The 144,179-nt window shown below is 41.1% G+C and overlaps 1 protein-coding gene across 1 annotated transcript; it reads right to left on the reverse strand.

Annotated features, from left to right (window-relative positions):
• Positions 1–24,386: 24,386 nt before the first annotated feature.
• On the reverse strand, positions 24,387–75,637 carry LOC145407099 (uncharacterized). The gene is made up of 3 exons (XM_080278122.1): positions 75,500–75,637; positions 75,001–75,284; positions 24,387–24,477 (listed from the first exon to the last, which is right to left on the reverse strand). The coding sequence occupies exons 1-3, from the start codon at positions 75,635–75,637 to the stop codon at positions 24,387–24,389; spliced, it is 513 nt and encodes a 170-aa protein (XP_080134248.1).
• Between the last annotated feature and the right edge of the window lie 68,542 nt (positions 75,638–144,179).

Here is a 144,179-nt window from a genome sequence, read left to right on the forward strand (position 1 = left end):
AAATTACCAAGGGTACAATACTCAGCAACCTGACTGGAAGAAGTACAATAAGTACCCTAACCATCAGGAGTGCAAAGATGACCACAAAAATAATAAGCCACGCTATCAACAGTCAAGACAGGCACCTTGAACATCAGCCCCAGTGTTTCAGAGGCAGGAGGCAAATGCTGCCTTCTCTTCTCAACCATTGTATGGTGGTGCCATCCCTAACAGCACAGGGTCCTCCCCCACAATTAACTAGTCCCCCACAGACGGTGTGCCCCCTTCACATGGTGTCAACACTCCAACCCCTCAGATAGTGAGTATAATCCTCAGAGTGCCACATTCGCTGCCTCGTTTGTCCTGCAGCCTTATCAAGGGCTAGCCACTACCTCCTCAGATTCTTCCACAGGTTACAGTGCCTTCCTTGTTCAGCCAGGGTTTGTGGTAGGTGCTTCCGTAAGTGTCCTGAGAAACAGTGGTTACTAAGGTAGCTCCAACAGGCAGATTCTAGTTTCCAAGGAGTACACAGGTTGCCAGATCCAAGTTCGAATAATTGGTGGATCAGTGAGATTGTATTCTGAGGCTCCTATCCAGGTAGCATCTCCCTTTTACACAGGTTTGACACTAGCAGTTGTCATGCTAGAACCTGTACATTTGTGGTGTCAAAAATTTGCACTGTAGATGTTGCTACTCAGACTTCGGCTGCTGCCATAACGCGAGCTATGGCTAAGGTTTCAAACCATGTCACCCTGCTGACCATTGCAGCACTGCAAGATCTAATATAGCCAATATGTTGTCCTACAGCAACAGTCTGACCTGACACTTGCTGCAGTGCATCAGAAACTGGAGGGTAATGTGATTATGCGTTCATGGGGTGGTCAAGCCAGGTTCCTTCAAAAACAAGGACAGCTGTACCGTAAGTCACAGACACCCTAAGGTGAGGTTCAACTGCAGTTTGTCGTTCCCTCAAAGTATCGCCAAGCAGTGTTCAAAATGGGTCATTGTTCAGTCTTGGGAGGTCACCTGGACCCCCCAAAAAAACTTTAACCACCTCCACGCCATCATTTTCTGGACTTTAATGGAACAGGAGGTAAACAGCGTGTGCTTTCCTGTGGTGTGTGTCAGTGTACCGCTGATTCGGGACGTGTCTGTCTAGCGTCGTTGAAACCCATGCCTGTAATCTCTGAGCCATTTGAGAGAGTAGCAGGTGACATTGTTGGGCCAATCACTCCTAGAGGTTGTGATGGATCAAAGTATATCCTCACCATTGTTGTTTTCAGGCACATAGTGGCATGAACACGTGGCCCTTAAAAACGGTATAGGCCGTCACAGTTGCTGAAGCATTGGTTGAGTGTTTTGCCATGTAGGTATCTCCAAAGAAGTCTTAAGCAACAGGGGTTCACAATTCGCTCCTGCAATGGTTAAAAAAGTATTCAGGTTGTTGTCTGTCTGAGGCATGAGATCTACACCCTATCATCACATGTGTAACCGTTTGTATAAGAGGTTTAATGGGATCTCAAGAAGAGGCTACAGTGCATGGCTGCTGAACAGCCCAGAGAATGGCTGCAGTTCGTTGCTCCTCTTGTTTGCTTCCCAAGAAGTCCCACAGCATCCTTTGAAGTTCTTATCTTTTGAACTGGTGTATGAATGCTCAGTTTGTTGGCCACTTCAAGTCCTTCGTGAGTTATGGGATGACAAAGAACCCAATCCTGAAGTCAAGACCACCTACACTTATGTCCTTGATTTAGCTGATTGCCTTCAGTCGACGTGCAAGTTACCCAAGGAAGAATTGATCAAGGTGCATGAAGTTCAGAAAGCATATTATAATAAGAAAGCAAAGCTTCAGAAGTTCAGCCCAGGTGAGAAAAGCTTTGTGTTACTGCCCATTGACTAGAACAAGTTGTTGGTGCAGTGAAAGGGTCCATATGATGTAGCAGAGCGTGTTTCAGATCTTATATACATAATTCAGATGGGAAATCTTCGTAAAAACTCAGAGGAGACTGGTGTACAAGTGGTTGATTACAGTGACCAGCTTCCTGAAAAAACTGGGGCAGTGTGGTGATCCCAGCTGATGACCAGGATGATGAACCCTTAATTGTTCAGTCCCATCTGAAAGAGGCTGTCAGGGATGCCCTAGTGAACACTAGCCTGGCAGTGGGATAACAGAATACCATAAGGCCCTGTTTTGTCGTGATGCTGATGTCTTCTCTGACCGACCAAAACATGCAGAAGTCGAATGTCACACGACTGAGTTGACCAGCACTGCACCTCTAAAGGTTAAGCCATATTCGATTCCCATGCGACTACTGGATGTAGTAGATAAGGAAACTGCTGACATGGAGACTACAGGTATTATTGAAAAGTCTTCATCCCCTTACTGTAGTCCTATAATAGTAGTCAGTAAGGAGGATGACAGATAAGGATTAGGTGTGACTATAGGAGGTTATAATGCAATGACCAAAGTGCATACTGAACCCATGAGTGACCATATCGCTATTTTCTCTAAACTGGCAGGGTCATGATATTTCATTAAGTTTGACTTGGCAAAGGGATTCTTCCAGATTCCCCTTCATCCTGAGTGTCATCAGTTCACTCCTAGAGGGTTGTGTCAGCATGAAGTTCTCCCATTTGGACTTACCAACTCCTAGGCAGTATTCAATCAAGCCATGAGGCAAGTGCTCCAATGGACATCTCTGCTTCTATGACAGTAGAAGTAGAAATGTTCGTTCATGTTCTTGTTCATTCTGCCTCATTAGAGGAGCACCACAGACACTTGGATGTTTCCTTCAGTAGACTCCAGAGTTTCAACATGACTGTGAAACCTAACAAGTGCAAAGTTGCACACAGTGAGATGGAGTTCCTAGGGCACATTGTTGGCAATAATCACTGCAGGTATCAGGCCAATAAGATCAGGAATGTTAGGCATGCCCCGAGACCCATGACCAAGAAGCATGTTAGGGCATTCCTTGGGATGCCAGGGTATTACAGAAGTTTTATCCCCAGCTTCGCTTTCATTGCCCAGCCATTGTACAAGACACTTTAGAAACATGTTCCAAATACCATTGAGTGGGGAAAAGTGCAAGTAAAATCTTTAGCCACCCTCAAGAATATGCTGTGTAAAGAACAAATCTTGCAGTGCCTGATTCCACTTAGCTTTTCATACTGCGCTTCACAAGATGGAGTAGGTGCCGTGCTAATGCAAGAATCTCGAGGCGGAATGTTCCCAGTGGCACATCACGGTCATAAGCTAAGACCCACCAAGAGGAGTTACAATACTGTTGAGAAGGAACTCTTGGCATTAAGAAATACTAGTATTATTTATGTGGAGCTCCATTCATTTTGGAAACCGATCATATGCCACTCCCCAGTCTCAGCACAACTATGACGGTCAATTTAAGACTGACACAATGGGCACTGTACTTGCGGCAGTTTAACCTTGTTGTGAGGTACATAAAAGAAAGTGATAATGTAGGCGCAGACTTGACGTCTCGCCTGCTGGCTGACTATTGAACTGTTGTACAGTTAATTTCCTTAAGGCAGGCGTCCCGGACCTGAGTATATTTGTACATACCGGCAAGGGAATTTGAGGAACTTGCAGCATAAGTATCCTCCAGCTTAACCTATATTAGTTGTAAGTGTAGTGAAATAAGGACGTTCGAGTGTGTAGGAACAAATACTGCCAGATGGACAGTACATAAACTAGGAGTATATACATGGATAGCCCCAAGTTAACGGTCACTACTCTCACTTTTGACCTGTGATGGGCTGTTGGTCATTGAGGGCCTTGTTAGTTAATTGGCACCCATCCGGATCTTTTTAATGTAAAAGGAGTTGATACTCTAGGAGGTGGATAAGTTGAACTGAAGTATGGTCTCACAGTGCAGTGAAAGAGTTGGAGCCTGACTGACTGTTGTTTCCCTTGGAAGTGCCAAGCAAAGCTCTGGACCTCCACCCCTCATATCCACACTGTGCCAATATATTACTCAGGGAACAGCTTGTTCTCCAGTTAATAGAGATATAGGATTTAACCAGATAATGATCAGATACCCAAAGCAGTTTGTTAACTCATGGACCAGCATTCGTTTCCTGGTCAATGTCTTGATAGCCATTAAGGAAATACAAAGCTCTGGTTGGCAGCCGGATTTTTCGGCCAGAGCTCGCTGTTAACATATGTGTTGTCATCTAGGGAGAGGTCAATTGTCACTGATATGTTTTGCCACACTGACACTACTGATGCTCCACCTTGACTGATTTCACAGGTACAGTGATGGATATAGCAGTTCTGCTGTGAGGGTCAGCTGATCGTCTCTGCTGCGCATTGCTGCCACTTCTGCTCTCCCCTCATCATCTCCAAATTGTTATTAGTTTGTATTACACCATTTTACACACAGGTACAGTGACACTGCATGTGTCCCACTTACACCTTGTATTACACACACTACACAATATAACAACTAGTTGTGTTTAAAGTAAATGTAGCGGATTTTCACTCATCACCCTCAGCACAGGATTTTTCACTATCGTCACGGAGTTTTTTCCCTCAAGCTTGCTTTCATTAACGTAAATATGAGTTTTTTATGCTCATTGATGACAGATATTCCCCTGTGGCAGGATTGTACACACAACACCGTGTGAATCGTTTGTGACTGAGTTAGAATGTATAAACAGATTACCTCCGGTCAAATTTTGCAGAGTAAATTTTCATTTTGATGGGGCATAATGTCACCAGTTCGTGACATTGTATTATTATGGGAACTCCCGATACTGTATTACAGTAATCCCTCTATTAGCTGGATGGCCACTATCTGGACAGTCCATTACTCGGATGCTGTGATCTGGTTGTTTGAAAAAATTATTCATACATTTTTCCATTTTATCATGACAAAATGCTTGCACCCAGATAGAAATTATGGTCATTGCAGGGTATGGCCCTGCATTGGTGATTGTCTATGGTTGATGGGTCTACTTGACCATGGTAATGCTTGGCTGTGGTTTATACATCTGCTTGACCAGAGAGAGTACACCTATCCTTCATTATTCGACAGGGATGCGTTCCATAAAAATGGTTGAATAACGAATTGGTCGAATGACGAACTGATTTTTCCTGTAAGATTGTTAAGAAATAGGGGAGTTAGGTTCCTGACCACCTCTGTCACTCATAAAGGATTCATTAAAATGGGAAAATACTGGTAAATATGAATGAAAGTGACACAGGGATTTGAGCTGTTTCCTTATAAACCTACGTTCTCAAGGAAAATTATTTTAGTACTACATACATCTTAGATGACTGACATATGATTTTCGATCAAAAAAATATTTGAGAACAAACAATTTATACCTAATTAGCGATATTAAAGAAAGCCACCTGAACGCTTTCGATAGTGTTTATTGCCAAACTCGCCGACTGGACATAATGCCACCACACCAAACAAACTCAAATGTACTCAATTTAAAACCATAAATAACAGGGGATGCCTAACTGGAAGCAATGAAACCTAACTGAGAGGTTACGCCCCCAGGACACCCCAGTGATTATAACCTACCTAACTTTGTGCAAACTAAGATATGCAGTCCGTAAAACTAGCGTCAAAACAGTACTGTGCATTAAGCGCGTTCATTAATCATTGGCGCAATCGTCACCAGGGTTGCCATTTGTTATTCTTCATTACCAGTGTGGGCCACTTTGGAAATGAAAAATTCATTTGGTAATGAATCAGCATCATCCATTACCAAACGGATTTTTCACATGTTTGAAGATACAGAGGATGAAGTCTGTGGATTGTCTGCTCTCTCTGATTAATCTGCTAACCTACATAGTGCGAAAATAATCATGCTGCCAATATAAGGAGAGTGATTATTTCCATGTTTATATATAATTAGTGAAGAATATATGCATGCTTTAAGAATTAGTTAATGAAAAGTTAATTCTGATAATGATAATTGAGGAGTTTGATAATGTGACCGAGTTCAGATCTGGCAAATATGATCGTCACCCGACCATAATATGGCGAAACACTCACTCAGGTTGGTGAGCAAATGACTGCGCTTGACATGGGTAATAGTAGGGGTCTTGGGTGGAGCCGTGGTGGTGCTGCAGTATTCCACGGGGCCAAAAAGAAATGCAAGTGGATGAAGAGGCAACCGATCAGCAGGCAAAGCGCAGGAGACAGGCAGCTCAGCCAGTCTGTCTGGCGGTGCGCGATTTTTATTGTCGAAATGGCGGGAATAATCATGTTAAACAACAAAAAAGGGTATAGATTTATAAATGTCGGAATAGCGAATTGTCGAATTACAGTTGGTCGAAAAACGAGGGTTTGGTGCAGTTGTAAACAACAGGAGCAAGTGTTGTACGATGTACTGTACTGGCCTTTTACCGTGGCTTTCAAAGTTAGGTTATGTACAAAGAGGGGCCAGGGGAGAAGTCCATTATCTGGATGGAGCCATTATCAAGACATGCCTTTGGGTCTGTTACATCGGATAATCGAGGGATTACTGTATTATGTGAGTCTACAAACATTAGTGAAAATTCCAGAAAACTTTGCTAACCGATCAGCGTCAGCACTTCATTTGGTATGGATTTTCAAAACATTTGTCATTGTTTCAGGAGTGAATGTCTTTACGCACAGACATTAGTGTATCACTGAGCAAAATTAGTATGTATATACCGTTCAGCCCGCCCCGTAACTGCCTAGAGAGGAAGCTCCACTCAATTCTCATGCTCCTAGCATGTTGCTGGTGAGAACAGAAGCAGTTGGTGCCCAACAGCCACTGGAGATAAAACATATTTGATAGAGCAGTGCAAAATAACAGCAATCACGGAAGACTATCCTTCATTTATCAGCGTGTCTCAGTGGCTAGACTACCTAGTCATCTTGGAGCTCTGTAACTCAGTATCTCTCTAGCCGGCAGCCCTGAGAGGTGGCTATAGCAGAGAGCATCGCAACCTCAGCAGATATTAGCAGGTCACCCCAGTCTCGTTGCAGCACCATCACTCCATATTTCACCATTAACCAGTATTTTCTTTCTGTTTTCTTGGTTTAAGCGTGTTAGGTAGCCTGATTGCATAAGTGAGTGAATTTGCTTGCTAAAGTTTCTTTGTAACATAAGCATTCATTTTTAGTTAATTAAATCACAACTTTTTTTACCTTGATTATATAAAATCATGTTTCATTTTTCCATATTCTTACCTAATTTTCCTTGCTCCCAATTTACACAAACTATTCTTAATCACGACTGGAAGTTAAGTCAGCTTTTTTTTTTTTTTTCATATTAATCCTTAATAAAACTGTTCGTGCAAGCTAGGAGAGGTGAAAGCAAGAGCCTGGTTCAGTATTACTATGTTGGGGTAAGATTCATTCTTTCTCTTAGAGGCTGACAGTACATATTAATTCATCATGCATGAGTAACTATTTCTCGCTGTGTACTGTTTGAAGAGAAAGTTTATATATTTTTTGCTTTCGGAGAATCGGCGACATAAGCCAGAATAAAGTAAACCTTTAAGATTTTTTTTTTTTCTAAGTCAAAACTTACTTAAACTTCCCCTTTGACAAGTGGCCACTTCCCTTTCCCTCATGACAGCTTTTACCTGAAGGAACTGAGCCACTCCCACAAGTTAAACACATATTTAATGATTGCTTTTCACTTTCTTTGGTTTTCAGTTCATCACTTCTTACGTCATTTATCTATTTCCTTCCTCTCGCTTTTATCTCGCTACATATATCATAACGTTTCTCCATCTTTACTCCAGCACTCTTGGAGCTCTCCCTTTTGGTTGTTCCTCCCATACTTTCACACATCATTTCTATGTCCCCTCCTCCCAAGAAGTTATTCTAACTTTTAAATGTTGCTCCCTCACACACGCCAAAACTCAGTGTTTCTTCTGTTTTCTCCTCGCCAGTCATTATAATTAAGCCCAAATACTGTTACCAATGGAAGAGTAGTAAACGATGTAACTAATAACACTGGAACAATACTACTGAAATTATAAGCACACACACACACACACACACACACACACACACACACACACACACACACACACACACACACACACACACACACACACACACACACACACGCAGTGCAAAATAAGAAATCTGTTTTTCTTATGACAACAAAGGATATGTCAGTAGGCTGAGAGAGTCGGACTGACGCTAATTGGTGAGAGTGAAGGAAGTGAAAGAAAGGAAAGAAGGGGGTTGGGTAGGGCGAATGTGGAGAAAAGGAAGAGTAGAAGTGGGCTGGGTAAGGTGGATGTGGAAACAGAAGTAATAAAAGGAAAAGGATTGGGTAGAGTGGTCGTGGAAAGATGAGTAAAATGAAGACGGTTGGGTGGAGTGCATTTAGAAAGAGGAAGGATAAAAGGAAACAGAATGACTTATGTGGATGAGGAACGAAATGGAGTCAAGGGATTAGAGTTTGCGACTCAGTCGATATGTCACTGTGGCACAAGTCAAATATTCAGAGACGCCCTGAGTTGGTTTAAGCCCAGCTTTATCCCTACTGATATTGTGATGTGGACACTGACAAAGTAGCTGCTGACCACAACAGACGACTATCACCTTACTGCCATCTTTCACTTATGCCATCTTCCTTCTGCTGTCTTCTTATGTCCCTGTCACTTTCCCATTTAAGAACAGGAAGGACGGAGAGGAGAGAATAGGTGAAGGAACTGTGGGTAGAGAGGTGGAATGGATGCTCAGCGGAAATGATGGAAAGTTACAGGGAGCGAAGGAATAGAGGTGGAACGCAAGGGCAGAGGGAGAGAGATGAAAAGTGCATGACAAAATGAACAGAAAAGAGCGGAGGGCATGGCTGATGAAGGAAGAAGTGAAACTGGGATGGAGAAGTAACAAGGTGGAGGGACAGAATGAATGAATGAATTATTAATCTAGCGCCCGATGACAAAACCCATGTGGCAAAAGTTTGAAAAAGATATCATTAGTGAGTTAAGAGGTACTTTTAAAGCATTAACTGTATACGACAAAAGAACTGAAGGATAGAAGGGAATGGGAAAGAGAGATTGAGAGTGCATTGGGAATACCAGAGGGGGAGGGAAAGGAGGAGAAGGCAAAGAATGGAGGTGAAGAAGGAATGGAGTGTATAACTGAGGAAGTGAAAAACAGAATGGGGGGTAGGGGGGAGAACTGGAAACCAGAGTAGAGAGAACGAACTTAGAAGATTAAATAAAATAACGTAACGGAAGGAGGAAGGAAGGAAGGAGGAGGTGGAGGTAGGATCAGACCGATGACGGTAGGGAGAGAAGGATTGAAGAGATAGGATGAATAGGGATGACGATGAAGGTTGTGATGAAGGAGGAAGCGTTGAGAGAAAGATGGAGGGAAAGGAATGGGGAAGGAGGTGACAAAGAGGAAATGAAGCAGTGAAGAGAGAAATAATAATAAAAAACAATGATAAGTACGAATATTAGAGAGAGAGAGAGAGAGAGAGGGGGGGGGAATAGATATAGATAGGTGGATAGATAGATAGATAGATGTCCTCCCGCTAGGAAATTCTCTCCGTATTCCATTATAATAATTTGAAGATAAGGAAAAAATATATGTCATAGTAACAGAAAGTGTGGATGTAATTGGAGAAGGAAGATAGTAGAAAAAGAAAATAGAAGAGAATATTGGGCAAGGATGGATGAAAAGGAAACAGGTTATGACAAAGCACTTCCAACACGGTGGTAAATCCGGTAGTTAGAGAAGAATCGCATAGACGGACAGATAGGGACAAGAAGGAGGAGCAGGTGGAAGAATGGTGAGAGGAAGAGGATGAGAAGTTAAACTATGTCAGTGACTGAGCCAAAACAGGAATAACGAAATGAAAACACTGAAGACGAAACTGAGTAAAGCGAGATAAATGTTTAAGAAAAAAAAAATCTCTTCCACAAGTTTCTCCATCTGTGTGTGTGTGTGTGTGTGTGTGTGTGTGTGTGTGTGTGTGTGTGTGTGTGTGTGTGTGTGTGTGTGCTTATTCTCTTTTCTTCGCTATGCACTTGTCTGCTTCAATCCTCAAGGCTTCCTCATTGTTTTTTTTATATCATGAGAAGTAAACTGAACATCATCAAGTATATCTTTCATTTCACATAATCTTCAGTAACTTTCATAATCATTGTCATCAGTAATTTTCGCTCTTATTCACATAGTTACTATCACAAGACTTCTCTCCATCATTTTCATTATCATCATCTACAGTTACCAACGCCATTTTTCCCATTACCGCTGTCATTAATCATCATCATTTTTTTCATTATCAAAACTTCCGTTTATTGCCGTCATCATTTTCTCCATAATCGTAGATCAACATCGTCATTATCATAATCGTTTTCATCAGCAGGATCTACAGAGAGGTCTGAATTATATTTAGTAGTTCTCGATCACACAAAACTCTGATTACAAGCGGAACCCGCCTTTCTTCAAACTGACCATTACAACACCTAGCATGAGTACCCTTTTTAGGTTCGAGTGCAATTTTTAGGTTCATACATGCTGCTCTTATGAACCCATTATGCTTTATTATATTTCATAGTTAAATGTGTTGATTGAGATCTGAACCGAGATAACCAATGGAGCAGAGGATGTAATATTTTTTCTTGCCTACTGACTGTGTAGTTTAGTCTAGGATAGCTTCTAAAACTGGAGGGCCCTAGGAAAAAAAAAAAATCATCAACCCCCTCCCTCCACTACTAGGGGTTGTTCTGAAGTGATGAAAATGATCAAATAACAGCAAAAATAACATAATTACATCAGAGAAAGTGTTCAGTGTGGAATGGTGCATGTGTACATGAAATAAGCTAAGCGGGAGGACGTTTGGGGGATCGGAGGATGGGCAGCGGTGACTGATTACCACCTTGCTGCTCCTTCTCCTGTTGTACACACTTTCCATTCTAATTACTTGCTTAGCCAACTTTTTACATCGCCGTACAGCATTTCCGTTTAGTCTCTTTTTTTTTTTTTTTTTTTTCCCATACAGTATTTCCCCTACAGCCTCCCCATTCACGCTTCTTCCTCTTGCTTTTCATCATGTTATGAGTTTCCTTTCTAAATTAGTCGTTAGTTCTCACCGTCTCCTCCCCCCTTCCTTAACCTTTTCCTTCATTTTCCTTACTCCTATTTCCTTCCCTCTTCTCCCATTTTCTTGTCTGTCCTACCCATTTGTCTACCTCTTCTCACCTTCCTCCATCTCATTTTTTCCTCTTCCCTCTTGACAGTCTTCTCATTCTTCCCTTCTTCATTCGTCCCTTCCGCAATGATCTCAGACTCTTCCCTTTTCCTTCATATCTTTTTTCCACATCCCCCTCATCTCCCCTCATTTCATTTCATATTCCTCACTCACTTCTCCTCCTCCCCTCTTCCCTCTGCCTACCGTACATTCCTACCAATCCTCCTTTCCCTCCTCTGAACATCGTTTCTCCTTTCTGTACCTCCTTTCCACGCTTCCCTCTCTCTTTCACTACTACCTTCTCCGTTCCCACATTCCTTTTCCTTCCCCTTTCCTTTTGCCATCACATCGGACGCACTGTAAAGGTTCTATCCCCTTGATCCATCCCACCCATCCCCTCTCTGGCTTCTTACCTCTGTTGCCACATTCAATTTTCCCTCCTATATCCCTTTCCATTTATCATCTTAGTCGTTCTGTTATTGTCTGTCTCTCTGAATTCCTGTCTTAATTTTCTTAAATTTCAATCCATCTCTTTTTTTAATTGTCCCCTCATTTACATTCTTCGCAAGAAAAAAAATTAAATGATTTAAATATTCATTTAAACCAAACTTTTAATCGCCAGTAGCACGAACCGGTATGTTATGGAAAAATCTCAGTTGGTGTCATGTCATCAGTCCTAAATATGACAGTACTAGCAATTATTCAGTATGAACGCAAGATATTAGTGCCACAGTCATGACACGTGAAGGCATGTATGTCATGAAGGAGAAGCGCTAGGCCTCAATGTTCAGACTGTCAAGTCTAGGGCCTGAGTCTGATCGCGAAGCCTAAATCGTCCTCTAATAATGGTCCAGTGAGATGGGCGGACTGATGTTTTTGTTGGTGTCTGTGTCTCTGTGTTTCGGTCCGACTGGCAGGACATGCCTGTCTATCTACCTATTGCCATATGCCCTAATCCCGTAAGGGGCAGTCACAAACAAATTGCCTCCATGTCGCCATGTCCCCTGTCATTTCGATGTCCTCCCCCCAACTTCCACCCCCTTCTCTAATGTGTCTCTCCAGTCCATTCCTACCCTCCATCTCATCCGCAGTCTCTCCCTCCTCCTCCTCACCCCACCCCCTTGACCTCAGTCACAAACACTCCCCTCATAATTCTCCTACTTCCAGTCCTCTCCAAACCCAGTCCTCTCCAAATGGTCAACCCCCAACAAAGACGGTGGCCATGCATTTCTGCCGTTTGAGAGGTGTTCACCCAGACTCAGACCTCCAGTTATATGGCCACAGGGTGCGACGTGTGGACGAGACAAGGTTTCTTGGACTTGTTTTTGACAGGAGACTGATGTGGGTGCCACATATTCGTTCCTTACGACTACCATGCCTCTATGCCCTGTCTTTTCTCTATTTGTCTTGGGGCGCTGACAGAACAATCCTACTCCGCCTTTACCGTGCCTTAGTAAGGAGCAGACTGGACTATGGATGTGTGGAATACTCCTCTGCTACTGAGACAAGGGTGTGGCCACTAAATTTGGTCCATCGTGCTGGGATTCCAGTCCTCTCCGATTAAAAGTCTATTGGTTGATGCAAATGAACCGCCACTGGATCTTTGCCGGCAGTCCTTAATGGTGCAGTGTTGGCACCGCCTTTGCTGTCTTCCAGCCTCACTGAGTTGTAAGGCTGTCTCTGAGGTCCTCTTTCATGACACCCATCCTCACTATCGACACCCGTTTGGATACAGAGTGAGGGCTGCCATGAGGGAGTTGGATGTTCAGTCCTCCCCTGTCTGCCCTATGTGTGTCGCCCGGGTGGCTCCCTGGCTTCTCCCAGAGGTACTACCATGTGATTACTTCCTTGAAAGGAAGGCCTTCCTTTCCTCACAGGCAGCTTTGTCCTACTTTTAGAACATGCCTCTGCTCACAGCGACTCAATTCCCGTATATACTGATGGCTCTATATCCCATGTGGGGACAGGCTTTGGTGTCATTTTTCGTGATTTTAGCCATGGTGGGAGTCTCCCTCCTTTTGCATCTGTTTTTACCGCTGAACTTACTGCCATATTAGTCTCAGTTGAATTGATTTTTAGTTTTCCTCTAGCTTCTTTTACCATTTTTAGTGACTCAGCCAGTGCCCTACAAGCTATGTCTCGTGGCGTTCCATCACATCCCCTAGTCCTGTCTGTCTTGGAGTGGCTGTACTTATTAGGTAGGCAAGGATACTCTGTACAACTGTGTTGGGTTCCTGCACATGTGGGGGTCGTGGGCAATGAGCGTGCTGAATCTTTGGCGAGAGCTGCTGCCTCTCGCCCTTCTTCTCCTCATGACCGTTTCCCATCAGAGGATTTATGTGCAGCCACTACAGAGGCTCCCCGTTACTGCTCGCAGAGGTGGGATGCAGTAGGGGCGAACAAACTCCGCAGCATTCGTTGGAACCTGGGCGACTGGGGGGTATGTGGAACTATCCCAACAGTGGGGAACAGGTTTGGCCTGTCTCCAGACTGGCCATGCTAGGCTGACTCATGGTTTTTTAATGGAGAGGGCGCCCCCTCCCTATTGTGATGACTGTCTGGTTCCTTTGACTGTGCGTCATCTTCTTGTGGAATGCCCCAGTCATAAAGACTTTCGTCGGTGGTACCTTTCCAGGTGCCAAGCCGGGAACGGAACAGACCTTCCCTCCTCGGTGCTTGGGGAAGAGGCTTGTGCTATGGGGGGAGGTCTTCTCCTTTGTGTTTAGTTTTGGCCTTCTCCACAAGCTGTAGGGCTTTACCATATTTTAGTTTGTGTCTTAATGATACTGTTCTAGTTTTAACCTCTATATTTCCACAATGTTTTTAATTTTGGTTGTTTCTTTTATACTGTTGGTTTGTTTTATGCATCATTTTTGTTTTTACTTTTTATCATTTATTATACATTTTTATTTTCTTTTAATGTTTGTGTTCGGCGGCATATGACCTCTGCTGTTGCGCCGCCATGTCACATTTTCATTTATTTATTCATTCATTCATTCCAAATGGTCAGACCACCTCATTATATTTTTCCTAATGCTTTCTCTCACATCCACATCCACATCACAAAGAACATTAGCTTCCTTATTTGTCAGTCTGTCTCTCCATATGCCTCCACATGCTCCTCTCAAATAACTCATTTACACTGCTATCACTAGTGACTTGTGTTCTCCTATCAAGGTCCAAGCGACGCTTCCATATGTTAGAGTGCGTATCAGAATACCAGCTTGCAGCAACATTTTTTTTTATTTCGATGCTCACGTCCCGTTTTCTCATCAACGCTTTCAATGGACCAGCAGCCTTTCTTCCCTGTTGTACCTTTTCAAGCACTTCATGCCCTAAAGTTCCATCCTTACTCATCACACTAACCAAGTATTTAAATGCACTAACATTTCCCATTTCCTCACCATCCAGCCTCACCGTGCATTCTATGGCTTCATCTCTCTGGAAGACCTCTACTTTACTCTTTTCTACATTCACCTTTAGATTCCATTTCTTGCGACTCCCTAACTCATTCACCAAGCCTTGCAGTTCGGTTTCGTTTTCACTCAACAATACAGTACTATCTGCAAACAACAGAACAGGAAATTTCCAAAAGCTGCCCTCTTTCATTAGCCCATTGGCTGCGGCGGCCGTGACAACAACCTACGTGCTCAGTGCAGAGAATTTGGCGGAAACTGGTGTGTTTTCAACTGTCATTTAAACCAACTTATCCTTAATCTTAAAAGCTAAACTTTATGTCAGACAAACCCCTTTCTACTACCATTTGCTAAACTACATGTCCGTAGGTACTCCCAGCCTGGAGAACACTTTGAGAAAAGACAAGATGTGTTTTGACCGTCTGACGAGGGAAATAGCCCAGCACGGCGGAAATCACCTCCTCTAAAACTACGAGATTTTTTTCGTACTATATAGGGTTACTGCTACGTTCTCCCATCACAATAATTACAATAATAATAATAAAAAAAAAAAACTTTTAGCCAATCTCGTACGATTTTATTGCGATATTTCATAGTGTTTACACCAGAGTTTGGCAAAACAGTAGCGATGCGAGGAAAATCATTACAGACTTTATCAAACTCCGTGAAAGACTTATATTATCAATTATTTTCATGAAGGTTCTTGGTATATTGTTGTATATGAATCATTTCATAGCATAGGTGCACAGATTGCAACCGAGAAAATGTTCGCGACCTAATGTGTTTACAGTAGTACATGACTTCACTTGTTATAGCAGACAAAATCATTGAAGCACTTGTATTTTATCACAGTAATTCAAAATATAAAAAAAAACTTTCAGCCACTCGTATCTTTTTAGTGAGACTGGGATGCGCATTACTTCGTTATAGTTATAAGAGAGAGAGAGAGAGAGAGAGAGAGAGAGAGAGAGAGAGAGAGGGGGGGGGGGCAGGCAGTCAAACCAGTTTGGATCTGCCTGCATCGATGGTACGTGTATACATGTGCAGGTATGTACAGTTGGCCAAGAAGAAAGTGCAACCAAATATGCTGGTGTGTGGCGATATCTGGTAGCTGCTCCGTAGTAAACACTCGTATTTTTTCAATGGATCACTCAGAATCTACAACCTTTGTAAGGATGCACGTGATTGGCTGAAGCGTTCAGTATCGGAACAAATGTTTTGTCCTTTATTTATTACTACGTGGCAAGTAGTAATGTGTACAGATGATGACTATATACTAAATAAGCAAGCTGTAATTGCGGTTATAGTAAGAATAAGACGTAGCAATGAGTACCGATTAACTTATGGTATTGTGTTAGCATTGAGAAAGGTGTTTCACCCCTGTGGCGGGGGGGACACAACCTGGCCGCACTATGGGGTGGTACTACTACTCTACGGCCAGGTTGTATTAGGAAGAATACTGCCACCGTATTCCCTGCGTGTCGTAAAAGGCGACTAAAAGGGGCGGGGTGAGGGGACTAGGGACCCCCTCCTCTGTTTTTTAGTTCCTAAAAAGAGACAGGCCAGAGAAAGGGATGGGGGATGGAGTTATCCCCGTACCCTGAAGATTGGGTCAATGAATGTGCGTGGATGCAGTACAATTGAGGCTAAAAGGGAGGAGATTGGGAGAATGTTTGTGAGAAGAAAGTTGGATGTGTTAGCTTTGAGTGAAACGAAGATGAAAGGCAAGGGGGAACCTATGTTTGGAAGTGTGAATGGAAGATTGTCAGGTGTTGATAGAGGAAGGGCAAGAGAAGGTGTGGCCTTGTTAGTGAGTCCGGAAGTACAGCAGTGTGTGATTGAATGGAAGGAGGTGTCATCGAGACTCATGTGGGTGAAAGCGAAATTTGAACGTGAGTTGTGGGTGTTTGTGAGTGCATATGGGCCTGGTAGTGAAAGGGATGAACAAGAGAGGGAGTCTTCCTGGAATGATGTTGATGAGTGTCTGCAGAGTTTTGGAGCGAATGTGAATGTGGTAATGATGGGAGATCTGAATGCTAGAGTGGGAAATGTAGCAGTTGAAGGCGTAGTTGGTATGCATGGTGTGCCTGGAAGAAATGAAAATGGGGAACGAATGATAGCGATGTGTGTTGAGCGAGAGATGGTGATTGGGAATACGCTGTTTGAGAAGAAAGATATTTATAAGTATACATGGGTGAGACAGGAGGGTGGAAGGGTTGTTGATAGAGCCTTGATGGACTATGTGGTTGTGTCTAGGAATGTAATAGGAAGATTGTTGGATGTGAGAGTTCTGAGAGGGGAGGGTGGAGGTATGTCTGACCACTACCTGGTGGAGGAAAAGTTAAGAGTAGGTAAGAGATGGGTGAGAGCTAGGAGGGTTAGGTGTGGCAGGGAGGTTTTGAAAGTGAGTTGGATAAAAGAGAGAAAAAGATAGAGTATCAGGAGAAATTGAAAGATGAGTGGAACACAGTGAAAGATCGGGAAAATGGCGCGTGGAGGAGGAATGGCAGTTGTTTAAGAGTGCTGTGGTGGGGCATGCAGAAGAGGTGTGTGGTGTGAGACGTGTGGGTGGTGGTGTAAGAAAAGGAAGTGAATGGTGGTGCGAGGAAGTAAGTATGGCTGTGGCTGAGAAGAGACGGGCATATGAAGTGTGGCTGCAGAGGAAGGATGAGATGTCATATGAAAGGTATAAGGAAAAGAGGAATAGAGCGAGAAGGGCTGTGCGTGATGCTAAAGTGGCAGCAGATGAGAGGTGGGGTAGGCGGCTGACAGAGAATTTTCAACAGAATAAGAAAATGTTTTGGAAGGAGGTGAAAAGGGTGCGAAAGGGAGAGTCTGGGAAGGAAGAACGAGTAAAAGCAGAGGATGGAAGGATGTTAATTGAGAAGGATGCAGTAAGGAAGAGATGGGCAGAGTATTTTGAAAGATTGTTAAATGTAGAGGAGGAAAGGGTGGCTGAGATTGTGGCGGATGAAAGGGTGCAAGGAATAAATTTGTTGGGAGAGTTGAATGATTCTTTGATCACAAAGGAAGAAGTGGAGAAGGCAGTAAAGGATATGAAAACAGGGAAAGCTGCAGGTATGGATGGGTGTGCTGTGGAATGCCTGAAGGGTGGTGGAGTGACTATTGTTGACTGGTTAGTAAGATTGTTGAATGTGTGCTTTGAGAAAGGTATGGTGCCAATTGACTGGGGGGGTGCTTGTGTGGTCCCGTTGTATAAAGGCAAGGGTGATAAGTATGAATGTACTAGCTTTAGGGGTATAAGTCTGTTGAGTGTTGTAGGTAAAGTGTATGGTAGAGTGTTAATTGTGAGAGTTAGAGAGGGTACAGAGGGAGTGATTAGTGATGAGCAGTGTGGCTTTAGGAGAGGGAGGGGATGCGTTGATCAGGTGCTTGCTGTGAGACAAGTGTGTGAAAAGTATTTAGCGAAAGGCAAGGATGTGTTTGGGGCAATTATGGATTTAGAGAAAGCGTATGATAGAATTGATTGGGAGGCTTTGTGGACTGTTTTAAGATTGTATGGACTTGATGGTAGGTTACTAAAAGGGGTGAAAAGTTTTTATGTAAATAGTAGAGCGTGTGTAAGAGTGGGAAATGCTGTGAGTGATTGGTTTCCCGTGAGAGTGGGGCTGCGACAGGGATGTGTGATGTCGCCTTGGTTGTTTAATATTTACATGGATGGTGTTGTAAGGGAGGTGAATGCAAGAGTTTTAGGTGGTCTGAGTCTGGTAAATGTTGATGGAGGAGAGTGGAATCTGAAGCAGCTGCTATTTGCAGATGATACTGCACTGGTGACTGATTCAGAGGAGAGATTGAGACAGTTGGTAGAGGAGTTTGGAAGGGTGTGTGAAAGGAGGAAATTGAAAGTAAATGAGAATAAGAGTAAAGTGATGAAGTGTACGAGGTTGATAGATGGTAGGGGGATGAATATAGTTTTGAATGGTGAGTTGCTTGAGGAGGTAGATTGTTTTAAATATCTAGGGTCACATGTTGCTGTGGATGGAAGAATAGATGCAGAAGTGAAGTTTAGAATAAGTGAAGTAGGAAAGGTGCTGGGAGGAATGAAAAAAGTGTTTAAATGTCGTTCGCTTAGAATGGATGTAAAGAGAAGGCTGTATGAGGGTGTTGTGGTACCAACTGCATTATATGGGGCTGAAACATGGAATGTGGGTGTAGCAGAGAGGAAAAGTTTGAATGTAATGGAGATGAGATGTCTGAGGAGTATGTGTGGAGTGACGCGTATGGATCGAGTGCGAAATGATGAAGTGCGAAGGAGAACTGGAGTTGTTCGGGAGATGGCTGGTAGAGTTGAGCAGAGGGTGTTGGAATGGTTTGGGCATATGGAGAGAATGGATAATGAACGATTGGTGAAAAAGATAACTAGATCTGATGTGAGAGGTGTAAGGCTGAGAAGGAGACCACGAATAGGATGGATGGACAGTGTGAAGAGAGCGCTGGATGCGAGAGGGTTGTCTGTTGAGCAAGGAAGAGTGGCTGTGCGTGACAGAAATAAATGGAGAGAAATTGTGAATGAATAAGTGATGACGCAGCCCTGAGGGGATATTCTCCCGCATTTGGTCTGATCAGCTAGTCAGGTCAGGTGCGGGTAAGGGGATGGGTCTGTTATGATGTGGCAGGGGTAAACCAGTTCTGCTGTCGGGCCCTGCTGCGGATGTCACTGATTGCATTGCGCAGTTGACCCTTGTGCGGTGTGATGCGGTGAGGATCAGTCCGTTCTCCCCTTTAGGGCTAAGATGCGAATGAATGTGTTTGAATGGATGAGTAAATGGAGAGTGAGTCGTCCTGTCTCGGCTACCTCCCTTTTCTTGGGGGAAGCAGCCTAGGTATATAGATAGATAGATAGTGGCAATATCTGGCAGCTGCTCCGTAGTAAACACTCGTATTTTTTCAATGGATCACTCAGAATCTACAACCTTTGTAAGGATGCACGTGATTGGCTGAAGCGCTCAGTATCGGAACAAATGTTTTGTCCTTTATTTATTACTACGTGGCAAGTAGTAATGTGTACAGATGATGACTATATACTAAATAAGCAAGCTGTAATTGCGGTTATAGTAAGAATAAGACGTTGCAATGAGTACCGATTAACTTATGGTATTGTGTTAGCATTGAGAAAGGTGTTTCAGGGGTTAGTTTCGAATGATTTTGACCTTTGAAGCAGCAGAACCTGTCCGAGGCACATTGTCTAATTGGTGCCGGTATCTATCGAGATGCAAAGTTTCCTTACGAAATGGGCTAATATGAGACGTTATGTAATTACACACGCTCTGAATATTAGTGTAATATATAAGTGATATAAGATTGGCCATTCCAGTTCAACATAACTAGCAATGCATATTCTATAAATCGTTCATGCAAGTCTTATAATATTCCCCCAGTTCGATGTCATTTATAATTAATTCATTTTGGCTACAGCAAGTTAATTTGAATAAAAGAGAATAATTGCCTGTTCAGCTAAAGGACCTACCTTAACTATTCCCCCTGGTATCATGATTCATAACCGAATACTTGATGCAGTTTAACTACTTCATCGCAAAGTGTTACTGACAGCAGCGAGTGTCCACACTATGAATCTGGTAGCACGCTACTTGTAGTGCTCCACCTGTGAGTAGGAGTCTCAACCCTGGGTAAATTATCCCCAGTGCAGTCATTGCAGTCATTCTGCATTTAAACACAATTTTCATTATATATACGCTAGGTCCATTGTCTACACAAACGGATGTATTGTTTGTGTATATTATGGCCAACGATCCAAAAGTATTTGGAATATATAAAACAGCTTAGGTAGGTTGCAATGCTCCAGTATGTCAACCAGGGATCAAACTGGCTACCCTAAACCCGCAGCCATGCACCCTTCCTCCATTTCCCCATGTCAGTGCACCTCGCCGCATCACCACCAGTTCGACAACAGATATAACCCGACCATCTTGCATATTGTGATGTTCGTGTAGAAACTATAAACTCCTATTAAATGTTTGGATTTCGATATGATTCAGTGTTGTTTGCTTTAATTTCATAGGATGCCTACTATGAGGAGATTGCTCCAGTCGAATTGGAGGGGCCTAAAAGCCATGCTTGGCATACCTCTTCACACCACACGTTGTTCCCATGAATCCTTCCTCCCTTCTCATCTCGCTATGGTGTGGAAAGTAGGGATACCTTTAACAATTATATATCCTCATGCCTGTCATTGCATCTATATGTATTGCTGCTGGGCATCAGTGATAATTTTATTTTATTTTTGTCAACCATCACTTATTTCTATGTAGTTCACGATACAGTAACTATTTTATGAAAAGGAGGGTAGGAATATCTAGGTTAGAAAACCGTGAAATGACGAAATAGAGAAGATGGAAATTTTCGGCATTTAACCTTACATGATACCGACACATGTATGCTGCGTACTGTTAATTATACGAGACTGGCTAAACTAATATCATCAGATAGGAGTTTGTGCTTAGTAATACTGTGACCGAGAATATCTGCGAGCTCTATCAGACACTAACACGTTCACCAGTAACGATTGGACTATATTCAAATATGTGAGATGATAAACTACGGAAACTAAAAGTGCTTTAATATCAGTTCATAATCACAGTAGTTGGCATAATAGCACACAGGAAGAGTCTAGCGGTATCAGAATGGTTTCGTATATTGGTGTGAACAGTGAAAGGCAAGTATTTTACCGTGCATCAAAACCATCGAATATAATCCAATCTGTATTGTGAGTCAGTAATATTGATTAATGAAAGTAATTAATTAAATTATCATAAATATGTTGGTCTTGAATAGATAGGGAGGTTGAATTAATAGATGAGATAATAAGAGCGTGCTGCCATGAAGTGTCATTCATTGCCTCACATCATAAAATTATGTGATCAGGGATCCATAGATCTCACCCATACAGTCATTGCGCGTCATGGCAGCAAATAGAGAACAACGTCAAGGTGACAATCATGCCCTGCGAGGGAGGATAGCGGGAATGAGAAAGAGTGGCCTATCAACCTGCAATATAGCAGAGGAACTTGTCATGCACCGCACCACTGTGTATCGCCGGCCCAAGAGGTGGGAGGCGGAAGACAACCTGAGAGATCACCCTAAACCTGGACGGGTGAGAAAAACAACGGCTGAAGAGGATCAGCGTAGTTGCAGCTGGATGTGTCTGCGGAGACTATACAGCAGACGATTAAGGAAATGGGCTATCGCCACCGAACACTAGTGATCAAACCCAAGTTCACGGAGCATCATCGGGAATTTCGGCTCCAGTTTGCCCAGTGTTATGTGAAGCAAGGCTTGGACCACTGGGGGAGAGTAGTTTTCTCTGATGAGAAAACATTCAGCTCCACATCTCATGGGAAACTTCATTGCTGGAGGAGAGACAATACGAGGTAATTATATATATATATATATATATATATATATATATATATATATATATATATATATATATATATATATATATATATATATATATCATCTCATCTCATCAGCCGTTTGAGTGTCCACTGCAGGACCGGCCTATCCCTACCGAAGTCGGGACGATACAGCCAATGTATCTCTACCAAGTGGCTTAGGGTGTCTAGTAGAGATTGTATGTAGGGTGAGAAGTGCTTGTAAGTATAATTGTTATGTTGGAGTGGCTTTGGATGTGTGTGTAGTCTGTGAACAAGTGTAATCGGCCCGCGCAAGCCGACTGGGTGCAAGCATACTTTAGTATGCGACACTGGTTCAACCACAGCACCCCTCGTGTCCACCAATGCAGTACGTGGCCAGAAGAACTCTCCCAAAGTTTATAACTCTGGCGGGGAGTGAACCCTCGTTCTTCAGTGTATGAAAATGCACACTTTACCACTGTACCACAAAGGCTCATATATATATATATATATATATATATATATATATATATATATATATATATATATATATATATATATATATTACAAGTGTGAACATACGAAATAAAAACCAAAGCATGTCTTTATACATTATATAACATATCTTCTAGGTATGATGAGAACATCTGTCAGGTAGCTCGCAGAGGTCATGTGACTTGCAACGTGTGGGGATGGATTTTCCTGTAAGGTGTTGGACAGGTCACACAGACAGAGGATTGGTACACTCCAGGTAAGTATTTGGAGATACTTGAGGAAGTGATGATGCCCCCTGTCCGCTCCTACGTCCTCCCATATCCAGAGATCATTATCATTATACAGGATAACAGCCCTGTTCACACAGCTAGGGTAGTGAAACGGTGGGTTGACGAACAGCGCCACGTTGATCAACTCGGGCTTAGAGACAGCCCTGACCTGAACCCTATAGAAAACGTGCGGGCTAACATTGTGAATACATGGAAGCCAGCACAGGAAAGAACGCCAGAGCAGCTCATGCAACACATCAGATCGGAGTGGCTAGTCTTGAGAGGGAAACAGACTCTCATTCCGTCACAGAACGCCTCCACAGTGTAATCGTGAAGACTGGTGGTTGGACATAGTACTGAACTGTCCAGTAATATTGCTTCTTGCAACACTTCCTTGTCATGCCTTTTAAGAAGCACATTAAATAACTCTCATGCATGTTGATATTTCTGTTTCCCTACTAATGTTAGTAAATAAAAATTAAATGTATTTATTTACAGTGGGATAATATGTAGAGGGTGGAAATATAAAACTTGTGCATTAAAGGTATGAACAGAAGGTTATAAATAAAAATAAATGTAAAGCAGTGGTTTGATTTTTGAGCGCATGGCTACGCTGTGAATTACGAGAACGTGTTGGAGCCCCGATACACACTTCCCTGTGATTAATAATATCTTAGAGTATCACTGATCAAAGGAAAATACAGTATTAACCTTCACTATTCCTAAAGAACATGTTGGTATATTACTCATTACCAACCTTTATATATTTTGGTGAACGTGTTGGTGTCCGATATAGCTCTCAGAATATATTCTCGGTCACAGTATTACTAAGCACAAACTCCTATCTGATGATATCAGTTTAGCTAGCCTCGTATAATTAGCAGTACGCAGCATACATGTGTCGGTATAATGTAAGATTAAATGCCGAAAATTCCCATCGTCTATATTTCGTCATTTCACAGTTTTCTTACCTAGATATTCCTACCCTCCTTTTCATTAAACAGTTACTGCATCCTGAACTGCATAGAAATACGCGATGGTTGAAAAAGAAATATATATCACTGATGCCCGGTAGCAATTAATAACAGGCATGAGAATATATAATTGTTAAAGGTATCCCTACTTTCCACACCATAGCGAGATGAGAAGGGAGGAAGGACTCATGGGAACAACGTGTGGTGTGAAGAGGTATGCCAAGCATGGCTTTTAGGCCCCTCCATTTCGACTGGAGCAATCTCCTCATAGTAGACATCCTATGAAATTAAAGCAAACAACACTGAATCATATCGAAATCCAAACATTTAATAGGAGTTTATAGTTTCTACACGATCATCACAATATGCAAGATGGTCGGGTTATATCTGTTGTCGAACTGGTGGTGATGCGGCGAGGTGCACTGACATGGGGAAATGGAGGAAGGGTGCATGGCTGCGGGTTTAGGGTAGCCAGTTTGATCCCTGGTTGACATACTGGAGCACTGCAACCTACCTAAGCTGTTTTTTATATTCCAAATACTTTTGGATCGTTGGCCATAATATATACAAACAATACATCCGTTTGTGTAGACAATGGACCTAGCGTATATATAATGAAAATTGTGTTTAAATGCAGAATGACTGCAATGACTGCACTGGGGATAATTTACCCAGGGTTGAGACTCCTACTCACAGGTGGAGCACTACAAGTAGCGTGCTACCAGATTCATAGTGTGGACACTCGCTGCTGTCAGTAACACTTTGCGATGAAGTAGTTAAACTGCATCAAGTATTCGGTTATGAATCATGATACCAGGGGGAATAGTTAAGGTAGGTCCTTTAGCTGAACAGGCAATTATTCTCTTTTATTCAAATTAACTTGCTGTAGCCAAAATGAATTAATTATAAATGACATCGAACTGGGGGAATATTATAAGACTTGCATGAACGATTTATAGAATATGCATTGCTAGTTATGTTGAACTGGAATGGCCAATCTTATATCACTTATATATTACACTAATATTCAGAGCGTGTGTAATTACATAACGTCTCATATTAGCCCATTTCGTAAGGAAACTTTGCATCTCGATAGATACCGGCACCAATTAGACAATGTGCCTCGGACAGGTTCCGCTGCTTCAAAGGTCAAAATCATTCGAAACTAACCCCTGAAACACCTTTCTCAATGCTAACACAATACCATAAGTTAATCGGTACTCATTGCTACGTCTTATTCTTACTATAACCGCAATTACAGCTTGCTTATTTAGTATATAGTCATCATCTGTACACATTACTGCTTGCCACGTAGTAATAAATAAAGGACAAAACATTTGTTCCGATACTGAGCGCTTCAGCCAATCACGTGCATCCTTACAAAGGTTGTAGATTCTGAGTGATCCATTGAAAAAATACGAGTGTTTACTACGGAGCAGCTGCCAGATATCGCCACACACCAGCATATTTGGTTGCACTTTCTTCTTGGCCAACTGTACATACTGTATCTGTGCGAATTTATAAGTGAGAGAATCGCTGGAAAAATCACTAAATCGCCTGTATTTTATCAAAATAATTTACAATAAAACAAAAAAATCATTTTGAGTCACTGTTGTATGATTTTAGTGCGATTTGGGTGCATATTATTTCGTGTTATTCACGAGAGAGAGAGAGAGAGAGAGAGAGATAGTCAAAACAGTTTAGACTCGCCTGCATCGATGTGTACACAAGATAAATAAAAAAAACTATCGGCGCACAGGGGATCCAATGCCTACCGTAAACATTCAACCAACCGCTGATATTCGCTTTGCGATATTCGCAAAGGGTCATTGTGTATGAACAAAAGTCCTTTCGAAACATACACTACTTACTACTGTATATAATATCACACTGGCTGGTCGTATAAGGCATGCACCTGGCAGCAGGGCTACCAGCGTGTGATGAGCTGGCCAATACTTGTCAGTGTCCTTCGTTTCGTGTTATCATAATGATTCGTGCATATAGCGCACCGATACCTTTTTTTTTTTTTTTACCTTGTGTACACATCTGCGTGAATATACGTATGTGTGCATATTTATGAGTGAGGGAAATTTTGTGTATGTGTACTGTACATATGAGCATGTTTCATGTGTGTGTGTGTAATTCACCGGGTCGGTCAGGATCACTTGATGGTCGTGATCGTGTGTGTGTGTGTGTGTGTGTGTGTGTGTGTGTGTGTGAGAGAGAGAGAGAGAGAGAGAGAGAGAGAGAGAGAGAGAGAGAGAGAGAGAGAAATGAAAATGAAAGTGGAGGTGAAAGTGAAGGTGAAAGTGAAGGTGAAAGTAAAAGAAGGGAAGGCAAAAGTGAAGGTGTGAACATAATTGTAGAGGTAAATGTGAAAGTGAGAATGTAATGATGCAAGTGAAGGTGAAAATGAAGATGAAATTGAAAATGAAAATGAAAGTAATAGTAAAAGCAAGTGTAAAGGTGAAGGTGAATGTGAAAGTGAGGTAACATGGAAGTGAATACGAATGCGGATGTGAATGCAAAGTGAACATGAAAACGAGAGTAAAAATGAAACGGAAGATGAAAATGAAGGTGATGACGAAGATGAAAATTAGTGAAGCAGAAATGAAAGTGGAAGCCCCCAGTGCAGGGAGAGAGAGAGAGAGAGAGAGAGAGAGAGAGAGAGAGAGAGAGAGAGAGAGAGAGATAGAGAGAGAAAATAAATACAGAAATGACATAAGCAGCATCCCTTCGATTAAGAAGATAAGGTATGACATCTGTCCGTCCTCTCTCTCTCTCTCTCTTTCTCTTTCATTCCCTCCCTTCTTCCCCCTCCCTCTCTGGGAAGGAGAGAGAGAGAGAGAATAAATACAGGAACGAGACTGGAAAGCCTAGGTGTCATCAGCAGGCACGAATCCCTTCCGATTGAGTAGCAGGGGTTGGGGGGACTTACGGCGATTGCAAGTAACATGTTCACTCCTTGACTGCCAGGAGGTAACTGAATACAAATGCTGGCCCCTGCTACATATCTAGTACCCACCTGTCTCACTCAGAGACCATATTCATGCCCTATATCAGAGAGACACTAAATTTTGTTGAAATTTCACGCAGCTCTTCCGAAGTGAAGGACGCAATCTACCAGCTGGCATTTCCTGAATGCTATACACAACTAAGGATCTAATGTAACTCCAACATCCACTGCCCGACCTCGTATCCCTTTATAGTTCCATCTTAATACAAATTGACTAATCATGGAGACGTAGCACATCCCTGTTGCAAGACCAACATTCAGACAGAAAATATCACTCAGTTCACCAACCACACACACTATAGCCCTAGCGCCCTCAGACATTGGCTACTCTTAATGGCATTCATTAGCTTCCCATTTACTACATATATTCTTAATATTTTCCAAATTCCTTGCCTATCCACTCTGTCATATGCTTGCTCCAAATCCATGAAGGCTGCATACAACAGATTGAGAGAAGTGGTAAGCAAATACCAAGATGGGAGAATTGTGTGTGCCGTAACTGGATGGGAAGAACGCACCGGCAAAGAGAGTGGAAATATCAGTCACACACTGATTTTTTTTGTTTTTAATGGTGACGACGATGATGATGACGATGATGATGATGAGCCACATGAGAGAAACATGATGATAATGATGCTACTAAAATAATGAAAGTCAGTGATACCTGATGCACGCGCCTCCAGTGGTTACATGCTAGATAACTTTCGAATGGAATGCATAATGAAGGCAATTGTTAAGTGCAGCTTGTCCCATTTTCACAGTATCGATAAAATATGTGTTGTGTATGTACTAATGCCATGTGTTATAAAACCATCATCAGCATATTTGTTGCTACACCAACACCAGTAGAACGATAGTCTTGTCTGTGATTTTTTTTTTTTTTTTTCTTTTTAAGATTCCGGTATTATTACCTCGCCCGGTGAGGTATTTGTTTTTGGTCGAGTTTTTGTTTTTTCTTTGTTAGTATTATTACGGAGAAACAGCTAAATGAAATTACATGAAACTTTCAAGATACGTGGGCACTGGTCCCAAAAGAAAGTGCTTAAATTTTGGAGGTAATGGAGTGATACTTAAAGGTCAAAATCAAGGTCACGGATTTCCGGAGGGCTATAATTTGAAATCGGTTGAAGATATATTTACCATTATCATCATACAGGAATTCGCATATGGGCTTTCATTTGGCCCCGAGACTTTTGACCCTGAATGACGTTGAAAGGTCAAACTCAAGGTCACGGATATTCAAATGGAATAATTTGAAACTGGTTGACGATACAGATATTTATTGCTATCATGATATAGGAAGTCTCATATACAGTATGTTTTCATTTGACACCATAACTAACCTCGAGTGAACTTGAGAGGTCAAAAGCAAGAGCGCAGATTCTCAGAGTGTTATATCATGAAAACAGTTGAAAATAAAATAACTGCTTTCGGGCAAGGTATGTTGTGCATGGCACCACTTGCTTCACAGGTTACAATGCATGTTATCTATTTATTTCAGATTGGCCTCAAAACATGCGAAAAGGCTAATCTCACCCAAAGTTCATCATTTGCAACAAGTCTTTTAGCATTAGGGTTGGATACATACAAAATTTCCACTGCCAAATTTACCAATAAAAATAATTACTGAAGTCATACTACAATGAAAGAAAAGCATTTAGAAGCCGAATTCTAGTCGCCCACCAGAATATACTCTTGGGCAACTACAAGATTTTGGTCATACCTTGATACCCTGAAATTTTCATGTTGATAGCTCAAGTCGTTCATGAGATATAATGGTGCTAAAAGTGGGTGATAAAAACTAGTTGACCTTTGGCAGCCATTTTGGTGACCTTGACCACAAGTGCCCATTTTCAAATTCGTCTAAGATTTTGGCCATATCTTGATACCCTGAAGGTTTCATGTTGACAGCTCAAGTCGATCATGAGATATAATGGTGCTAAAGGCAGGCAGTAAAAAACTAGTTGACCTTGGCAACCATTTTGGTGACATTGACCTTGACCCCGAGGGCCCATTTTCGAACTTGCCCAAGATTTTGGCCATATCTTGATACCATGAAGGTTTCATGTTGATAGCTCAAGCCGTTCATGAGATATGATGGGAACACACACCCACCCACCCACACACACACACACACACACACACACACACACACACACAGGCAGGCAAAAACATTATTGCTCCGCCTTCTAATGGTGGGCAATAAAAAGAAAAGCATTCGGGAGCCGAATGCTAATCGTCTGCCAGAATATGCTCTTGGCCATGTCAAAGATTTAGGCCATACCTTCATACCCTAAAGGTTTCAAAGTTGATAGCTCAAGCCGTTCATGAGATGTAATGGTGCTAAGTGCGGATGATAAAAACTACAGTAGTTTACCTTTGGCAGCCATTTTGGTGACCCTGAGCTTGACCCTGAGTGTCCATTTTCGAACCTGGCCAAGATTTTGGCCATATCTTGATACCCTAAAGGGGGGCGCAGTAGCACAGTGGTAGCGCGCTGGACTTGTGATCGGGGGATTGCAAGTTCGAGCCTCGCCCGGGCTGCCGTGCCGGGGGGGGGGGTAGCTCCCTCCTGTAACCCTAGCGGGGCTATATAGTCCAATACAGGGCTTAGCTGGGAGGAACTCCATTTCTCCCATTTTTTTTTTGATACCCTGAAGGTTTCATGTTGATAGCTGAAGCCGTTCATGAGATATAATGGTTCTAAAAGCGCGTGATAAAAACTAGTTGACATTTGGCAGCCATTTTGGTGACCTTGACCTTGACCCTGAGTGCCCACTTTCGAACTTGGCCAAGATTTTGGCCATATCTTGATACCCTGAAGGTTTTATGTTGATAGCTCAAGCCGTTCATGAGATATAATGGGAACACACACACACACACACACACACACACACACACGAAACTTTCAGCAGGGTACTATTCTTGTCCTTATACGGCAATGGATTCACATACTATAGGTATTTTTTCCCAACACAAAATGATATTCATACAGATAAGCTTCGCTTATATACTCAGTTCAGCACCAGATTGTTTCATTCTTGACATCTTTTGTTCAGCCCAACACCGAAGTAATTAACATCCCTAGATACAGACTGTTAAATGTTACCACAATTAACCCTCTTGTTGCTACAACCATCATTGGTATTTCATTCACGCCATGAAGGTTGTCTTTGTTTGCAGTTAAAGACTCCAGTGATGAAGAACTTGACATTAGGAAATATATATATTTGCCTTACTACCGGCATCAGACTATTTAGTCCGATGTATAATATTCGAAATGGATATCATTCAGATATTTTTCTTCAGTTATCCCAAACTCAAGACTAACATCAGCCGGAAAAAAAAAAAAAAAAAGTCTCCACTTCGGGAGGAGGGGAATCGGGTTAGGTTCATGAATGTGGACGAGAGGATGTTGATGGCGAAACAGACGGACCAAAATTTTTATAAAAGCACTGCCGACTGTGAAATACTATGTCGGTGTCCTAGGGTAAAGTAAGAATTTAAGATATGAAATTTTGAGTGGCAGGGTCATTTGTGTAGACGCTACAGTGGCACAAAACATGTTCGAAATTCCCAACAGACCTAGTATGTTGATGCTGAAAAAAAAAAAAAAAAGTGTGTGTATGAGAGAGAGAGAGAGAGAGAGAGAGAGAGAGAGAGAGAGAGAGAGAGAGAGAGAGAGAGTAATGAAGGAAAACTGATTAACAGAAAGATGTGAAGAAGAAGAAGAAAAGGGAATAATACAAAGGGGGGCAAGACAGAATACAATGGAAGAAAGAATAGTGATACAGAAAGGGTGACACGACGTAATTAGAGAATATAAGATGGATTATGGGAAATAACTCGGAGATGAAAAAGAAGAAAGGACAGCGAGAATATATAGAAGGGTAACAGATGGAATGAGTCGGGAATGTAGGCAGGAAAGACATAAATAATGGACAATTATAAACGATAAAATATATATATATATATATATATATATATATATATATATATATATATATATATATATATATATATATATATATATATATATATATATATATAAAATTATTGGACGAGTAAGAAAACGAGATGGACGAGGGAAAAGGAGGAGGGCAGAAATGGAAAATGGGGAAAAGAAGATAGAAGAAAGAACATAGGGAATGTTGGAGAAAAAAAAAAAGAATGAGTGGGAGGATGGACAGAAAGAGAGGAAGATGAAAGAGTGATATAAGGAAAGAAAAAAGGAAAGACGAAAAATTCTTTTTTAAAGAAAATCGAAATCAATAACAAAAGGAAGTACTAGTGTTCGGAAAGCAAGAAGGAAAAACTAAGAGGAAGAATGAAGGAAAGTAGAACGAAATTAATGGGTGCTTGAAGGAATGGAAAAAAAAAAAAAAAAGGAAGCAGAGAGAAAATAAAGCAAGCAAGGGAGAGAGTCAAGAGTCAAGAAAAGCGGAAGGAAGAAAATGCGAACAAAAAGACGAGTAGCCCTATATCCAAGAAGATAAGAATCGGTGCCTAGGAAACTGAAAAAAAAAAAAAAAAGTACCAGCATGAAACACAATTCATCAGCATAAACAGAGATGGAGGGGGAGCAGTAATTAACAGGGGAAAAAGAACAAGAATGTGGGAGATAAGAATGGCAGAAAGAAAAGTATACGAGAAGAAACAGCTGTCATGAGTTCTATCTATCTATCTATCCTAAGTCTACTAATACCAAGTCGGTTCACTTCCTTCTAAAATGGCTCCAAGCTCGCGCAGGGGGCGGAGCATCGGAGTGACGTCGACTGGCTCTGGCTGGCACGAAACACCAGCTCAGTTCAGTTGACTCCTGACCATGATGGAGGGTGGGTGGATGCTCCACTACTCAGACCATGACACATTTTTTTTTTCATTTCGGTGAAGTGAGGGAAGGGACTGAAATGTATGAGGGAAGGCGTGGGGTGTGATGGAAGGCGTAGGAATGTGAGCGAAGCACTTCTTCCCCTGCTTCGTTTTCCCTTGTTATAAATGTTTAAATTGAGTCAGCAGTTTTATAAATTTTTTGTTTCTTAAGCCAACTGACGTCACACACAAGCCACGCCTCCCTGCGCCCTGATGGAAAGTGAACCGACTTGGTATTAGTAGACTTAGTATCTATCTATATACCTAGGCAGCTTCCTCCATGGAAAGGGAGGTAGTGACACGCTCCCAATTTACTCATCAACTCAAAACACAGTCATACGCATCTTAGCCCTAAAGGGGAGACGGGACAGATCCTCACCGCACCATACCGCACGAGGGTCAACTGCGCAGTGCAATCAATGACATCCGCAGCAGGGCCCAACAGCAGAGTTGGTTTACCCCTGCCACATCATAATGGACCCACCCCTTTACCTGCACCTGACCTGATCAGCTGATCAGACAAAATGTGGGAAAATATCCCCTCAGGGCTGCATCATCATTTATTCATTCACAGTTTCTCTCCAATTATTTCTATCACACAGAGCCACTCTTCCTTGCTCAGCAGACATCCCTCTCGCATCCAACACTCTCTTCACACTTTCCATCCATCCTATTCGTGGTCTTCCTCTCAGCCTTACACCCTCACATCAGATCTAGTTATCTTTTTCACCAATCACTCATTATTCATTCTCTCCATATGCCCAAACCATCTCAACACCCTCTGCTCAACTCGATCAGCCAACTTCCGGACAACTCCAGTTCTCCTTCGCACTTCATCATTTCTCACTTGATTCATACGTGTCGCTCCACACATACTCCTCAGACACCTCATCTCCATTACATTCAAACTTTTCCTCTCTGCTACACCCATATTCCATGCATCAGACCCATATAATGCAGTCGATACCACAACGCCCTCATACATCCTACTCTTTACATCCATTCTAAACGAAAGACCTCTAAACACTTTTTTCATTCCTCCCAGCACCTTTCGTACTTCATTCATTCTAAACTTTGCTTCTGCATCTACTCTTCCATCCACAGCAACATGTGACCTTAAATACTTAAAACACTCTACCTCCTCAAGCAACTCACCATTCAAAACTATATTCATCCTCCTACTATGTACCAACCTCACACACTTCATTAGTTTACTCTTATTCTCATTTTCTTTCAATTTCCTCCTTTCACACACCCTTCCAAACTCCTCTACCAACTATCTCAATCTCTCCTCTGAATCAGCCACCAGTGCAGTATCATCCGCAAACAGCAGCTACTTCAGATTCCACTCTCTACCATCATCATTCACCAGACTCAGAGCTCCACCTAACACTCTTGCATTCACCTCCCTTACAACACCATCCATATAAATATTACACAACAAAGGCGACATCACATATCCCTGCAGCAGCCCCACTCTCACGGGAAACCAATTACTCACAGTATTTCCCACTCTTACACACGCTCTACTATTTACATAAAAACTTTTCACTCCTTATAGTAACCTACCATCAAACCCATACAATTTTAAAACAGTCCACAAAGCCTCCCTATCAGTGCTATCAAACGCTTTCTCTACATTCATGAATGCCAAAAACACATCCTTACATTTCGCTAAATTCTTTCACACACCTGTGTCACAACAAACACCTGATCCATGCATCCCCTCCCTCTCGTAAAGCCACACTGCTCATCACTAATCACTCCCTCTGTACCCTCTCTCTTAATTAACACTCCACCATACACCTTACCTACAACACTCAACAGACTTATACCCCTAAAGCTAGTACATTCATACTCAGTACCCTTACCTTTATACAACGGGACCACACAAGCACTTGCCCAGTCAATTGGCACTATACCTTTCACAAAGCACACATTCAATAATCTTACTGACCAGTCAACAATAGTCACTCCACCACCTTTCAGACATTCCACAGCACACCCATCCATACCTGCAGCTTTCCCAATTGTCATCTCCTTTACTGCCTCCTGCACTTCCTCCACCGTGATCAAAGAATCATTAAGCTTTCCTAACACATTTATTCCTTGCACCCATCTATCTGCCACAATCTCAGCCTCCCTTTCCTCCTCTACATTTAACAATCTTTCAAAATACTCTGCCCATCTCTTCCTTATTGCATCCATCTCAATTAACGTCCTTCCATCCTCTGCTTTTACTCACTCTTCCTTCCTAGACTCTGCAGCCACACATCATATGCACTTCTTTCCTCAGCCACAGCCATACTTACTTTCTCGCACCACCATTCACTTCCCTTTCTTACACCACCACCCACTCTCACACCACACACCTCTTCCACATGCCCTGCCACAGCACTCTTAAACAACTGCCATTCCTCCTCCACACTGCCATTCTCCTGATCTTTCGCTGCGTTCCACTCATCTTTCAGTTTCTCCTAGTACTCTATCATTTTCTCTCTTTTATCCAACTCACCCACTTTCAAAACCTCCTTGCCACACCTAACTCTCCTAGCTTTCACCCATCTCTTACCTACTTTCAGCTTTCCCTCCATCAGGTAGTGGTCAGACATACCTCCACCCTCCCCTCTCAAAACTCTTACATCCAACAATCTTCCTATTTCATTCCTGTACACAACCACAGTCCATCAATGCTCTATCAACAACCCTTCCACCCTTCTGTCTCACCCATGTATAATTAAAAATATCTTTCTTTTCAAACAAAGTATTTCCAATCACCATCTCTCGCTCAGCACACATCCCTATCGTTCGTTCCCCATTTTCATTTCTTCCAGGCACACCATGCATACCAACTACACCTTCAACTGCTATACTTCCCACTCTAGCATTCACATCTCCCACCATTACCGCATTCACATTCTCTCCAAAACTCTGCATACACTCATCAACATCATTCCGGAATGACTCCCTCTCTCCTTCATCCCTTTCACTACCAGGCCCATATGCACTGACAAATACCCACATCTCACGTTCAAATTTCGCTTTCACCCACATCAGTCTTGATGACACCTCCTTCCATTCAATCACACACTGCTGTACTTCCGGGCTCACTAACAAGGCATGAGTTCAGGATATATATATATATATATATATATACTGTATATATATATATGTGAAAAATTCGCACACGAGTTCCATAAACTCAGTGAAAACTAAACATGATTAGAAATGGGGACTGGAAGAGGAGAAACGACAAAAATACACAAATAATACCTTCATAAATGGAATAGGTATACCGCTGAAAGTTCTGAGGAACTCGCTCTCTCTCTCTCTCTCTCTCTCTCTGCCCGACTTGAAAAAGAGTAAGTCTGGCCCGAAGCTGTTGCATTCTCACAACAATTAGAGTTTTAGTATGAGGGTAAAATTCTTCTATCAGAATAATTCACGGCATTGTGAAACGAAGGAACTGTGTGTCGGCTTTTCTTCTCCGGCGCCTTCCTGGTAAGACGGATAGCAGCGAACATGTGCAAAAAATAAATAAATAAACAACGAGGGACATCAAGCAAGACTGGCCAAACAGATGTTCGTATTGCACGGTGAAGAATGGCGAATTAAAGGAAAGTATGACAAATAAAATGTTGCTTTCCTACCTTAAGCAGGTGGCAACAAAAGAAAAGAGATGCGTGAGACGAAAGTAGGTACAACGACCATAACTTCTTCCTGATACATTTCGTCAGTCTGATTCAAAATGTGTGATAGCCTAGAGTCCAGGAGAACCAGACAGGTTGTAGTGGCCATCTGAACGTGGTGGAGGTGATGGTGGTAACTGTGCTAATTGTAGCGGATGGTATGGTATGATGGTCGTAGGAGTAGTACATATGATGGACTGTGGTGTGCTAGTTGTACTTTTTAGGGATGATGGTGGTGGCAATAGTATCTGGTATGGATGGTAGTGGTAGTAGTCCTTGATATCGGTGGTGGTAGAACATATGATGGATGACGGTGGTGATAGTAGTACTTATGATGATCGGTGGTGGTGGTAATAGTAAGTGTTATGGATAGGGATGGTGGCAGTAGTAATTGGGGTGGACGGTGATGGAAATGGTAGGGTTACTTATGGCGCACAGTGATGTGGTCGTGGCAGTGTTGCTCATGGCGCATAGCGGTGTGTGGTAAATGTTATTGTGATGGGTGGCAGGGTGCGATCGCGGTAACTGTGGTAAGTGATAGGGTATGATGGAGGTAACTGTGGTGGGCTGTATGGTGTAGTGGTGGCAACTGTGATTGTTGGTGGAGGATGGTGATGCACATTGTGGTGGTGGGTGGGGTGTGGAGTACTAGTTATGGTGGTTGGTGCGGGATAATGGTGGTAGTTGTGGTGGTTGGTGGGGGATAATGGTAGCTGTGGTGATTGGTGGGGTGTGGTTTTAGTTATGGTGGTTGATGGGATGTAGCGGTAATAGTTTGGATGGTTTGTAGGCGTGAGGTTGTGGTAGTTTTGGTGCTCTCTCTCTCTCTCTCTCTCTCTCTCTCTCTCTCTCTCTCTCTCTCTCTCTCTCTCATTTGTTTGTTTTTAAGGACTTGTAAGGAGCACGTGTCAAAGAGCTTCAGCTATTGACTTGGTCTGCATTTTTCTTTCGGAGTTCCTCCATCCTTTGCCTAAACTGGATGAAGACAAGGAGAAAAGAAAAAAGAACGGACAGCGAGAAGGAGAAAAGGCGGGTGACGGAAAGAGGGACGTAGGGAATAAACACAGGTTAACTGTGCAAAGTAGTGGGACCAGAGTATGGATCTGAAAAAATACAACATAAAGGATAAGTAAAGGATGGAGAAATGAAGGATGAGCAAATAAAGAATGCATGCAGAGGGGATTCGAAGGCAACGCAGGGAGGCAAAAATGTAAAATAAGTGATACTGAAAAGAAACGGAAGGAAGAAGAATGTAAACAAGGAAAAGGATAGGAGGGAGAGTAGAAGACAGACAGAAACAAGCAACTATTTCTTTCATTACCGTAAGAACCACAATTATTAGGACTAAAAGCTTTGTCATGAATACATACGCCATCCAGCATATAGTGCTGGTATCATGCTGCAGCTGGCCTCCTATTCCTTCACTGAATATATTGAGCACATGTTACTGAATCTCTCTAGCTTATAATTACAACAACATTAACTTGATGTCACTGAGTCACTGCTGCACACAGATTGATGTTGAAGAAATGGATAACTTTAATGATGATGGAGGTGATGGTGATAATGATGATGACTATGACGATGATGACGTTAATAACAATGATAACATTAATACTGCTAATGGTGATGATGATGACGATGACGATGATGATATTAATAAAAATGATAACAATACTGCTGATGGTGATGATGATGATGATGATGATGATGATGTGCACATATTACAGGTGTCCTCAGTCTTACTGTTCTACAACTTCTTTATGGAGGATGAGGTTGAAGTAACTGATAACAGTAATGACGATGATGATTCTCCATCAAAGTTATCTATACTCACTTGCCTGCCCATTACCACCTTACCACAAGCACAGTACATTTCTACACCTACCTTTACATAATACATACATTATGATATTTCTGTACCGACTTGACGCAACCAGTAATACATAAATTATTCGTTTTGTACTTTTGACCGTACGTTTCCCGAAGTTTAGTAGTCCCCCTGCACCATACGCATCTTCAAATATCACCAATTCGTCACTGATATCCACCACCATGCCAGGGTTGTTTCATTTACAACGAATGTGTTGACATTTTTTTTTTTTTTAATATGTCGATGGGGAGCGTGTTTTAAGGAAACGATTCAACAGAATGTTCCATGTCTCAGCCTAGGATCAGACTCGCCTCCTTTCAGAGTTAAGAATTAAAGGCAGTGAGATGCAGATAAGACAGCAGGCGGAAATCAAGGAGGCAGAAGAGATAAATTAGAATAATAAAGTATGGAATGAGAACATGGAAAAGAAAATTCGTGAAACTATTAGAAAAAAATGGAGGGAGGAGATGAGTGGGAAGAATCAAGGTGTCAGGCCCATCGAAGTGCGTCTAATGGTGTGTGACGGTAGTGGGGGGTGGGCTGTAGTGGGAGGAGGGAAGAGGTATGTGGAGACGGCAGGGGAGGCAGGTGAGGGGAGGATAAGAAGGAACATGGGGAGAAGTAAAGAAGAGGTAGGAGAGGGAGGAAAAGGATTAGGGGTGACGAGAGGGAGTAATTTTTGGAGGGGGAGGAGAGGGAGGCATGTGATGAAAGATGTAGAAGCGGAATGGAGAGGAAGGAAAAAGAGGAGAGATGAGGGAGGGGTAGAACAAGGGTGGAAATGTGGGAATGGATGGAGAACAGAGAAGAGAAGGACGAATATGGAGGGGGAGAGGAGAAAGAAGACTGCTGAGAGGGGTGAGGGAGTGAGGAAGAGAGAGAGGAAGGTAGTGACGATTTGGAGGAGTGGAGGGAAAGAGGAAGGGACGATGAGACGGGAGAGGGAAACTGGAGTGAGAGGACAAGTGAAGAGGGAAGAAGAGGAAGGAGATAATTAAGCATCATGAAGTGTGGTAGATAAAGGAATACATGGGTAAAATGACGAAATGGGTGAATGAGAAAGAAAAACTGTAGCCGAACAACCTGGAATGCCATACAGACGCGGTGGTCAGCTTAATGATAATGGAGTGGAGAGGCAGGAACTGAGCGGTAGGGAAGAAGGTAGGTAGGAAGAGTGGAAAGATAAAGAAGAGAGATAGAAGAGAAGAGAGTGATAGAGGCAAGGAAAACGGAGAAAAGGTAAGACTTGGGAAAAGAAAAACAAGCGAAGGGAATTAGAAAGACCGATAAAGGGGAAAGGACTACACAGGATTACACAGGAAAGCAAACAGCAACAGACCTTATGGTCCTTTCGAGGCTGCTTGTTAGAGAAAACTATGACTACAAGATCTAACTCTACATGTTGAAGTATAAGGATAGTAAAGCAAGAAGGCTCCCCCCACCACCAAACCCTCCAGGAAAAAGTGAGAAAAACCACCATGCAGCATGGAAAAACTGACATGGAAATTTTATAGGAAACACTGGAAAGGAAAAGTCACATTCTATAATACTTTATCTATAAGCTACCCGATAGAGTAACCTGAAAGAGAAAGTAAACAAATAAAATAATAGTTACGGCATGACATTATAAACCGGTTACATTGAGTTAATGGGAAGTCTGTGGACATAACGTGGAAGCTACCCACTGCACAGTGTGGATGTTTAGGAGTGGTGCAGCAGCCTTGCCTGGCGCTTTTAAGGTAGGCAGCAGTCAATCAGGCCCTAGCTCCGTTTGCTCCACTGAGACAAGGAACTCTCCCATGTGGGACAAGTACACAAGTTTCATCCTGAAGCAGTGACCCCTGGTACATTAAAAAAATCCCGATGGTGGTCACTTGACTAACAGGGATCCTCAGTGATCCACAGCCCATCACAGGTCGAAAGTAAGAGTAGTGACCGTTAACTCAGGGTTATCTGTACAGATCCTACTCTGTGCTTATATTGCTTTCTTTGCACTGGGGAGATTGAAAAGTATATAGGACGGGTGTCTTAGATAAAAGGGGACTGCACAGTGCACAGTGTGGATGTGCAATGCACAGAGTGGATGTTTAGGGGTGGTGCGGCAACCTTCCCTGGCGCTTTTTAGGTAGGCAGCAGTCAATCAGGCAATAGCTCCATTCACTCCACTGAGACAAGGAACTCTCCCATGTGGGACAGTACACAAGTTTCATCCTGAAGCAGTGACCCCTGGTACATTAAAAAAATCCCGATGGTGGTCACTTGACTAACAGGGACCCTCAGTGATCCACATCCCATCACAAGTCGAAAGTAAAAGTAGTGACCGTTAACTCAGGGTTATCTGTGCAGATCCTAATCTGTGCTTACTGTATATTACCTCATTTGCTTTGGGTAAATCGAAAAACGTATAATGACGTGACGTGACGCTATGTTAAGTTTACGGGGTGTCCTGTAGACACGAGGGGATTGCACAGTGTGGATGTTTAGGGGTGGTGCGGCAGCCTTGCCTGGCGCTTTTAAGGTAGGCAGCAGTCAATCAGGCCCTAGCTCCATTCACTCCACTGAGACAGGGAACTCTCCCATATGGGACAAGTACACAAGTTTCATCCTGAAGCAGTGACCCCTGGTACATTAAAAAAATCCCGATTGTGGTCACTTGACTAACATGGACCCTCAGTGATCCACAGCCCATCACAGGTCGAAAGTAAGAGTAGTGACCGTTAACTCAGGGTTATCTGTGCAGATCCTAATCTGTGCTTATATTGCTTTGTTTGCACCGAATAAGTTGAAAATGTATAATATCGTGACGCAACACTATGTATGGGTACATTGTTTACGGGGTGTCTTGTAGACTAAAGGGGCATGAACTTACATGTACCGTAGCTATAAAAGCAAGTTATTCGGACAGAAAAAGAGTCAGCTGAGGATTTTCGTGCAAATACTTGTCTAATTTGTTTTTGAATGTCTCAATTGAGATACTGTTCACGGTATCTGAGGGTAATTTGTTCCAGATATTTACAACTCTGTTAAAGAAGAAGTATTTTGCTTCGTGGGATTGGAATCGCTTTCCCATGATTTTGCAGCCATTACTTCTGGTTTGACTCGACCAGTCTATATCAAAATATTTATTCATGTCTAAGTTGTCATATCCCTTCATGATTTTGAAAACTTCAAAAAGGTCCCCTTTTAACCTGCGCTTCGTTAGGCTAAATAATTTAAGTTCTTCAAGGCGTTCCTCATATGGTTTGTTTCTAAGTCGTGGTATCATTTTTGTGATTCTTCGCTGAATTTTCTCTAATTTTTCAATTTCCTTTCTGTAGTACAGAGACCAGAATTGCACACAATACTCAAGATGGGGGTGCACTAGCGAGTTGTACAAGGCAAGTATGACTTTTTCCGATTTAAACTCGAAAGTTCTTCCAATAAAACCCACTAGCTTGTTTGCAATTTTAACCGCATCGGTACACTGCTTGCTTGGTTTTAGGTCATTTGATATTATCACACCAAGATCCTTTTCACTGTCTGTACTTGATAACTGAATATTGTTCTTTTTGTAATTTGCATGGACATTGTTACTTCCAATGTGAAGTACTTTACATTTATCTGTGTTGAATTTCATTTGCCATTTTTCTGCCCAGCTTGCTAAAGTATTAAGGTCATTTTGTAACTGCTGCCACTGTAATTTTGAAGTGACTTTACTGGTTATTTTAGTATCATCTGCAAATTTGGATACTTTACAATTTAGACCTTCATCAATGTCATTTATATAGATAATAAAAAGTATCGGCCCAAGTACTGAGCCTTGGGGAACGCCGCTGATCACATTACGCCATTTGGATTCCTTTCCGTTTATCACAACTCTCTGTTTTCGGTCTGACAGCCAGTCTTGTAACCATTTTTGCGTCTTTCCTTTTATTCCATGTGCTTCTATTTTTCTCATGAGACGCTTGTGAGGGACAGTGTCAAATGCTTTCTGAAAGTCGAGGTAAATTATATCTACTGCTCTTGAGTCATCGTATGATTTGTAAACATCATGGAAGAAGTCCAGTAAGTTAGTTAAGCATGAACGACGATGTCTGAATCCATGTTGCGAGTCTTTAATTATATTATTTTCTTCTAGATAATTAACTATTTTATCTCTTATGATTTTTTCCATTAACTTGCACACTACTGATGTTAAGCTGATTGGTTTGTAATTTCCTGGGTGCGACTCATTTCCTTTTTTGAAAATTGGTGTTACATTTGCTAGTTTCCATTCGCATGGAACTTTCCCAGTACTTAATGATTTATTGAATAAGACAGAGAGTGGCAGCAGTAACTCATGTTTTGCTTCTTTGAGAATTCTCGGTGATATTTTATCGGTGCCAGGGGTTTTGTTTATGTCCGTACTATTTATGGCTGAAAGGATATCGTTATTATGGATAGCATAGTTACTAAGGACTGTGCTATTTGCTTGGTTTGTGGGTAACAGTAGGTTTCTGGTGGTGTTTTCTACTGTAAAAACAGACGCAAAGTAATCGTTAAGAATGTTTGCCATTTCGACCTCATTTTCAGTGTGTTTGCCATTGTTTGTTTCTAGAGGACCTATTGATGTAGTCATAACCTTTTTCTTTCTAATGTAACTGTAAAATTCTTTAGGATTTGATTTGCACGTATTAGCAATGTGGATCTCCAGTGCTCTTTTGCTTTGTTTAATAAGTCTTTTCGATATGCGGCGTAGATTATCGTACTGTAATTTATCATCATTATTTTGTGTAGCTTTATATTTATGGTATGCCTGTTTTTTGGCTATTAAGTTACTTTTTATTTCACTGGACCACCACTTTGGTTTACTATTTCCAGCTGGACGTCTGCTACGTAGTGGCACACATGACTTTATCACTTCATTAAATTTTTCGGTGAATATTTCCCATGCTTGGTTTATGTCATCGGTTTCAGACATTTGATTCCAATCTGCAGTTGCAAGTAGCGCTCTGAGCCTGTTGAAATTAGCTCTACGATAATCTGGGACCTTTTCTTTGCTCTCCGTTTCTTTTACTTTTTCAGTAGTAATATTAAACTGTATAGTTCGATGATCACTGGAACTAAACTCAGGTCCTATTTCAACGTTGTTGACTAGGTTATCATTTGTAGTCAAGATTATGTCTAGGATATTGTTTCCTCTCGTTGGGTATTCTACGTGTTGGGAAAGGGCGCTTTCTTGAAGATTCGTATAAAGCTCTTGTCCTGAGTGTGCCCTCAGTGGTTCACCCCACTTTGTTACCGGTAGATTAAAGTCTCCAAAAATTACGCTATCCTCTTGACAACAAATTTCCGCAATTTGATCATAAAGTTTTTCATCTGTCTCAGTTGACTGTGCTGGAGGACGATAGATGAGACATATATTTATTTTGTGTGAATTAATACTTAGCTGAACATAACTGGCATCTATGTTGGTAATACTGGGTTTGGATAGCACAAGGGGATGGAGACTAGTTTTCACATATAGTAAAACACCGCCACCAGCTCGATGTGGTCGCTCACAGCTGAAAATATTGTACCCTGTTAGTGAGTATTCCGCTAGAAAGTCACGGTCAGATGTGTTAATCCAGGACTCTGTGATGCCAATGATGTCATAATTTTCTAGGTAAATTAGAGATTCTAAATCCTCAAACTTGTTACGTAGACTACGTGCGTTAGCATAGCAGACCTTAATTTCGTTCTGAACAGTTGGTGATCTGACTTTGTGGGTATTTACGTTAAGGTTACTGTTCCTGGACGTGCCGCGTTTTTTTATCTGAAGAGGGCGACTTTATCGTGTAGAAGTCTACCTAGCCGTGCCGCTCCTACTGAGTTCAACTGGAGACCATCTTTCTGGAATAGAGTATGTTGCTCATAAAACTGGTCCCACAGATTGACGAAGTCGACTCTCTCTTGCGTGCAGAGAGATTTGAGCCGGTTATTTGTGCTGAAGGCCTTATCATAGAAACTATTTTCTGCCTTGATCCTTGGGAGAATACCAGATATTATCACATTAATGGACTTGGTTTTGAATCGTTTGATCATTTCATGATACTTTGCTAGCAATTCCTCTGATCTATTGCGCGTCAGATCATTTGTACCAACATGGATAACGTATAGAGTTTGATCATTTGCGTCTTTTGTGACCTCATCGCAGGCTTCTGTGATATCACATAGTCCACCTCCTGGAAAACAGTACCTCTTTCTGCTGATGGGGGTGCGTCCACAAAATTCCTCCAGGTGACTGCTTACAATTGAGTCCCCAATAAGCCTTGTTTCTTCTGTCTCATTAACCGCTTCGGCAAGGATCTGGTAGCGATTATACGTAGTTATGGGAAGATGCTTCCTCGTATCTTTTCCGGGTTTTGCGCCATTTCTTACCATAGTAAAGGGGACTTCACTTGGCGAGGAATGTACTGAATCGCTGGGTGAGGAAGATACTGATACACTATTATTTGTGACTGCCTGATGGGCGGGGGCTTGTACGAGCTCAGTTTGTACGCTTCTTCCTTCTCGAGTGCTGTTGCTGACTCTTACATTTGCCACTACAAACTCTTTCAGTGTCTCAAACTCTGCCTTGAGTTCCCTGTAATTTCTCTGCGATTCAGCTAAACCATTTTCTAGATCTTTTCTCAAGATGCATAGTTTGCACACAGGCGTCGAAAGTAATTCGAAAAATACTGAGCCGCAAAGCGACCAGTACACTCCTGGCAGACCTTCAGGTTAGATGGCATTTTGCAGCAATATTTCCACAATCCCACACAAATAAAAAATAATATACAACTGGTTAATGGATGTTGTTACAAATGGTCAATTTACTCTATATATGAGATATTGAATTTCTAGGGAGATTCACTTACTTTTTATATATTATCTTCCTTTACCAGTATAAAAAGAATAGAAAATCTACCTGCTATGGCACAATCCAACCTACATGAATTCTTTTACCAGTGTAAAAAGAACAGAAAATCTGCTTGCTATGGTACAACCTACCTTACCATGAACTGTGTAAAATGAAAAGGGAATCTACTTGCTATGGTATGATCTAGCTTACCATGAATTGTGGAAATACACCATACACTGATTCACTGGAAAAAAAGGAAAAAAAAAAATAACAATGGAATGTTGGGGAAAAAATCAAAATAAAAACCTAGCTTCTCTCAGTGAACAACTGAAAATAAAAATAATATACAACTGGTTAAGGGATGTTGTTAAAAATGGACAATTTACTCTATAAATGAAATATTGAATTTCTAGGGAGATTCACTTACTTTTTATATACTATCTTCCTTTAACAGTATAAAAAGAATAGAAAATCCACCTGCTGTAGCACAAGCCAACCTACATGAATTCTTTTACCAGTGTAAGAGTAGAAAATATGCTTCCTATGGTACAACCTAACTTACCATGAACTGTGTAAAATGTAAAGAAAATCTACTTGCTATGGTATGATCTAGCTTACCATGTATTGTGGAAGTACACCATAAACTGATTCACTGGGAGAAAAAGGAAAAAAGAAAATAACAATAGAATGTTGGGGAGAAATCAAAATAAACACCTAGCTTCACTCAGTATGAAGAGAATGTAGGGGGAAACGGGAGTGGAAGAGGCTACCCATATGGAGGAAATGAACGATGGACAGTAAGAGAGTGTAGTCGTTTGGATAGGGGGTAATTGGTCTCCTCAGTCCAATGACCTTGTTTTATCTATGTCTGTCCGTCTGACTGTCTCTCTGTCTGTCTGTTTGTCTCTGTCTCTCTCTCTCTCTCATTCATCATCATCATCCGGACCTCCTTTCCCACCCAAGGGCAGGGTGGGGAGTAGCAATGTCCAGACAGCACAAACTTGCCCAATCCAATAAGCCACGCTTCCATTCACTCATCATCCAAGCCCGCGGAATCCTGGCTGTACCGGATACACCAGAAACATTCACCACATTATGTAGCTTCACAAACGTATCCGATTGAGTCAATCCGGACGCTGCCACGCTCACAAGGGGTGCCAAAATCCCTGATCATGCACACTTCTCCGCACAACATTCATCCGGTTCCCTAGCCTCACCGACTTCCAAACCTCTCTTCCTCAGACACTTTTCCACCATTTCTCTCCACCTTCTCCTTGGCCTACCTCGCCTCCTCCCTCCTTCAATTTCGCTCAGATATACCTTTTTCGCCACTCTATTGTTATCCATTCTTTCCACATGACCATACTGTCTCATGACACTCCCTTCGATTCTGGTGTCCACAGACTTCCTCACTCCACACCTTTCACGAATCACATTATTTCGTATCCTATCCACTCTCTGTACTCCACATACATTCCTCAGAGGTCCCATCTCCACTCCTCTTACTCTAGATTTTTCATTTTCATGTCACACCATAGTCTCACACCCATATGTTAAAGTTGGCACTAACACTCCCTCATGTAAGCCTCGTGCAGCTGCAACACTCACGCCTCTGTTTCTTATCAAGCCCTTCATTGCACTAACTGCTTTTCTTCCTTGTGTCGTTCTACTTTCAACTTCTTTTGCACATTTTCCTCTCTTTTCTGTTCCTGTACCCAAGTATTTGAACTCTCTCACCAAATCCAGTCTCTCTCCATTCACTGTGACATCACACTGAGAGTCACTTTCTCTCTCAATAACCATCACTTTACTCTTATTCTACATTTACTCTCAAGGCACGACGCCCACAGACATCAGCAAAACTCTGCACTAGCCTACCAAGTTCTTGTCAGGTACTTGCAAGCAGTACTGCATCATCAGCATACAACAAATTTGAGATATTCCATCTATCCCCATTCATTACCAGTGCCATCCCTCTCTCCATTACTTGTGTTTTTACTTCTCTCATCACCCCATCCATATATATATATTGAACAACCATGGGGACATTTGTCGCACGCCCACACCGATCGTCAACCATTCACTCAGATGGCCATTAACCCTTACACATGCTTCGCTACCATCATAAAAAAATCTTGACAGCACCTAGCAGCTTACCATCTACACCGTACATGGCGCAAAACTTTCCACAATCCCTCTCTGTCTACTTTGTCGTATAAATGCCATAAACACCGTATGGTCCTTCTCATAAGCCTTCTCTGCTATCTGTCTCACTGCAAGGACTTGATCCACACATCCTCTGCCATTCCAAAAGCCACCCTATTCATCACACACTAGGACTTCTGATATCTCTCTTACTTTCTCTGTAATAATTCTTCCATATACCTTCCCTACCACACTCAATAAACTTATGCCACGATAATTCTTGCACTCACTTCGCTCACCTTTATTGTTGTACAGCATTACAATCACATCCTTTTTCCACTCCGCAGGGACAGTTTCACTCATTCATGCTTTTACATATATCCAGCAAGCACTTCATTCCACACTCTCCACTACACTTAAGCATTTCTGCATACGTCTCATGAACCCCAGCTGCTTTCCCATTTTTCAGCCTCTTCACAGCACTCTTCACCCGTGCGAGTGTCACGTCTCCTGGCATTGCATTGCTTCTCTGCACGCCCCCAGAACCAATCATGTTTACAGCCGCTCTGCTCTCTCTATTCCCATTCATCAGGCTTTCAAATAATTCTTTCCATCTGGTTCTTCCTTCATCTCCATGGATTAATAATCTACCACTTGCATCCTTCACACCATCACATTTCTTTCCGATTCTACATTTCCGCACCTGTTTCCAGAATAACTTCCTATTTTCAGAGTAGTTCGCATTCATTTTTCTTCCCAGATCATCATTTACCTCCTCCTTTTTCCTCTTCACTAGTTTCTTTACGTGCTTCTTGCTCTCAGTATACTCAGTTCTTATTTCAACTGAACCCCTATCCTGTAACCACTTTAGCCACTTCTTCCTCTTTTCCTCCACCGCTCTCTTAACCTCCTCATCCCACCATGCAGTACCCTTCTTCTTTGTTGATACTCTAGCCACACCACACACCACTTTAGCATTCTTAACTAAGCAATCCCTATATGCATTCCACAGGCTGTCCAGATCCAATTCATTCCAGTTCACTGATTCTAACCCGTCCTCTACTTTGGTCCTATAATCATCTGCCATTTCTTTGACCCTCAGCCTCTCAACTTTCAGTTTCTCCCTGACTGCTCCTCTCTCTCTTGATCCACCTCACTCCTCTCAGCTTGATCTTGCATACCACAATTATATGATCTGACAGACCTCCACACCGTCCTTTCATGGCCTTCGTATCAGCAACCATTCCCATCATCGACCTCACTACTAGCATGTAATCAATCAGGCTTCTTTCAACACGATCCCCGTTTCCTCTATACCGCGTATGTTAATGTGCATCTTTGTGTTTGAAATACGAATTACAAATGCACAACCTCCTCTCCTGACACATATCCTTTGGTCTCTTCCCATTATCATTTTCTCCTGGTACGCCATGACAACCCATTATGTCATCCACAGGATCAGTGCCTACTCTTCCGTTCATATCCCCCATCACGATCACTTTATAGCTCCTGGGCATTTCTCCCACTACTTCACCAAGCTCACCCCAAAACCTGTCCTTCTCTCTCTCACTCCTATCCTCACATGGTGCATACGCTGCAATCACTGCCACTTTAACCTTCTCAAACATGAACTTGACGTACATACACCTCGAGCTGACACACTTGTAGTCTCTCATTCCACTCTGCCACACCTCATTCTTCAACAAAGCAACTCCTTCCTTACATCTTCCTCTCCCATTCATTCCCGATCTTACACATTTCACACCCTCCCACTCCTCCACTTCGCACCCTTTCATCTTCGTTTCACACAGTGCCATCACGGCACATCTCGCACTCTTGAACACATTCACCACTTCCACCCTCTTGCTCACCTCATTCACACCTCTCACATTCCACATGGCCACGTGAGTCTGCCCATTTGATTGGGGTCCTGGGCAGGTATTGGGCCCTCCGAGGCTCTCTGAAACGACTACCTTGATTAAAAGTGATTTTGGACAGGGGAAACTGGGGGACACTTGACCTCACCAGAAACCCCAGTTATATGGTTACCACCCAGCGTAGAGTTCATATGGCATCACTCTACATTGAGTGAGTGGATGATGCGTGCCTCCACCTACCACATATACATATACATATACTGTATATATATATATATATATATATATATATATATATATATATATATATATATATATATATATATATATATATATATATATAAAATTGATACTTGGCGTTTTTTCTTAGCCTAGGAAGTGTGCATGGAAAAATTTGGAAGGAATGAGAAAGTGTTTTTGGTCGGTGATATGAAGAGTAAAGTAGGGAATGTGAAGGTGGATGGAATAGTTGGTGAGCGGGGTGTGCCTGTTGAGATAGATGAGAATGGCAGTGCATTAGTGGACATTTTTCCTGGGGGGAGGTTGGTAATAGCCAATACGCTCTTCAGGCACAAGATGATCCACAGGTATACATGGCGAGTGATGAGAAGGGTGGATGGTGAACTGAATGAAAGGAAGGAAATGATTGATTATGTGTGTGTGGATGAAACGATGCGAAGATGTGTAACGGATGCAAGAGTGTATAGAGGTTGGGGGAGTGGACTTTCTGATCACTACTTGGTGGTGGCCAGAATCATGATCCAAATAAGATGGAGAAATAGAAGAAGGGAAGGACGGGAAGAAGGAGTATTTGCAAGATGAGTGGAAAGGATACAAGACGATGAGAAAAAGGCAGAATATAAAAGAGAAGTGGAGGAACGATAGGGCAAATATGAACTGGAGCAGATGGGGGACGTGGAAGGTGTGTGCAGGATATTCACAGAAGAAATATGTGCAGCATGTGATATGGTGTGTGGGATGAAGAGAAGACGGAGGGGGGTGGAAGGAACAGCGTGGTGGAATGAAGAGGTGAGACAGGCTGTGGAACAAAAGATGAAAGCATACAAGGAATGGATGAGAAATAGGGGCGTGGAAGAAGCTGAGAGGCGGAAGAGAGAGTTATACGTAGAAAGAAAGAGGTGAAAAGATTAGTAAGAGAGAGTAAGAAGAGAGTGGATGAGGAACTTGGAAGGAATTTGAGTGTAAAGTGGAGGGACTGTAAGAAAATGTTCTGAAAGAGGTGAAGACAGTAAGACAGGGTGGAAGTGAAGTTAGCAGGGGAGTGAAACATAAAAATGGTAGATTACTAGTGGAGAAGGGAGAAAAATTGAGCAGATGGAGAGAACATTTTAAGGAATTGTTGAACATAGAGGACGGAAGTAATGCGAGTATAAGTGGCTGGGAGAAGGAGGGAGGTGAAAAGACAGGAAGAAATCAGTAGGATGGAAGTTGTGGAAGCAATGAAGAAAGTTAAATTGGAGAAAACCCCAGGAATTGATGGAGTGTGTGGTGAAATGCTGAAGCATGGGGGAGAGATGGTAGGAGAATGGATGTGGAAGATGTGCAGATTGGCCTGGGAGAAAGGTAGAGTCCTGGAGGATTGGAAGTCAGGTATAATTGTTATTCCCTTGTACAAAGGAAAAGGGGAAAAAGAAATATGTGGTAATCATAGGGGCATTTGTCTTCTTAGTATAATAGGAAAAGTGTATTGTAGGGTACTTATTGACAGAGTTAGAGAAAGAACAGAGGAATTAGTTGGAGAAGAACAGGGAGGCTTTAGGAAGGGAAGAGGCTGTGTAGATCAGATATTCAATCTTAGATCTTTTGTGGAAAAGTTTCTAGAAAAGGGAAAGAAGTTGTATGAGGCTTTCATGGATTTGGAGAAAGCATATGACAGGGTCGATAGATAAGGATTGTGGACAGTGTTAAGAATGTATGGAGTAGATGGGAAGTTGTTGAATGCTGTGAAGAGTATGTATGATGGTGCTAAGGCTGCAGTGCGTGTGGAGGGTGAACTGAGTGAATTTTTCTCTTTGAAGGTTGGGTTGAAACAGGGATGTGTCATGTCTCCATGACTGTTCAAGCTGTACATGGATGGGGTAATAAAATAGGTACAAGGTAGGGTAGTGAATGTTGGAGTGGCCCTGGTGAGAGAGGGTAGTGTTTGGAAACTACCTGCACTGTTGTTTGCAGATGATACTGTGTTGTTGAGTGAAGACGAAGGGGAGCTGCAAGGCTTGGTGGATGAGTTTGGGAGAGTGTGTAGGAAACGGAATCTAAAGGTGAATGTAGGGAAAGGTAAAGTGATGGTCTTTGAGAGAGGTGAAGTCAGTGAATGTACAGCGAGGTTGGATGGTGAGGAATTGGAAAATGTGATACGTTTAAGTACTTGGGTAGTGTGATGAGTAAGGATGGAGGTTTGGAGGGTGAAGGGCTTGAAAGGGTACAGCAGGGAAGAAAGGTTGCTGGTTCCTTGAAAGCAGTGATAAGAAAGAGGGAAGTGAACATGGATGTGAAAAAGTTACTACATGACAGTATTGTGATACTAACTCTAACGTATGGAAGTGAAGCTTGGACGTTATTGGAGGGACACAAGTCAAGAGTGAGAGCAGCGGAAATGAGTTATTTAAGAAGAGCCTGTGGAGTCACATGGAGAGACATGCTGAGAAATGAGGATATAAAGGAGCGTTGTGGTTTGACTGTGGATGTGATAGGAAGCGTTAGGAGGAATACACTGAGGTGGTTTGGCCATGTGGAGAGGATGGAGGGTGAAAGACTGACGAAGAGAGTGTATGTGAGTGAGATGGAGGGGGGGAGAGGGAGGGGGAGGCCGGGGATGAGATGGAGGAATGGGGTGGAGAGGTATATGAGAGAGGGGGGTGTGAGTTGGGAGCAGGGCAGTGAAATGGTGAGGGACAGGGCGACGTGGAGGCAATTTGTTTCTGGCCACCCCGAACGGGACTGAGGCGTCTGGCAATAGATAGAGATAGAGAAGAATCAGAATTGTTCAGTGTAAGCGCACGTGCTTCACGAGCCTAGGGTTGGTAGTTCAAGCCCTGACCAGGGTAGTGTATTTTTAATGAGAGATGTAGTAGTCCCTCCAAGGATCTCTTCTTGTCCCGCAGAGTGATAAGGTTCATTGGCCCTATCTTGGGGAATCCACCGTCAGCCTAAGAAACCACCGAATTTGTGAGGTGGTTAATGTGTAATCCCTTCATCTTGAAAATCTCCCCTAAAGTAAATATAACTTTCTGGAGTTTCCGAGAATATCCAAAATATACCGTAGCTGAGTTGAAGAGGTTAATGTTGAAACATCGATGGAGGAGACAGGAACTAAATAAAGTTACGCAGAGGAAGTGCTGGTGGCTCTGGTGAAAACAGAGGAAAGAAATATGGAAAAGGAAGGAATTCTGGAAGCATGAGGAGCGCAGGGAAGTAAGATAAAGATAAGAAGACAAAAGATGAGAATTGGGATAATATCAGAGAAGCAGTGGAGAGAAAGAGCAAGTGTGGAACAGATGGATCGGTAAGAAGATGAAAAGGACAAGTGAACGAGATATAAGATAATAATGAACGAGAAAAAACAGTTGTGGAACAAAAATATGGAATATACCCACAAGCCTTTGTTCCATTAGAATTAGTATCCCATTTACTTCTGCATTTTGACGTCCCTGGCACTATACACTTTTGATATCCACACATGATTAAATATAGAAAAACAATCGTCTTGAGGGGAATACCAAACACTATACCTAAATTGTAAACTCCAAAATTTTCCTTTACCCTGAATGAAATCATCTGAAGGTGGGAATTATAGAACAGTCAAGCAATAATATTACCACAGTGAGAGGGTAGGAGTTCTTTTCACCACGAAGTGAGATGGTAATAATTTACTTCATCCAATGTACTAAGTATCCTTAAATCATTTTGTGGCGCTTAATATTAACCTTCCTCATTAAGATTTAGTTTTCAAAGTGTAGAGTCGTGGTCATAAATAATCACCTATACTCCTGTACCCCGTGCCTCAGGCTGGCTCCTTTACGCGCGGCTAGATACACTGGAGTAAGAGGGGCTGAGAGGGAGGGGCCAGAGGGAGAAGGAAAGGTGGGTGGAAGGACGAGTGATGGATCCGAGGGGGGGGGGGGTGAGTGAGGGGTGGGAGGGTCGGTAGGGGAGGGAGAATGAAATGCGAAGTTGTGGTCACAAAATTTTTCTATTCAAGGCATGATATAAAGGAGTTGATATGCTGTAGATAATGCTTCATTACACCTTGTATAGCTGCGTCAGATAACAAGCTTGAAAGTGCTCATGTCAAGGGCTGGCTCGTTAGAGAAATGTACTGACGTGACAAATCAAACATTAGCGTGGAGCCAGATATTTGTATTTATCCGTGTGTTTTGACTTTGGACGCAGAATGGAATCTGGATTAGGCTTTGACTTCCGTAATGTTTGTGTAAGAAATGTCCTCTACCGTTATACGTAATTAATGTTTGGAACTAAATACCATATGCAACCCTTGACATGGCTGTGTCCACAGAATATATGATCATCCTCACGGTATACTGTACACTCTCTTTATACAGTCACCATCATGTCAGCTATTTTACGGCATCTTTATATGAAAAGGCTATTTAAAATAATTGTGCATAAAAGGTACATAAATTTGATGTCTGTGCGTCTGGGTGGATATAATAACGGTATCTCTCATAGTCTGTTAGAAGGAAAATGAAACAAATCCTACCCAAACTCCAAAAATATATCTGTAAATGTTTGCCGAAACTGATCAAGCCAAAGTAACCAGGAAAGCCTTACTAGGTAGTCCAGTGGCCTCCTGCCTCAATAACCTCTTGCAATTGTCGCGGAACCGAGGAAACAATGTTGTTGATGGTTAGCTGGTTTCGTCTGAACAGCTCCCACTCTTCCTTGGTGTGCTGGAGAAGGCGGGCCCTTGTCCTCTCGTTCTCTGGCTTCCACGTGTTGACAATCTGGGCCAACACAATCTCGTAGCCTCCGCACTAATAATTGATCTGTCACGCCAGCATATTTCTCACACGAGTCAGCCCTTGATATCACCACCTATCTAAAGCTTGTTATCTAATGCCACTACACAAGGTGTAATGCAGCATTATCTACCGAGTGTTAACTCCTTTATATCATACTCTGAATGAAGGAAAATAGACAAATTATGTGGCCACCACTTCGCATTTCATTCTTCTTCCCCTACATACCCTCCCTCCCCTCCATCACTCCACCCCAGCACCATCACTCGTCCCCCCACCAACTTTTCTTTCTCTCTCTGGCCCCTCCCTCTCAGCCCCTCTTACTCCAGTGTGACTTGCCGCGCATAAAGGAGCAAGCCTGGGGCACGGGGTACAGGAGTATAGGTGATTATTTATGACCACGACTGTACATGTACATTCCCCTATAAGTCATTCTCTATCTTACGTAATTTTATAATTAATGTCATTCTGAAATCATCGTAGTCTGAATTTCTGTCATGGAAGCAAGGGCGAATCTAGGATTAATTTAAATGTTGCCCAATACAAATAAAATATGCAGTGTAGATTCCATACAAATTAAGAAGAACAAAAGAGTTCAGTCAAAATGATTCATTTTTAATACGTGTTATTCATCTTTGGATACACAAATATTTGTATGGAAGAATGCAATGTTATCAGCTACCTATGATCACTACTGAGAAATTATATTTAATTTTTATTTCAATATAAGAATTACCGGGGTGCACTCTGATGATGGACGTAATTGCATAGAAAAATTGCATAGCCGCATGTGTAAGTTACGAACTATGTAATTCATTCAGTTAGCTTCAAAATTTGCTTTGATCAACTGTGGTATTCAGAGATTATTCATCTGACAGAACATTAGAAAAATGTATATGCATCTATTCATGTTGCTGTGGATGGAAGAATAGATGCAGAAGTGAAGTTTAGGATAAATGAAGTAGGAAAGGTGCCGGGAGGAATGAAAAAAGTGTTTAGATGTCGTTCGCTTAGAATGGATGTAAAGAGAAGGTTGTATGAGGGTGTTGTGGTACCGACTGCGTTATATGGGGCTGAAACTTGGAATATGGGTGTAGCAGAGAGGAAAAGTTTGAATGTAATGGAGATGAGGTGTCTGAGGAGTATGTGTGGAGTGACGCGTATGGATCGAGTGCGAAATGATGAAGTGCGAATGAGAAATGGAGTTGTTCGGGAGATGGCTGGTAGAGTTGAGCAGAGGGTGTTGCGATGGTTTGGGCATATGGAGAGAATGGATAATGAGCGATTGGTGAAAAAGATAACTAGATCTGATGTGACAGGTGTAAGGCTGAGAGGAAGACCACGAATAGGATGGATGAACAGTGTGAAGAGAGCACTGGATGCGAGAAGGATGTCTGTTGAGCAAGGAAGAGTGGCTGTGCGTGACAGAAATAAATGGAGAGAAATTGTGAATGAATAAGTGATGACGCAGCCCTGAGGGGATATTCTCCCGCATTTGGTCTGATCAGCTAGTCAGGTCAGGTGCGGGTAAGGGGATGGGTCTGTTATGATGTGGCAGGGGTAAACCAGCTCTGCTGTCGGGCCCTGCTGCTGATGTCATTGATTGCATTGCGCAGTTGACCCTTGTGCGGTGTGGTGCGGTGAGGATCTGTCCGTTCTCCCCTTGGGGCTAAGATGCGAATGAATGTGTTTGAATGGATGAGTAAATGGGGAGTGTGTCGTCCTGTCTCGGCTACCTCCCTTTCCTTGGGGGAAGCAGCCTAGGTATATAGATAGATAAATCTATTCATGAATATGCAGGATCAGTTTGTTTATCTTATTTTCTTTATATTCTCTCTCTCTCTCTCTCTCTCTCTCTCTCTCTCTCTCTCTCTCTCTCTCTCTCTCAAAACCCAGTCCTAAGCTTATGGCATTTGTTTATCCAACCACGCGGGTGTTGCCCAGGCAACTATAGCCTACTCTTTTTTTTTTTTTTTTTTTTTTTTTTTTTTTTTTGAGGCGAAGATGCACAAATATGATTGGCAGAATGCAATATGTCCAAAAAATACTTACTAACCTAAATTTCCCTCTCAGATATTTGTTGTCAGATAATAATGCTAGATTATGAAGTAATGTTGCATTCAGCCAATAATCACCAATCTGTGAAGTGCATCTTCGCCCCGATTAAAAAAAAAAAAAAATGAGTATAGGGCAACACTCCTGGATCCGCCCATGGGATGAGAAAATTAGCGTACCATATGTGAAAATAATGTCGGTAAGGAACAGGGGTCAGGGGCGTCCAATAACGGCATGAAATGCTGTCCTTGCTGTGAAATTACTGCGGATGTAGTGTCAGTGGCAGGGCAACAAGACAGCTGTTTCATTCTCACACCCATCCTGCAGAGTTAGTGAGGCTTCTTTTTATCGCTTACCTGTATCACCAGTTGTACAGTACTTCAACAACATCAACAAAAACGTAACTTAAAAAAAAAACGCTTGATTCTCAGGCAATGGCGCTAACAACTGCTGACAAAAGAGGGACATGCAATGACTAAAACTGTTATCATGCTTTGTAGTGAGGATTGATATACATATCATGATGGAATGGCATCAGAAATGTCTTATTGTCGTTATAAACAGTGATCCTGTTTAGGATGAATTCAAATGACGAAATGAATTTCACAAGTCGCTGGGTGCCACACGTTTCTTCGTCATTCTGTTGAAGAATATTGTATAAAACATCAAAAGTGCTTCTGAAGGTAGTAACGTGAAAACCACTTGACTGCATCTTGAATTTACATGATTTTTGTCCAATAATGCTCTGTAATATACGCAAAGAGTATGATGATATTATATGAAGGGAAAACCTCAATCAAAACCAGAGAGTTGCACAGCTGTTCTTTACGTTCTCTTAATTTTATGTCGTGACTTCCTGTTTTTAAGCAGTCCATGTTTCCATTAATTCTCCTGCCGACTTGAGTATTAGACTTATTCCATTCCATTTGTGAGACTTTCAAACAATGTAACAAAACACACTGGTTTGCCGAGTTGGCGGATACTACACGAAACTCAAGTGTCACTATAAAATTATCCTGTAACTGTGTAATATTTCGACATTACGTGAACACCGATATTCATCTGGTCATCATTTCTTCACGGGGGCATTCTCATCTCCAGTGGGTCCGTCTTACGTCACTCCCTGGTCATGAATACTATATTCTGGCATCATGTCCATAATTAAACATGTTCACGCCCGTCTTCTGCCTGAGAGGGATTTTCTTGTTGATCGCGTTCTCACACCAAAGTATTGCCTTCACAGTCAAAAGCATAGAGCATGCAGTCAGCTTCTTGACTCTGGTATGGTGCATCTATGAGTATACGTTGTTGTGTCGTACCGGGACCTCATCACTTAAATATTCAATTTGCAGTCATTTGGATAAAATAGAGCATAATACTACATACGCCATTTCACCGTGATCACTGCGCCCACTAACTACCAATGTTTGCACCAGCCACAAACATGACATAATTATATTACATATACATCATAACTGATACAATGCCCAATAATGCAGATCAGCTAAACCCAAACATATTTAAGTTTTCACGTAATAAGAGGATGAAAAAAACAAGACAGTGCCCTGGTCGTCTTCATGATCAATAAAAGCGAGGATTATCCCTCTCTGTGACAAAAAATACTGTGTCACACTAACCGCAAACGACGCTAACTCCTCCTGGTGTGTGTGTGTGTGTGTGTGTGTGTGTGTGTGTGTGTGTGTGTGTTTATCTATGAAAATATATTTCATGTGTATGGAGCTTGTGTGTGTGTGTCTGTCCATCTGTATTCCTGAACCTGTGTTCACTATGTTAATGCTTGAAAAAAGACACCATTCGAGTAAAAAAAATTATAAGAAGGTATAAGTTGGACTGCAAACAGTTTATTGAAAAGAGTTAAGCAATAAAGAAATAAGAAAGGAAAAGTATATACAGTACGAGAGAGAGAGAGAGAGAGAGAGAGAGAGAGAGAGAACGACTGTATGAGCTAATGTAAGGAAGAGTGTGTGGGTAAGACGAAATTTGCTTTATGACCTTAGAACTGGGAATTAATTACAGATAACAGACGACGATGAATTTTGATCGATAGAGCAGCCATTAACATTGCCCTAAAGAAATAACGAACTTTAAGAAATTTTGTTAGTTGCTACTAAATAATATTACTGGAAGGTAAGACACCACAACCTTAAGGGGTACAGTCAGGGAGGAGACTGTAGCACAAGTCGAGGAAGGCGATACTCCCAAGGCTGATCGAAAGCTGATGATAGGAATAGCTGGAGCTCCCGTTTTATTAACCCTTTTCTGTGCAAGTCTCTAATACAAGAGTTAACAATTACTCCCAGTCCTTCATTTATGCAACAGGTCAATTCTGGAACTGTCTCCCTCTGTCTGTATTCCCTGCTTCCTATGATCTCCAGTCTTTCAAACGCAGTATGTCCAGGTCTCTCGAAATGAACGGATCTTGAATTTGCCTCTATTCTGTAATGTTATTGTTTTTTTCTTGGAAGGAACTTTTTGCGGGCTCCTGGAATTTGGTTCCTTCTCCTTGCATTAAAAAAAATAATAATAATCTTTGTAGTTCAGACTACCAAGAATTTCGTGATGTATTCAAGCCCGTGGGGTAATCAGCTCTTGTCGGTTAGTCCACTGGAATGGAAATCTACCAGACACTACATCACACACACACATCCTCTCCAAACTGTATGTAATGTCGAAGAGATTCCCTTCAGGTCAGAAGGGGTTAGAGATGGCTCGAGAATACGATCGAGGGCGGAAGGCAGGAGACAGGGTCAGCTAGGAGGTTTTGCCGTCATGCTACGTTATGCTGTTAATCACACTCTTATATAACTGTGCACAATAAACTCCATAACCCAAGAGTGCTCAGTCTCTCACCTCGCTTATGATACACAAAGGGGGAAGGTAAGAAAGAGAGAGACTTATCTATTCACTCTAGCCGACGACACACCATTTTACTTAGCAGCGACAAGTTCGAGCCATACGACGCCTCAACGACTTTATACTGGCAGTGCTTTGATGACCAACAACCAAACTCCCTGTCTCTCTACATCTACCTACGGCTACGCTCATCAACATTGGCAGCAGGGGTGAACGACAGTAACCTATGACAAACTAGGCTCATTGATAATGGAAGAAAGGAATGACAGAGGTAAAATGGTGGTAAGTTTTGCTGAAAGGTATGACATGAGAATAATGAACACATTCTTTTGCAAAAGAGAAAATAGACAGGTAGAAGTCCAAATGGAGAAACAAAGAATTCAATCGACTTCATTATAGTAGATAAGAATAAGACGATCATAAATGCCACAGTTTTTACCAAAGTAAATACAAGAAATGACCATAGAATTGTGAGTTGCACAACCGAATTCAATTTCTGAAGTGAAATAAAAGAAGTTTGATAAAATAAAGCAGCCTTTTAGTTAGAAATAACGAGCAGATATCTGGCTCTAAGTTATTGTGAGTATGACATTGATAACATGAATGACAGACTAACAAGAGTGCGAAGAGAATCAGTGGAAGTAGCAAGGAAAGCTAATGCAACCAGGGCCAAGAAGTATTAAAAAATGACCCTCGACTCTGTGAAAAGAAGAATGGAGATGAAAGTAAAAATCAATAAAAATGAAACCGAAAGAGCAGAAGTAAACAAGCTTATCAACAGAGGTAGAAAGATGAAGAAAGATATGGATCAGATCAAAGAAACGATAAAAAGAGGAAGAAGTCTGAAACATGTTCAAAGAAAATGGCAAAAGGAAAGCAACAAATTATATCACTGAAAGACAAAACGGGGAAGTCATGAAATGCTGGGATAGGTTGGAGAAGAGATTTGAAGAATTTTACAAAAGGACAATAGTACCAATAGTGTAGCTAACTTTTCAGTTGACACAAGTGAAATACCAGCGGTAACACGAGACAAAAGAAGCATTTTCCTGACAAGTATGAAATGAGGGAATGCCCAGGGAGATAGAAATAAGGCAGATTTGGTTGAATTCAGGAGTAGAAGTAAACAACTGGCAATCATTTTTTTTACTCAGTGTATAAAGAAAATTATGAAAGCATTGTGTAATGCAATGGTTATTTTGTTTTAAAAGGAAGGCAGCTCAAAAGATCTTAGTCAGTATCGACCCATTAGCTCATTTCCAGTTATTTACACTCTTCACTAAGTTCTTACAGACCGAATAAGAAAAAAAAAAAAGGAAGAAAAACAACTTCGTGAGCAGGCAGGATTCCGAAGTGGGTACTCGACTACTGAGCATCTACACACAAGGAGTCAGCTAACTGAGAAAAGTACAGTATTTAATATACGACTGTGGTTATGTTTTGTTGATTGCAATAAGGCTTTCGGCTCAGTGGAGCACATGGCAATTATAAAATAGTAGGAAGAGGAGTAAATGAGAACATTGTAAAACTGATCGAAAACATATATAATGAGGAAACTGCTACAAATTTCAGAAAGACTTGGAAAAAATTAAGACTGGGAAGGGCATGTGTATGGGAGATACAGTTTCGCTAAATTTTGTATTCACAGCATGCCTAGAAAGTACTTTCAGTATGCTAGACTGGGAGAACAAAGGGGTAAACATTGATGGAGAAAACCTAAACTATTTATGAGTTGCAGATGGCATTGTCCTAATCTCAGAAACAGTGGAGACATTGTAAGAAATGTTATATGACCTTAATAGAGAATGTCCCTTAGATAGTTTGAAGATCAATCGAAGTAAAACAAACATTTAATCCAAATACACCAAAGAACGGCATCAGAATGAGAGAAGAAATCCTTGAAGAATTCGAGGAGTACAATTACTTGAGACTAATTATAAAACTAACAAAAGACCATGATACTGAAATAAAAAGATACAGTACTATTGGATGAAAAACCTTTCTGTAAACAGAGACATCATGAAAAGCAGCTTTCCAGTATTTCTTCCTCCTCCAGATGGCATATTTTTTACCCCACCTTGGTTTGTTTGTTTGATTGTCTGTCTGCCTGTCTGTCTGTCTGCCTGTCTGTCTGTCTGTCTGTCTGTCAGTCTGTTAGCAGGATTACTCAAGTTTTGAACGGATTTTCATGAATTTTTTTGGAGGGGTAGGATATGGCCCAGTGAAGAATCGATTCGTTTCTTGTTGTGATCCGGAATTATTTGTTTGTTCACACCATATCTCCAAAAGTTCTCAATGAACTTCAGTTAAAGTTTGTGAATGGGTGGGCCTTGTGCTAAAAAAGGAGTTGATTAAAATTTTGGGGGGATCAGGATGCGGATTCTACTGCACAGTATCTCCAAAAGTTCTCAATGAATTTCAATGAAATTCTGTGCATAGGTGGGCCATGAGCCAAGAAAAAATTCTTTAAATTTTTGGGCTGATCCGGATCCTACCACTCCATATCTTCAAAAAAAAAAAAAAGTTCTCAATGAATTTTAATGAAATTTTGTGCAAGGGTGGGCCATGGACCAAGAAAGAATTGTTTAAATTTTGGGGCGGATCTGGATCCGGCATTGGCGGAGGTATGTGATCTGTGAATTCCCCTTTAGTTTTTTGTGTCCGACTCTGGCCATATGCTTTACAGCCTGCTCCCTTGGCACAGTAGTCCTCCTCCATACAATACACCTCCACATGTCACCACTTCGGTCCTAACACCCACTGTCCTGTTTCATACAAGACCACTGTACTAGTATTTGCGTGCGTACTTATACATGTCGGCGGGTCTTTTGGTAGATCGGTACAGTCTGCTTTTTACGAAATTCAAAGCTTTAAACTGTTCCCTGCCCCAGCGAGGATTCGAACCTGGGTCCATTAGGACTGCAGGCAACCTTATCGATTCAGCCACCACAAGTTTTATATGTATACTCCCAGCTATGACATACAGTTGTGGAATCTAAAGAGCTGAAAGAAAAAATCGAAAGAAAATCACCTACAGTAATCTGTTCTCAACGAGATATGGAAAGGTCAGTATTGCAAATACCTTTAAGAGAAAGGAAAAGATCAACTTGGGTGAAAGGGCAAACTAAGTTATTTAAGTACAGAAATGGAAGTGGGCAGGTCATATAGCAAGAGTAAGGGCTAACTGATGGAGCAAGTGGCTGACTGACAGGACTTCAAGAGATCGTAAGTGCTGCTGAAAAAGGTAGACAGAATTTGTAGAGATAAGATAGAGTAAAATCCAGGCAAAACGTGGCAGGCATTGGCTCAGTCAAGGAATTCGTGGAAAAGGATGGGGGAGGCCATTGTTCAGCGGTGGACTTGCAGTAGTTGTATATATATATATATATATATATATATATATATATATATATATATATATATATATATATATATATATATATATATATATATATATATATATATATATATATATATATATATATATATATATATATATATATATATATATATATATATATATATATATATATAGAATGGTGCCTCTGTGGTACAGTGGTAGACTGTGCGTTTCGCACGCTGGTGAGCGCGGGTTCGCCTCCCGCCAGAGTTGTAAAAACTATGGGAAGCGTTCACCAAGCCACTTGCTATTTTGGCGGACACAAGGGGTGCTGTGGTCGAGCCAGTGTCACAAACTAGTATGCTTGCACCAAATCGGCTTAAGGCGGGCCGATTACACTTAGTTCACAGACTACACACACATCCAGAGCCAATACGACAATACAATTACACTTACAAGCAATTCTCACCCTACATACAATCTCTACCAGACAGCCTAAGCCACTGGGTAGAGATACATTGGCTGTATCGTCCCGGCTTCGGTAGGGATAGGCCGGTCCTGCAGTGGACCTCAACGGCTGATGATGATGATGATGATAATAATAATATATGTAATGCGAGGAAGAAGAAACCAAAGGCTGAGCCTGCACAACGTTCCTTAAAAAAAAAAAAAAAAAAAAAGCCAAATTCAAGATCAGTTCATTTTGAGATGCCTAGGCATACTGCGTTTGGAAGACTTGAGATCATAGGAAGTAGGAAATACAGACAGAGGAAGACAGTTCCAGAGTTGACCTGGTGCATAAATGAAGGACTTGGAGTAACAGTTAACTCTTGTTTTAGGGAGTTGGACAGAAAAGGGATGAGAGTTAGTTGCTAGATGGGTGTTGCATGCCCGTCATAGAGGTGGAGGGATGCAAGCAGGCAGTTCAGAGGAGCAGTGACCATTGAAGTAGCAATACTAAAGAGATAAAGAGGCTGCAGTGCAGCGAAGAGACAGGTTGAAGGGAGCCAGTAAGAGGAGGAGAGTTGATGAGACGAATAGCCTTTGATTCCACTCTACTAAGAAGAGCTGTATGTGGGGAGCCTCCCCGCACATTAGAGATGTACTCTAAACATGGTCGAATAAAACCCGTGTATGAAGTCAACAACTGTGTAGGGGTAAAGAAGGCACGGAGTAGGCTTAGCACACCTAATCTCTTGGAAGCAGATTTTATAAGAGACGCAATATGATCTTTCCAAGATAAGTTGCGTGTGAATGAAACCCCAAGTATGTTCAAGAATGACGCAGGATTGAGCTGGATATTATTAAACGTTGGTGGGTACTCCTGTGGAAGATTTTCATGGGTTGATAGGTGTAAAAATTGACTCTTTCATGCATTAAAAACAACAAGATTATTATTACCCCAGTCAAAGATACGACCCAAGTCAGACATTAGGTGTGCCATGGCCTAACCCCTTGTTTGTTGAAATAGCTGCTGAGATGGACATTGCGAAATCCGAATGGAAAGGTGAAGGGTGGAATCATCAGCATACGAGTGGATAGGATTATACAGCTTAGAAGATCACTGTTGAATAAAAGGAAGAGACCATTGTGAATCTTGTGATATCTTACTTAGAAAGGAATATTTTAAAATATTAGCTTCTTCGTCAAATAATAACTTAAGATTGCTAGAATCAATATATATACTGTATATATATATATATATATATATATATATATATATATATATATATATATATATATATATATATATATATATATATATATATATATATATATATATATATATATATATATATATATATATATATATATATATATATATATATATATTCTATCAATCTTTATACCTAGGCTGCTTCCCCCAAGGAAAGGGAGGTAGCCGAGACAGGATGACACACTCCCCATTTACTCATCCATTCAAACACATTCATTCGCATCTTAGCCCCAAAGGGGAAAACGGACAGATCCTCACCGCACCACACCGCACAAGGGTCAACTGCGCAATGCTATCAGTGATATCCGCAGCAGGGCCCGACAGCAGAGCTGGTTTACCCCTGCCACATCATAACAGACCCATCCCCTTACCCACACCTGACCTGACTAGCTGATCAGATCAAATGCGGGAGAATATCTACTCAGGGCTGCGTCATCACTTATTCATTCACAATTTCTCTCCATTTATTTCTGTCACGCACAGCCACTCCTCCTTGCTCGACAGACATCCCTCTTGCATCCAGCGCTCTCTCCACACTGTCCATCCATCCTATTTGTGGTCTTCCTCTCAGCCTTACACCTCTCACATCAGATCTAGTTATCTTTTTCACCAATCGCTCATTATCCATTCTCTCCATATGCCCAAACCATCACAACACCCTCTGCTCAATTCTACCAGCCATCTCCCGAACAACTCCAGTTCTTCTTCGCACTTCATCATTTCGCACTCGATTCATACTCGTCACTCCACACATACTCCTCATACACCTCATCTCCATTACATTCAAACTTTTCCTCTCTACTACACCCATATTCCATGTTTCAGCCCCATATAACGCAGTCGGTACCACAACACCCTCATACAGCCTTCTCTTTACTTCCATTCTAAGCGAACGACATCTAAACACTTTTCATTTCACCCACCACCTTTCCTACTTCATTTATTCTAAACTTCACTTCTGCATCTATTCTTCCATCCACAGCAACATGTGACCCTAGATATTTAAAACACTCTACCTCCTCAAGCTACTCGCCATTCAAAACTATAGTCATCCCCCTACCATCTACCAACCTCGTACACTTCATCACTTTACTTTTATTCTCATTTACTTTCAATTTCCTCTACCAACTGTCTCAATCCCTCCTCTGAATCAGCCACCAATGCAGTAACATCCGGAAACAGCAGCTGCTTCATATTCCACTCTCTACCATCAACATTCACCAGACTCAGACCTCCACCTAAAACTCTTGCATTCACCTCCATTATAACACCATCCATGTAAATATTAAACAACCAAGACAACATCACACATCCCTGTCGCAGCCCCACTCTCACGGGAAACCAATCACTCACAGCATTTCCCACTCTTACACACGCTCTACTATTTACATAAAAACTTTTCACCCCTTTTAGTAACCTACCATCAAGTTCATACAATCTTAAAACAGTCCACAAAGCATCCCTATCAATTCTATCATACGCTTTCTCTAAATCCATGAATGCTCAAAACACATCCTTGCCTTTCGCTAAATATTTTTCACACACTTGTCTCCCAGCAAACACCTGATCAACGCATCCCCTCTCTTTCCTAAAGCCACACTGCTCATCACCAATCACTCCCTCTGTACCCTCTCTAACTCTCATAATTAACACTCTACCATAATCCTTACCTACAACACTCAAGAGACTTATACCCCTAAAGCTAGTACATTCATACTTATCACCCCTGCCTTTATACAACGGGACCACACAAGCACTTGCCCAGTCAACTGGCACCATACCTTTCACGAAGCACACATTCAACAATCTTACTAACCAGTTAACAATAGTCACTCCACCACCTTTCAGGCATTCCACAGCACACCCATCCATAGCTGCAGCTTTCCCTGTTTTCATCTCCTTTACTGCCTTCTCCACTTCCCCCTTCGTGATCAAAGAATCATTCAACTCTCCCAACACATTTATTCCTTGCACCCTTCCATCCACCTCAATCTCAGCCACCCTTTCCTCCTCTACATTTAGCAGTCTTTCAAAATACACTGCCCATCTCTTCCTTACTGCATCCATCTCAATTAACATCCTTCCATCCTCTGCTTTTACTCGTTCTTCCTTCCCATACTCTCCTTTTCGCACCCTTTTCACCTCCTTCCAAAACATTTTCTTATTCTGTTGAAAATTCTCAGTCAGCCGCCTACCCCACCTCTCATCTGCTGCCACTTTAGCATCACGCACCGCCCTTCTCGCCCTATTCCTCTTTTCCTTATACCTTTCATATGACATTTCATCCTTCCTCTGCAGCCGCACTTCATATGCACATCTCTTCTCAGCCACAGCCATACTTACTTCCTCGCACCACCGTACGCTTCATTTTCTTACACCACCACCCACACGTCTCACACCACACACCTCTTCTGCATTCCCCACCACAGCACTCTTAAACAACTGCCATTCCTCCTCCACACTGCCATTTTCCTGATCTTTCACTGCGTTCCACTGATCTTTCAATTTCTCCTGATACTCTATCTTTTTCTCTCTTTTATCCAACTCACTCACTTTCAAAACCTCCCTGCCACACCTAACCCTCCTAGCTCTCACCCATCTCTTACCTACTCATAATTTTCCCTCCACCATGTAGTGGTCAGACATACCTCCACCCTCCCTTCTCAGAACTCTCACATCCAACAATCTTCCTATTACATTCCTAGACACAACCACATAGTCCATCAAAGCTCTATCAACAACCCTTCCACCCTCCTGTCTCACCCATGTATACTTATAAATATCTTTCTTCTGAAACAGCGTATTTCCAATCACCATCTCTCGCTTAACACACATCCTTATCATTCGTTCCCCATTTTCATTTCTTCCAGGCACACCATGCATACCAACTACACCTTCAACTGCTACATTTCCCACTCTGGCATTCAGATCTCCCATCATTACCACATTCACATTCGCTCCAAAACTCTGCAGACACTCATTAACATCATTCCAGAAAGACTCCTTCTCTTCTTCATCCCTTTCACTACCAGGCCCTTATGCACTCACAAACACCCACAACTCACGTTCAAATTTCGCTTTCACCCACATCAGTCTCGATGACACCTCCTTCCATTCAATCACACACTGCTGTACTTCCGGACTCACTAACAAGGCCACACCTTCTCTTGCCCTTCCTCTGTCAACTCCTGACGATCTTCCATTCACACTTCCAAACGTAGACTCACCCTTGCCTTTCATCTTCGTTTCACTCAAAGCTAACACATCCAACTTTCTTCTCACAAACATTCTCCCAATCTCCTCCCTTTTAGCCTCAATCGTACTACATCCACACACATTCATACACCCAATCTTCAGGGTACGGGGATAACTCGATCCCCCATCCCTTTCTCTAGCCTGTCTCTTTTTAGGAACTAAAAATCAGAGGAAAGGGTCCCTAGTCCCCTCACCCCGCCCCTTTTAGTCGCCTTTTACGACACTCAGGGAATACGGTGGCAGTATTCTTCCTAACACAACCTGGCTGCAGAGTAGTAGTACCACCCCTTAGTGCGGCCAGATTGTGTCCCCCCCCGCCACAGGGGGGGGGGAAGCTATATATATATATATATATATATATATATATATATATAAAGTCACATAATCCATCTCTAAATAACACTCTGTTTGCAGTACCTCTTTGTGTTACGTAACTGTTTGAGTAGCCTTTCCCATCCCCCTATTTTTTGTTTTTTTTTTTTGTCACATGTAGACCGTATATCTCTCTGTGTTTTTTCATATGCACAATATTGCGTTTTTAGTGTTTTGACTAGAGTTTTTGTTTCCCATTTTTAGATTACTGATGATATTTTTAATGTCGAAAAATTTGAATAAAGATACTGCTCAAGTCAACGCTCGTTGTCCTCTTCCTTCTGAAAGGAAGAGAGTTGGTGATATGACAGAGCCCTGAGGACACCACTGTTGATAGATCTAGATGAACGATGGCCGTCTACAACAGCAGCTATAGATCGGTCAGAAAGAAAGCTATAGATGAAGGGTCAGATAGAAGATAGAAACCGTAAGAGGGAAGTCTGGAAATCAAAGATTTATGCCAGACTCGATCGAAAGACTTTGAGATGTCAAGTGCAATGGGAAAGGTTTCACCAAAGTCCCGAAAGGAGGATGACCAGGGGTCTGAAAGGAAGATGAGAAGATCGCCAGTAGAGCATCCCTGAGTGATGTGACTTTTGAACTATATGGTTTTGGTTTTTATCAACTGTAAATATGTAAATATTGTACTATCTCAAAGAGATAGGATTACGTATACCCTCACTAGTATAATTAATTGCAATAGAGATCAACACATCCAAAGGGAAAATAATGGTGGCAAATGTATCTATGCCACCCAAGACAAACGCCTGGGATAGAGGTGAATATGAAGACTTGGCAGAAAGTACAATACAGAGTTTAAGTACTCTACTACATGGAATGGAAGGAAAATCTGAAAGAATTATACAAAATTCCAACACAAATATAAATGGAATATCTATATGTAAATAGCTTTGAGAGTTGTTGGGATCACAAGCTCCTGGATCGTATGCAGTTTTTCCTAACACAACATGTTAAGGAAAACACCAGAATAAGAGGACCAGAGGAACCGCCAATATTAGATCTTCTATTTACTAGGCAAGATAAGGAAACTGACAGCATAATATATCACCCTCCTTTCAGCAAAAGTGACCATGCAGTATTAAACTGCAGTTTCAGGTTAGCATATGATGTGGTTAGCGACAATGAAAGCTGCAAAAGGAATCTAAACTACAAAAAAGGCAACTATCATGACCTAAAGTAGTTTCTTATAGAAAAAGATTGAGAAAGGGGGCATATAGGACAAGATATAAGTGTTATGTTAGGACTCCATATTATAATTACAAATCATAATAGATAGATAGACAGAGAGACAGATAGAACCAAGGAGTCAGATGATGAGAAGGTATTGTGTCTGCGAGAATCGAGCAATGTTAAACATGCTTACACACTCTTAACTCAAGGAATGCTTTATAGGCACACGACAGCGCCTAGTGACCATACACACACATACACACATACTCACACACAGGCTTCTAGAACTTTCCACTCACAAGGAACACACGTGATACGTCTCCTGTTTCACCAGAATTTAGGAAAGAGAGGGCAGAAGGAGACAGGCCATAGAAGAGGCAGGTAGTGGGGAGAAGGGCTTAGCAACATGGGCAAGAGAGAGAGAAAGAGAGAGCAAGACAGGAGGTAGCAGGCGGGACTCTACTCTATACTTCGCTCTGTGTGAGAGACTGTTAATATTTCCAAGACAAATAAAAATAGTCCCATACTATTCTTTACCTCTCCTGTCACTACATGACAAATGGGAAAGAAGATTAGCTACTCACGAAGCTACTCAAGTATAACAACCGCTCGTCCATAAGTCTAATATATATAACTTCTCTACAAGTAACTACAAAGTCTTTTATGACATTTGGTGGCAGCGGTGGGATTCGAACCCACGCCTCCGAAGAGACTGGTGGTTATGAGTCGTGTCTCACTCTTCGTTTGTTTGTTCCGTTTTTCTTTGTCGATGTTTTCTCGGTCCTTTTCTCTTGTGATTTACTCGTTGTAGGATGAAAACTGCCGCTACTTGTAGGGGCGTGTAGAAGATTATACAGACGACTCGTAGAGTTGTTAATTATAGTTGATTGTGGATGGTTGTAGTTCGCTGGTTCGTCGTAGAAGTTGCAAGATTGTTTGTATCAATATATTGTTAAACTACTTGCAAGGCGTCGTGTGATCACTTCTAAATCAGCTTGATGATCGGGGAGACGGAGGGGGCTGGTTGGAGAGAACTGGCAGGAGCTGGTTGTAAGTTGTTGGTTGTGAGAGGTATTCTTGTTTTCAATCTTGATATTTTGTAGGAATTTACTGTTGATTCGTAGACAAGGTTCGCATACGTTCGCTGCTGATCAATGAAACAATGAAGCCCTGGGAAGATTTGAGTTTGAGTATGTTCAACCCATATTATATGTATAGCCCAGCACCTACTGTCTTTATAATCGTCTGCATTGTAGTTGCAGTACTGCTGTTCGCAATGCACAGAATGCATGCAAGAATTGCTAATTTGGAGTCATTATTTAGTGGGGGGAGAGTTAACATCCAAGTTAGCCCCCCTGAATGAATGTATATATTTTGTATATAGTATTAATTATATATATATATATATATATATATATATATATATATATATATATATATATATATATATATATATATATATATAAAATACAAAGAAGAATGACCCATGTATGGCAGACCAGTACCATTATCTTTAAATGAAATATTAATAACTCTTACCATAATCTTAATTTTAAACTATTTTTTTTTCTTGCATGTATGAATTTCACTACAATAACCCAAGTACATACTGTATTACAGTTAAATAATTTACTTTAATGCATTTATTCAAATATATATACAACTTGTTTAAAATGTAATATTACTAAATAATCACTATTTACTATAAATATTATATGTATACAATATTCATACGATTATGTTACTTTTACAATATTATGCATTTCACTTAATTAGCTTATAAGTTCATTATAATGTGTATATAATATGTATTAATATGTTATGACTATTAACTGTCGATGGTACGCCATTTTCGCGTGACCGAGCAATATGTTAGGACTCCATATTATAATTACAAATCATAATAGATAGATAGATAGAGAGATAGATAGAATCAAGGAGTCAGATGATGAGAAGGTATTGTGTCTGCGAGAATCGAGCAATGCTAAACATGCTTACACACTCTTAACTCAAGGAATGCTTTATAGGCACACGACAGCGCCTAGTGACCATACACACACATACACACATACTCACACACAGGCTTCTAGAACTTTCCACTCACAAGGAACACACGTGATACGTCTCCTGTTTCACCAGAATTTAGGAAAGAGAGGGCAGAAGGAGACAGGCCATAGAAGAGGCAGGTAGTGGGGAGAAGGGCTTAGCAACATGGGCAAGAGAGAGAGAGAGAGAGAGAGAGCGAGACAGGAGGTAGCAGGCGGGACTCTACTCTATACTTCGCTCTGTGTGAGAGACTGTTAATATTTCCAAGACAAATAAAAATAGTCCCATACTATTCTTTACCTCTCCTGTCACTACATGACAAATGGGAAAGAAGATTAGCTACTCACGAAGCTACTCAAGTATAACAACCGCTCGTCCATAAGTCTAATATATATAACTTCTCTACAAGTAACTACAATGTCTTTTATGACAGTTATACAGTACATAGAAATTTGTGATTTTTTTTTTTTTTTTAACAGGAGTCCAGAACTATATCCCTCAGCACAAAGAAACAGAAATAAGGATAGCAGAATGGTTTAATACCGAACGTAAAAAAGAAAAAGAAAAAGAAAAAAGAGATTTGCTGTGGAACAGATATAGACGACATAACAGCGAAAGGACGTATGAGAAATATCGGTATAAACAGGCAAGAAATGATTACACAAGGATAAGGAGAGAAGCCCAAAGGCAGACTGAGGTAGACATTCTAAATAAAAGTACAGATCAACCAAAGCTGTTTTACAGCTGCATCCGAAGCAAAACTACAGTCAAAGATAATATATAATCCATCAGGGATGGGGAAAAAATCTATATAAATGAAGATGACATTTGTGAAGTACTAAACAAAAAAAATCTAATCATCTTTAAAGAAGAGAGTTAATAGAAGAGAGATGAATAGGAACAAGCATGCCCATACACATTTTAACAGATATAAAGATATCGAAGCAAGAGGTCCAGGAAGAATTGTGCAAATTAGACAAGGGCAAAGCAAATGGTCCTGACAAGATTTCAGTTTGGGCATTACATGAATGTGCAGAAGAGTTAAGCTGACCAATATATTTAATTTTCAAGGAATCCTTAAGACAAGAGAAACTACCTGATGTTTGGAAGAAAGCAAACATTGTTACCCTCTTCAAGAAAGGAAATAGACAAAATCCACTTAACTAACGATCAGTATCACTGATCAGCGTTGTAAAATATTAAAAGCTGATTTAAACTTTGGGTATATCATCTGGAAAAACATAGTATGATAAAAGAAAGACAGTTAGGTTTTAGAATGGGCAAATCATGCGTTACCAATCTATTAAGCTACTCGTTTTATGGTAGAGTTGCAGAAACACTACAGAAAAGAGAAGGATGGGTAGACAGTATCTATTTGGATCTCTGCAAGGCAAAATTTTGACAGAGTACCTCACCAAAGACCTTTACGAAAATCGCACCATCATGGAGGAATACAAGGTAATCCATCCTGTTGGATGCAGGATGTGCTCAGGAAAAGGAAAATAAGAACACTACTGAGGGAACATTACTCATCATGGAGAGATAGATAAATAGATGGAAAGATGTTTACTGATCACAAAATTACACCAAGAGAAGTGACTAGTGGAGTCCCATAGGGCTCAATGCCTCCACCAATTATGTTTTTATTTATTAATGACATTAAATGCATCATTGGCAATGGAAACTATCTAAATATATTTGCCGATGATGCAAAAATACAAAGGAGAAATACAAAGACATACTCTTGCAGAAAGCTACAAGAAGAATTAAATAAGCCTCATGAATGGAGCAACAGATGGCAAATGGGATTCAGTGTGGACAAATGCCATGTAATCATCTTTGGTAAAAGTGGAAAAAGTCCAGACTACACAGATCAGAAAGGGAAAAGGACATAGGAGTGATTCTCAATAAGAAAATTTTTCCGGCTGACGACATCGATGAGAAAGTACGAAATATGTACAGGGTACTTGCAAATATGAGAGTAGCATTCATTCATTCATTCATTCATTGCCAGACGCCATGTATCCCAATCGGGGTGGCCAAGGGCTTAGAGTTAATTGTTTTACAGGGAGGGGCACTAATCCTCCTCCAACCCCACTTGACATGTAGGGAGAACATTCACATATATAAAAAAGGACATGCTGAGAAAGTTAATCATGTCATTCATTAGGCCAATCCTGGAGTATGCATCAGTAGTCTGGAATCCACATGCACCAGTAGTCTAGAATCTACATCTCAAACAACACACAGATAAGACTGAAAAGGTACAACGGATTGCTAGAAGATGGGCACCAAGCTTAAGGGATCGAATCTATGAAGAAAGACTAGAAAAATTAAAACCTACGAGCATTACAAGAGAGAAGAAAAAAAAAAGGATACATGATTATGCTATCATGCTCTCCTCTCCTTTCACTGATCCACCTGGTGAACAAGCCTACATCTTTTCTATCCTTAATGACCTAGAGCAGCTTGTACAGCACCCTACCCGTATCCCAGACCGCCTTGGAGAGAGCTCCAACATACTTGACCTCTTCCTTACAACTAATCCTTCTGCTTACACTGTTAATCTTTTCTCTCCGTTGGGCTTCTCCGATCACAACCTTATCACCTTAACCTGTCCTATCACTCCAGTACGGCCTGTGGACCCTCCAGGGAAACGTCGTCTGTGGCATTTTGGAGCCGTGGATTGGGAGGCCCTCAGGCAATACTTCATTGATTTTCCCTGGAATGATTATTGCTTCCATGGCCGGGAGCCATCTGAGTGTGCCTTGCGCATTACGGAGGTTATTCTCTCGGGCATGGAAGCATACATTCCTTTCTCATATCCTTTGACTAACGCAAGAAAGCCTTGGTTTAATCACGCTTGTTCTCATGCTGTCCACAACAAGGAGAAGGCCTACAAAAGGTACCGGAGCCAACCCACCCCTGAATCACATCATCTTTACGTTTCTGCCCGGAATCGTGCTAAGTCTGTTCTTCGCTCTGCTAAAAATAATTTCATCCGTACTAAATGATCTCAACTCTCCAACTCGAATTCTTCCCGCTCCTTCTGGCATCTTGCCAAAAACCTTTCTAACAACTTTACCTCATCATCCTTCCCTCCTCTTTTCTACTCTGATGGTTCTTTAGCTATTTCTTCTACTGATAAAGCAGATCTCTTCACTCAGATTTTCTCCTCCAATTCCACCTTAGACGATTCCGGTGCTGTTCCTCCATCACTTCCCCCCTCTGACTTCTTCATGGCTGATATTAAAATTTCTTCAGCTGATGTATTTTCTGCTGTCACAGGCCTCAATACTAATAAGGCATATGGGCCTGATGGAGTCCCTCCTGTTGTTCTCAAGAACTGTGCTTCTGTGCTTACACCCTGCCTAGGCAAGCTCTTTCACCTTTGTCTGTCAACTTGTACCTTTCCTTCTTGCTGGAAGTTTGCTCTCATTCAGCCAGTCCCAAAGAAGGGTCCTCCTCAACATCGTTGGATGCGGGTGTGCATAATTCATAGAGAATATCCCAGCTGTTCTGTCTTCAGTCATGGAACTGCCACAGACAACTCACATGTTCCACTTTTGTGCGAGACTTCCTGCCATCCCGAATTCAGTACATTACGTCTGACATGCGGTCCAAAACAGTATAGTGACCATCCCAGGGGTTCTGCAGCTTCGGTGACTCCCTTCTTCTGTTGAGGATTCTAAAACCAAACTTTGTCACCAGCCTTGAAGCTCACCTCACATACCTTGGCATCATAATTGCACTTCATCACTTTACCTGAAAACTTCAGATCTCCTCGAACTTGGTAATGTACCTCTGCCAGTCTTTCCTGAAGATACTTCACATAGCTGGAGGTGTCTGTAGGCAGCTCTTTGCCAGGTGGCTTCACATAGCTGGAGGTGTCTGCAGGCAGCTCTTTGAAAGTGGTATTCTCTTCAACAGATCAACTGTCAATTGTAACTCGTGGCCTAGCATCAGTTATGCAGGGGTGTAGCTGGTATACTTGTGGGAGACTGACCGATATGCCATCAGCAGTGCAGATAATTTCTGGTCCCATTCCATCTGTCCCTCAACACAGTACTTGGCCAGTTCTTGTCCCAGGGTCCAGTTGAATTTGACCACCATCCCATCTGAATGTGGCCTTAATGGGGCCATCCTGGTCTTCTTTGTCCCGAGTAACTTGCTGCACTCCCAGAACATGGAAGACTCGAAGTTTCTACCGTGGTCTGAATGTAGCTCTTACGGCATCCCCAAACAACAGACGAACTGGTCAACAAATACCTGAGCAACAGTTGCGGCTTCTTGATCGGGGATGGCATGGGCTCCTGTCCACTTTGTGAAGCAGTCCATGGCAACACATATATACCGGTTTCCTCTTTTAGAGAGTGGCAGATGTCCAGCAATGTTCACTGCAACGCATTCCACTTGTGCACCCACTTGAAACAGCTGAAGAGGGGTGCAACCACGTTTCTAGGGTCCGGTCTTGGCACAGCATACATCATAGGCCTGACACCATTCTTCAACATTCTGATGCATACCAGTCCAGTAGAACCTCTGTCACAGCTGTCTTAAGGTTTTTTCACTCCCAGATGCCAACTAGTGATCTGGTTGTGATACTCTTCTAAGACCTCAAACCTCATTTTCTTAGGAGCTACGAGTTGTCCATACTTGCTGAGGCCATCGAGTGTCCCCCTCTGACGCCCTAGTAGTCCGTTGTTCAAATGGAGTAGGTCCCACTGACTCCAGTAGCTCTTAGTTGCAGAGGTGAACCTGGAAACCTCTTCCCAAAATGGTCGCACTGTACCCGCCCAGGATGGTGATGCACTTCATAGTTGTGTTGGTCCAGCTTCCCAAGCCAGCGTGCCAGTTGTCCTTGTGGATTCTTAAATGTCTTCAGCCATTGGAGTGCTGCATGGTCCCTCCCCATGATGAAGTAAGACCTATACAAGTAGGGATGGAAGAAGTCAAGGCTCTTCATCATTGCCAAGAACTTATTAGGGGTCACACAGTAGTTCCGCCACGGTGGGCTGAGCATTTTGCTGTAATATGCTACCACATAATTTTTGCCATCCTTCCTCTGTGACAGGACTCCACCAATGCCATGATCACTAGCATCACAGTCCAGGATGAAAGGTTGACTCTGATCGGGGTACAGCAACACAGGAGAGCTTGTCAATGCATGCTTGAGTTCATTGAAGGCCTTCTGAGTCATTGCAGTCCACACAAACTTCTGTCTCATTTCTAACAACTTGTGGAGAGATGCAGCTATCATTGCAAATTCCTTGTCAAAACCCCAGTAGTGGGTACATGAACCCAGAAAACTCTGTAGCTCCTTCACACAAGTTGGAACCGACCAGTTTCTCACAGCTGCCACCTTCTCCAGATTAGTACAGACGCCGCCCTCGCCTACAATGTGTCCCAGGTACTTTATTTCATTCTGGAACAGGTAACACTTCTTAGGGTTCAGCAACAGGTGTGCTGCTCGGATCCTGTTGAACACCTCTGACAACCTTTCCAGTTCCTGGTCAAAAGTGCATCCAAACACAATTACATCAAGATAGATGAGAGCTGTCTGCCAGTGCAGGCCTTCCAGTACTCTATCCGTGAGGTGCTCAAAAGTAGCAGAGCATTGCATAAGCCAAATGGCATCACTTTGAACAGCCGTAAACCCAGCCCCGAAAAGGCTGTTTTCTCCTTGTCCTTTTCTGCAACCTTGAACTGGTGATATCCTGTGTTTATGTCTAGGGTAGAGAGCCACTTGGCACCTGACAGAGCATCAACTGTTGGCATGGTATGTACTTTTTTACTTATACTTTTTTACTTACACTTGCTCTGCTATATTAAATCATCACTTAATTTAGCCTAGAATTGAGCTCAATTCAATTTCAAGATACTCTTAAGTATGTCAGTAGTGGAGTGCATCACTATGCATCCATCTTCTCGTGCTGTCTCACTCTGTGTGTGTGTGTGTGTGTGTGTGTGTGTGTGTGTGTGTGTGTGTGTGTGTGTGTGTGTGTGTGTGTTTTCATTCAAACTGTGTATTCTGTGTGTATCAATATATTCCCAGGTAATTACAGAAGTAGATTTATTGTTACTTAATGAAATTAATGTATACATTTGAAAGTTATGGCGAGTACTGGATACGTTGGAAGATAATCCTATCATGTGAGATAGATCATAGGTATCAGGGAATGACAGAATGATGCAACATGCAAAGAAGAAAGAGAACAGGTAGTTGGAGGCCTCTCACTGTCTTCCATGATGCCATAAGAACGAGAGTCAGGCCTGTAGCTAAGTAGCTGGCCTAAACCCAGCAGTCACCTCACCCGTGTTGGATGCCCTTTCCATAGTTATAGTGGCCGTATTTATATTATCTGATTCCCTGGAGTGCCGACCATCTACTTATTAAAGCAGGGAACATTACCATTTGGAACAGCATTGGTTTTAAAAATCTGTAAGATTTCAGTGGTCAAGGTTAAGCTTTTTTTCTTGTTAAAATTGACCGCATTCCGTTAAAACTCATACATTTTGGTTCACATTGCTTTGTTAGTGTGATGTATATTTTTTCGTATGTTCAGTTCGAATATTACTTTTCATAAGGTCACATATACCTATATAGGTGCACACTGTACGATACTAATTAAATGTCCGACATTTTTCCCTAATTTTTCCACTTCTCATATGTTAACACACTAAGCCAACCAGCTTCTCATCTACTTTTCCTTCTCCTTCACTATATATACTCTGCAACAGTAAATCATTACTAACCCCCGCCGCGCTAATACTTATCAACCTCTGAACATTGTTTTCGGACCTTTTTATAAATATTAAGTTGATTTTTTGTCAGCAGATCAAGTGTTTCTGAGCTTGAGCTCTTCGTCACCCTCATCTTTATGTAACTTGCGCCTCTTGGGTGGGTGTGAGGGCGGAGATAGTCGCCAGCACCGCGGGAGGTAGACGGGTATGAGTCTGCCATTGCAGGGCTACAAACGAGAACCAAATTACTAAATATGTGGTATATGGCAACTGTGGTGTGGCAGAGCTTGGCAACTGCTCTGATGGAATTGAGGGAGACTCAATGTTCCCATAGAAACAGTTGATGCTTCCTTGTGCTCGAAATTATGGCACAGGGACCCATCACCTCACATGAGGCAATTAGCTTAGCCACAGGTGGCCTGCATATCTGAATTACTAAATGTGTAGTATATGGCAACTGCGATGTGGCAGAGCTTGGCAACTGCTTTGATGATATAGAGGGGTACTTAACGTTCCCATAGAAACCACTGATGCTTCCTTGTGTTTTAAATTATGGAGCGTAGACCAACTGCCTCGTATGAGGTGATCAGCATGGCCAGGGGTGGCCAGCATATCGCCTCATATGAGGCGGTGAGTGCGGCGGGGGTTAATAATATTGTAATGTTCGGATGTGGAATGATGTGAGCTTGGAGATGCCATAGTGTGCGTGATAAATAGCTTCGTGGATCACAGTGCAGATTGACTATTTAGTTTGGATTACATAAAATACTAACTCTGCAAAATGTAGCAGGTGAAAGCTGGTTCAGTGCTGTTCTTTAAATAGCAATTTTGGGGGAGCTAATTCCAAATTTTTCAATTGATATCCTCTATTATGAAGGCTTTTCTCACAAAATGATGAAGAGTAGTACTCAAGGCTATGGATTTGCTGCTATATGGACATAGAAAATCCAAATTTAAAATGTATAAGCAGCAGTAATTTGAATAAAAGTAGACAAATATAGACCACTAGTAGAATACAGATTCATTCAAACTACTGCATTTTCGTTTCAAATCTATGCCTGGAATGTTTCCTTTTATGGGATTTTGGTGGATTCTCAGTGTACAACATCAACCAGTAGTCCGCCATCATGTTGACATTCCATTTTCCTTGGTATCTTCTCACCATCTACATTACATCCTAATGAAATCTTTCTCCTTGTCCTTCAACCAAAGCTCCCAGAATTTCCAAAAATGTAGTCCAAGTGAGCATTAAAGGAATTGTACTATGAAACTTATTTTACTCTCAAAATTCCTGAACTTTTCAAGTATCCTGCTTACATTTGTTTGGATCCTTATAGTTCCCAAAACATTTTTGTTCTATTCAAAAGAGAGACATTTCAAAGGATTGGCACTTGAGGAGTGACAAAAATACTGTACCAAAGGAATGACACTTTTAATGAGTTGAAACATGTTTTAAATGAGTGACAAATCAAATATATCATAGGAGTGACACTAGAAAAGTTAAGATATTCTAGATATCAGACTCTACTAAATATATTTAAATAATTACAATTCATTCAAATATACTATATATATATATATATATATATATATATATATATATATATATATATATATATATATATATATATATATATATATATATATATATATATATTTGACCGACTCTGGGCATAGGCTTCACAGCCTGCTTTCAGGGCCCAGTAGTCCTCCTATGTACCGCACACCTCTACATATCACCACTTCGGCGCTAACACCCACCGTCCATACTGAATACATGCTAGGGCTGTTTCATACAGGACCAGAAGCGTCGGGTCTTCTGGTAGACCAGTAAAGTCTGATATTTATGAAATTCAAATCCTTAAATGAGTTATTTAAGAAGAGCCTGTGGAGTCACATGGAGAGACAGGCTGACGAATGAGGATATAAAGGAGCGTTGTGGTGTGGATGTGGATGTGATAGGAAGCGTTGTGAGGAACACACTGAGGTGGTTTGGCCATGTGGAGAGGATGGAGGGTGAAAGACTGACGAAGAGAGTGAGATGGAGGGAGGAAGAGGGAGGGGGAGGCCGAGGATGAGATGGAGGGATGGGGTGGAGAGGTATATGAGAGAGGGGGGTGTGAGTTGGGAGCAGGGCAGTGAAATGGCGGGGGACAGGGCGACTTGGAGGCGATTTGTTTGTGGCCACCCCAAACGGGATTGAGGCGTCTGGCAATAGATAGATAGAAATCCTTAAACTGTTCCCTGCCCCAGCGGGGATTTGAACCCGGGTCCGTTAGGACTGCAGACCAACTCTCTCTCTCTCTCTCTCTCTCTCTCTCTCTCTCTCTCTCTCTCTCTCTCTCTCTCTCTATATATATATATATATATATATATATATATATATATATATATATATATATATTTTTTTATATAATTTCAAGTGAGGTAAAAGATAAATTCTTATATAATTATATCTTTTTTCAGAAGTGGCTTTAAAACCTATGTTACCTCGCCCGGACCGAGTCCGATGAGGTATTGTTTTTGGTTGAATTTCTTTGTTAGCAACATTACGGAAAAACGGCCGAATGAAATTACACGAAACATTTAGGATGTGTGGGCACTGGTCTTAAAAGAAAGTAATTATATTTTGGAGGGAAATCAGTGACCCTGAAAGATCAAAATCAAGGTTACGGGTATTCAGGGGAAAATAACTCGAAACTAGTTTAAGATAGAGATATTTACCCTTATCAGGATATTGGAAGTCTCATATGGGCTTTTGTTTGGCAGCATGACCTTTGTCCTTGAGTGATTGAAAGGTCAAGTGCAAGGGCACAGATTTTCCGAGGGCTATGTTTTACAAAAAGGTTGAAAATAAAATAATTGCTTGTGGGTAAGGTTTGTTGTGCCTGACACCTATTGTTATTTATGTTTTTTCATTTCATGTTCTCTATCACAAAAACTGTCTCCCGACATAGCCTGTTGCTTGAACTGACACAGATTATCAATTATCGCCCAGAGATATATTTATCGAGAGAGACGATTCTATGTCTTCTGAAAACAGGTGCAAGCCTCTCTTCCCTCTTTACTCATCTCGGATTTAACAAACTGATAATTATCCATTATGGGTATGAAATTTTTAAAATTAAATTATGGTTCCAAATGAAGAAGACATTGCTCGCACCAATAAGACGGCCACAACTGAAACCTGTTCTCAAGCTATTGATACGAGCACAGCTCTTTTGAAGACAAATGCTTCAGAAACATGTCATGGGATCATCAGCTCATTTGATGTGCAAATGATTCAGAATCAAATCATGTAAATATGTTCTACATAACATGGATGAGGTGCTAAACAAGTATTTTACATGACATTTTCGTGTCATTCTTTTGAAACTCCTCCTTGAATTGATTTGTCACTCCTTTGATATGTCACTCCTTCGATACTGCAGTTTTCTAGTCACTCCTCTGAAACTCATTTTTTTATTTATCACTCCTTTACTATGTAACTCCTTGGAAGTTTCACTCCAGTGATACTAACCGTTATTTTAATGACGTCTTTCAAGGCAATCCTTGCTGCTTTATCAACAGCTGTTTTTTTTTTTTTTTTTTTTTTTCAAAATTTTCATTCATTACAAGTCCAAAGAATATGCCCTCATTTTTTTTTTTTTTTTTTGCTTGACATAGTACATTCCATGAAACCTCATGTGCAAACACTTGAGACCATCTCCGTCTCTTGGTAATGCTTTAAGACATTGCTTCATTAGGCCAAGTACTATTTGTAAAGGGGGCAAACAATTGTCTTCCAGATCAAGTACTATTTGTAGAGGGGGCAAACAATTTCCATCCTGATCAACCAAACATTTTTGTACATTTTGTTTTCCCTAGAGAAAGTTGTCTCCTACTTGGCTATTGTTTCTAAGACCAGTGTAGATTCCTGGTCCTAGTATCCCAAAAACACAAGAAAATGGAAATTTTTTGTAACCTGACTGTTGTCCAAGCATAAAGTGACCAGATTTACTGGAGCTAAAAGCGGGACATTGTCACGCGTATATATATATATATATATATATATATATATATATATATATATATATATATATATATATATATATATATATATATGGAGCCTGTGTGGTACAGTGGTAGAGTGTGCGTTTCGTACACAGGTGAACCAGGGTTCGCGCCCCGCCAGAGTAATAAACTTTGGGAGTGTTCACCCGGCCACGTACTGCATTGGCGGACACAAGGGGTGCTGTGGTTGTACCAGTGTCACATACTATAAAGTATGCTTGCACCCAATCAGCTTGTGCGAGCCAATTACACTTGGTTCACAGACTACACACACAACCAAAGCCACTACAATTACACTTACAAGCACTTCTCACCCTACATACAATCTCTACTAGACAGCCTAAGCCACTTGGTAGAGATACATTGGCTGTATCCTCTCGACTTCGGTCGGGATAGGCCGGTCCTGCAGTGGACACTCAAACGGCAGATGAGATCAAATGATATATATATATATATATATATATATATATATATATATATATATATATATATATATATATATGTACAGCGCCGCATCTCACCCTGAGGCTACTAATCAAACATTAACGTCTTAGACAAACTCCGGAGTTCTGAACATACCATAAGGTACGGTGAATGGCCGACCAAAGTTGTCAGTTAGTGAGCATAACTAATTCTATATTAACAATTCGTTATTTCATCTGTTTTATATTATGCATAGTTTTACTAATTCATCATGGTTTTATAAAAAAAAAAAAAAGTCAACTTATACCTAATGAAACAGTAATTTTCTAAAAGCGGGACACGTAAGATAATTTACTAAAAAAGTGGGACACTTTAGTCGCAATGAAATAAGTGGGACAGACGTAAAAAAAGCGGGACTGTCCCGCCTAAAAGCGGGACTCTGGTCACCTTGTCCAAGCAGCATACAAAGTGTCTTTAAATCTCCAGAAGCCATCCAAATCTGTTTTTTGTATTTAATCTTATTGAAAATCATCAGCATGGTTTCACAGCTTCCCTGAGGAGCACTGAATGAGCTACTGCAACAAAAACATATGTTATCATTGTGTACCTGAACTGCCTTAACCCGCCCCATCCCGACGTTTTCTGGGCAGTGGTATGCCCCAGTCCCGACATTTTTGGACCTTTTTTTTTTTGGCTCAAACATCCGCTTTTGGTGAGAAACATCGAAAATTCATAGAGAAATCGCTCACCTGAGGTTTAAAATACTCGATCTAGGTACCATTACTTCCTTACCTGACTGGGTTTTCTAAAAGGCTGGCACCAAAGAAAACGAGTTCTATGGGAGGGTAACTATTTTATCCACTCATAAACAGTATTTATTTATTTACTTGGTACAAATATATATGTAGTACAAGAGTATATTGGTTTTCAAACAGTAATATTGGCATTATAGGCATTGTTTCACTCACTAACTCATCACCATTCATGACCTTTTTTTTCCCACATTACCTGATCATCATTTCTGACTGTTTCTTCCTCTAATGCTATGTAAACTTTGTCCTCCACATTGTCATCGATTGGGGAATCATTCTGGCCCTGAATGTCTTTATTGGCCAGGTCACTGGTAACAGGTGAATTGCCAAGACAATGGCGTGCAGGGGGGAGGGGAGAGGTTATGTGGTGTAAGGCATTGTCCCTGCTTGGCATCTTGTAGAGGAATAGAGGAAGGTGTCCCGTGTATACGTGCCAAAAATCACTCGCGAAATCACTCGCAAAAATTGAAAATTGTGCAAATTAGGGACCTTGCAATGTTGCCGCGTTAATTCACGTCTCCGGGATATGAGTGCACATCATGTGAGGACGTGAATTCACGTCTCCGGGACGCAGCGGGTTAAGACTTTGTCTCGAAGTGTCGATAAAGAGTCTCCATTCATCATCATTGTGAATGATCCCAAAACTTTTTTATTAATCAAGCAGAATCTGCGAGGTAAGAGACTAGGTTTGTTAAGATGACTCTGTGCCCTCATTACTTTTGCACAGCTGTTGACTAAATACAGGGTTTTATTCATCCATGTGTAGAGTACAACATTCAAGTCAGTGTGTGTGTGAGGGGGGGGTAGGTGCCGCCCACATGCAACTTTTATCAACAGAGTGAAGTCAAATGCTTTCAGTCTGGTTAACTCTCCTCTTACTGACTCCCTTCAACCTCTGTCTCTTCACTGCACTTTTCTGTCTTTATCTCTTTACTACCGTTACTTCACTGGCCACTGTTCTTCCAAAAATTCTGCTTGCATCCACCTTCTATTAGGGCGGGTGCATTGCATCTGTCTAACAGCATTCTGTCACCCCCCCTTTCTGTCCAACTCCCTCATCCACCATCTATTAGGGTGAGTGCGTTGCACCTGTCTAACAGTATTTTGTCACCCCCTCTTTCTGTCCAACTCCCTGTGCAAGAGTTAACTGTTACCGGTACTCCCAGTCCTTCATGTATCTAGCATTTCGGTAATGTAACTGTTTTAAAAATGTCTGTATTTACCACTGCGTATGACCTTTTCAGTCCATTAATCACTATGTGCCCATGCATCTTGAAATAAACAGATCTTGAATTTCGCTTTTTTTTTTTTTTTTTTCTAGGAGGGAACAATCTTGCAGGCTTCTGGCCTTTGGTTCCTTCTTCCATGCATAAAAGATAATTATCTTGTTTAAAATATTGGAGAAAATAATTTTCTCGATTCCTGTAAGAAAAAAATGCTGTCAGACTCTAATAAATTTTTACCTTTGAGACTGGAACCTAAAATCTCAGCAGACTCCTCAGCAAGGCCAAACTCTGTCACCAGATCATTTATTTCATACTGAGAAAATTTTGGAGGTTCTGTGTTATCACTATCCACTGGAAGTCTACATCATCACTAATGCCCCCGCTTTCTTCATCAACGTTGCATTAAATGTTTTCGAGGTTGTCAGGTTGTATTGGGACAGGTAAATGTGATCCATGAGCCACATGTCGTAGGGCTGATGAGAGATTGGGATTAAAAAGAAAAAATCATTTATATTGTAAGTGTTGTATTCTTCAAAATTTCATGTGCAAACGTAGCAGCTATAACTGTGATTGTTTAACTCCTCGAAGATCACTGGAACACCAAATTGAAAACATTATTTTTCCTTTTCCAGTGCCTTAATTCTTCGAAACAAATAGTGTTGACTTTTTGGCGAGCTCATGATGAATTTTATCCTGTTCTGTAAATTTCACTACAAATGTGCATAATGCATTTTTATGACACAGTTTGTAATATTTCTCTGTTGTTTCCTTATAACGAATCATCACGGATGTATCAAAAATTGTCTGGAGAGTTAACACAACCTCGTGTACCCATTGCCAGATAAACCACAGTTGACACTGACCTTTAGGACAGTACTAAAGCTAATCACGATCTTAAAATGTATATCCAAACAATATTGAGCCAAGTACTAGCCTAATGTCAGCTGGCATAGTTCTTGCTTCCCCTTCCAAATGTCTTCTCCTGTTGACAATCATGTTTAGTCCTCTCTGTGATTTAGAGAAAATGGCACTGCTGTTTTCTGAAACTTTGGGTCTTACTTTTTGGGGGGTTCTGTGATTTTAATGTCTTATTTTTTTTAAGAAGTTGCACCTGATATTAAAATTTCACCATAATTCTTAAATTCAGTGAAATTTTGGATCGAGACATATGCTTAACTCTTTGAAGGTTATGGCAAAATAATACACTAGGAGAGTGGGAAGGTAAGTTTTACTCCTGAACACTTTATTCTCACTGCATTTCAGTACTTTTACTTAACACTTATATGTGTTTATATTAGCTTATCATATAGTATAAACGCCAGCGCAGATGATGGTATACCATTTATACCAATATAACCAATTTCCGGTGGCATATTTGGCTATGGATTTTTTTTTTTTTTTTTTTGAGTCCTGGGCTCAATCATTCATCACAGATAACTGATTTTCAAACCGTCTCCAGGTTTTTTGTGGGTTTTTGTTGGTTATGCATTGTTTCCTTGATGTTTAGCATTAATATAGATAATCCTATATGTGTTTTGGTGTCTCAATATGGCAGAATGACCAGAAAACAGTGCCGAAATTAGGAAGGGTACTGTACATACAGTTGTGTATAGGTTGGGTGTTTTTTTGGGTTTTCAATGTTTTTTTTTCATGGTTTTCTTGGTGTTTAGCATTACTTTAGATATTCCTTTGCGTGTTTGGTGTCTAAATATGGCAGATTGACCTGAAAATAGTACCAGAATTAAGAAGGGTACTGTACTTACAGTTGTGTACAGGTAGGGTGTTTTTTGGTTTGCAGAGTTGTTTTTGCATAGTTTTCTTGTTGATAATGATTTCGGATAATCCTGTGTATATTATGATGTCAAAATGTGGCAGAATGACCGGAAAACCTTGCCAAAATATGGAGGGGTACTGTTCACACAGTAGTTTACGTAAGGTGTTTTTTGGTTTTCATTGTTTTTTCTGCATGGATTTCTTGGTGTTTAGCATTACTTGGAATATTCCTTCGTGTTTTTTGATGTTTAAAAATGCCTGAGTGACAGGAAAACACTGCCAAAATAAGCATAGGTACTGTACAAATAGGTTAGGTATAGGTTGGAGGTGGGTATAGGTAGGGTCTGGGTATGACAGGGGAACAGTGTTCATTAACCGGATGTTGCCACCACCCGGACATGCATTTGGCTCTATTATGTCCGGATAAATGAGGGATTACTGCATATATATATATATATATATATATATATATATATATATATATATATATATATATATACTGTATGGAGACAGACAGACTGGGACAGAGAGAGGGGGATCCTTGGTGAGGAGGCTTCCTACTATTGCGTGGATGGCTGCGGGACACAATGAGTTGGGAGCTGGAAGAGAGGAAAGTCACCAGCAGATTCATGACTCTCTCTCTTGCTCTCTCTCTCTCTCTCTCTTACTTTTTAATACAAAAAACAAAAGAATCTCATGCCTAAAGCATGCCTCTTACTGAGAAAATTAAACACACACACACACACACACACACACACACACACACACACAATTCAGGATCAGCCCATTTTCACATTGCTGGACACAGGCTGTTGCATTTTAATTGCATCAGCCGAAGGACGTATGTTTCATTTAAATAACTTCATTAAAAGACGAGGGAAGAAGGCTAGAATGAATTGCCTAGACGGTGCAGGGAGATTAGAGTTGTAGTCATGAATGAGACATGGACAGGATGTTGTGTGTGTGTGTGTGTGTGTGTGTGTGTCCACCAACCTTCATGGACCCTCACCTGCGTTCAGCCACTTGTGTAAAGGTAATTTAACTTTCATCTGGCCTAGTTACGAGAGGGAAGTAGGAATGGGATGGAACGAGGGGAGAAGACGGGTGAGGGAAGGAGAGGAGGATGAGGAGCGAAATGAAAGGAAAGAGGGGTGATGAGTTGGATATGAGAAGAGGGAGAGAGGAGGTTTGGGTTGGAGGGGAAATGCGAACGAAGGGTGATGGGAGGGGAGAGAGAGAAGGAGGATGGGTAAAAAATTGACAATTAAGTAAAAGCAAAAAAAAAAAAAAAAAAGAAAAAAGAAAAAATACTTCCCAGCATTTTAACGCTGCTTGTATTACACAGATTTTATATATTTAGGGGCTCTGAATTATAAAATGGAAACAAATTTTCTCTATCACATAAATTCCTTCACAAAACAAGTTTTTCTAGCTATTAATTATTATTTTTTTTTTCATTTCGCATCATATAATTAGTTACATATGGATATTTTATGACAATGGTAATATGTTTGAATTTAGTTTTCATCCATCCATCCATCAACCAATCCTACGTTACCCCATGAAGAGGAGCCCGGGGCTAGGAAAGTTGGTCCTGGCATTTAAGATGAGAGTGACCAGCCTCATTCATCCCTGAGTGGCATTACATGAGCAATAAACCCCAACCACCCCTTGGATATAAACCTTCACCGGCTCAATCCGATTGGAGCACCTTTAATACCCACTAAACCACCAGAATTTAGTTTTTTCTAATATAAAATTCCTGTTTAAAACAACAGATGTTTTATAATAAGCCCGGTTATGGCTGGAGCACAACACAATGATGTGTCATACCAATATTGGAGTGCAGGAAACATATCTCAGTCTGACTCAGTTTGACTAGTGTGCTTGTAAATTACTTTCATTGTAGTGTTTGTATTTTTATCAGTGATATTTATCGAAAATAGTGGTTTATTGCACTGATCCTTGGTTTATTGCACTGACGTAAGTGACCTAATGCAGAAACTTGGCACAGATTAATATGCAAAAGAATGAAGACAATTTACTGATTCATCTAAAAGAAGCCTGAAAGGGGTACTTCTTTGTAATGGTAATAAATATGCAGCAATACCTGTAATAAATATGCAGCAATACCTGTTGCTGTGGTAGGTGGTTGCGACCATCATCCACTCACTTGATGTAGTGCTGCCTACTGTTTCCTTAGCCGTTATCATTCTTTTTCTGTGCCTGCCCTCCTCTCTTCCTATTTCTCTCATCTTTCCTGTCACTTCTTATTGCTTTTCTTTCCTTTACAGGTGGTTTTACATTGAGTGACAAGCCAAATGGTTTCCTGTAAGCCAAGAAACCATTTACAACGCAGGGTGGTAACCATGTAACCAAACCATGCGTGCTTCCCACGTGTCAACAAGTTGGTTGGTGAAGGATTAATGCCCCTCCCAGTAAAACAAATAACTCGAAGTCAAATGGCCACCTCTTACGGGATTATGGCGTCTGGCAATAGAAAGATAGACCTGTTGCTCATCCTGTGAATTTAAAAGAAACGTACCAGAACTTGGCGAATCTTTTCGAGGAAATCAATTACGCTGAACACCTTTGGTTCATATGTGGACACCTGAAGTTCTCTGCATCTTACTGGGTCAGCAGTCAGGGTATACAAAATTCCCATGTTTTCTCTGTGAGTGGCACAACTGAGCCAAGGATATATGTTGTGTTCAGAAGGAATGGCCAAATAAAAAATAAAAAATCTACAGTTTGCTGCCAAAAACATCATCAGACTTGGCTTGGTGAATCCAGATAAAGTGCTGCTACCACTGCTTCATATTGATCTTGTAGTAATGATGTAGTTTGTCAAAGCCTTATCAAAAGAGGAAGCCTGTTTTATGTACTTGTGCCAAAAGCTTCCTGGGTTGTCTGAAGCAAAATTGAAAGAGGGTGTATTTATTGGACCTGATATTAGATATTTATTTCCGATGGTGTAATGAACCACCTGGAACAAGAGGCTTGAGTATGATTCAAAAAGTTATTTCTCAGTTTTTAGGTAACAATAAATATCCAAATTACAAAGAAATTGTGAGAAATTAGTTGGTCGGGTTTAAGGAGTTGGGTTGCACCATGAGTCTTAAAGTTTACTATTTTGGATTCGCATTTGGAATTTCCCCCCGAAAATCTTGGAGCAGTGAGTGAAGAACTAGGTGAAAGATTCAATCAGGATATCAAGGACATGAAAACAAGGTACCAGGGACGTTGGGATATGAGTATGATGGCGGACTACTGTTGGGTGATTAGTGTATAAACAACTGGCCAGCAAACGAAGTTTTGGAGGAAAAAACAAAAAAGTTACAAACACTGGAGAAGTAATATGTGAGTCATGGAATATATGGTGTTGTTTCCTTTATGTATATGGTTAAAAAATTACATTGGCTAAATATTTTCATTTTCAAATAATCTGGAACAATATTGTATAGATGTACTGAAATTCATAATTTGCTATATTTCATTTAAATTTCTTTTTAATTTAGTATTAAACTGTGATGTAGTGGAAACATTCTAAATGTATTTTTTTATTATATTCATAGGTCTAATAAAAACACACAATTAAAACAATTTTTAATAACTAATTTTCAGACCTGTGTTATTGGTAACATTTGAACACAATATTCATTAGTGAGAACTAAATGAGTTGTGAAACACACACACACACACACACACACACACACAGAGGAAGATGGTGTGTATGAATACTATTACACGGATTTCCTGGTCCCAGCGAGGGATAACTCGCGATAAGGCAGATCTAACCCAACAAACATATGAGTAATGGCCCGATTCTGGAAAATATTGGATTCATTATGTTTATAACGGATCATGGAATGCAGGAAATGGATTTGTATCGGCCCAGTGCACGATTTACAATATCAGAGAGTATTGGCATGCATGATCTGGTTCCATATTGGCCCTATACATGCTTCAAGATATGGGATGTTAAGGAATTGGATCTTTATTGGCACAATATTATGATTATCAGTATCAGGCAGCAGTGAATACCAAACACCGAAATCAATGTATATGGCTTACCTGTATACACTCTTGTGTAATATACAGTAAGCATAAAGACGGCTTCTAAAAAAAAATCATAATAGAAAAAATATATATATAAATTACACTGCCCAGGATCCGAACGTGCATCATTACGTTGAGCCAATAATTCCAGTGTCCACTTGACCACCATGTCATCCCACCTTTATGGGCTTGAAATGAGATATTTCTGTTTTTATTTTTGTTCAGCAACTGTATAGTAGAAACTATATGCTGATTTGATATAAATATTGTCTTAGTGATCTTGTAAAGCTACTATCAGTACCAAGTATCATGCATAAAGTTAAATGCCATTCATCACAGACCATATTCTCACATATAGGAACAACAATATGTCAATATTTGGAATGGCAGAATACTCCAAAAGCAAATATGTATTTTATTAATATTTTGTGGAACTGTTTGCTTCGATTATAAAGATAATAGTTTCTGCTATGCTGTTTCTACTTAAATTGGCATCTTCCTCTCTTGAATAATGCTTTATAACAGAATCTAATGCATTAGAATATGCTGACAGTCACGATCGAAGATAGACAGGATGTAGATAGAGCCTTATTATTGTCTTATTTTGCCTTTGATCTAAGTGAAAAAAAAAAAAAAATGTAAAAGGCAGGCTGTGTTAATGAGGCATTTAATTTACACTCCCCAGAACCACATATACAGCAGAGAGGAGCGTAAACACACACACACACACACACACATATATATATATATATATATATATATATATATATATATATATATATATATATATATATATATATATAATTAGGTCTATGAAATTGTTAAACTTGTCACTGCTACCGCAGGATCTCTGGTGGCGCAGTGGGCAGCATGCTGGCGTGTGACTTGAGAGGACGCAGGTTCGAAACTCCTCTTACAAGTAATTTCAATTCTCTCATTTCAATATTCATCGCTTGACAGCAGTGCAGGCAGTAAGGGGAGCTTAGCTTGATGTCATACTGTCTTTGCAAATAAATCTGGGTGAGCTCCATGAAAAATGAAGGCAAAATATTATCTACATCGGATATTGGAACTATAGATAATGGAAGACAATAATTGGCCCATAATCAGTCTGATACATTGCCTTTAATGGGCTGGGATGCAAACGGCTAATTGATTTACATTGGCCCGTTAGGGACAGTCGAATCTGTAAGTATCAGGCCAATAATTGATGTACAGGAAAACCAGTATTGGGCCATGACTGTGCTAGTAGTTCAATGTTTGTTGGGAAATTACGTACAATCGATCAAAAAAAAAATCCTATACAACCTTCGTATTTAGAATTTGAATCTGTAGACAACCCGTATTAAAATATTCTAAAATTATCAGTAGGACATGAAGAAAGAACTTTTTACTGTGTGTGAAGTAAACAGCTCATTCAGTAATATTAGTGTAAAAATGCAATAAGCAACAGTGATCAATGTGAAACCAACGATCACCTTTGTGATAGGATTTTGATCGCTCTGCTAAAAATAATTTCATCCGTACTAAATGCTCTCAACTCTCCAACTCGAATTCTTCCCGCTCCTTCTGGCGCCTTGCCAAAAACCTTTCTAACAACTTTACCTCATCATCCTTCCCTCCCTTTTTCTACTCTGATGGCTCTGTAGCTATTCTTCTACTGAAAAAGTAGATCTCTTCGCTCAGACTTTCTCGTCCAACACTACCTTTGATGATTCTGGTGCTGTTCCTCCATCACTTTCCCCCTCTGACTTCCTCATGGCTGACATTAAAATTTCTTCAGCTGATGTATTTTCTGCCATCACAGGCCTCAATACTTATAAGGCATATGGGCCTGATGGAGTCCCTCATGTTGTTCTCAAGAACTGTGCTTCTGTGCTTACACCCTGCCTAGGCAAACTCTTTCGCCTTTGTCTATGAACTTGTTCCTTTCCCTCTTGCTGGAAGTTTCTTCTCATTCAGCCAGTACCAAAGAGGGGTGACCATTTCCAACCCTCTAACTATCGTCCAATTGCTTTAACATCCTGTATCTCAGAAGTTTTCGAATTAATTCTTAAGAGAAAAATTTTAAAGCATCTTTCCTATCACAACCTTCTTTTTGATCGTCAGTATGGGTTCCGTCAGGGACGATCCACTGGCGATCTTCTCACCTACCATTCAGACTCCTGGTCATCCTCCTTTCGGGACTCTGGCGAAAGCATTGCCATTGGACTTGATATCTCAAAGGCTTTCGATCGAGTCTGGGATAAATCTTTAATTTCCAAAGTGTCCTCTTACGGTTTCTATCCTTCAATCTGTGCCTTCATCTGTAGCTTCCTTTCTGGTTGTTCTATAGCCGCTGTTGCAGACGGCCATTGTTCTTCTCCTATATCTATCAACAGTGTGTTCCTGAGGGCTCTCTCCTATCACCAACTCTCTTCCTTTTATTCATCAACGACCTTCTAAGCTGTACGTCTAACCCTATCCACTCATACGCTGATAACTCCACCCTTCATGTTTCCATTCAGTTCCCGCAATGTCCATCTCAGCAGTTACTTCAACAAACAAGGGATGAGGCTATGGCACACCTAATGTCTGAATTGGCTCATACCTCTGGGGTAAAAATAATCTTGTTTTTAATGCATTAAAGACTCAGTTTTTACACCTATCAACCCGACAAAATCATCCACAGGTATACCCACTAACGTTTAATTATATTCAGCTTAATCCTGCATCAACCTTGAACATGCCTGGGGTTTCATTTACTCGGAACTTATCTTGGAAAGATCATATTACATCTCTTGTAAAATCTGCTTCCAAGAGATTAGGTGTGCTAAGCCGACTCTGTTCCTTCTTTACTTCTGCACAATTGTTGAATCTATACAGGGGTTTTATCCTCCCATGTGTGGAGTACAACTCTCATGTTTGGGGAGGCCCTCCACATACAGCTCTTCTCAATAGGGTGGAGTCAAAGGCTTTTCGTCTCATTAACTCTCCTCCTCTTACTCCCTTCAACCTCTGTCACTTCATCACACTGTTGCATCTTTATCTCTTTTCTATCGCTACTTCAAAGGTCACTGCTCCTTTGAACTGTCTGCATGCATTCCTCCACCTCTACGACCGGTATGTAGCACCCGTCTAGCAGCAAACTCTCATCCCTTTTCTGTCCAACTCTTTAATGCAAGAGTTAACCGTTACTCCCAGTCCTTCATTTATGGAACAGGTCAACTCTGGATCTGTCTCCCTCTGTCTGTGTTTCCTGCTTCCTATGATATCCAGTCTTTCAATCGCTGTGTGTCCAAGCATCTCGAAATGATCGGATCTTGAATTTGGCTTTCTCGTATTTTGTTTTTCTCTTGGAAAGAACAATAATTGCGGGCTCGCGGCCTTAGGTTCCTTCTTCTTCGCATAAAAAAAGAAAAAATCTACACATTACACTGTGTCTGGAACCGTAGGAAACGATTCAGTTTTTTTTCCCAATCTTGGGTTAGGAGCAACTTTAGTGTCCAGTGTCTGTGCTTTCTGAACGCTTTTGAAATAATTTTTCCTTTTCATTCTATCCTGCTTCATCTGTTTCTAATTTCTTTCCTCTTCGATCTTACCTACCTCCTTTAGTTCTCCTTCCTCTCCATTCCCTCCGATTCTTTTTCATCCCGTATTTTCTCTCTCCTCTTCCCACTTTCCTCCTCACTACCTCACCCAATGTAGTAAAACTCACCATCAGACACAGTTTATAGGTTACATCCAATAGGTGCGTCCACAAACTCCCAAAAGTTTCCACTCTTTACCCGATAACAAAATTTTAAAAATAAAAATGTGGTCAACGAAGTTACTGTTTTGTAAATGTTTCCTTTATCACTTGATTCATCCGTATAATTTTAATAACATATCTACTTAATAAAACGGGGAGAAGAAGGTTCTTTATGATAAAGTTGAAAGGGATCATAAACTAACCATACTAACCGTCAAAACACCCGGTCAAATATTCATTGTAACTTAAAACCAATTTCTTACATTCCCAGTCATGTCTTTTACTATAGTTTGAATCAAATAACACTTTAAAGCATAAAGGCCCATATATAATACTAACATGAAGTCGTTTGGCTTCAAATTATTTACAGGAATCAGATGAAGATAGCATGCACCTTCCCATGTCAAGTTCTGCCAGTCTTTCTGGAAGCATCGGTACTTGGGATTTTGGTCGGTGGCTCCATCTTCTCATGAATTTGGCTCCATAAATTGTGCCTTTTTGACAATGTATAGTTGGTATATTCTCTTCAGCATTTGCCAGATGAAACATTCATATCTTTCATAACTAAATGATAAGCGTTTCATATTACACATGCAGTGAGACTTAGAATAAAATACATGATGATTGCTAAAGTACCATTAGCCATTTTATGCATCCTAGTGACTGTATTGCAGTAATTTACAGAGTAAAATTATACATAGAAAACTGATATAAAAGTTGCTGATTACAATAATAAAGAATTTTGTACTCTTCATCACTAAATAATATCATGGAAGGGATCTTAGAAAATATATAGCTGTGCAAGCTGGCAGTAGTTGGCCGAGTTTCTAATTAAATTATCCGGCGATCACTGCCAACTCCTGAGTTCGTGAACGCGTCCATTTACCCATTTCGTCAGGCACATCTTCCCGTGAACCCATCCCACAGCCGGGCATTCACGACAGAAATCGTGAAGATTGTGTATTTTTAAATCTTTGTATCTCCGCTAATACATAACCAAATATAAAAAAAACAAGGTGTCATAATCCTCACCAATCCTTTGACTTCAAGCTAATTGCATCAGATGGTCCGTGAAATGCGTGTAGGGAGAGTGAGTGAGTGGGGAAAGCGGGATATTCTTGTTTTTTTGCCGGTGTCCGTATGCATGGCAGAGGTTCAGTGACACAACTAAGGCTTAGACTAGCCCTCCACAATTGTCATAAAGACTTTGTAGTTAATTGTAGAGAAGTATATTTTAGACTTGTGGTCGAGCGGCTTTTATATCTTGTAGTAGTTTCCCCACCAGATGTCATGTAGTGACGGGAGAGGTAAAGAATAGTATGGGACTATTTTTATTTGTCTTGGAAATATTAAACAGGTATAATAGTATAAGTCCTGGGTAGCTACCTCCCTGTCTCGCTATCTCTCTCTCTCTCTCTCTCTGTTCTAAGGCTAATCTCCGTCTCGACCTCTCTCTAGGGTCGCTTGTCTCCTTCTCCACTCTCTTTCCTCACATCTCGTGTAGTAGGGTGTGTGTGTCACGTATGTTCCTCATGGCAACAGAACTTTCTCACGAGAGGACTGCTGACAGCTAACTGCATCATCTCCTTACTGGCCGCTGTCGTCAGCTTTCCTCCGTGTAAGCGTTTAGCGCTGCTTGCTTCTCGCAAACACAACACCTTCTCATCATTTGACTTCCTGCTTCTATCTGTCTCTCTATCTATCTATTTATCTATCTATCTAGTATGATTTGCAATTATAATATGGAGACCTACCACATTGCTCTGCCGCGCAAAAATGGCGTACCATCGACATTTAATAGTTATAATATATTAATACATACTACATACACATTATAATGAACTTATAAGCTAATTAAGTGAAATACATAATATTGTAAGTAACATAATTGTATGAATATTGTATACATATATTATTCATAGTAAATAGTGATTATTCAGTAATATTACATTTTAAATAAGCTGAATACATATTGGAATAAATGCAATGATTGTTGTATAACACTTTGTAAGACGTGCATGTACAACAGACGTACGCATATAATTGTGCAATGGTAATACTGCTAGGTTATACATTACATATTTGAGTTATCACTTTAGTAATGTCTAATATTTCACCTAACTTGTATGATGATACTGGTAATACAGAATTGTGCTATAATTGTATGACTTATATTGTGCTAACATTGTGGTACTACATAATTGTAACATTTTATGAATTGTTACTAAATATTGTGTTAATGCATAATTGTGTTGGCCTTATAATTGTAGTTACATAAAAGTTACATCTTGTTAATGCAACTGTTTTGTCGTTACATAATTGTTACATATCGTTTGTAGGTACATAATGTTGTTAAAGTTACATAAAAGTTACATCTTGTTAATGCAACTGTTACATAATTGGCAAAGTGTAACATAATGCAATCGTTTGTCGTTACATAATTGTTACATATCGTTTGTAGGTACATAATTGTAGTTAAAGTTACATAAAAGTTACATCTTGTTAATGCAACTGTTACATAATTGGCAAAGTGTAACATAATGCAATCGTTTGTCGTTACATAATTATAATATGGAGTAACATAATTGTAATAACTGCAGTCCTAACATATGCTGCGGTCGATGATAGTGATGATGTGTCATGCCACTTGTTTGTGGAGACACAATTTGCTTTTTGTTTGTAGTTTATGTGGTATTTTGGCATATATAGTAACATTTACACTTATTTTCATTTGTTTGTTATGTGATCTTACTTTATTTCTCTTTTTTCCTTCTTACTTTTCTTTCTTTCTTTCCTTTCCTTTTTTTTTTTTTTTTGTTTTGTATGTATTGATTTTCCATAGTTTGTTTCTCTTTGCTTGTGTACGCTTTTTTCCATGTTGTTCATGGTTGCATAATTGCTGACTAATTTCCTTGAGATACTTTTTTAAAGTTTAGTTTATATTGCACAGATATTACTGAAAATGATATTATATAGCCCCATATTTTGTTATTTTATATAAAAAATATATACACTATATACAGTATTAACTATACACACTGACTTGTTGTTCACCTGTACCTGTCGTGGGTAATATGTGTGTCAGCACTGTGTGGAAATCATTGTCTTCACGATTGTGTTGAAGATGTTCACTCTTGCTAACGGCATTTGTGTTGGCCATTTTTTTTTTTTTCTCTAGTTTACCTTGTAACTTAATTTATATGTTTCCACTAGGTAGCTTTAATTAATAAATGTTTAATACAGTTCTTTTAATTGCTCACTGAGTAACTGTGATGGTATATTTTCTTTATCGCTTGTAGATATAATAATGTATAGTTGTATGTATGAAACACGTATTTTATGTAGGTATGAATGGTAACACTCGTTGGTAGTAAATAAATGTTATAATAAATGAATGAATATATACAGTGTAGAATATTTATTGTTGGTGATTATTTAGTGTTTGAGTTATGGAGATAACTGAAGTAAGTATGTGTATTTAAACTGTAACTATACAGCACGTTTTATATGTTTGTGCAGAAGCTTATTGTCTATCACTGTGTATTGTATAAATGAAGTAACTATGTAACTTACTAATTGTTACCGTGGTGGGAAATGGTGTGAGTGGTGGTGCAGGTGGTGTGTTGACTGACGTGGCGTCTGTTCAGCAAGCACGCATGATGACCTCAACTTCCCACACTGGTAGCTGTGGTGAGTGAATGAGTAGCGATGAGTAACTTGAGTGAAGACGAGTGAGTAAGATGAGTTGTAAATCGTGTCTCACTCTTCGTTTGTTTGTTCCCTTTATTCTATGTGGAAGTTTTCTCTGTCCTTTTCTCTAGTGATTTATTCGTTGTAGGATGAAGACTGCCGCTACTTGTAGGTGCGTGTAGAAGATTATACAGACGACGTAGAGTTGTTAATTGTAGTTGATTGTAGATGGCTGTAGTTCGCTTATTCGTCGTAGACTTGTAGACTATTTGCACTGTAGGCTGTATTTTGTAGGATTCAATGTAGAACTGAAGCTAATCTTGTAGTATCGGTTGCTTTTGTAGAAATTTGCTTTTAATTCGGAGACGATGTCCGCAGATTTGCTGGTTTGTCGTTAAGCTACTTGCAAGGCGTCGAGTGATCTCTTGACCTCTGCATCAGCGTAATGATCTGGGAGACGGAGGGGGCAGGAGCTGATATTGTTGGTTGTTGTCAATCTTGATATTTTGTAGGAATTTAATGTTGATTCGTAGACGAGGTTCGTATCCCACCGCTGCCACCAAATGTCATAAAGACTTTGTAGTTAATTGTAGAGAAGTATATTTTAGACTTGTGGTCGAGCGGCTTTTATATCTTGTAGTAGTTTCCCCACCAGATGTCATGTAGTGACGGGAGAGGTAAAGAATAGTATGGGACTATTTTTATTTGTCTTGGAAATATTAAACAGGTATAATAGTATAAGTCCTGGGTAGCTACCTCCCTGTCTCGCTATCTCTCTCTCTCTCTCTGTTCTAAGGCTAATCTCCGTCTCGACCTCTCTCTAGGGTCGCTTGTCTCCTTCTCCACTCTCTTTCCTCACATCTCGTGTAGTAGGGTGTGTGTGTCACGTATGTTCCTCATGGCAACAGAACTTTCTCACGAGAGGACTGCTGACAGCTAACTGCATCATCTCCTTACTGGCCGCTGTCGTCAGCTTTCCTCCGTGTAAGCGTTTAGCGCTGCTCGCTTCTCGCAAACACAACACTTTCTCATCATTTGACTTCCTGCTTCTATCTGTCTCTCTATCTATCTATTTATCTATCTATCTAGTATGATTTGCAATTATAATATGGAGACCTACCACACAATAACAACACTTCAGTAACACTTCCAGAAGACCAAAATCCACCACAAACACTGTTTATGTGAAAAATTTTCCATAATCGGTCGTACTTGCTGCTAAGAGGCCAGTAACCATAACCACGACCTTGAGGCCGGCTGCCTGCTCACCTCACCACCACTCCGCCTTACAGAGAGACAGACAGACTCTCTCAATCTCTCTCTCACACATACACACACGGAGATGTATGTTTGGCTTGCACTGTTGCTCGATTCTGGCACTGCTGTGCAACGAAAAGTCTGGGTATTACAAATGCTACAGATAATACTATTATTATTATTACTACTACTACAGCTACAACTACTACTAATATTACAGGTGCCACTACTGCAACTACTACTACTACTACAACTACCACTACTACAGCTACTACTATTACTACTACAACTACTACCACACCTACACATACTACCACCATTAATACCACTACAACTACTAAAAAAAACAAAAAAAAGTATTAGGAACAAAGTAGTTATTCACGTACTGTCCATAATTAGAAATACTTATCACTATGACTTTTTTCTTTCCTGTGAATTGTACTTTTTCATCATAACAAATATGTATAAACACAAATATTTTCTGTATAAAATATGGAACGATTTCATCATGAAACAAACTTTCTGTTCCCATTATTCACATAAATATACACAGAGCAGTAAAATCATTTTTTTCTAATTACACAAAAACACCATACTTGTATGTACTAAACTATTACTAACTTATGCATAATACGCAGACTTCTACCACTTGGTCCTTGAGTGAAAATTAAACAGTTAGTGTACAGTGACACCTCCACCTCGTAATACGGCGTTGCTGTGGTCGGCGCAATGAATTGGCACAAACATAGCAATGCTAGAAGGCTTCTTTGCCAGCAGGTGTTGGAGGCAGTGCTTCCATGTAATGCCTACTGAGGTAGTCCCTCCACTGCAGCCGGTCAGGCAGTTGCTGCACACTGCCTCTGTTTCACAGAAGGCATTACTTGGCCAATCTCTCCAGAAGGCCGTAAATTACATCCTTCTCAAACTGTCTGAGGGATGTTTTGGTCTATGTAACATCCTTGTATAGAATGAAGGCATTTTGTACACAGATGTCCTGTACATGTATGAATGCCTTCTTATACCACTTACAGCACCTCTTCAGACAGTCGATGGTGCCGATCTGCATATCAGATTTATCGGCGAGTCACATGTTCACGTTATAGTCGATAACAGCATCAGGCTTGAAGACTGGCTGCATCGTTCTCCAATCAACTTTGCCTGTATCAATCAACTTACCTTCATGGACCGTGGAGAGGACATTTACATTTCTCTTTTCATGCCATTGGATTGCAAGGAGTTTACCTGAATTCAAGGTCCTGCACTCCCCCTTCATGGTGCCCTTGGGAAAGGATGGCCAATGCCTCCTCTTTGCATGGTCAGTGCCACACGATCCAATTCATTGTACTTGCAGGTACTTTGCAAGACTTGATGCTGTGTAATAATTATCGGAGAACAGGATATGGTTGCCACCGAAGTACCTGTCCATTGGATTCTTCACAACTGAGCCAGAGAAGCCATGGGGATCGTCCTTCAATAACATCACATCACTCGCTGTATGCACAGTAAAATAAAACATGTACCCAGTCTTGCAATCAAACAAAACAAAAAACTTTATTCCAAAAGGATGTTTCTTTGAGGGAATGTACTGAATGAAGGCAAGACGTCCCCTGAACAGAACAAGCGACTCGTTGATAACAACTTCCGGAAAGGCCTGAAATATGATCGAAATTTCTCCTTCATCATTTCGAGAATCGCGCGAATCTTCCACAGGCTATCGTTCTGATGTTCGTGGAAAAATGCAGGTACACCTCCGGACAGAATTTCGTGATACAGGGTAATCTGCCACCAGAGGTCAGATTAATCGCACACGTCTACCCCCCGTATCTCCCAATCCTTACCCCCACTAAAACTGATTTGTTAGGCGGATGGATCGGAGATAAGAAGCTTCGCTCACTCTCACGTCTTGCCACCTGTAATGTTACTTTCATTTATCTTACTATTAGGTATATTATCAAGTGCATAGATCCATTTTCAGCTCCATGAGAAGTGATTATATCGAAGTTTTAGCAGATTTCAATACAATGACCTTAATGTATGGAGTCTGGTTTCTAAATAGTTATCCAACGTGTTCTAAGCGATAGACTAAAATCCAAGTAACAGTTAAGAGTTATATGGCCAAATAAGTCCCTCTCTTGCCTTGTGATGTGGACAGCCACATATACACTCACCAACTTATCCACCTACCCACTCAACCCATCCAACACAATCCACCGACCTCACCCCTGCCACCCTATCAAATCAATGATATCAACCCCTGCCACCCACTCAGGCCCATCGATCCCTGCTATCCACCCTGCTAACCCATGAATGCCAAACACGAAGTTCACCCAACAATGTTACTCAACTCATTTACCCATTCACTTCTCCACCCTGAGCCCATCCAGCCACCCAATCCAACCACCCACTTACATCATCCCGACCACGCAATCGTCTCAGCCACCCTGGCGACCACCGGTGCCCATTCACCCTGGCGACTCACTTTGCCCACACATCCCGACAAGCTATCATCCCCACCGACCCCTACCACCCACCCTCACCACTCACAAATTCCACCCACTCTTCCCACTCACGAATTCCACTCACCCAGGTCACCCAGTAATGCCAGCCATCTCATCCATCCACACAACCCACCCACTTCTCCCTGAACACTCCCAACCCACCTCACCCTGCCCATCCACCCATCCTGTCCACCCACTCCTCCCACCGACCTACCCGCCCATCCACCTTTCTTATCCAACCCAGTGCACTCCGCCACCCCATTCACCCATTTGAACCCGACTTATCCATCAAACTCATCTTATCCAAACCTAACTTACCGACCCCTCCCCGACCACCCACATATCCAGCCACCTACCAACCCAGCCCACCAAACTCATCCACTCACTAACCCAATTACCCCTACAACCCACCCAAAACCACTCCACACACCACACCCAACAACTGTCCCCCCCCCCCCCGTCCACCATTATCACTGTCCACCCATCCTGGCAATGCACCGAACTACCACACCCACCAATTCAACCTCATGAACTCCAACCACCCAACCAAATGACTCGCACACACACACACACACACACACACACACACACACACACACACACACACACACACACACACACACACAGAACATGCGTAAACAGACAGATAGAAACAGAGAGAGAGAGAGAGAGAGAGAGAGAGAGAGAACATGCGTAAACAGACAGACAGACAGAAACAGAGAGAGAGAGAGAGAGAGAGAGAGAGACTGATACAGTAGGGCACTCCCACATGTGTGCTCGAGCAAATGCTGGCAACATGTAAGCAACACAGTAACGACCACACTGCAAACATGTTGGGAACAGCAGCGTCCAGATCATGTTGGCAACATCATGATGAAGTCTCAACTTTCTGGTATGGATACACTTATCCCATCGCCTCTCCTGCAAGTGTTCGAAGCTGCACTGAAACATGTTTGCATACAGCTGTCCAAATACTGCTGCAAACATGTTCCTGAACATGATGCCTGCCGTGTTGCCAATATATATTAGAGAGCACGTGTGGACTCGCCCTAAGAGAAACAAAATACGCATGAACAAACACACACACACACACACACACACACACACACACACACACACACACACACACACACACACACACACACATACACACACACACACAGGGAGAGAGTAGTACACAACAACTTCATTCACTAATCATCCTCAGTGGTTGTTTATCGCCAAGGAAGATTGGCCCCACGTCTTACGAATGACTGTTTGATGGTTGACTGTATATATAATCGGTGAACAGTATGAACAGCATGAAATACTGAAACTAGCCTAGTTATGATGTTATATATTTTACCAAATTATTCGCTCATTAAAACTATTGCCTATTGGATGGCATATCATGGAATCCTAATGGAAATACATCCATCATATAGCTGAATTAAAGGTTATATGTCGGAGATACGAGTAAATGTACTGTGCAAGCTGCTATTAGAACAGTACTTGACACTTCCACGTCTCATCCGTCCCCTTCACCGTCCCCAATTCCTTCCTCCCTCCTTTCCCACTCTTCCGCATCTGCGTGTGTGTGTGTGTGTGTGTGTGTGTGTGTGTGTGTGTGTGTGTGTGTTTATCTCTTCTTATCTAATTGTTCATACCTAATTGTATGTTTACAGGAATGAGTCAAGCTCGTATTAACGTGTATTAAACCATTTTTATCATACATATCCTTAAATTTATGAAGAGTTTCACGCATAATTTCAATCGGTAACGCATTCCTCTGATCAACTGCCCTATTTGGGAAACTGAATTTCCTGACGTCTTTTTCACCTGTCTTTTTATGCATTTTTTTTTTCCAGTGTCCTCTTGCTGATGCTTCCCCATAGGTTATATACTCATTGATGTCTATTCTTTCTTTCCATGAGATGTATTTATATAGCGTCATCATGTTTCCTCTTCCTTCTCCCTTGTAGTGATGGTAGGTTCAGTTTTTCTAGTCTTTCCTCATAGCTTAGATCCTTTAAGCTTGGTACCCATCTTGTAGCAGCGCACTGTACTTTTTCAATCTTATTTATGTGTTTTTTGAGATGAGGGTTCCAGACCACTGATGCAAATTCGAAGGTTGGTCTGATGAATGAGGTAATTATCTTTCTCAGCATGCCTTCATTAATATATGTAAATGCTATTCTCATATTAGCAAGCAGTGTGTGCATGTTTCGTACCTTCTCATGTACGTGGTGTGCCGGAGAAAAAGTCCTTCTTCTTTTCTGATATGTGTAGGGTTGAACTTCCTAGCTTATAATCCCGATCTGGTCCTTTTCCACTTTTACCAAACTTAATTACATGGCATTTGTCCACACTGACTTCCATTTGCCATCTATTGCTCCATTTATGAAGCTTGTTTAATATTTCTTGTACCTCTCTGCAAGAGTTTGTTATTCTCCTTTGTATTTTTGCATCATCAGCAAACATATTTAGATAGCATCCCATTCAAATGTTCCTGTCTAGCCTATATCATTAATATATACAAAAAAACATAATTGGTGCCATCACTGAGCCCTGTGGAACTCTGCTAGCCACTTCCCTCCATGATGAGTAATTACTCCTTAGTACTGTTCTCATATCCCTTTTCTGAGAAAATCCTGCATCCAACAGAAGAGATTACCTTGGATTCCTCCTTGATGGTACAGCTTCCATAGAAGTCTTTGGTGCGGTATTCTAGTCTACAAGCCTATAAGCCTACAAATCAACAAGTCAAACGAACCACTGAATCTACAAGTCTACGTTATTGAGACTGATAAGTAGCAATGCTACAGTCAAAGCAAGATATTACAATTCTGCAGGCAAACTTCAGGCAGGTGATACAATTCTACGATGAAGTAACCACAAGCAAGTATGCAGTAAGAAGAACGAATTACGAGTGGGAAAAAAAAAGCAAACAAAGAAGTGAGAAACAACAAACTAACAAGCAAAAGTGAGAAAGGAAGAAGTGCATCTGTACACTGCTATCAGTGTTGACTTAGCATGATGATGTATCAACACATCTGACTCCATTCCCCCCTCCTCCAACCTCCACCATGATCTCCACCTTCTCCAACACTACCACAACTACCATCACCACCATAGCAGGTGAACAGTGTTGACCCCACAGTGATGACACCGAGTGCTGACGTAGTCATACCAGGACCCTGACCTACCTCAGCCAAACCCTACCAACACTCTTCAGCCAACATCACTATCATCAGCAGCAGCACCCTAGCCAGTATTCCCACCACAGTTAATATCAGTGTGTCGAACATTTACTCTGTTAGTTTAATAGTACTACTTCATTTATATACAACTTTACGTATATAAACAGTGCTATACAAGATCCTTACATCAACATATAGTATATACTGTACATATGAAAATCAATTAAGATCAGAGAATCAAAATATAAGTAGACATGTATCCTTCATATTACAGTGACAAGGAAAATTAAGTGAAAATGCCTAACACAAATGGAGCTAGCAACAGTGTGCTATACTCAACCACACACATTAGTACTTACAATCTGTACCTAAAAATGAATTTGAATATAAGCAAACATACCAAGTTGACTTCACAACCTTTGGAGGACTATATTATCAAGTGATATGTGGTATAAACAAAACTAAATGAATAACGTACATATTGCAAATATTGTGTGTATATATATATATATATATATATATATATATATATATATATATATATATATATATATATATATATATATATATATATATATATATATATATTATATATATATATATATATATATATATATATACATATATATATATATATATATATATATATATATATATATATATATATATATATATATATATATATATAATTTTATATAAAATAACAAAATATGGAGTTACATATAATATCATTTAAATATAAACTGTGCAACATAACCAAGCCAATATACCTATGGTGTCTCATAACTAAGCTAATACACCCATGGTGTCTCACATAACTAAACTAATACACCTATGGTGTCTCAAATCTAATATGCTATAGTACTAGATGTGTGTGTGTGTGTGTGTGTGTGTGTGTGTGTGTGTGTGTGTGTGTGTGTGTGTGTATTTTGGGCAGCCGAAACTACATATTCAAATCGCACCAAAATTGGCACAGAAATCGCAAAAAATTCGCTGATGTGAAAAAAAAAACTTGGTCCCATCACGATTGAAAAACTTTTACTATATTTAATGAGCGATCACATTTTTACCAAAAAACGCTGCTCCCGAAGCCCAGCACAGGATCCCCGTAGAATTTTTTGTCCAGAGGTAGAACTAAAATAAACCGTAGCAGTAGCCGTGTGTCTGTGTGTGTACTTCGGACTTGCGTTCGGACAACTTGGGTTCCATTCCCGAAGCTGCAAATAACACGATCAATTGGTTAGCTGCAAAAAATCCAAGTGATAACGTTACACTAGAACAGCACATAAACGCAAGTGCCCTCTGCAGGAGCAAGTGCGAGGGGCCTGAAGGACCCATGAGCACTTGTCTAATATACTATAGCAGTAGCCGTGTGGCTGTGTGTGTGTGTATTATGGGCAGCTGAAACTACACATTCAGATTGCACCAAAATTGGCTCAAAAATCGCACAAAATTCACTGATGTGAAAAAACTTGGTCCCATCATGACTGAAAAACTTTTAATATGTTTAATGAGCAATTAAATTATTACTAAAAAACGCAGCTCCAGGCGCCCAGTCGGTTGCCGTGGCCAAGTGGTTAATATCTTGGACTTGCATGTAGACAACTTGGGTTCCCTTCCCGAAGCTGCAAATAACATGATCAATTGGATAGCTGCAAAAAATCCAAGTGACAATGTTAGACTGGAACAGCACATAAATGGACCAACGTGGGCCCTTCCATGTCGCCTTGACGGCAGACAGTGACAATGTTGCACCAGAACACCACAAACGTGACTCAGATTACCTGAAATGATCACAACGCACACGCGAAGCGCGACGAAACAAGTGAGAAGCACGAGAAAGTGAGTGTGCAGTGCAAGAGCCTTCTGCAGGAGCAAGTGTGATAGGGCCCGAAGGGCCCACGAGCACTTGTGAACAACTGCATCAAATATGGATGATTCATAATATGATTGCATTGCTATTATTGTATTAATTATATACATATGTATCAGTTATATAGCTACAATGACCACATGTGATTACTGCAGTTATGTTACAGTTGCTACAATTATGTAACTACAAACAATAGTATTACTGCAGTTATGTTACAATTGCTACAATTATGTAACTATAAACACTAACAGTTGCATTAATACAATGTACCTACCATTTGATACAACCACCTACCATTTGATACAACCACATTTTGTAACTGTTGCATTAACAAGATGTAACTATAATTTTATGGCCAACACAGTAATGTAACAGTTGCATTAACAAGATGTAACTACAGTTTAATGGCCAACACAACTATGTAACAGTTGCACTAACAAGATGTAACTACAATTGCATTAAGACGCTGTAACTGGAATTATACAATATTCATACAATTATGTTACTTTTATAGTTTTATGTATTTCACATACAAATTGACTGTAATGTGTATATAGTATCCAATAATATCTTATGACTACTGTCGTTGATACGACAGGGGAGTGGCCGAGCGATATGTAGGCATTATATAGGCATTAGTATATATTGTATCTCATAAACACAATGTACAGGATGTAGTGTCTGCTGGAGACATACACAGCTTCTCACTAGGAATGTTAATTCACATAATGCCTATCCACAATCTTGTTGTCCCAGATCATCAAGAATCACTAACATATGATGGTAGGAGTAGACTGTAGCACTAGTCGAGCAGGGCAGTACTCCCAAGGTGGATGGAAAGCTGATGACAGGGAGAGCTGGAGCTCCCGTTTCATTAGCCCTCGGCACTAGGTCCCGACCATCCCCCTTTGCTGAACTTCATCAGTGTCTCAGTAACACAGAGAGTAGGCCAGCATGCTCTCCAATACAAGTTTCTCTAACTGTTAACACCAAACTACATGCACAGTACACACCACACTTCCTTTTCGAAAAAAAAAAAAAAAAATGGCAGCAAAACACGTGGCCTCGGAGTCCCCAGGGGGGGGGACCATAAATGCCCCCACCTTCTGTCCTTCACCCGGTGACGACTCGAGGTGCATGGAACCACTGTCTGACTCTCTTCTTCTTCTTCATTTCTGCAACATTCGCGGCCTTTCCTCTAACTTTCGCTCTGTTGAGCACCACCTCTCCTTCTTTAAACCTCACCTTCTTTCTCTAACTGAGACTCAGCTGTCTGAGGCAACTGACAGCAGACCCATTTCTGTATCCTCCTACTTTCTCTATACTCATTTCAAAGCCAAAGGTGGCTGTTGTGTGTATATACCCAACAACTTATCTTGCTCTCGTGTTCCTGAACTCGATTCTTCTGAATTCTCTACACTCTGGCTTTGGCTTTCCTGTCATTCTCTGATTAAATATATCTGCGCTGTTTACTTATCTTCTAAATCTACTGACTATCAAAAATTCTTTGACTATCTTACCTCTACGATGGAATGCATTCTATCCATTTCTCCTTTCCCTGAAATCTCCATTCTAGGAAATTTCAATGTTCACCACCACCTTTGGCTCTCCTCTCCTTTCACTGATCCATCTGGTGAACAAGCCTACACCTTTTCTATCCTTAATGACCTAGAGCAGCTTGTATAGCACCCTACCTGTATCCCTGACCACCTCCAACATACTTGACCTCTTCCTTACAACTAATCCTTTTGCTTACACTGTTAATCTTTTCTTTCCGTTGGGCTCCTCCGATCACAACCTTATCACCTTAACCTGTCCCATTGCTCTGGTACGGCCTGCGGACCCTCTAAAGAAATGTCATCTGTGGCACATTGGAGCTGCGGATTGGGAGGCCCTCAGGCAGTACTTCTTTGATTTTCCCTGGAATGATTATTGCTTCCATGGCCGGGAGCCATTTGGGTGTGCCTTGCGCATTACAGAGGTTATTCTCTCAGGCATGGAAGCATGCATTCCCATTCTCATATCCTTTGACTAATGCAAGAAAGCCTTGGTTTAATCACGCTTGTTCTAATGCTATCCACAACAAGGAGAGGGCCTATAAAAGGTACCGGAGCCAACCCATCCCTGAATCACATCTTTTATACGTTTCTGCCCAGAATCGTGCTAAGTCTGCTCTATGCTCTGCTAAAAATAATTTAATCCTTACTAAATGATCCCAACTCTCTAACTTGAATTCTTCCCGCTCCTTCTGGCACCTTGCCAGGAACCTTTCTAACATCCTTCCTTCCTCTTTTTTAATTCTGATGGCTATGTAGCTATTTCTTCTACTGATAGCGCGGATCTCTTCACTCAGACTTTCTCCTGCAGTTCGACCTTAGACAATTCCGCTGCTGTTCCTCCATCACTTCCCCCCTCTGACTTCCTCATGGCTGACATTAAAATTTCTTCAGCTGATGTATTTTCTGCCATCACAGGCCTTAATACCAATAAGGCACATGGGCCTGATGGAGTCCCTTTTGTTGTCCTCAAGAACTGTGCCTCTGTGCTTACACCCTGCCTAGGCAAACTTTCGCCTTTGTCTATCAACTTGTACCTTTCCTTCTTGCTGGAAGTTTGCTCACATTCAGCCAGTCCCAAAGAAGGGTGACCATTCCCAACCCTCTAACTAACGTCCAATTGCTTTAACATCCTGGATCTCAAAAGTTTTTGAGTCAATTCTTAGTAGAAAAATTTTAAAGAATCTTTCCTATCACAACCTTCTTTCTGAGCATCAGTATGGGTTCCGTCAGGGACGATCCACTGGCAATCTTCTCACCTACCTTTCAGACTCCTGGTCATCCTCCTTTCGGGACTTTGGCAAAAGCTTTGCCATTGCACCTGACATCTCAAAGGCTTTCGATCGAGTCTGGCATAAATCTTTAATTTCCAATCTGCCCTCTTACGGTTTCTATCCTTCTATCTGTGCCTTCATCTCTAGCTTCCTTTCTGGTCGTTCTATAGCAGCTGTTGTAGACTGCCATTGTTCTTCTCTTAGATCTATTAACAGTGATGTTCCTCAGGGCTCTCTCCTATCACCAACTCTCTTCCTTTTATTCATCAACGACCTTCTAAGCTGTACATCTAACCCTATCCACTCATACGCTGATTACTCCACCCTTCATCCTTCCATTCGGTTCCTGCAACGTCCATCTCAGCAGTTACTTCAACAAACAAGGGATGAGGCTATGGCACACCTAATGTCTGACTTGGCTCGTATCTCTGACTGGGGTAAAAATAATCTTGTTGTTTTTAATGCATCAAAGACTCAGTTTTTTCACCTATCAACCCAACAAAATCTTCCACAGGTATATCCACTAATGTTTAATAATATTCAGCATTATCCGGCATCATCCTTGAACATGCTTGGGGTTTCATTTACTCGGAACTTATCTTGGAAAGATCATATTACATCTCTTGTATGATCTGCTTCCAAGAGATTAGGTGTGCTAAGCCAACTCCGTTCCTTCTTTACCCCTGCACAACTGTTGACTCTACAGAGGTTTTATCTGGCCCTGTGTGGAGTTCAACTCTCATGTGTGGGGCGGCTTCCCACATACAGCTCTTCTCAATAGGGTGGAGTCAAAGGCTTTTCGTCTCATTAACTCTCCTCCTCTTACCGACTCCCTTCAACCTCTGTCTCTTCGCCGCACTGTTGCATCTTTATCTCTTTTCTATGGCTGCATCAATGGTCACTGCTCCTCTGAACTGTCTGCATGCATTCCTCCATCTCTATGACGGGCACATAGCACCCGTCTAGCAGCAAACTTTCATCCCTTTTCTGTACAACTCTCTAATGCAAGAGTTAACCGTTACTCCCAGTCCTTCATTATTCAACAGGTCAACTCTGGAACTGTCTCCCTCTGTCTGTATTTCCTGCTTCCTATGATCTCCAGTCTTTCAAACGCAGTGTGTCCAGGCATCTCGAAATGATCGGATCTTGAATTTGGCTCTCTCCTGTATTTTATTTTTCTCTTGGAAGGAGCAATTTTGCGGGCTCGTGGCCCTTGGGTCCTTCTTCCTCACATAAAAAAAAAAAAAAAATCAAACATCCTCGTACTCCAGACAACAAAGAATTTCATGACGTATTCAGACACGTGGAGTAACCAGCCCTAGTCGGTTAGTCCATGTAAATGAAAATCTACTAGACACTACATCACACACACACACACACACACACACACACACACACACTCTCCAAGCCTTATAAAATGTTGGAGAGATTCCCTTCAGATCAGAAAGGGGAGAGAGGGGCTAGAGAGAAGGCTCGGCACTAGGGTCATTAGGAGACTTGGCCATCATGATCCTCTATGACACTACGTCTCACGATTTTATTCTGGCTGTGCTTGACGATCCAGAATCGACTTCCCTATCTCACTACAAGTACTTACGATGACGCCATCGTGTCACGAATCAAATTCGCGACATTTCCCTTTTGTGAGAAGCCACGAACTGTTAGTGGAGGACTCATTGTGTATCGCTCAGTTAACCGTTTCTCTCTCCACTTCGGTGGTATACTTTTCAAAACATTCGTCACTGTTTCAAAAGTGACCGATTTAATGCACGTCACTAAGTGCTCTACTGAGTGATACTATTGTTTCTTTATTGTTCGCCTCTGCTTGCCTCGACCGTTAGAAAAATGCGGCCTAGTGCTCCGCTTTTGTTTCCCACGACTTATTCAGTCCAGTGTTTGCTCTGACAGAGAGAGGTTCTGTGCTCCAGAAGTGCGAGAGAAGAGGTCGCTAGCACCCAGACTCCACTGAGTACAGTTAATCCAAGCTCTCACCCTTGGTGATACAAAGTATTCATCGTCCAGTATTTCCTTTTTGTATTTTCCTAGACTTAAGAGTTTAATTAAGGTGTTTTTCCTAGGCATAAGTATTTAGCTGTTGCGTGAGTGAGTGAGTGTGATCTCATTAATTTGATTTGAAATGTAACATTAAATTGATTTTTGTAATCAATAAATTTAACAGTTCTTTTTCTTGAGCTTAATGTAATGTAAACTCTTGTTTCATTTCTCCACAATTAAGCTTATTTTCCATATAGCTCCTAGCTTGCATAAACGTCTTGCTATTCATAACTGGTACTTAGGCCAGTCTTGTATTAAACTTAAAATCCGTTGTGCCTCCTAGGAGTTAAGCATCAGCAAGAACCTGATATTATTATTAGTATTAGTTATTTATTGTCAGGGGTGAAGTAACTTTCTCCAGAGGCTGACAGTACTAAAAAAAAAAAAAAAAAACAGCAATTGAGCAATTAGTCTCTGCTGTGTACTGTTGAGGAAGTTTATAAATTCTCGTTTTTAGAGAATCGTGTGAAGAAGTCAGCGTAAAGTAATCGTTGCTTGATTTAGTAAGACAATCATTGTCCCTGCTCTTCAATATTATTGAATATTATTATCAATTTAATAATATTTAGCATTTATTTTAAAAACACCGTGATATTCTAAAAACCCCGTGACAATTGGCGACCTCATTCCAGGATATTAACTCCTAGATCTAAAGCTATTCACGAGATAGTGCTGACTCGTTCATACTTAGGTATTTATAATTAAAGTTTATAGGCACAAGTTTACTGGTGTTTACCGTTAATTTAGCAAGTGAATTTTTGATTTATTCATAGAGTACTTAACTCTATTTAGTACTTTATTTTTGGTAACGCTAGACGATTTTATTCACTCCTGGGTAGCCGCCGTACCCGTTGTGTTAATTATTGTCTTCTCAGTTATTTGCATTTTTGCTTTATTTTTTTCCCAGTTAACTAGATAAGACTGGTCACCACTAGCTTGTGTCTGTATTCTTTACTTGTGTCATTAGCATTCGTTTGCGAAGCAGTCAGTACTCAGTTTCGTTTGCTTAATAAATTAGCGCCATGGCTACTACTATATTTTTACAGGAAGCCAAATAAATGGGTCTTTCGGACCCAACCGAAATTAAAGAGTATATACTCTCACGGCATAATCAGGAGCAGCAGCGCGAGAATGATGCCCGTGAAGAGCGTAAGATTCAGCGCGAATACGAGCGAGAACAGCGTGAGGAACGCAAAAAGAAGCGCGAATACGAGCGAGAACAGCGCGAATACGAGCGTGAACAATGAGACAGAGAACGAGAACACGAACGTGCCAAGCGAGAAGCACGCGAAAAACATGAACTTGAAGTGCTGAAGCTCAAGCGAGATTCCTTGGCTTCAGACACATCTGGTGCAGTTGGTCCAAGCTCCACTAGCGCTCTTCCTACACATGTCCTGGCGACCCCACGCATCAAACTTCCTTCATACAAGGAAAGCGAGTGAATCGAGCCGTACATAGCTTGTTTTGAGGACATAGCAGACATGTATCAACTGGATGAGGCAGCTAAGCGGATCCAATTTCTTAGTTTATTTGAGGGCCCTGCCCTCGATATCATCCACAGAATTCGTGGAGACAATCTCACGTATGAGATGATGAAAGCTGCACTCACTAAGGCGTATGGTCTCACAGTAGACGACGCCAAAGTTCAGTTCATGCGAGCTCGTCTCCAAGACAAGGAGACAGCTGTTCAGTTCCTTGATCGTCTCACAGCTTACTTAAATGAGTGGATGGAGAAAGATGAAACTCTTTCCATGCGTGAGGGGATAATTGACCTTATGCTGCGTACACAGCTAGAGAGGTCGTGGCCTGCTGAGCTCATAGCACAGCTTAAGATCTGCCAGGTGAAAGTTGCCAGCCAAATGGCAGAAAAGGCTGATGCATTCTTTACTGCATGCGGGTATCAAACTTGTAAGCAAAACACCTGGAGCAGAAAAGATACTGCCAAATCTGGGAAGCCGTCTCAGACTGAACCCCAGCAACAAGGCCATTCTCAGAATAATGGCCAAGGTCCAAAACTGCAGTGGAAGGACCAGGGGCAAAATACTCAGAAACCTGAGTGGAAGAGGTACAACAAGTACCTTAACCAGCAGCAGTATCAGCCACACAACCGACCGTCGGGACAAACTTTTTCACCACCAGCTCAAAAGAGGCAGGAAGCGAACGCAGCCTTCTTTCCTCAACAACAGCACGGTGGTCACGTCCCTACCAGTATGGGTACTTCCCCACAGTTCACTAGTCCCACAGTGACAGTGAACCCCCCTCCACAGATGGCCAATGTTCCATCTTCCCAATATAATTCTCAAGGCACAATGTTTGCTGCATCAATTCAGCAGCCTCATGAGTGGCTAGCTGCTTCCTCCACAGGCCCTCCCACAGGTGACAGTACCTTCCTTGTTCAGCCAGGGTTTGTGGGAGGCATTCCTGTGAAGGTCCTGAGAGACAATGGTTCCTCAGGTTGCTCTGTCAAGCAGAGTCTAGCTCGGCCTGAGCAGTATACAGGTCGACAGATCCATGCAAACCTTATTGATGGATCAGTGAGATTGTTCCCTAAGGCATGTATCCAGGTGGCATCTCCATTTTATACTGGTACGACACTCGCAGTTGTCATGCCAGAACCCTTATTTGACCTCATCATCGGCAATATTTCCGGTGTCAAGGATAGTTGCTCCGATGATGACGCTACTCAGACTTCGGCTGCTGCGGTAACACGAGCCATGGCTGAGGCTCCAGACTGTGTCATCCCAGTGATCATTGAATTTCCGCAAGATCTGATGTGTAGTCAACTTGTTGTACAAGAACAACATTCTGACCCGACACTTGCTACCGTGTGGAACAAACAAAAGGGACGAGTGATAAAGTATTCACGGGGAGGTCGAGCCAAGTTCCTTCGTAAACAAGGACGGCTCTACCGTGAGTCATGAACACCCGAGGGCGAGGTTCAACTGCAGTTTGTCGTTCCCGCCAAGTTCCTCCTAGCAGTGTTACAATGGGGTCATTGTTCAGCCTCAGGAGGTCACATGGGCAAAAGGAAGACCCAGGGCCGTATCCGAACTGACTTTTTCTGGCCAGGGATGGGACGAGACATAGATAGTTTTGTCCGTTCCTGCAGTGTGTGTCAAAGTCTATCTATCTATATACCTAGGCTGCTTCCCCCAAGGAAAGGGAGGTAGCCGAGACAGGATGACACACTTCCCATTTACTCATCCATTCAAACACATTCATTCGCATCTTAGCCCCAAAGGGGAGAACGGACAGATCCTCACCGCACCACACCGCACAAGGGTCAACTGCGCAATGCAATCAGTGACATCTGCAGCAGGGCCCGACAGCAGAACTGGTTTACCCCTGCCACATCATAACAGACCCATCCCCTTACCCGCACCTGACCTGACTAGCTGATCAGACCAAAATGCAGGAGAATATCCCCTCAGGGCTGCATCATCACTTATTCATTCACAATTTCTCTCCATTTATTTCTGTCACGCACAGCCACTCTTCCTTGCTCAACAGACATCCCTTTCTCATCCAGCGCTTTCTTCACACTGTCCATCTATCCTATTCGTGGTCTTCCTCTCAGCCTTACACCTCTCACATCAGATCTAGTTATCTTTTTCACCAATCGCTCATTATCCATTCTCTCCATATGTGTCAAAGTAACACCACTAATCAGGGACATGTCCTTCCTGTGCCGTTTGTAACCACACCTGTAATTTCTGAGTCAGTTGAGAGACAGGGTAGTGGTGAAGTGGATGCAGACCTGACGTCTCGCCCATTGACCCCACAGGACACAGTATGTCCAGGGCCTGTACATACATATTATGTACCGTAAGTTAAGGGGGAAGTTTGAGAGAAAACTCCGCAGAGGCGACTCGAGGCTATGGAAGACCCGAGTTTGCACAAGGATTCTCAGCTTCCCGGTGCTAATATAAGTACTGTAGGTTAAGGGGAAAGTTCGAGAGAGAACTCCGCAGAGGCGACTCGAGGCTATGGAAGACCCGAGTTTGCACAAGGATTCTCAGCTTCCCGGTACTAATATAAGTACTGTAGGTAAAGGGGGAAGTGAGAACTCCGCAGAGGCGACTCGAGGCTATGGAAGACCCGAGTTTGCACAAGAATTCTCAGTTCCCCGATATTAATATAACTACTGTAGGTTAAGGCACAGGTTAAGAACCCATGTGCAGTTCGAGGCTATGGAAGACCCGAGTTTGCACAAGAATTCTCAACTTGCCGACACTAATCGTGTGCTATAATTAATGGCGACCTCGAATGTACGAAGCTTAGGCTGTCACTTGTATTTTTCAGCCAGAGCGTACTTTTCGTAGCATGTACTGATTGCTAGGCAGGGATAGTAATTGTAACTTAATAAGAATTTTGTCTTATTGACACTTTTGATGCTCCACCTTAATTGGTTTTGCAGGTACAGCAATGGGTGTAGCAGTTTTGCTGTGCGGGCCAGCTGATCGTGTGCCGCATGCCTCTTCTCCTCTGCCTTCGTTGTCACCATATTATTATTTACTGTGTCATTTTACACGTAGGTACAGTTACACTACAACTGTCACACCTACACCATGTATTACATACACCATGCTACACAACAATTAGTTGTCAGTGTAAATGTAGCGAATTTTCGCTCAGTTTGACCTGAGTACAGGATTTTCACCGTCGTCACGGAGTTTTTCCCTCAAGCTTGCTTCTATTAACGTAAATACGAGGTTTTTTCGCTCACTGGCGACTGCGACTTTCTCCTGTAGCAGGATAGCACACACACCACAGCGTGAATCTTGTGTGACTGAGTTAGGATGTGTACATATATATATATATCCACAAATTTTTTCCCATAAGGAAAAAATTTAATTTTGTAGGGGCGTAATGTCACGAATCAAATTCGCGACATTTCCCTTTTGTGAGAAGCCACGAACTGTTAGTGGAGGACTCATTGTGTATCGCTCAGTTAACCGTTTCTCTCTCCACTTCGGTGGTATACTTTTCAAAACATTCGTCACTGTTTCAAAAGTGACCGATTTAATGCACGTCACTAAGTGCTCTATTGAGTGATACTATTGTTTCTTTATTGTTCGCCCCTGCTTGCCTCGACCGTTAGAAAAATGCGGCCTAGTGCTCCGCTTTTGTTTCCCACGACTTATTCAGTCCAGTGTTTGCTCTGACGGAGAGAGGTTCTGTGCTCCAGAAGTGCGAGAGAAGAGGTCGCTAACACCCAGACTCCACTGAGTACAGTTAATCCAAGCTCCCACCCTTGGTGATACAAAGCATTCATCGTCCAGTATTTCCTTTTTGTATTTTCCTAGACTTAAGAGTTTAATTAAGGTGTTTTTCCTAGGCGTAAGTATTTAGCTTTTGCGTGAGTGAGTGAGTGTGATCTCATTAATTTGATTTGAAATGTAACGTTAAATTTATTTTTGTAATCAATAAATTTAACAGTTCTTTTTCTTGAGCTTAATGTAATGTAAACTCTTGTTTCATTTCTCCACAATTAAGCTTATATTCCATATAGCTCCTAGCTTGCATAAACGTCTTGCTATTCATAACTGGTACTTAGGCCAGTCTTGTATTAAACTTAAAATCCGTTGTGCCTCCTAGGAGTTAAGCATCAGCAAGAACCTGATATTATTATTAGTATTAGTTATTTATTGTCAGGGGTGAAGTAACTTTCTCCAGAGGCTGACAGTACTAAAAAAAAAAAAAAAACAGCAATTGAGCAATTAGTCTCTGCTGTGTACTGTTGAGGAAGTTTATAAATTCTCGTTTTTAGAGAATCGTGTGAAGAAGTCAGCGTAAAGTAATCGTTGCTTGATTTAGTAAGACAATCATTGTCCCTGCTCTTCAATATTATTGAATATTATTATCAATTTAATAATATTTAGCATTTATTTTAAAAACACCGCGATATTCTAAAAACCCCGTGACATATCGAGAACAGCATCGTAAGTATTATGACCATCACTATCATTACCAGTGAAGGATATGAACGCGAGTTAAATACTGTATACGAAATATAAGCAATAGTGGGCTGGAAGTGATAAAGATGGGGTGCTTTCCACATAATGAAAAGTTCTCACGCAATTAAAAGCCCAAGTTAGCGATTAATATCACCCTTTCCCTGCTCCCCTTTTTTTTTTTTTTTTTCATTCACAGTCTTCATCTACTGTTTCCTATCAGATTCTTTTCTCTTACAGTTTTCTCTGTTTTTCTTCCTGTTCATTGATCCATACTACATATATTCTTTGTCTACTTTTTCGATCTCTCATACTCGCACTTTCCGGAGTTTATCCATCTTCACTCCTTCTCTCTCTCTCTCTCTCTCTCTCTCTCTCCAGCACAGACATCTGCTTGAGAGTCCCAGTAGTTGGGTACAGCCCGAGACAGTGGCGTATTAAGTGAGTAGTTACTGTGTTGTAAGAGAGAGAGAGAGAGAGAGAGAGAGAGAGAGAGAGAGAGAGAGAGAGAGACAGACAGACAGATGGACAGACAGACAGACAGAAAGAGACAGAGACTTGTATTTTGCTGGTGCTGTGACGTATTTTCTTCGCACCATGAGAATTTCTTTTACCATGAACGCAAACTTGCAACACCGGTAAATTAGCCCGTATTGGTGAAATAAATATACCTTAAGTAGCTCATACATAATTCCTATGTGCCAATAACCCACCACACAGCTATAGCATAAAGTATGATCCATGAATATGGCACTCGTCTTCCACCCCACCAGCCGGTTTTTCCTAGACTGCGGGCAAGGCTCAGTTAGAGCCTGCCTTCTACCTTCCATTGTCTACCTTCTATTATTAATTCATTTCCTACTCCCATTGGAATGCCGATGTTGCCTCCAGAAATCAATTGTCCCCTTTCTGTTTGGAATTTATTTCCTAATATTAGGTGTTCCCAAACTTCAATCCACAACAGATCAAGTACACCTGTTATAGATTTTTTTTTTTTACAGATTGTGGTGGTGATGTAGGACGTGGTAGTATGTGGTGGTTGCGTAGGAGTTCGTAGTGGATGGTGGTGAGGAATGTGTTGGCAATGAGTGGTGGTGGTGAAGATGTTGGTAGTGGGTAGTGATGGTGTTCAAGATGTCAGTAATGGGTGGTGGTGTGTAAATAATTGTAATTGGTATTGGTGCTGAAGGTGTTGGTATTTCGTGGTGATGCTGGATGTGGTATAGGTATTGGTAGTGGATGGTGTTGGTGTAGATGTTGGTAATGAATGGCGGGGATGTCTGTGTTGGGTTTGGGTGGTGGTGGTCTAGCTGTTGGTAATGCTTGGTAGTGTAGGTGTCGGTAGTGGGTGGTGGTGGTTGTGTAAATGTTGGTAATAGATGGCAGAGGGGTATGTGCTGGTAGTGGGTAGGGCTGGTGTAGGTCTTGACAGTGGGTGGTGGTGATGCAAATGTTGGTAGTGGGTGGTGGAAGTGTACTGTAGGTGTTGGTAGTGGATGCTGGTGGTGCAAGTGTTGGTAATGGGTGGTAGTGATGTTCTGTAGTGGTTGGTCGTGATGGTGCAGGTGCTGTAGTGAGTGGTGGTGGTGTAGGTGTTGGTAGTGGATGGTGGTGGTGTAGGTGTTGGTAGTGGGTGGTGATGGTGTAGGTGTTGGTAGTAAGTGGTGGTGATGGTGTAGGTGTTGGTCGTGGGTGGTGGTGGTGTAGCTGTTGGTAGTGAGTGGTGGTGGTGTAGGTGTTGGTAGTGAGTGGTGGTGGTGGTGATATACGAGTATGTGCTGGATGATGGTGGTTATAAGTGTTGGTAGTGATTGGTGGTTAGGTAATGGATGGAAATTTGTGGTGGTGGTGTAGATGTTGTAGTGAGTGGTGATGATGCAGGTGTTGGTTGTTGATGGTGGTGCATGTACTGGTTGTGGGTGTAGTTTATGTAGGATGTTCATGGTGGTGGTAGTTTAAGTGTTGGTAGCGAGTGTTGGTTTGTGTAGAGCGTTGGTAGTGGGTGGTGGTGTTGTAGGTGTTCTTACTGGGAGGTGTTGATGTAATTATTGGTTGCTGGAAGTGGTAGTGTGGGTGTTGATTCTCCGTAGTGGTGCTGGTGGTGGTTGTTTTTGGTATTTGTAGTGAGCGACGGTGGTGTTGGTAGTGGGTGATGGTGGTGATTTTAGTAGGTAATGATGGTGTTATTTGCAGTGGGTGGTGTTGGTGTGGATAGTGGGTTGTGGTGTTGGTAGTGGATGGTGATGGTGTTGGTAATGGGTGTGGTGATTTTGGTAGTGATTGGTGGTAATTTTGGTAATTGTTGGTGGTGTTGTTCATAGAGGATGGTGGTGTTGGTGTTGGTAATGACTGGTGGTGTTGTTGATACGAGAGTGATGTTGGTAGCCGGTGGTGGCGGTGGTGGTGGTGGTAATAATGTATTATTATTATTACTACTATTATTATTATTATTATTATTATTATTATTATTATTATTATTATAACTATTATTATTATTATTATTATTATGAGTGAGAATAGCAATGTGTTCTGCACACTCCAGGTCTGTAATTCTTTTCCTCTTGTTTTTGCCAAGGCTAAATGAGACGTAAAAGGGCACCGTTAAATATGCTAAAACATTTTACGTATTTACAAATCAACTAAACAAAGATTTTGCATGAGGTTGAAAAAAAAAAACACACCGTACGAATTTGTGTGTGATTAGTGCAACACTTGATCCTATGAATTACATTATTTGTTTTTATTTGAGAATCAAAGGCATAACTTGGTTCGATAAAGTCAATCTTTCATGCATCTACATGATATCTGATTCGCACAATTAAATCTGTTCATATCTGTTGATTCATCGGAGGAACACTGGCATAAATTAATGATATCCATGGTTTCATAAAGCCTGTCTAGGTCGATGGAGTTTGCAGTCTTTATCGGGCGTTTTATTCCGTTTTGAGGAATTGGCGACTTAGAGAAAAACGAGTACGAAGTGGTTTCACTGCAGATTTATGAGAAGTATGTTGCTGTCCGACGAATCTCTCTCTCTCTCTCTCTCTCTCTCTCTCTCTCTCTCTCTCTCTCTCTCTCTCTCCAAGGTGAGGGGTGAACTTTGCAGCACCAGCTCATTCACCAAATACTGCAAAGCTCACCTTCCACTACACTGGCACCTTATTCTGTAGCGGATATTACTGAGTGAAAATCGTTGATAGTTAAATTTTGACCACAAAGCTTAGGACAGGTAGAGACATTTAGAGGAGGTGGGTCCTTCTTTTATTAATTCTTAATTATCCTGTAATCCGATTCAGTATTTCTTTTACTGTTGTCGCATACCTTTGATCACTAATGAGAGAGAGAGAGAGAGAGAGAGAGAGAGAGAGAGAGAGAGAGAGAGAGAGAGAGAGAGAGAGAGAGACTGGTTATCCCTTAATGCATCTCAGTAATCCCTCAAACATCTACTGTCATCAATTTGTACAGACTATTTTTAGGAATCATTGAACAGTTCTTCCCCTTGATGTCATTTAACAATTTATTATTAGTGGTGGATGGGGGAGCTCATCATCCACCCACTCAGTGTAGAGATGCCTTATGATCTCAACACTGAGTTTCCTGTACCCAGGAAACCATTTACTACGCTTAGTGGTAACAATATAACCAGGGTTTTTTGGCAGGGTTAAGTGTCCCCCAGATTCCCCTATCCAGAATCAATTATTCATGGCAGTTGTTTCAGAGAGCCTCGGAGGGCCCAATATCTGTCCAGGACCCCAACCATATGGGCAGATTTGCATGGCCATGTGGAATGTGAGAGGTGAGAATGAGGAGAGCAAGAGGGTGGAAGTGGTGAATGTGTTCAAGAGAGCGAGATGTGCCGTGATGGCATTGTGTGAAACGAAGATGAAAGGGTGTAAAGTGGAGGAGTGGGAGGGTGTGAAATGTGTAAGATCGGACATGAATGGGCGAGGAAGATGCAAGGAAGGAGTTGCTTTGTTGATAAATGAGGTGTGGCAGAGTGAAATAGACTACAAATTTGTCAGCTCGAAGTGTATGTATGTCAAATTCAAGTTTGAGAAGGTGAAAGTGGCGGCTATTCTAGTGTATGCACCATGTGAGGACAGGAGTGAGAGAGAGAAAAACAAGTTTTGGGATGAGCTAGATGAAGTAGTGGGAGAATGCCCAGGAGCTATAAAGTGATCGTAATGGGTGATATGAATGGAACAGTAGGCACTGGTATGGGGATGACATAATGGGTTGTAATGGAGTGCCAGGAGAAAATGATAATGGGAAGCGACTAAAGGGTATGTGTCAGGAGAGGAGGTTGTGCATTTGTAACTCGTACTTCAAACACAACGGTGCACATAAATATACATGGTATAGAGGAAACGGGGATCGTGTTGAAAGAAGCCTGATTGATTACGTGCTCGTAGAGGGGTCAATGATGGGAATGATTGCTGGTACAAAGGCCGTGAGAGGACGATGTGGAGGTCTGTCAGATCATATGATTGTGGTATGCAAGATAAAGCTGAGCAAAGTGAGGTGGATAAGGAGAGAGAGGAGCAGTCAGGGAGAAAGGCTGAAAATTGAGAAGTTGAGGATCAAAGAAATGGCAGAGGATTACAGGACCAAAGTAGAGAAGAGTTAGAATCAGTGAATTGGAATGAAATGGACCTGAACAGCCTGTGGAATGCACATAGGGAGTGCTTAGTTAGGGATGCTAAAGTGGTGTGTGGTGTGGCAAGAGTAACAACAAAGAAGAAAAGTATAGCATGGTGGGATGATGAGGTTAAGAGGGTAGTGGAGGAAAACAGGAAGAAGTGGCTAAAGTGGTTATAGGACAGGGGTTCAGATGAAATAAGAACTGAATGTACTGAGAGCAAGATGAACGTAAAGAGACTAGTGAACAGGAAAAAGAAGGAGGTAAACGATGATCTAGGAAAAAAAATGAATGCAAAGTACTCTGAAAATAGGAAGGTATTCTGGAAAGAGGAGCGGAAATGTAGAGGTGAAAACTTTAAAAAATGTGACGGTGTGAAGGATGTAGGTGGTTTATTATTAACCCACGGGGATGAAGTAAGGAGATGGAATAAATATTTTAAAAGCCTGATGAATGGGAACAGGGAGAGCAGAGCGGCTGTAAACATGACTGGTTTTGGGGTTGTGCAGAGAAAGATGCAGTGCCAGGAAACGTGACACTCGCACAGGTGAAGAGTGATGTGAAGCAGCTGAAAAATGGGAATGCAGCTGAGGTTGATGAGGTATATGCAGAGATGATTAAGTGTAGTGAAGTGAGCTGAATGAAGTGCTTGTTGGAGATATGTAAAAAGGGATGGATGAGTGAATCTGTGCCAGCAGCATGGAAAAAGGATGTGACTGTACCCCTGTACAAAAATATAGGCAAGCGAAGTGAGTGCAAGAACTATCGTGACATAAGTTTATAGAGTGTGGTAGGGAAGGTATATGGAAGAATTATTATAAAGTAAGAGAGATATCAGAAGTCCTAGTGAGCGATGAACAGGGTGGCTTTAGGTGTGGCAAAGGATGTGTGGATCAAATATTTGTAGTGAGACAGATAGCAGAGAAGGCTTGCGAGAAGGACCATAAGGTGTTTATGGCATTCATGGATCTGGAAAAAGCATACGACAATGTGGACAGAGAAGGATTGTGGAGAGTTTTGCACATGTATGGTGTAGATAGTAAGCTACTAGGTAGTGAAGCATGTGTAAGAGTTAATGGGCATGGTTCACGATCGGTGTGGGCGTGCGACACGGTTGTGATGTCCCCATGGCTGTTTATATATATATATATATATATATATATATATATATATATATATATATATATATATATATATATATATATATATATATATATATATATATATATATATATATATATATATATGGGTGGGGTGATGAAAGAAGTAAAAACACGAGTATTGGAGAGGGAGATGGCGTTGGTAATGAATGGTGATGGATGTAATATCTCAAATTTGTTCTATGCTGATGATGTCATAAAATGAAAATGTCATAAAATACTTTGTGGTTCCTTTGTGGTTGAGTTATATATATATTATATTAGACTTGTGGACGAGCGGTTTTTATATCTTGGAGTAGCTTCCCATTTGTCATGTAGTGACAGGAGAGGTAAAGAATAGTATGGGACTATTTTTATTTGTCTTGGAAATATTAACAAGTCTCTCACACAGAGCGGAGTATAGAGTCCTGCTAGCTATCTCTCTGTCTCGCTCTCGCTCCCTCTCTCTCTCTCTCAAGTTGCTAAGCCCTTCTCCCCATTACCTGCCTGTTCTATGGCTAACCTCCCTCTGAGCTCTCTTTCCTAAATTCTGGTGAAACAGAATATGTATCACGTGTGTTCCCTGTGATGGAAAGTTCTAGAAGCCTGTGTGTGAGTATGTGTGTATGTATGTGTATGGTCACTAGGCGCTGTCGTGTGCCTATCAAGCATTCCTTGAGTTAAGAGTGTGTAAGCATGTTTAGCATTGCTCGATTCTCACAGACACAATACCTTCTCATCATCTGACTCCCTGCTTCTATCTGTCTCTCTATCTATCTATTTATCTATCTATCTATTATGATTTGCAATTATAATATGAAGTCCCAATAATGATGCAGTACTGCTTGCAAATACCGGGCGAGAACTTGGTAGGCTAGTGCAGAGTTCTGCCGATGTCTGTGAGTGTCGTGCCTTGAAAGTGAATGTAGACAAGAATAAAGTGACAGTTACTGAGAGAGAAGGTGACACCCAGTGCGATGTTACAGTGAACGGAGAGAGACTGGAATTGGTGAGAGAGACCAAATATCAGGGCACAGTGATAGAAAAGAGAGGAAAATGTGCAAAAGAAGTGGAAAGTAGAGTGACACAAGGAAGAAAAGTAGCTGGTGCAATGAAGGCCTTGATAAGAAACAGACGCTTGAGTGCTGCAGCTGCACGAGGCATGCATGAAGGAGTGTTAGTGCCAGGTTTAACATATGGATGTGAGACTATGGTGTAGCATGAAAATGAAAAGTCAAGAGTAAGAGCAGTGGAGATGGGACTGCTGAGGAATGTATGTGGAGTACAGAGGGTGGATAGGATACGAAATAACGTGATTAGTGAAAGATGTGGAGTGAGGAAGGCGATGGACACCAGAATCAAAGAAAGTATACTGAGATGGTATGGTCATGTGGCGAGAATGGATGACAATAGAGGGGTGAAAAAGGTATATCTGAGAGAATTTGAAGGAGGGAGGAGGCGAGGTAGGAGAAGGAGAAGGTGGAGAGATATGATGGATGAGTGTGTGAGGCAGAGAGGTTTGGAAGTCGGTGAGTCTAGGGAACTGACAAGAGATCGAGCTGGCTGGATGAATTTTGTGAAGAGAAGTGCGTGATCAGGGATTTGGCACCCCTTTTTAATGTGGCAGTCTGGATTGACTCTATCGGATACGTTTATATGAAGCTACGGAACGTGGTGAATGGTTTTGGCTTATCCGATAGAGCCAGATTCCGGGGTCTTGAATGATGAGTGAATGGAATCGTGGCCCATTATATTGGGCAAATTTGTGCTGTCTGGACATTGCTACTCCTCACCCTGCCCAAGGGTGGGAAAGGAAGGCCAGATGATGATGATTAGTTACTTTCAACTTAATTCTCAATAATCGAGTGAACACTCAGGTGTTGCTTTCTTTTTTCAAGTTTAAATGCTAGGCTGAGATTACCACTACTTTCAGGTTGAATGAGTTTATTTATTCATAGAAAAAGTGATCTGTTGTCTTACTCAAATGTTTCTTTTACGATCCTTCATGCAGAGCATGGACTGAAAATGCGTCAATAAAGCACAAACCGTCAATATTACTATTTCTTAGCCTCAAGTGCAGTGTTCTTAAATCAATTAGCGTTCTACGTAAACATTTACCACGTCACTGAACAGGCTAATATCATTCATCGCAGCATCGACTGCTGATACAACAAACTTTGTAAAATGATAGATTATTTTTATTTGTTATGATGCAATCTCTGATTCATTTCACTATTTTTTCTTAGTATGTAAGCCATTAAAGTTAATATGGTCACCACTTAAATATTTCTTCTAAGCCACAAATATCGATAGCATACAGTATATTACTTGAATGACAACTACACATTCGCTCCCAGTGCTTCAGAGTGTCGTACTCTGCAGTTATGTAACACGCACTAAGTGGGTCAAATCCTGTGGCTAGAGTCCTTGCATACAGATATGTTGTTTGGACAGGGTCGTATTCAGGGGTCTTCAGAGTTCTCGTTCTTTCGTTTCTTATTTCACAGTCGTATTTTTTCTATCGTTGAAGAAGACAACTCATGATCAGCCTTAAGAGTCAATCACTATAACGTTACTTCAAGAATAAAATTCTGAAAGCCCTTGCGTAAACCATTCCATTCCGTGGTTCCCAAACTGGGGGATATGGCCTGCTGGGATTCAATAAGGAGTTTCTCAGAGGAGGCATGGTGTAATACCAAGCATCTCGATTTGCTAAGGAAACAACACGCACACACACACAAGCACTCTCACTCTCTCTCTCTGTCTCTGTCTCTGTCTGTCTGTCTGTCTGTCTGCCTGTCTCTCTCTCTCTCTCTCTCTCTCTTTGTTCTGCTTTCTGTCCTCTACTCTCACGTCAATTTCTTTTCGTTGTTCGAGAGATCAGTTGAGTGAGAACATTAAACTTGTAGTTGGGCAGTACAACACAGCACTAAAACTGAAGTATCACAGAAGCCATTAAAGCTACTGTTCAAAGGAATATCAAAAAGAAGTAGGTTACCTGGTTACTAACTAACTCATAGTGTTTCTGACTGAGATAAAAAAAAACGTTGTTTATTTGAATGCATCAACAACACAGTCCCAATATCTTTTAGTCCGCCAAAACCTGCTAGCAGTATACTCTTTAATATTCAACAATTCACAACATTTACTTCACCATCTTTCAGTATCCTTGGAATATCTCTCTTTTCGGACCAATCATAGAAAGATCACTTTCCTTCCAAGTAAAATCCATCAGTCACTTCGTTTATCCCTGCTTATGTGTTGATTTTCTGCAGAGTTTTATTCGTCCCTTCGTGTAGTTCAGTACAAAATAATGGGACCGCTCACCACATACAGTTCTTCGATGCAGGCTGGGTCCAAGGCTTTTTATCTCACAAACCCCTTTCATCTTACTGACTCTCTCTCTCTCTCTCTCTCTCTCTCTCTCTCTCTCTCTCGTCACTGTAGTGTTGCCCCTTTATCTCTCTATTACCCTGAATTTAATGGTTACATTTTCTTCCATCTGATTCCTTTATCCTTGCTTCTATATGGCAAGCGCACAACACATGTCTAGCATGACAATCTTGTTTCTTTTATTTCCAGCTCTTGAATGCAAGAGTTAACCGTTACGTTCAGCCCCCCAAACATAATGTAGGTCAATTGTGTAGCTGTCCTCTTCAGCCCAAGCTCCGGGAAGTGATCCGGTCTGTTTGTTTTTTTTTTTTTTTGTTTAATGTGCCCAACTCGGGGCATAGACTTCACAGCCTGCTCTCAAGGCCCAGTAGTCCTCCTTCATACCATACAACTCTCTACATGTCACCACTTCGGCGCTAACACCCACCGTCCATATTGAATACATGCTAGGTCTGTCTTATACAGGACAGGTGTATTGGTATTAACGGGGGTCTTGAATTAGGCTACTTTTTGTCTTTGCTCTCCAGGTAAGAATTGCTTGCTTATTTTTGCTTTTTGGTTACCTATGAATTACATAAAACAACAAACATGTCTGTTGAATTAATGACTTATTTCCTTCTCCACTGACGCATTCTACTCACTCTGTGATGATGGTAGGGGTGGGTGGACGCCAGTCGTCCACTCACTTCACGTAGTGCTACCTACTTCTTCCTTCATGTCTACCTGAGTTTGTCATCCTTTCTTCCCATTTTTCTAATCCTTCCTGCCATTACTTATTTCTCTTTGTAGCACGTCAGGTGGCTCTGCGCTGAAGAACAAGTCAAATGGTTTCCTGTAACTGTGGAAACCATTTACAATGCTTCGTGATGACCATATAACCAAAAAATGGGGTGACGTAGAGTCTATTATGGGGTCCCAGTTAACTGGGTTAAGAACAGCATGTGGCATCTACTCAGTAGCCATGCCTCCACACTAATCTCTGCCCCTCGTTGAGGCTGTCAGCCGCATGGGAACATCTGAACAGGACGGCCCTGCAGGGGCAGTTGCTTCCTGCGGTTGATGGTACAGCTCGAACAGACAGACTGGTGTAGTACAGCAAGAACAAGTCACTCACTGAATGTTTTTTGATAGTTGCAAACTGTTTTCCAATTATCCTACAAGAATTTATCCCCGTGCTTAATGATTATGACCATTATAAGATTATTTAATAATAAAATCATTTTATAGCCTCTTCCCTGTATAAATACAGTATATCCTATCTTGCTTATTAATATTATAAGCTTTTTTGACACTCTATCCTCAGGAACTAATTTCAATAGTACTTTGCCTCAAATCCCTTCCAGTGTAATCAAATCTTTGTCCTTGGACTGTCAATGAGTTCTGGCGATGCTCCTTTATTTCCAGATTTCGGACAACATGACCGACGACCATTGTTTTTTCTCCCTTTGTCTCTCTCTTTCTCTCTCTCTGCAATAGACTTCACCTCATGGTGCTACTGTGTGGACCAAGACAATACTTCCAGTTCTCGACCTCATCAGGACAGGCGGAGGCAGGGGAAATTAACAGGAAATGTCATCCGAAACTGCAGACTGAAATGAATGATTGATATGGTGGTGAGGAGGGCAAAGGTGGGGTCAGGTAGCGATGATTAGTAAGCACAAGAAAAACGAGAAATAAATGAAAAGGAATTGGTAATGTGGCCAGGAAATGACAACCTGAATAAGGGAGACTGAACTGGAATCTTTGCGGTGATATGAAGGAGAAAAGGTAAAATATTGGTAGTAACTGAAGGGGAAATTATGAAGGTAATACTGGTGAATGTCGAGATTCACTGAACTGTTCAAAACGTCTATTGTAAAAATACTCATCAAAGGTCAATGATACAGATTTTATCGGCGGTTGTGGTATGAGGAAATGGTGTTTATATAAGCATCAGAAATGTAAATCTGATATTAAAACAGCTGGGGAATGAACTTCCATCCATAAGAGAAGCAGTTCACATTTACAGAAAGGCACCAAATCCTACTGCCACTCCGCTGCAATGGGTGTATATGGATTATATATATCAGTTTTTGCACACATACGAATAGTCAGACGAGACTTGAACAGTGTTCATTGACAAGTGTGTGGGCGTTGTGTGATGTCACCTTCACCTCACCTCACATCGCACCACACGTAAACACTCAAGTGGTGGTGCAAGACTAGTGTACAGAATAAACACGTTAGTGATGAGTGAAATGCTTCATGGGTAATAATGTATATTATTACGGTACGGATGACGCTGGTCATGTAAATGAGTGATGATGAAAATGAAAAATTATTATTTTTCATGTTCCTATCAACATAAGCATTGTGCAAATACAGAAACGTGCATGCTAAAGCTCGAATATACATACCATACACTGGTATGACATTGCACTCGTTTACTTCATAATAGAGATAACCAGCTCCAGCTCGTCTACATACCGGTAGTGTGGTTTTGTGGGAGCGGAGTGCAGTTGTGATGCAAACTGCCTTTAGTGTTAAACAATTAAATGAACATTAGTATTAACCCAATGGCGTATGTATTGCTGTACTTCTATTCCTGAAAGGGGCCTTTGTGTGATTGCTCCCTCCAGTCTATCTCTCTGCCTTTCTAGATATGGACACACAACCAATTGCTTTTTCATGTTCAGTCTTTCTATCGGTGTAGACATGACCATTTTCTATACCTGTCTATTTTCATACCTAATAGCACAATTAACTCAAATACCTCAGATACCTCCAGCATAACTTAGCAATCCGTATTCGAGATTTGGCACTGAACATGAACGCAAACATCCATCCACACATACACAAAATTCATCCAACTGTCTGGTTCTTAAAGCTATTTCATAGCATGTCAATCAAGTACATTACATAAAAGTAGTTTTGAAGGATTTCTCTTGCTTATTCCAACCCTCCCTTCCAATTTGCAGAAGTTCAGCCCAATTCTTCCTCTATCACTCGTGGTCTATCCACTTCTTTTACTGTATGACAAGCAGCTGACACAGATACCGGTTCAATATGAACAAAGCACACATCAAATGCAACACACACACACACACACACACACACACACACACACACACACACACACACATATATATATATATATATATATATATATATATATATATATATATATATATATATATATACAGATACATACAAGGTATACCACACTCAGAAAATAAAGTCTATACTTAAAAAAAAATATATATTAAAAAAAAATCTCCCCTGACAGACAACATTCAGCCTTAGGGTGGTCGCGATTGTTATTGTGTGAGGTAAAGGTACAGACGATTGTGATAAGTACATGCAAAAATGTTCATTACCAACTACAGCGAAAAGCACAAGTACAGAAAGAGTAGGGAAGCGAGGGAAATTCTGAGGAAAGCGAGGAAAGTGTAGAAAGAATGGAAGATGAATGAAAGAACTAAGGATGGACTGAGGGAAGCAGAGAAAATCGAGACAATGTTGAAAGGTGACTTGGAAGGCAAAGCAAATGCGAAAGCTAAGTCGGATCGCATACAAGAGTAGACATTTTACCTACCAACAAAGCTCCAGGCCCAGATGGAATTCCGCCAATTGTTTTGAAAAAGTGTTCCCCTGAACTTGCCTCTGTTCTAGCTAAATTATTCAGACTATGCTTATGTACTTCTTTATTCCCAAATTCATGGAAAGAAGCCAATATCAACCCTATTCCGTATAAAGGAAGTTCCTCTGACCCCTCTGATTACAGATCAATAGCTGTCACATCTTCTCTTGGTAAGGTATTTCAAACTTTAATTAATAAGCACATCGTTAAACATTTTGAATCCAACAACTTAAACAGTGATAGACAACATGGTTTTTGGCACGAAAGATCCGCAGTAGACATACTCAGTCTCCTAATTCACATCATCCATAAATCAATTGATCTACATGGAGAGACTCATGCAGTAGCGCTTGATATTTCTAAAGCTTTCGACAGAGTATGGCACCGTTCCCTGCCGTCCAAACTCTCTTGCTATGGAACTAATGTCTTTTGTTCCTTTGATTTCTTCATATCTTAGTGACAGGTAAATAAGAGTAAAAGTAGATTATGTATACTGCAATTTTAACTCAATTAACGCCGGCGTGCCACAGGGGTCAGTTCTGGTGCCAACCCTATTCCTGGTTCATATTAATGATCTCATATCTGCCACCCACAATCCCATCCACTCATAAGCAGATGACTCAACACAACATAGTTCATTCACACTCAGACACCCATTTACAAAGTCTAATATCTCTACCTCTCAACTCAGTACAGCCATCTCCATAAATCAAGACCTATCTACGATCACTGAATGGGGACAAAACAACTTTGTCTCATTTAATGCTAGTAAAACTAAATATATACAATTTACTAATAGACAGATATTGCCAGATTCGTACATTACCTTCAGTGATACTAATATTCCCGCCTCCTAAAGTATTGAAATTCTTGGCGTCTCACTTAACAATGCCCTCAGCTGGACCTCTCATGTTAGATCACTTCCTAAGATTGCCTAAAAAAAACTTGGATTATTGTACAGAGTCAGTAACTTCTTCGCTGATGAGCAGTTGGCTATTATTTATAAGAGTCATGTGCACTCTCAGCTTGAATATTGCTCACCCTTGTGGAATGGATGTGGATAGGTTGCATTAAAACAACTATAAAAAATTCAGAATAAAGCTGTTAGAATTATTAACAACCTTGCCATTACAAATAAACTGCCTCCCCTGCAAGTAAGAAGGGATGTTGCCTCCCTTGCATTATTTTACAGATATTTTTATGGCAAATGCTCAGACAAAGTTGCGTCCATGGTGCCACCTCTCCGTGCCATCCATCGTGCTACACGGGCATCTGGTAGTGCTCATGACTGGAATGTCACTCAGCCGTGTTGCAGAACTTCTGCCTAGCTATCAGAATTCTTTCATTCCTCGAACTGCATCTCTCTGGAACTCGCTTCCCCAGAATTGTTTCCCTCCAAATTTCAGTCCACACCTGGTCAAGTATAACTGTTGCAGATATTTTATGAAAAGAGGATACCAGTAATATGGTGTATAGATTTTTATTTATTTATTTGTTTTTCCTTCCTCCGTTCTGTTATTTAAAAAAAAATGTAGAGAATGAGGAAAGGATAAAAGTTGGAGAGAGGCAACAGTGAAAGGATATGGTGTAAGAGAAAGACAATGAAGAAATGTAAGAGAGAAATCATTTCAAGGAACCGGAAAAAAAAAAAACTACATATACGAAGAAATTTAACGATCCATACAATGACAATGGGTGAATAAAAAGTTTCAAGGGGGAAAGGAAGACGACAGAATGGGAAGTGAGGAAGAAGAAGAATTTGAAAAAGGAAAAGTGACTAAATGAACTGACAAAACAGGAGGATTCGATGAAAACACACAAACAACTAAATAAGAGTAACACAATAAAGGTATTCATACTATAGAAAGAAAGAAAAACTACATTCAACGAAAAAATTATGGCGGGGGATTGCAGTACTCAAAAAAGCCACAGACGAAGAAAATTAGGGCAATACCACAACGCTTTACTTTTATAATTAAGAAAAAGTAATTGGTTGCTGTGTATGATGAAAAAGGTAAATGCTAAATATTGTTCCAACTCTTCTCTGCTCTCCTTTATTGCCCCTCTCACATCCTTTGTTCACCTAACTACTTTCCTCTCTTGTTCATCTATCCTTATCTCTCCTTACCCTTCCTGATTTCTCTCGCCCGTCCCTTCCACCCCTTCCCTATCCTCATTGTTTACCTCTTCTTCTAATTTTCCCCGTCTAACTTCCCCCTTCTAATCACATCTCTTCTCTCTCCCCCCTCTCCTCCCACTTTCAGTTTTTCCTGTTTTTTCTTCTCTCTTTCACTGTTCTTTCCCTGACACCTTCATTTTTCTCCTCTCCCTCCTTTCGCCCCCTCACCTCTGTACCATAAAGATCTCACTACTCCATATTTGCTTCCAGCTCTTCATCCATTTGCCTTTCCATTTCTTTATTTCCTATCCCCTCTTTTCTTCTTTCGTTTCATTCCCTCTTCCTTCCCTCAATATACCTATTTCTTATTCTTTTTTATTTCTCTTCATGTAGCTTATCCTTCCTCCACTCGCATTTACTACTTCTGTCTCTCAATTTCGTTCACTTTTCCTTTTCCTTCTCCGTCGGAATTTTTTTTCCACTCCCCTCCCTTTCACGTATTTTTTAAATAGTTTTATTTATTTATTTTATGTCGAGTATATCAGCTTCTAGTACCCTCTCTTCACTTCACTACACCTTTTGCCCGCTTGCCCTTCCCCTCTCCTTCACTTACTCCTTTCCATCCTCTGATTTGCTAACGTTCCCTCTTCTTTCCTCGTTCTCACTCTTCATTCCTTCTTTCACTGGTGGATAGTATAATCTCTGCTTATTATAGTACTTCACAGGGTTATATTCCCTTCCCTTCCCTGTGTTAATACAACTACTGTATATATCTGCAGTTCAGAATGTTAAATACATTACTACAATGTTTCTCCACTGATTTTTTTTTCTAATTAAATAATAGAAGTAGCTGCCACGAGCTATTCAGGTCGTTTATAACACTCTTGTATATGGTTTATGAATTGCTTATTGTTTGAGGGTATCATTGCTTAACCCAACATGAAGCCTACTAGTGCTGGGAGTCGAATTCTTTCACAATGATGGGATTACAACCAGCTTCTATATACCCTGTCAGATTTACTTCTAAGTATATAGTTTTACAATCAAAAGAGGGTTATAATAACTTTTTCACTACAGTGACGTACTTATGCTGGTTTACTTGCTTATTTTTGGTGATCATATGCAGTTTCCGGAGACCTATGGTAGTGAGAAGGAAAATGAAGGCTGTATCTAACCCCTGTGGTTTAATAGGTCTCCCTTGTTTAATCCTGCAAGAAATTATGAAAAATGTATCCTCAGTATGCAAGGATATATTTATGATGGATTTCACGTAGTGACTGAGTTAACAGTAATCTTATCTTGAAACTGCTGTTTATGTTTCTTTCTCACCATTTTATGTAGGTCTGTGTAGAATATATTTACTTCTTTCTATATTTCCTTATAACTTTCTCAATTGCTCTTTTGTTCTCTTTCCTGGTTATCCCCTCCTCCATTCCTTCAGTTCATCTTTCTTTTTTCCCTCAGCTCTTTATTATTTCCTTTCATCCATTCCTACCTCTTGCTTTCCCTCTTTACTCGCTCCACAATACTTTAACTGTGGTAGTAGAACGAGCCGGGAATTAAAATTATTCTCCTTCCCTCCATCCCTTCTCCATTCTGTCTCTAGTCACTCTTGTTTTTTTTTCTATTTCCTGCCTCCTCATTCCTCACTCTCTCTCTCTCTCTCTCTCTCTCGTATGTCCCCTCTTTCCTCTCTCTTTACATGTTTTCCTTAAAGGAATTTACTGATCTCTCTCTCTCTCTCTCTCTCTCTCTCTCTCTCTCTCTCTCTCTCTCTCTCTCTCTCTCTCTCTCAACCAAAAAGATGATCAGTCAGGTCCAAGAGCGGTAATGGGGGTAGGGTCTGAGATAAATTGAGGAAGAGCATGGGCTGACCGACGATGAAAGTGCTTCTTGACAGGACGAATTTACGTCAAGGGGGATGTAAACGAAAAATAGGAATAAGAGGATGGTATTTAACACTTTAGAGGTCCGAACCCCTTGCAGCCTACAGAACCCTCCCTGCCTCCACCCTCCCTTCCCTATCTCCAACCCTGCCTGCTGAAAATCCGCGCACTCGCGTTTTTTTTTTTTTTTTTTTTTTCAATTTCTGATAATTTTATTTGCCCCGAAATGTTTGGATAAGCGGATTTGTTTTTATACCATTAGAAAGCTGAGACTTTGTAGAATAAGGTAAAAAAAAATGATAATGCATAAGTAAAATAGTTACGACGAGTATAAGTTGAAAAAGCCCATAACAGTGTTTACACCACTTTTTTCTTTGCATTTTTTGGTCACGTTTTAGAATTTCTCATGAATTAAAATAATATCACCGAACTGGAAATTCAGTCTAGTTTGTCATAATTATGTTCTCAGAAAATTAGAACTATCTCTGTGAATGGGGATACAGATTTTTTTTTTTTTTTCATGAATTACCAATGCACCACCTACCCTGGCTCACGCTGGAAAACATTTTTGCGTTCATTTTATACCAAACTAACCACCATTTCCAATATTTTATTACCTTTCATTTTATGCCGCCAAAGAGCGAGGACAATGGAGGTTAAAGTGAAAAAAAAAAAAAACAATCTATACCCCAGAGCAAAGGGCAATAACGAGTAGAGGTGGAAACCCGCTTACATAGCAATTTCACTTTTTTTTTTTTTTTGTTACGACCGCCTTGGTGAATGTTTTGATGAATGTTTTGAAGAAAATTTTCCATGCCAGCCCAGGAGTTAACGGCATTAACCTACGTAATAAACCGCAAAGTTCTCTATTTCATGTTTATTCCCATAACCTTTTTCTTCGTCTACATTCGAGAGTTTCTTGCCATGCCAGTCTTTTTCTCCCACTCTTTACTCCAAACATGATGCAGGAATTCGAAGCCTTACTGGTTCTGATCCTGCTTCATGAATGAGTGAACAAAATGAGGAGAGTGGGAACATTTTCCTTGGGAAGAGAGAGGGCAAGAAATAGGAGGAATGGTCATTGTTTGTTTAATTTCTCCTACTGAAATAATAGCCACCGACTGCCAGGGAATACATCACGAGAACCATACCTCAACGTTTCCGTATCAAGGCTGATGATAGTGACAAGGGGTAGAGAAAAACACTATTGGAAAAAAATGGAGTGGGAAGGAGACGGGGAGGGTGAGAATGGGACTTGAACAGGAAGGAATATTGATAAAAGACCGTGGATATAATTGGTAGTACTGCGAGCAACTGAGAATAGGGCAGACTGGGTTTAGTAAACAGTCAATCTAGTTAGTACCGTGGATAAATGAATGAAGGTAGAGAGAGTGGGAGAGGAGAAAGTGGAGAGGTATGAAAGTGAGTGGGGGGTAGGAGGGAGAGGGAGGGATGGGGGAGACATCAGGAGGTGTAAGGGGGAGAGAGGGGAAGGAAGCTTAGACACGGTTATAAAGAGGAATACAGAGTATTATGCTCATACGTCATTCCATAACATTCCTCTCAGTTCTTACACTTTTTTATACTAATCAGATACGGAATACAGAATACTGTACTCTGGGCAGTCTTTAGTACCACTTCTTAGAAACACGTCTGCCACCCTAAATATCATATTTTTCCTTTCCCCATGATTTAGGTTATCAAGTAATAGTCTCTGTGACTCAGACTTTGCCCTGTATACCTCTCTTCTAGCCCTACGCTTGACAGCCAAGTATTCCTCCTTGCTACCACCCTTCTTCCATTCCCGGAAAAGCCTTCTTTTATCCTTAACTGCAGCTTCTACACCCTCATCCCACCACCAAGTTACTTTATGTCTTGGTGGTCCTCTTGTTCAATCGCATGTTACATCAGTAACTCTCAAGAGATTGTTCTTGAGGCCTCTGTACTGTTCATAAACGCCTCTATCTACAGCTCCCTGTTCAGCCACCACTCTCCTCATCTCGCTATAGAAGGCAACCCGTACTACTTGGTTTTTCAGCTTCCATATTTTCCTCCTAGGTACATAAGTCCTCTTTTTCATCACGTTCTTTAAGCATCATATCACAAATCAATAGTTTGTGCTGCTGCATACATACCTCTCTTCCTATAACTTTAACATCCCTCACTAACCTCCTATCAGCCCTCCTAACCAAAAAAATAATCTATCTGACTGCTATTTCCCCCAGGCTCATACATAAACAACCTACTCTCTCTTTTCCTAAAATATGTGTTGCACACAATCATGTCCGTTGCCTCCCCAAACTCGAGTATCCTTTCCCCTTCCGCATTCCTTATACCATAAACACATCCCCCATGTACTCCCTCATAACCTTATGCTGCTTCACCATTTAAGTCCCCTCCCAAAACCACTATATCATCATCCCGCATACCACCTACTACACGTATTAAATCATCCCAAAATCTATCATTCTCTGTTTCATCCAATCCTGCCTGTGCAGCATATGCCGATATGACTGCAGCTATCTTTCTACTGAATAGAATTTTTACTACCAATATCCTGTTGCTACTCTTATAACATTCATAACATATTCCACCCATTACTTCACCATCACACCAACACCCTCATATCCGACTGTCCCCCCCTGCCAAAACAACTTATAGTAACAGTCCTTCCCAACAATATATATATATATATATATATATATATATATATATATATATATATATATATATATATATATATATATATATATATATATATATATATATATTTTACCCATTGGAACCCAGTGTCCCAAGTATTGGACGGAACTAGGATCTTTCAAGTCTCTGTAAAGTAGGGAAGCCCTGGGCAGGGACCTATGATCTTTGCGACCATGAGCCGATAGGCGGAGGGCGGTACGCTTAGTACCCTCCCAGTGCCATGCCTCGCCCAGCACCCCTGGGATCCAATCTATCTATCTATCTATCTATCTATATATTTATATCCATATCCATATCCATATACACACACACACACACACACACACACATTACACTAATATATATATATATATATATATATATATAGAGAGAGAGAGAGAGAGAGAGAGAGAGAGAGAGAGAGAGAGAGAGAGAGAGATACATATATAGATCTATCTATCTATCTATTGCCAGACGCCTCAATCCCGTTTGGGGTGGCCACGAACAAATTGTCTCCAAGTCGCCCTGTCCCCCGCCATTTCACTGCCCTGCTCCCAACTCACACACCCCTCTCTCATATACCTCTCCACCCCATCCCTCCATCTCATCCTCGGCCTCCCCCTCCCTCTTCTCCCCTCCACCTCACTCACATACACTCTCTTCGTCAGTCTTTCACCCTCCATCCTCTCCACATGGCCAAACCACCTCAGTGTGTTCCTCATAACACTTTCTATCACATCCACATCAACACCACAACGCTCCTTTGTATCCTCATTCGTCAGCCTGTCTCTCCATGTGACTCCACAGGCCTCTCTTAAATAACTCATTTCCACTGCTCTCACTCTTGACTTGTGTCCTTCCAATAACGTCCAAGCTTCACTTCCGTATGTTAGAGTTGGTATCACAATACTGTCATGTAGTAACTTTTTCACTTCCCTACTCACTTCCCTGTTTCTTATCACTGCTTTCAAAGAACCAGCAACCTTTCTTCCCTGCGTACCCTTTCAAGCACTTCACCCTCCAAACCTCCATCCTTACTCATCACACTACCCAAGCACTTAAACGTACTTACATTTTCCAATTCTTCACCATCCAACATCGCTGTACATTCACTGACTTCACCTCTCTCGAAGACCATCACTTTACTCTTCCCTACATTCACCTTTAGATTCCGTTTCTTACACACTCTCTCAAACTCATCCACCAAGCCTTGCAGCTCCCCTTCATCTTCACTCAACAACACAGTATCATCTGCAAACAACAGTACAGGGAGTTTCCAAACACTATCCTCTCTCACCAGGGCCACTCCAACATCCACTACCCTACCTCGTACCTCTTTTATTACCCCATCCATGTACAGATTAAACAACAATGGAGACATGACACATCCCTGTTTCAACCCAATTTTCAAAGAGAATAATTCACTTAGTTCACCATCCACAAGCACTGCAGCCTTCGCACCATCGTACATACTTTTCACAGCATTCAACAACTTCCCATCTACTCCATATATTCTTAACACTTTCCACAATCCTTGTCTATCCACCCTGCCATATGCTTTCTCCAAATCCATGAAAGCTGCATACAACTTCTTTCCCTTCTCTAGAAACTTTTCCACTAAAGATCTAAGAATGAATATCTGATCTACACAACCTCTTCCCTTCCTAAAGCCTCCCTGTTCTTCTCCAACTAATTTCTCTGTTTTTTCTCTAACTCTGTCAATAAGTATCCTACCATACACTTTTCCTATTATACTAAGAAGACAAATGCCCCTATGATTACCACACAGTTCTTTTTCCCCTTTTCCTTTGTACAAGGGAATAATTATACCTGACTTCCAATTCTTCGGGACTCTACCTTCCTCCCAGGCCAATCTGCACATCTTCCACATCCATTCTACTACTATCTCTCCCCCATGCTTCAGCATTTCACCACACACTCCATCAATTCCTGGGGCTTTCCCCGATTTAACTTTCTTCCTTGCTTCCACAACTTCTATCCTACTGATTTCTTCCTGTCTTCTCACCTCCCTCCTTCTCCCAGCCATTCCCAAGCCACTTATACTCGCATTACTTTCATCCTCTATGTTCAACAATTCCTTAAAGTGTTCTCTCCATCTGCTCACTTTTTCTCCCTTCTCCACTAGTAATCTACCATTTTTATCTTTCATTCCCCTGCTAACTTCACTTCCACCCTGTTTTACTCTTTTCACCTCTTTCCAGAACATTTTCTTACAGTCCCTCCACTTCACACTCAAATTCCTTCCAAATTCCTCATCCACTCTCTTCTTCGTCTCTCTTACTAATCTTTTCACCTCTCTCTTTCTTTCTACATATAACTCTCTCTTCCGCCTTTCAACTTCTTCCACGCCCCTATTTCTCATCCATTCATTGTATGCTTTCTTCTTTTGTGCCACAACCTGTCTCACCTCTTCAGTCCACCACGCTGTTCCTTGCACCCCCATCTGTCTTCTCTTCCTTCCACACACCACATCATATGCTGCACATATTTCTTCTGTAAATATCCTACACACACCTTCCACGTCTCCCATCTGCTCTAATTCATATTTGCCCAATCGTTCCTCCACTTCTCTCTTATACTCTGCCTTTTTCTCATCCTCTTGTAACCTTTCCACTCTCCTTGCAACTACTCCTTCCTCTCGTCTTTCCCTTCTTCTATTCCTCCATCTTACTTGAATTCTAATTCTGGTCACCACCAAGTAGTGGTCAGAAAGCCCACTCCCCCAACCTCTATAAACTCTTGCATCTATTACGCATCGTCGCATCCTTTCATCCACACACATAATCAATCATTGCCTTCCTTTCATTCAGTTCACCACCCATCCTTTTCATCACTCGCCATGTATACCTGTGGATCATTTTATGCCTGAAGAGGGTATTGGCTATCATCAACCCCCTCCCAGCACAAATGTCCACTAACACACTCCCATTCTCATCTATCTCAGCAGGCACACCCCACTCACCAACTATTCCATCCAGCTTCACATTCCCAACTTTACCATTCATATCACCGATCAGAAACACTCTCTCATTCCTTCCAAACTTTTCCATGCACACTTCTACATTTGTCCAGAACTCTTCTCTCACTCTTCTAGCACGATCTTGCGTTGGTGCATACACACACACAATCACCCACATTTGTATTCCAACTTTCAACTTTACCCACACAATCCTTGACCCAACTGATCCATACTGTCTTATGCTCTTCTTCCATCTTTTACTCACAACTATACATACTCCTTCCTTTGCCCTCTCATTCTCACCTACTCCTGCACATATACCCCATCCATACTCCCATTCTCTCACACTTTCTCCTCTCCATTTTGTTTCAGTTATTCCACATACATCCACTTTCGCACCTTCAAGCACCTGGACAATCTCTCTCTCTTTCACCTCATCATTCGCTCCCCTTACATTCCACGTTCCAATAATCATGTCCTTTGTCCGGTCCTTTGTCGTCATCGTTTGGTCAGTCCTTGTCCGAGGCTTATTGTTTGTTTTTTTAGTTAGTTGTTTTCCGGGGAGGGGCACTAACCCTCCGCCAACCCTTTTAGTCGCCTCTTACGACAAGCAGCGATATATATATATATATATATATATATATATAGAGAGAGAGATATATATATATATATATATATATATATATATATAGATATCTATAGATATATATATATATAGATATATATATATAGATATATATGTATATATATATATATATAGATATATATATATATAATGTGTGTGTCGGTGTGTGTGTGTCGGTGTGTGTCTGTGTCTGTGTCTGTGTGTATGTATGGATATATATATATATATATATATATATATATATGGAGCCTCTGTGGTACAGTGGTAGAGTGTGCGTTTGGTACACAGGTGGACCAGGGTTCGCGCCCTGCCAGGTAATAAACTTTGGGAGTGTTCACCCTGCCACGTACTGCATTGGCGGACACAAGGGGTGCTGTGGTTGAACCAGTGTCTCTTACTGTAAAGTATGCTTGCACCCAGTCGGCTTGCGCGGGCCGATTACACTTGGTTCACAGACTACACACACGTCCAAAGCCATTCCAACACTACAATGACACATACAAGCACTTCTCACCCTACATACAATCTCTACTAGACAGCCTGAGCCACTTGGTAGAGATACATATCATCCCGACTTCGGGCGGGATAGGCCGGTCCTACAGTGGATACTCAAACGGCTGATGACGATATATATATAGATATATATATATATATATATATATATATATATATATATATATATATTTCACGCTCATCTTAAGTGTCGGGACCAACTGCCTAGCCTCGGGCTCCTACGCTTCTCATGGGCCAATGTAGGATTGGATGATATATATATATATATATATATATATATATATATATATATATATATATATATATATATATATATATATATATATATATATATATATATATATATATACCTCAGTGGTAAAGTGTGCGTTTTCGTACACTGAAGAACGAGGGTTCGCGCCCCGCCAGGATAATAAACTTTGGGAGCGTTCTTCTGGTCACGTACTGCATTGGCGGACATCAGAGGTGCTGTGGTTGAACCAGTGTCGCATACTATAAAGTATGCTTGCACCCAGTCGGCTTGCGCGGGCTTATTACACTTCATTCACAGACTACACACACATCCAAAGCCACTCCAACACTACAATACACTTACAAGCACTTCTCACCCTACATACACTCTCCACCAGACAGCCTAAGCCACTTGGTAGATATACATTGGCTGGACTGTCCCCGCTTCGGTTGGGATAGGCCAGTCCTGTAGTGGACACTCAACTGGCTGATGAGATGATATATATATATATATATATATATATATATATATATATATATATATATATATATATATATATATGTGTGTGTGTGTGTGTGTGTGTGTGTGTGTGTGTGTGCAATATATACATTCATTTCTATATAAATATTTTTTGTAAGACGGTTTTTACAGAAGTTTGAAAAACACCCTCCTAATACAGTGGATAACAAGGACTACATCTCTCCCATCCACATGAGGAGAGACTTTTAAGTTGACTAAAAGTGTTTGTAGATGGAAAATAATAAAACAAATGTCATTTTACTCGTACAGCCAATCTAATATTCAACCATTGCTATCATTAGATGATTTTATTTTGAATTTGAGAGTCTACTGAATTTTAGTATGAACTGCCACATTAATCTCTACAACACTAGGGTTTTCTATTCATCTGAATATTGCAGTTTGGACGTATTAACCATATACTTAATCTGGTGTTAGCGTATCAGAGGATAAAACATTTCTGAAGGTGGGATAGCCTAACAGAGTCCAGAAATGTCGGAGGAAAATATTTAGCCTGGTTTGTGGCTTCTCGGATCTGTGTATCAGTATACAGAATGGCAAGTTCAAGAGTACACAAAACTATAGGCAAACTTTGGAAGGGAAGAAAGTGATATAACTGTTAGACGTTGTTGGATTGGATTCATGAAGATTGTTTATAACTTTTCTGGTTAGTACCTATATTGTAGTGTCTGATCAATGCCTGCTTAATCCACGCTTACCACAGAAATACAATTGTATTAAACGTATCGTAGGCTATAGACTTTCTTTACCAGAATAAGGTGTATAGTGAACTGATGTATTGTGATGAAATCATCACAGTACATAAACAAAACTGAATCCGTTGAATTTGCTACAAACCTAAACAGTATAAGAATATAATGGGTAAAATTACTGTGTTTTCATTTATTTGCAGACATGACTTTTCGTCTTATGTGCTAGCCGGCAGCACCTCGACCAACGTCTCTCCCCTCTGCAGACCTTGTCCCTTTCTAAGCTGCATTCATGAGAGCTGCAGCTGCTGTGCAATGTCAGAGGCATTCCTCCGTCATGAAGTTCACTTTATTTTTATGATCCTCGCTAAGCAGTCAGTGATCACTCGGTTTGTGCACGGTGAGAAATTCATTAATGTCTATGACCAGCGGACGAAGGAAATTTTGCTCAATACGGATATCCTTTTAGCCAAGTCTATGTTAAATGAGTAAGGTAACGAGGCGGTGCAGTCATTATCCCAACCATTATTTCAGGTGCCGTCCTTGTTGACAACATGAAGCAGCAATTTACAAGGCAACACCCGCCAAACTCGGCTAAATTGGCGATACACATACGACTGGTGATATCCAGGATAACTTCGGAACGACCAAGATCACGTAAAACGATACCCAGTTCATGTCGGTCTGTCCTGAGGGCAGGTGAAAGGAGTCCCTCCAGGAGGAGAAAGTGCTCAAAGGATAGGGTGAGAAAAGACTTGCGAAAAGGAAAAGGACGAAACAGGGAAAGCAGAGAAAAATTTAAAATATAAAAAACAGATAAGAAGATGATGGGAGAAAAAAGAGAAGAGGAGATTAGGCAGAACTCAGTGAAGGAGAAACCTTGGAGACTAAAATGTTAAAGGGCATTCAGGTATAGGAAAGGTTGGGAAAATTGTTAATAAAAAAAAAAAAGCTTTCTTCCAATAACTCCAGAAATTGTTGGCTAACTTCTTGATATGACAGACTGTTTTTATTATATCTGGGGGGGGGGGGGGCTCCATAGAGAACTGGTTATAACATCATCATCATCATCATCAGCCGTTCGAGTATCCACTGCAGGACCGGCCTATCCCGACCAAAGTCGGGACGATACAGCCAATGCATCTCTACCAAGTGACTTAGGCTGTCTGGTAGAGATTGTATGTAGGGTGAGAAGTGCTTGTAAGTGTAATTGTAGTGTTGGAGTGGCTTTGGATGTGTGTGTAGTCTGTGAACCAAGTGTAATCGGCCCGCGTAAGCCGACTGGGTGCAAACATACTTTATAGTAAGCGACACTGGTTCAACTACAGCACCCCTTGTATCCGCCAATGCAGTACGTGGCCCAAAGTTTATTACCCTGGCGGGGCGCATATCCTGGCTCACCCCTGTACGAAATGTACACTGTACCACTGTACCACTGAGGCTCCGGTTATAACATATCCACTGTTTAATAATTCTGTAATTCTCCTAGCAAGTTACGCAATACATCCACTTCGTCACCGTTTGACAGGTTGTGTATGACTCTTTCTTTAATCGGTACCACAGTGTCTCAAAGAAAATAGGAGAGGCGGCCGGTAGTACTTAAGATATATATATATATATATATATATATATATATATATATATATATATATATATATATAAATGTATATATATATATATCCCCTGGGGGTAGGGGAGTTTCAAGAATACTCCCCCAGTATCCCTGCTTGTCGTATGAGGTGTCTAAAAGGGTTGGTGTGGGTTAGTGCCCCACCCCGTAAAAAGAACTAACTAAACAAACGAACAAAGCGCCTCGGACCAGGACGGACCATACGTTGACGACTAAGGAACGGACAAAGGACATTGTAAGGGTGGGAACATGGAATTTGGTCCAAGAGCCGAACATTTAGCTTTGCATTCTGGCCTTGATGTTAGACTGGTTGTGTATCATCGTGGCCTAACCCTTAACCCATGCTCCAATGTTAATCAAGTTGGCACTGCAGCCAATTTTTTAAAAACTCGAATCTCTTCATCTTCTGCTAAGCTTCAACCTCTCCACACAGTTTGTTTTAGAGAGGGAGAGAGAGAGAGAGAAAGAGTGAGAGTTAATGAGGCTGAATTTTACGGTCATTACACATGAAATTTAACTGTACTTAAATTTGAATCAGTTTATCATTGCTTTACTGACACCTCCTCCAAAAATATTTTCTCTAAGTAGAATCAAAGCTGTATTGTTGACCTTGCAGTATGGTTGATGTTTACCTAAGTCAACCAATGGAAAGACCCTCAACTCCTTCACCAAGATTGATTCAGATTGGATCAAAACTCTTTGATTTACCCTGTACACACACACACACACACACACACACACACACACACACACACACACACACACACACACACACACACACACACACACACAAGTGATGTGGAAACCATGTATGCTGAAATGGTGAAAGTAAAGAAAGACTTAGAAACAAGGGTGGAGGAAAAAAGCATTAAACAGGAAGTGAAAAGAATAATCCAAAACAATCCAAAGTTAGTCAGAGATTCAGTAGATATAAACAAATCTATAGTAATCACTGGTATAGAAGAGGAAGAAGTAAAAAACAAGATCACAAGAGACAAAAAGGAGATGGCAAATGTAATGAGCTTACTGAAAGAAGTATCAGAGGAAATCTGTAGTAAAGACATAGAGGAACACAAAAGGTTAGGGAAATACGAGAAAAGCAGGACAAGACCTCTAAAGTTGACTTTCCAGAGTGTAAACACTGTGGAAGAGATACTAAAAAATGCAAAGAATCTTATGGAAAAAGAGGAGTTCAAAAATGTATGGATAAAAAGATGCCTAACACAAGAGGAACTGGAATTACTGAAAGAGAAATGGGAGGAAGCAAAAACAAAAAATGAGAGAAGATCAGAAGATGTGAAGAAGAAGAAATTTTTTTACAAAGTAATAGGATTGCAGGTACGAAAGTGGTACACAAACAGGATGGAATAAAAAGGAGGAAGGTAGTAAAACCATGTCATGACAAGTATATAAACAAGATGATAAAGTTGATGTACTCAAATGTGGATGGAATGGTATCTAAATTATTAGAGATGAAT

This window comes from Coenobita brevimanus, chromosome 72, assembly GCF_032717465.1.
Source record: "Coenobita brevimanus isolate Jiangsu-jjx chromosome 72, ASM3271746v2, whole genome shotgun sequence".
NCBI classification, from domain to species: Eukaryota; Metazoa; Arthropoda; class Malacostraca; order Decapoda; family Coenobitidae; genus Coenobita; species Coenobita brevimanus.

Excerpts from the sequence above, each read along its gene's own strand:
- LOC145407099 (XM_080278122.1), bottom strand. The coding sequence starts at position 75,637 with ATGCCAACAGTTGATGCTCTGTCAGGTGCCAAGTGGCTCTCTACCCTA. Across the intron at positions 75,285-75,499 it reads TGGGTTTACGGCTGTTCAAA|AATGAAATAAAGTACCTGGG; the intron begins GTGATGCCATTT and ends TACCTGTTCCAG. Across the intron at positions 24,478-75,000 it reads ACAAGCTCTCCTGTGTTGCT|TTTAACTACTTCATCGCAAA; the intron begins GTACCCCGATCA and ends TACTTGATGCAG.